The 144,179-nt window shown below is 42.5% G+C and overlaps 1 protein-coding gene across 3 annotated transcripts; it reads right to left on the bottom strand.

Annotated features, from left to right (window-relative positions):
- Window positions 1-72,023: 72,023 nt before the first annotated feature.
- Window positions 72,024-135,713, bottom strand: LOC147460871 (tropinone reductase homolog At5g06060-like). Of its 3 annotated transcripts, none has more exons than XM_086508556.1 (6): window positions 135,563-135,713; window positions 103,190-103,298; window positions 102,891-103,098; window positions 102,546-102,762; window positions 72,611-72,717; window positions 72,024-72,378 (listed from the first exon to the last, which is right to left on the bottom strand). In XM_086508556.1, the coding sequence occupies exons 2-6, from the start codon at window positions 103,276-103,278 to the stop codon at window positions 72,190-72,192; spliced, it is 810 nt and encodes a 269-aa protein (XP_086364682.1). In that variant the 5' UTR covers window positions 103,279-103,298; window positions 135,563-135,713; the 3' UTR covers window positions 72,024-72,189. The 3 variants fall into 3 exon arrangements, with proteins under 3 accessions (XP_086364682.1, XP_086364684.1, XP_086364683.1); XM_086508558.1 differs by having other exon boundaries at window positions 103,190-103,288; window positions 135,563-135,604; XM_086508557.1 differs by lacking the exon at window positions 135,563-135,713 and adding an exon at window positions 135,429-135,452.
- Between the last annotated feature and the right edge of the window lie 8,466 nt (window positions 135,714-144,179).

Here is a 144,179-nt window from a genome sequence, read left to right as displayed (position 1 = left end):
AAAGGGCTTGGTGTTCTCAGAATTTCATTCTGAGGTCATCTCGGCCACCGTTCGGCTTCGACAAAGTTCTGCGCAGGCCAGTTTCGACTACGTGGTCTCGGCGGGTGCAGATCCGACTCTGCAAATTTGGGGTTTCGGCCTATGACTGTAGGTGCTGAGGATATCGGCACTCCCAGAGTGTTGATTTGTGGCTATCTACACATTGAAGGACGGCTCACAGTTCTTGGAGGCGTGTCCCATACAACACGGGCGCATCTACACACAGACTGTAGGCGACATCCACTAGTTCATCAGGTAGCTTGTGTTTGCTGCTTGATATTCCAGATTTCATCCTGACATTGCAGGTACTTCCACATTGGATGTATTGTCAGAGATGATGTATGTATGTTGAGGGTTTGCTGGCTATGAGTCACGCAGCAAACAACCGCCGCAGCGGTTACAACATACAATGGGAAATTTGTGGATGTATGACTTTGCGGGAATTCTATGTATTGTCAGATTGACTGCAGCCTTTGTTGAGGGTCGAGTGAGGTTTTATTGAGCTGGGGGATTCTCGAATGTTGAGATCCTTTCGGTGATACAGGTCTTGGAGCGATCCCTCGAGCACCCTTAGATAGGCAGCTAGGATGTATTGACTATGAGTTAGACAGTTGGGATTGCATCTTTGCTTTACTGCTGTTGAGGCATTGTCGCAGTCTATGCTTACAGGACAGTGACAGGACAGTGAGAGACAGTACAAGTGCCACAGCTTACAGTGTTAGAGAGATAGTGGTTTTTTGAGCTATTTTTTGGTCTGTTTTTTAGTACACCAGAGCCATTTTACAAAGGAGACTCTGCCAAAATTTATGCAGAATCTGAAGCTTTCTTGGTTCATTTGACAGGTTGATATTGGTTCAGAGGTTAGTTTACAGGGGAAACTCTGCCGAATTTTTCCCAGGAAAGTAAACTACTGTGAAGCATAGCTATGGCTGGATCACAGGACACTGCTCTTTACAATATCAAGAAGCTGGATGGAACCAATTTTCCATTGTGGAAGAAGAAGATTTGGCACGTGTTGGTACAAAAGAAGCAGATAAAACCTATAAAGCTCAGGGGGATAAAACCAAAAGATATGGATGAAGATGAATGGAGCGAAATGGATGAATTGGCACTTTCTACCATTATGATGACTTTGGCAGAAATCGTTTACTTCAATGTAGCAGACAAGATGTAGGCTTATCAAGCGTGGTTAAAGCTAAGTGATCTTTATGAGAAGCAGAGTGCAGCTTCACAGGTATACTGGCTTAAGAAGCTTGTTGACTTGAAGATGAAAGAAGGGACACCTATGTCCAATCATCTGAATGAATTCAACACCATCTACAGTCAGCTGTCAGCTCAAGGTGTCAAGTTTGATGAACCTGTTAGACCTATGTTCGTGTTGATCACATTGCCAGAAAGTTGGGACACTTTTCGCACAGCTTTGAGTAATTTTGCACCTCCAGATGGTTTGACCATAGCAGGTGTAGAAGGCAGTCTTCTTACTGAAGAAACCAACAGAAAGACAATGGACAAAGGCAAAGGAACAACCCTAGTTGTCAGGGGAAGGACCAAAGAAAAGTACAAAGTTGGAAAGAGGGATCAGTCTCGTAGCAAGTCCCGAAGTGCTAAAGGCAAGAGTGACATAGAATGCTACCATTGTGGCAAGAAGGGTCACATGAAAAGAGACTGCAGAGAATGGAAAGCAGAAAAAGGCAAAGAGAAAGCTGAAGACCATGGTGAGAAGAACAAGTCCTCAGTGAAGATTCAAGAAATAAATGTGACAAACACTGTTGCAGAGGATGACAGTCTAGTGTTAGGAGACATCTACTTCTTGAAGAATACAATGGAATCAGCTCTTCTTAGAGCATCTGATGGAAATGCACTGAGTGACTGGATTATAGACTCAGGGGCATCACTTCATGTGTCTCCAAACAAGGAGTGGTTTACCTCTTATGTGACCACTAAAGATCATGTTCGGCTAGGCAATGGGCAGACATGTGAGATCTTAGGTGTTGGAAATGTTCAACTGAAGTTTCAGAATGGCTCTTCTTTCACGTTGAAGAATGTGAGACATGTTCCCGCAATTACAAAGAGCTTGATCAGCACAGGTTTACTTGATGATGCTGGCTACGTCACCACTTTTGGACAGAACATGTGGAATATATCCAAGGGTTCTATGATAGTAGCACATGGAGTAATGTCTAGCGGACTTTACATGATTTATGTATCAAATGTCTCTAAAAATGTAATCAATGTAACCGAGCAGCCGAACGTTTCTTTGTGGCATAGCCGGTTAGGACATATGTCCAAGAAGGGAATGGAAATCTTGTCTCGTTCTGGTTATTTGCCTGGCTTGTCATTTAATGATTTTGAATTCTGTGAACATTGTCTGTATGGTAAGCAAACACAGCAGCAACATAAGCATAGAAGCAGTAGAAGAGATACACAGTTGGCACTTGTTCATAGTGATTTGTGTGGACCTATGCCTAACCTATCTCTAGGGGGAGCTTCTTACTTTATGACATTTATAGATGACTACTCGAGGAAAGTATGGGTTTACTTTCTCAAGCACAAGGATGAAGCGTTTAGTGTTTTCAAAACTTTTGTGACACTTGTGGAGAATCAAAGTGGCAAGAAGCTTAAATGCTTACGCACTGACAATGGTGGAGAGTATGTTTCAAAGGCCTTTCAAGACTTTTGTGAGTCAAAAGGTATAAAACGTGAACTTACTGCTCCTTACAATCCTCCTCAAAATGGTGTTGCTGAGAGGATGAATAGGACCATACAAGAGAAGGTTAGAAGTATGTTGTCTAATGCACAACTGCCAAATGGGTTTTGGGTTGAAGCTGTATCAACAGTTGTTCATCTTATAAATAGATCTCCTAGCAAGGTTTTGCAGAAGGATTTAGTGGCAGAGATGGTATGGTCAAGCAAGGTGCCCTCATACAAGCATCCCAGAGTCTTTGTCTGTGAGGCATATACTCACGTTGCAAAGGAATTTAGGAACAAACTTGAGCCAAAGAGTAGAAAGTGCATCTTTCTAGGCTATGGTTATTCTGGTGAGATGGGGTATAGACTTTGGGATCTCGAATCCAGAAAGGTTATCCGCAGCAATGATGTTCACTTTAATGAAGCCAAATATCATTCTAAACCAGAGAGGGTTGAGGAGATTAGAAGAGTTGTATTCCAAGAAGATGGACCTGCACGTGCAAGACAAAATGTAAGGGCTCAAGAGGAGCAAGGACAGGATAGAGTGGAACCACAGGTTGTGGCTGAGCCTGATCCACCTATTGTGCGTAGATCTGGACGTATCACGCGACCTCCTGATAGGTTTGTTCCATCTATGAACTATGTCATGTTGACTGATTGCAATGAGCCTTCATGTTACAAGGAAGCAGTGCAAATGAAGGACTCCGGGAATTGGCAATTCGCCATGCAGTCAGAGATGACAGCTCTGCATAAAAACCAGACATGGAAGGTAGTTAAATTACCACAGGGCAAAAAGGCTCTACCTTGTAAATGGGTTTATAGGTATAAGATCACCACTCATGATAGTCAGCCAAAGTACAAAGCAAGGCTTGTTGCCAAGGTCTTTAAGCAAGAACAAGGCATTGACTTTGATGAAGTCTTCTCTCCGGTGGTCAAGATGACTACATTGAGATGCTTTCTTGCATTGGTTGCCATATTAGATTTGGTGTTGCACCAAATGGATGTCAAGACAGCGTTCTTGCATGGTGATTTAGATGTGGAAATTTACATGCAGCAGCCAAAAGGGTTTGTTGAGAAAGGCAAGGAAGATTGGGTATGCCATTTGTTAAAGAGTCTTTATGGCTTAAAACAATCACCGAGGGCATGGTACCATAAATTCCACAAGTTTATGCTTTCTCAAGGCTACAAATGTAGTGAGTTCCATCACTGTCTATATACAAAGAAGGCTAAGGATGGAAGTTGGCTGATCCTTATTTTGTATGTGGATGACATGTTGATTGCTGGCAAGCACTTGGAAGAAATTTCAGCTTTGAAGTCAAAGATGGCAAAATCGTTTGACATGAAAGACATGGGTGAGGCAAGTCATATACTTGGTATGCGCATTGAGAGAGACAGATCAAAGAAGTTGATTTGGTTATCTCAAACAGAGTATATTGACAAGGTTTTGCAACGTTTCAATATGGAGAAGGGAAAGGCATTGAGTGTTCCATTGCCACCATATGTGAAACTTAGCAAACAAGATTGTCCTGTGTCTGAGGAAGAACAGGTTGAAATGGATAAGATTCCATATGCGTCTGCAGTGGGTAGTTTAATGTATGCAATGATTGCTACTCACCCATACATTGCATTTGCAGTGGGAGTAGTAAGTCGATACATGTCAAACCCAGGCAAGAAACATTGGGAGGCGGTGAAAGGAATATTGAGATACCTGAAAGCTACAAAGAGTATGCGTATATGCTATGGGAGTCAGGAGCTAAGTGTAAAGGGTTTTACAGACTCAGATTATGCAGGTGACTTAGACAACCGAAGGTCTACGTCAGGGTATGTCTTTACATTGGCTGGAGGAGCAGTATCATGGCGTTCTAGATTACAAGATTGTGTTACTCAGTCTACTACAGAGGCTGAATATGTTGCAGCATCAGAGGCATGCAAAGAATCAATTTGGCTTAATCGACAAGTAACAGATTTGGGAATCAAAGAAGAGATGCCTGTGTTATATTGTGATAGTCAAAGTGCTATACAATTGGCTCGCAATCCAGTTTATCACTCAAAGACAAAGCATGTGGATGTGAAGTATCATTTCATCAGGGAAATTCTCGAGGATAAGCAACTTTAGCTTGTCAAAGTTCACACCATAGAAAATCCTGCTGATCTACTTACAAAAGGACTTCCCTCAGAGAGCTTTGCGCATTTTTGCAAGCAGTTAGGTGTAGGGTAGTACATCACTTCTCTACATCTCTTGTATATTAGCTTGTATAGTAGCTTCTCTCACACTTAAAGTACCACATTGGACTTTAAGTGGGAGGTTGTTGGGGTATAAAGCCCAATGTGGTCGTCCAGGTAAGTGGGTGGGCCACCAGGTATGTACACAATATTCTTTTGTAAAAACCTAATAAGAACTCACTATGCTCTACACATTACAGTAGAGCGAGTTCACCATATGGTCGTGCTCTTCTTCTCGCACTCTCTCTCGCATCGCACTTCCACTCGTACTCCTTCATATAGTTTTCCATGTTCTGGCATGCTTTAAGTCCCGCTTGGTAAGCTTCCAAGGCTGCATTGATTGGTTCAAAAATTTTGTCTAGCAAAATTGATCCTCCAGATTTCACCGTGGTTTCCTTGATTTCACTTCCAGTTTCTTTCACTTTTTCTTGGAATAGTTTCTTGGCTTTCTCCTCAATTTTAGCCCTTTGTTTCTGTTTTCTTATCTCATACCTCTAACTTCTTCTTCTCTTGGTCTTTTGAGAGAAAATTTTAGTATTCTTTGAGTCATTAGAGGAGTTATGTTTCTTTTTCTTAGCCTGGGCTCTGGTGATTACCTTGATTGGAACAATAGGTTTACTCTCCGATGAGCTACTAGGTATCACTTGGACTACGTTCACTACTGCTTTACCCTTGTTTAAAGGATTTTTTGGACAATATTTAGGGAAGTGTCCTCACTTTTTGCAACATTGTATACAAAAAGCTTCAACTGGCTTAATGTTCTTGTCTGGCTCGAGCATTCATTTTTCCAGTGACCATCTGCACTATAGTTATAACAGTTTCCAGTCCTTGGCTTAATCATGGGTCTTACCATAGGAGGTATAGCACCTTGGTTAGCTACATAGTACATAGGTGTAAGCTCTGGTGTAGCATAAGTTACTCCATTGGTGGTGGATGTGAATTATACCAATCTCCTTCTACCATTACTGTAGATGGACTAGGCTCAACATAGGGTATAGCAGGCACTAGTGCTTGTTCATCTATGATTCCCTTTGAATGCATGTACTTTATAGGCACTGCATTATGTCCAGGATACGGAGGTTGTTGACCCAACATGGGTTGAGGTCTTTCTATACCCATCGGTGGTCTTTGAGCTGGGGCCATATTAGGTTGATATCTGTATATGGGTTGTCCTTGTGGCCTCATAAGCACATATTGAACATTTCCATCGTACTTTTGTCAATAATAGCACCCATTGGTCTCATGGTTGGTCCATTTACCCTTGATTGCACACCATTTTTGCGGCCTAATTGGTTGTCCCTGTTGAGGTATCCCTTGCCCCAATCCCCTTATAGGTGCTTTTTTCATATTCATCATTTCATTCATCCTTTTGAGCATGTCTTCTATGGCTGCGGTGCTGCAGCAGCCACTTGTGTTGGTTTGGTGGATGTTATTTTCTCACTTTGATTATCCTTAGGAACATCTTTTTCACTGAAAATATCACAATTATCTCCCAGGTCAATGGCATCCGATACACACTCTTCTAGAGTCATATGTTTCTTGCTATACAATATAGCATGACATTCTTTGTTTAACAGTCCCTCTAGAAACAATGACACTAATCTTTCTTCTGCAGGTATTTCTAGTTCTGGCCATCTTACAATGTATTGCTTTTTTCTAGTTGCACAATCCCTAACAGACTCACCTTGTTTCTGTTTGAAGCTATAGATTTGAGCTACCGTATTGTGTTTGATCCCCATTTTGGAATATGCAGCTACAAATCCTCGAGCTAATGTATTTAAATCCATGATTGACCTCAATGGAATGTTTTGGAACCATGTCAGTGCTTTTTCTTCTAATGTCATTACAAATCCCTCAAATTGAGTATGGAAATCAAATATACGTTCTGCTCTTAGCACTTGCTTAAAGCTTGCTAATTGGTCATATGGATCCCTAGATCCGCTGTACTTTCTGACCCATTTTTGAAAATTAGCTGGTTTGACACGTCTATTTGGTTCAACTCTAGGTCTCTTGGCAATTGGTCCTGTCCCAAGTCCTTCAAACCAATCTGTTGGAAATAGTGACTCATGTAGCCCTGGACTGGCTTTAGTGTCACCCGGTTTTCTTCGTGATGAGATAGGTTCGGGTTTTTTGACATTGCTCCCAAAAGATCTCTCGCGGAGTTCCTCTCTTGGAATAGTTTATGGTCCTTGGCCCAAATTCAATCTCTTATGGAGTATCCTTGGTATTTGGTTTGTTCCACCTCCTCAGGACTCATCATAACAAAGCTATTGTTATAACAATCTCTAAATAGGTAGGTTGGTAAATCTGTTGAACCCTTGTCTTTGGTTTTGAAGATATAGATGATCTTCATGGGTGTTAATTGTCCTGATTTGTCATGAGAAGTCCATACAAGATCTTTGACGTTTCTATCCTCCCAACAATAAACTCCGATCCTAGGATTATCTGTGCTAAGCCGTTTCAAAAGCTTTAAATCAAATTGATTGTATCCCTTGAATTCTAAAGTCGGTGGTCCTTCTTTGCTTCCATATCCAAAATTATAGTATTTACGTCTAACCCCCATTTGTCTATCACATCAGGGTTTTCAACTTTTAAATAACGAGTCTCGTTTTTATCCATATACATTTTTCCTTGTTTGTTTGCCCTGATTTCGTCATCAATGCAAATGGCATACTCTTCATTCGGATCCAGGTAAACCTAAGCTCCATGGCCATTATTCTTATATGTGCTTATACTGCACTATCATTCTGGTTCCTGAATGAGTCGAATAGGAAGTCATTTCAGATGTTGATTCTGAAAAAGTGTCTAAGACTTCTTCAAAGATAATGTCCAAGTGATCGCCTTGATTCACACTCTCTTCGGTGGATATTTTACTAGTGGTCTCTCCAAATATGCCTTGGTTTGCTAGTATACGATCAGATCTAAGGTTCATATAGACTTGTGAAGCCTAGGATATAGTACTTATCGTCAGATTGACTTGTTATCAGTTTCTTCCACTTGACTCAAGTGCAACTCTTGTCAAGCTTTCAATTCCTTGTCTGCAACCTGGTTCTTTTATCAGTTTTAATCAAGTTAGCTATTCTTTCATAAAGATTGTATAATTTTTGCTAGCTATTGTGACTCGTCTATGTGTATCACTACAAATTGAGCTAAGTGAGTCAGCAATTGAGACTTTCAGATTCTAATTTTGCAAAAAGCCAAAGGACTAATTTGCAACTTGGAAACTGAATGAACATGTACTAATTTGGATCCGATTGAACCCAAAATTGACCGGTGGCCTTGTATTATGTTGTTCTAACACTGTACAAGTTCAAAAGTTCAAAATTCTATCTCTGCGTATCAGAAGTAAATAATCGTGATTATTTACTTTTCTCAGTTTTTACACATTTTAGGCTTGTGTTTCCAGGTATTCAACTTGTTATGGTCTCTGGACAAGTTTCACTAAGTTTGAACAAAATTTGTCCGCAAGTTATCAATTGTTTCGTGTTCGTAGACTCAATTTTCAAGAATCTGGCTTAAGTCTCACTTTTGTGATCCAAATTCCACCAATCTGATTTGTGATATGCTTGACCTTGTGGTATACTCAAATGTGCAAAAATGTCCAATTTTGTAACAGATGTAAATAATCACGATTATTACTCCTGGTTATTTTGTGCAACTTTTTGCCACAATGTTGACACAAAATGGTTAAGCAGCTCAACTTAAGCTCCCTAGCCAAGTTTCATCAAGTTTGGATAATCCCTATTCAAATGGTCAACAGTTTTGTGTCTGCGGACTGACTTTACAAATTTGGCCACAATTTTCACTTCAATGATCCAAATCTTACCAAATGTTTTTGTGGGATTAATATAACATGCTAAAACTAGTGGTATGTTGGGTTGGTCAAAAAAGTTAAGAAATGGGACAAAAGTAAATAATCGCAATTATTTACTTATGGCAAATTTCTGCATCTTTTTGGTAAACAAATCATGTACACTTGTTTAACACTTCAATATAAGCCTCTGAGTCAAGTTTCACTAAGCTTGAAAATTTTTCCAATTCACACTCAAGTTCTCGACAATTAGTACAGATTTCAGTTTTTACCAAGGTTTGGTCAGTTTGGTGATCCAAATTCTATGGGCCTTTCCAAAAGATGTTTGTACACATTCATAGAGTCTCTAGTATCATTCTTGAACCTTGGTCACTTTTGAGCTGAAAGTAAATAATCACGATTATTTACTTTTGGCCTAAAATGAGTTTCAACTTTTTCAGTGGACAGTCTTTGTATGATCTATTTGAAGCCTCTAAGTCAAGTCAAAACTTAATTTGGCCTAAAATATTAAGGAAAAGTAGATAATCTGAGTTTTTTCAAACTCTTAAAAATTTACCTCAAATGTGTCCTTAAGCTTACCCACTGGTTCATACAACTTTTAAAACATAATCTCCAGCCGGATTCAGTGGGTGATAGTCTTTTGGTGCTATTTCAAGCCGTAAGCCTGAAATTCTGCAGCTTCACATAAACAACTCACAATTGATTCTTATGGAGTGAGCAATGTTCTCGGATCCCACCTCGGATTCTACTTACCCTACTCCTAGATTCTACTGCAATGGGGTTGTGGAAAGTGTCCACAAACACTCGTTTTCTTGTTTTTACGATTTTCTGAGCCTTGATCTTAAGACTTGTCTCGTCCCTCAACCATTCTTAAAATTCTAATCTAGTTTTACAATCCTATAATCCTAAAAGGTACTTAACAAGTACAACCTACCTCCAAGCTACCTCTACACAGCAAAAGACGACAATCTTAAGCTATGCGGTTTTAAAGAGAAAGTTTTGACTCTAGGTGATCTAGAGAAAGTTAAATGACAACTACACAAGACGCTCGTGTTTTCCCCTAGTTTAGGTCTATTCGATCCCCGATGGTGGCGCCAAATGTGGGACGGGTTTCTAACCTCACTCCTATCTTATTGCAGACATAGCAAGAACCACGAATATAATTGTCAATCCATGGGATGAAGATGACTCGACTAGTGCATAGAGGCTACAAGAGGTTGTCAATCTCTTGGAAAACAACAGACAACTCGCATCTAACTCAAGCTACACTCAAATGACCGAAATCAAATCTAGTCGGCAAACAAATCATAACCGTTACAGCATCAAACGACATCCAAACATTACAAAGCTTCTAGGACATGTTTATAAGACCTAATCACACATACTTATGGTCTCAAGTCTTACTTTAGGTCACGTACAAAAATCACGATTATTAACAGCAATGAGTTTTTGATCTAGTCGTTTTTGACCTAGTCGATTTTGACCCAAAATGCATTCAAATGCTTAGCAATGATGCCCCAATACCCTACTTATACTTGTTTTATGACTTTCTAGCTTAAATTCCTACTTATGATGAAATTAGGCCGCGGGTCGACGACGCCAAAAGCTATGGATTACCATGAAATGTTTATGTCAACGCGTAAAGCTCTTACCTGCGGTTGCAATGCAATGCAATAGACGGCACTGCAATGTGACAACTGGAAAGTAAGTAGGAAGCACGAGAAGGAGAGAAGTGAGCGTCCTTAGCTCATGCTGTGTTCTATTATCCAAAAACTTAAAAAATACTCACAAAATTTGGCTTTTATACCTTAGCCAAGGTTTCTGTGGTCAAACCTAATAATCTGGGAGCTCTAACTAAAGATAGGTTGATACAATCTGGAGGCTTGTAGCCCCGGCTCATCAATTACACTGTTTATATGGAAAGTAGGAGTTACAACATTCCCGATTTATCAAAATAATAAGTGTTTTAACAATAAAAGCTCTGAAAAATGTCATCCGAGTTAGCTGCTGCTGCTAATAGTATCGTATACTTACCCCAAGGTCAAGGGCAAGTTTCAAGCCTCAACAATACATTACCAAAATCCCAGTATTTATTTAATATGATAAACATTATGTTTGATCTGTCGTATCCCCAAGGAGGGAGGATCCTTGGACGAGATTCGACAATGGCGACCCATCACCATTCATGAAGATAAACAAATATTAAATTGAGAATCCTTGGTGTTGCCCCTTGGCAATCAATAATTTCTTTCCTGTAAAGTATGAAGAGACCATTCAATGACCATCAACACTTATGGAGTGATTTGTCATTAATTGGGTCATACCTCTGAAGGTACCACTCTTATAGAAACAATTAGTGCTATAGACTAAGCAAGAGATCTTCTCAAGTTGGAGTCTTATTCACAACTAGATCTTTAAAACAATCATATCTCCTTATGAAAAGAAAAGAAAGATTCTCAAAACCAAAAAGAAGGTAGTTGTACTAGGTATTCCTTGGTTTTTGAAACGAGAGATTACCTGCCTTGAGGGCTCTCTTAGAAGTGTCATATTATCACATGAACTAGCTGCTTGATAGCAAGACCATGCCTGCTTGCTACATGCAAAAATCATTCTTTGTAGTGAATGATAGCAAGGCCATGCTTGCTTGCTATAGGAAAAAGACATCACTGTAGTGTATGCACCTTGTGCGTATAGCCAATTCTATAGAGTGCCCGCCGATGCAATCATATGCAACAAACCCAAGCAAATAGGCCAGCCTCAATTGTCATTAACTAGAAGGTTATCATGAGTAACCCTGCAACACTTTGAATAGAGGAATTATCAAATAAAATATCCATGGAAATGTTGAGAGAAAGAGGGGGAGATTGGTTGCTTAAAACAATTCCACCTTGCTCACAAATTTCACCATCAACCTGTCAAGCTCTTTTCCCAATTTCCAAGTGCGCGCGCGTGCACACACACACACACACACAACATGGAATTGACATAGACAAGATTGTAAGAGTGTGTAAGAGAATTGTAAGAGATAGAGACTTGATTAGAGAGTACACAACAAGCTAAGCATAGCATAAGAGTGTAGAGAAGAGAATCTGCAAGAGAAAGTCCTAAATCTAGCCCCAAACTCCATGGCACCTATTCTTGTGGAGTTTTGGTATTTAATATATTATTTGTGAGTTTAAGGTGCCAAAATTTGAGGCTCCTCTTTTACAACCACTTCACTTTTGTAAATGAGTGAAGATCATTAGTTCTTGCATGTCCCATAACGGGAAGTTCCCACTCAATTATTTACAGAGCCATAGTGGCTTATTGAAATGAAAATCTAAAATACTGTGCGAGTATAAAATGACCCAGAGTTATTGCTTGCGCCTCTTTGTCAACTCCCCGCATTCCACTCTACAAAATCATCATCAACTGAATTAGAAAACTAAAATAGACAGCACATAATTAACCATTATGCTAGCTATCCCAATTGCAGCTAACCATTACAACAGGAGGGTGTCCAGTCTCGTAACATCCCTCCCACCAGGGATACCAACTGTCCTCAGTTGCTCAATAGAGAAATCAACTGGACCGTGAGTGATGAAAATTGTGGAGAAGGTCGGGGAAGTTGCAAAAAAGTTTTTTAGGAATCCATTTGGCATCCTCTCTATGGTGGCCCTTGAAAGTCAAAAGGTAACGGTTATAAACCATACTAGTGCGTGTAGTGGTGGTCTTGTGATCAACTATTTTGTCAGGGATGAGTTGCTCTTCTTGGTCTACAAGTGAGATAGGTCTTCATAAATGTGATGTGTAGGTAGGGGTCCTCTGAATGGTCTTAAAAGACTAATGTGAAATGCATTGTGAATGTGCCAATGTGCAGGTAGGTCTAAACGGAAAGAAACATCATTTATGATAGCGGAAATTTTACAAGGTTTATAAAAACAAAGGGCAAAAGTTAACAAAGACATTTGTATCAACACTTTTGATCCGTCGTTTTTCAATGTGAAGTAAAACATAATCACCTTCCTTAAACTGGTGTGCTTTGCAGTGCTTGTCAGCATGTTTAGTGTAAAGTGCTTGTGAGTGTTTAATTGAAAAATGCACACTTGCATAAATATCATGAAAGTCAGTAGTGAAATTATTAGCGGCAGGCACAACATTAGAAAGACATGAAGCAGGAATAGGAAGAGAGTGACCATATACAACTTAAAATGGATATTTACCCGTGGCAATGTGAGTGGTGTAGTTATATGCAAATTGTAAAATATGCAGGTAGTCATTCCATTTCTTAGGTTGAGAAGAAACATAAGCCTTTAACAAATGAATGACAGTGCGATTGGTGACTTTGGTTTGACCATTAGATTCACGATAAAATGCAGAAGTGAAGTCAAGTGTAATGCCAAGATTTTCAAACACAATAGTCCAAAAAGCACTACAGAATTTTGAATTGCGATAAAAAATAATGACTTTAGGCAAACCATGATGTGGGAAAACAGTCTTAAGAAACAAAAGTGCAGCTTGATGTGCTGTGAGTGTTTTCTTACAAAGAATGAAATACACTTGTTTAGAAAAACGATCAATAACAGTCCAAATCATGTCATGCTTGTGCATTGTGAGTGAGAAACCAGTAACAAAATCCATTGAAATGTGTTCCCATGGTCTTCAGGAATGGGGAGAGGTGTAAAAGTCCCAATTTCTTACCTGTTGCTGCTTTAATCTTTTGGAAAATCAAACAAGTTGAAACATATTGTTTAACATCAATTCTCATAGTAGGCCAATAGAAATCATGACATAAATTTTGAAAAGTTGCAGGAAACCTCTATGTCTAGCACAGGGTGCTTTGTGCAATTCTTCAATAATTAATGTACGAAAAGGTTTAGTCACACACAATTTTTGTTTGAAATAAAGGAAGTTTTCTTGAATAGTATATTCGAGAAATGTGTGCATGAAATTGTCAAGCATATGCAACCATGTCGTTTTGAAGTCATCATCATGTGCATAAGTGTCAGGCATAGTGTCAAATGAAGTTCTCGTAATGGTTGATAGATTATTAAGTGAGGTCTTCTACTCAAAGCATCAGCTACAACGTTTTCTTTACCAGGTTGGTATTGAATGTTGGGCTGAAAACTTTGAATAAAAGCGACCCACTTAATATATCTATCATCTATTAAGGGTTGAGAAAGTAAGTATTTGATGCTTTGTTGATCATTTTTAATGATCAAGTCAGTACCCATTACATAGTGTTTCCAAAATTTTTAATGCATGTACCACAAAATTCAATGATTTTCTACGATTTCTAGAATTTTCTTGGAATTTTTTGGATTTTTCTGATGATTTTTTGGATTTTTGGGTGATTTTTAGCATTTCGGCTAATTTTTGGCCTATTTTTTGGCACTTTAGGACGTTCAAAAATAAAATAAAACAAATTTTGAGCTTTGGTGCGGACCGGCATGATTTTCCGAACCTTGGCGTGCAGTCCGATACCGCGTCGATGTTCGTGGAAAGCTTGACGGTGATTTTTGATTTTTGCGGACTCGCGGTGGGAACGTCTCTCTGCTTATTCACACTATCTCACTAACTCTCTCTCTCTCTCTCTCTCTCTCTCTCTCTCTCTCTCTCTCCCTCCTTCCCTCCTCTACTCTCTTTCTGCCCTGGTCGCCATAAGCGCTACCCTCTCCTCTGACTTTTCCTCCCCTTCTCTCTCTTCTCTCCTTGTCGGCTAGGTCTTGAATGGCTCGTGGGATAGTTTCCCAAGACATTAAAATACTTTTCTTCTCTCTGTCCCTCTTTGTCTCTCTGTTGGTGCCAAGCTAGCACACTCTTGTCTTTTGCATTGCGTGTCATGAGTCAACCCCCCGCCTCGCATCCCGTGCGCTTGCTACGTCATCTCTCTTCTCTCACTCTCTCGCTGCCCAGTGCTCTGAGTGCTGCGCGCCAGGCTCGGGTGAGTCAGGTCCCTCCATCGCCCGCTTTCAAAGGCCCAACTCCCGCAGGTCAACACCTCGCCTTCAACCCAGCAGGCTAGTGGCCGTTGCGCACACAACCACACACGCGCGCCTCTCTCATTTCCCTCTCTCGTCTATCGTGTACTGCCCGCCACACGCCGGCACGAACCTTCAACCCAGCGTTGCTCGCCTACAAGGTGGACCCGGATGCCGTCAGCGCTGCCGACCCGGCCAAGGCCAGGTAAGCAAAGGTAAGTCAAAAAATCTTTTATAAATAAATTATAAAAAGAAAGAAAAAAATAAAAACAATTAAATAATAATATAATAAATAAAAAATTTACAAAATCAAAAAAATCTAATAAAAAATCAAAAAAAGATTTTAAAAATCACAAATAAAGAAAAACTCATAAAAATTCAATAAAAATTAAAAACCTCATAAAAAATTCATTAAAAATTATAAAATTCATAGATAAATCCCTAAAAATTGTAGAAAATTTATAAAAGCACAAAAAATTCATAAAAATTGAAAATTTGATTAAAAAATTCAATAAATAAAAAATTCATAAATAAATTAAAATTTTTATTAAAAATATAAAATTCATTAAAAAAATCAAAACTTTCGCAAAAAATTTATAAAAATATCAAAAAAAGTAGAAAATTCAAAATTTCACAAAAAATCAAGAAAAATAAAAAGAAAATCGTCGAAAGTGCCAAAAAAATCCTAAAATAGGCAGAAAAGAAAAATAAGCAAAGTCGGAAGAGTCACACACTGAGCAAACAACACGAGAGCAAAAAAGTTAAAAAAAAAACGAAGCCAAGAAAATTACACCGCGCAAAGCGAACCAGATTAGCCGAAAAAAGCGAGCAAAACGACCCACTCAAACAGTGGAGCGACAGACAAATTTTAAAATTGTGCAAACGGAAATGGGCTAGTGCAAGTAATTGCACTGAAAGTTAGCTTCTAATCAGACGAATAGGGGCACAACTCACATGTGATAGCAGATCAGGCTAGTACGAGCAGCAGAAATTCTGCTAATCAATACCAAAATCTGCCAGGAGACAATTTTTACAGAACAAGCCAACATGGACTCAAATCAAGCCGAGAGTTCAAGTCCAGTAGAGCAAGCTAGTAGCAGTGGCAACACATGCACAACTCCAACAGAGCTGATTTTATAGCTATATGGCTACAATGGAGATAAAGTCTTATATACAGATTCAGACGGCCATAGATACTTGATGAGCAGTAAAAGCAGCACATGAGCCAAGATCCTATTGATCAAACTACAGCCAGATCAATCAGGGACCTCCCAGATGTTCACAGATTTCAGTGGAGCCAGGTATTGCAAGCTCAAAGATGAAGTGCAGATAGAAGTTCAAAGAGTCAACCCAAATGTTTATCCAAAACTTTGCAAAAACCAACAAAACATACAGTTGGTACATATGCAATAAGGGCCATTGTACATGGATTACAGTGATCAGATGTATAATCGAGAGCCAGAATTACAAGGTCCAAAACAGATCAGCCAATAGAAGCTAGTCTAATTGGAGAACCAAGCCAAAGACGGTACAAAGGTCAAGATGGAGCAATCTACAACTTGATGCTTAGTGTTTTGAAAGAAAATGTTGACAACTTGACAAGCACAGAAGCAGAAGCTTCTCAGCTAGAGCTTGACATGACAGAACCAAATGAAATACCACTAGTCATGGCGTATTGCTCAAATTGTGGACGAAAAGTCAGACATTTCTCTGAAGATTGTCCAAGAAATCCAGACAACATGGACATATCAACTGCCAACAAGCAAGGTACAAAAAAAATTGGAAATGCGAATCTCGACGTAAGTGCATCTAGCTAATCACTTTTAATGTAATCAAATGATTCTGATTTACCATTAGAAGCACCAGTAAAAACATTGCAAGTTCAAAATCAGCATAAAGATGCACAGAGACGTGAAGAGCTTAAAATTGATTCTTTGAACGACAAATTCTTGCATGAATTTGGTCAAGGTGTCCAGATATCACCAAATGTTGAAAAGACTATTAGGTTTGCAAATGATTTTGCATCCACTTCCACAAGTGTGCAATCATTCACGAGTCTAAGGGACACATCAAGCAGGATGTTGTTAGCTTTGTATGGCACCCATAATTCATTTACACACTATGTAGACCAAAAAAGAAAACTGTACAAAAGAGATCAACCAGTGTTTGAACGTTCCACATACCAACTCATCGAAGTGCGTCCAGTGATAGATAAAAAAGGATGGTTCATTTCAAAGGAAAGAATCTATTATAGCCCAACCTCTCTAGAGCTGAAGGATATTGAACGAGTGAACCCAAAAATCTGTGCAGAACCAAAGTCTCCTCCATCTGAAATCAAACTTCGGTGTTGTAACCCAACGAGCATATACTTTGACCAAAACAATCGTAGATATAGACGAGAGTCTAGCATCTATGATGCCTTGGGTCCTGAAACCACAGAAGCTCATATCATAGGAGACCCATGGGATAAACAATATCAAGGCAAAGGTAATGCTATCTACAGCTTGACTTGGGGGATAATTTGTCATGTTTCATGGAGATACATAGGAAACTATGTAGAAGGTTTACATATGCCAAACATCAACAGTGCTTCCCAAAGTGTACCTTCACAGTCCCAAAAGGTGAGACTAAACTAGAGCCAAACAATTTTGAACTCGTACAATGAAGCAGGCTATAGTGATCACCCTAGGAAGGGGGGTGTTGTAAATCCATCAAGATCAGCTTATGTACCAAGAAATGCTACACCAGGTAGAAGTCATAGAGCCTTTAACCAACAAACTCCTTCAAAGAAAAAACCATTGAAAGATCATATGGTTGTTGGAAGTTTCCAATTGACCCAGGTTTTCTAAAGATCTGTAGACAGATACCTTTATGAAGATCATCAGGGACAAAAGTTTCAGCTAATCTCCACAAATCAAAGTCAAAAGCCAACAAATCCCATAGTGTTCAAACAATTACATGTGATCAAGCTCACATATGCATATCAAGATGCACATGATAATGAATGCCATCAAGTTCATGATCTTGTACAAACCCATATGGATGGCTCGATTGAAGTCAAAGACTATTTAAAGATCATGCAAAGCCTCAAGCTACCAGAACAGGTGATAGAAAATTCAAAATCAATGAAAGCTAAAGTCTAGAAGGCTACACAAAGGTCACCACCAAAATCTCCTCCGAAGAGAAAAATTCCACCAGAAAGTACATTGGATCTTCTAAGATCAAAGGTTACTCAAATGCAGGCAGATAATGCTCAACAATTGCAAAAAGGTGCAATATTAGAGCCAATGGAGTCAATATTGATTGAAGCAGGTGGTCAAAGCAAAGAAAATGCAGATAAAGCTCAACCAAAGGATGTTGCCACAACAAAAGAAGTCAATTTAGACACAACACCTGAGACTATCAAGTGCAACATTGTTGGTGAGAATGAAGAAAAACTCTCAAGCAAAGTAAAGCTAGATTTTCAGCTAGATAAGAACCTCATGTCTTTTTGCACTTGGGAAAAATGTGGCCAACCACAATTGGAAGATGCTCCTGAATTTGTGAGCATATCTGGAGACAAACAAGTAGAATGCTGGGGAATCATCTCCACCACCATTGAAGTAAGTTCACAACATTATAGCTCAATTTCACATGACCACAACAAAAGATATGCCAAACGACATCATAATGGAAATGCCAATGGCCCAGAAGATGTTAGAGATACAAAATGCAAACATGATGGAGTCATCACAGACAACAAAGAATGAATACCAAGACTGGTCACTTACGGACGACAACACAGTCCTCAAGCACAGTTCAAATGGAGACTTATATCAAAGTAGATCTTATTGAAGATGATTCATCTCCATCGAACAGAACTTCAGAAGAGCTTAAAGCAAATCAGGCAATAGCAAGTGCAAATCAAACAGAACAAAGAACAACCACAATAGCTATTGAGCAGAGAATGCCACCAAAGCCAGAAGTAAAGAAGAACAAAGTTGCAGACAACTAGGAAGCAATAGAAAGTCCAAATATCCAAACATTGCCAACTGAATTAGATGATAAAATTCAGATTGAAAAACAGAGTCTCAAGTCACCCTACATAGAGACACAACTAGATCAAGATGAGACCTTGACAAAAGCTGGACAAAGATCTTCACTAGAGCCAACAATGAGAATAGCTATAGTTCTCAACAGTACAAAAGGAGCAAGTGTCAGATGCAATGCTCTACTGGATAACAAAGCAAAGTGCAATATGGTTGCAGACAATATTTAGAGCATTCTAGAGATTACTCAGCACAAGCCAAGTAACAGAGAAATCATGGGTAAGGCTACAAGTCAAAAAGACATGGTTGCTACCCTTAGCATCCAAAATCATGAAGAGTAGGTAAAGTTTCACATGAAGCCTTCAAAAGACATGCATGCAGATGTCATCCTTGGACATCAATGGTTAGACCAACACAAGGCTTGTAAAGAAGATACAATGGTAATACTCTCTTTTCGAAGAGGTAGCCAACAACATTTACAGATACCGTTAATGCTAGATTCAGAGTTGCAAAAGTCACAAAATAAAAGACAAATCTTGTAGACAAAGGTAAAGCTAGAGTGGAACTTCCAGTGATTAGCAAAGAAGGTGTGACATTGTATGCCTCTACATCAAAAAACCCTCATGGATTAGTTTCTTCAAGCAAATCAGGCTTTCAAATCTTCAAATCAATTGCTAACCCAATTGAAACCTCTAAAGAGACACCCAAAAAAGCAACGATATTTCAATCAAAGTACTCAAGAAAGCAAAGGAAAGCCAAGAAAGTGTTTGTTCCAAGCAGTTTAGTCAAAATCAATGATCAAATTTGGATTAAAGATGGAAAATCAACACAGAAAGACAAACACATGGGATGGATAGCATCACAATGGAGCTTAAAAGAACAAGAGTACTATAGAGGTAACATACATATATGGGTGCCAAAATCGCAGGTTAGGGCATATGAAGTAACTTCAAGTCCCTCCCAAAAAAGAAGGCCCACAAGGTATCAACTTCGACAATATCCTAGGATACCTAAGAAGTAGGTATACAATAGAACAACATCGAAAGATGCTGAAGTCTACCACAACTCTCAAGAGGATACAGAACAGAGACGGATCTCAAAGAATCTTCCTCTTGGTTATAAATAGATTTGGCTACCAGTCAACTGCAAGACAATTGCAGCTACACCAAACCTGCATGAAGATCTCAAGAGCTCAGCAAGACCTAGAGCAAAACAAAGTCAACAAAGGAGATAAAAGGTCATCAAGGAATTTGGACTCCTAAGTCTTCCAATGCTCCTAGTCAAAAGCCAAATGCCAACAGTGAACAAAGGCCTACAAAAACATCAAAGACTCCTATCAAGAGGCCTAATTGGAGAATCAAACAGATAATAGAGTCTTCACAGTCAAAGGAGGACAACCCAACCAACGCGAATGCAAATTCAAAGATAATAAAACAGGTATGGCAAAAGAAACCTTCAATGCCAACTTGGTCCTTCATTAATCCTCTTTTTGAGGATTCAAGCTTACTTTTACTTGATGAAATGTTTGCAGTAATCACAAGAATGTAAAAATTCAAGTTGCCAGGGTGCAAAAAACACTCTTTGGCATAGTCAGAGTCGGGCTGCTGAGCCATAAAATGAGTAGAGCATTAGCCCCAAAGCTTCAAGTCATACTAAACTCTGTGCTAAGAGTCATAGTTATTAGACTTACGCTCAAGCTGTGAGAGTCGAGCATATCTAAATTCATGTCACTCATGCTGGATGAGATGATCATAAGAGTCAAAGCATATTAACTTACAAATGGTGGGTCGTAGATTCCAACACTCACGCACAATGCACAATAAGATGAGAGCACATATCCTTGTCAACGAAAACCATTCTTAAAGGGGTGCCAGCTCGCAAATCCATGTCATAAATAGGATGTCCCATCATTGGACATATGCATTAGACACTCTTTTTTGCTTCACCCATGCACTTTGAGTGAACTAAAACAGGCAAACCCATGTTCCATCATACTACCCTTCCATATTTGCTGCCTTTTTAATTCCATATCTATTAGCAATTAATCCCTTGAGTACTTTATTAATATTTCCAATGCTAATAAGTACCCCAATAATGCGTGTATCCCAAAGGCACTTTTTTTCCACTGGGTTTTTTTCCTTTGGTTATCCAAGTATTAGACCCTAATTTAGGACCTCATCATTCTAATTCCCTTCTACATACTTTTCATAATAAACAACAGCCTCATCATTATGCTATTACAATGGACAAATGCAACATCATCTCTCACACCAGACTATTCAGACCAATGAAGATGCTGTAGCAAATTGAACTTCATCAATAAATTCAACGGACAAATGAAGACGATCAACCCATCAACAACCAATCAAAAACCTTTCACAACCTCCACAAACACTTTTCAACAGTACCCGAGGATGGGCACTAAAATCAAAAGAGGGGAATGTTAAATGAGCCAACCTCAGTTATTAACAGGAACTGCTAAAGACTGAAGACGTACGGATGCACATCAAGGATGAATACAAACAAGTAGTGAAGATTGGAGTTACGCATTTCCCACATTTTCTCAAAATGGTCATGTATTGTAAACTCCCGATTTATTTCAAGCCATTGTAATATTTTAATATGTGATGGGCTCAATGGGAGTTCCAAGTTGTAAAGAACAGGTCAATTAGTGTGCCTAGGTAGAAAATTCAGTAAGTGGTGGAGCCTTAAAGGCCTTGGATGCCCGGACATTGCATATTTTTACTCTAGGTATATAAGGCAGTGTGTACAAGAAATTAGGGTTCTCAAGCTCATTTGTTGGGAGCGCTCTTTGGTGAGAGCTCTTGAGGTGTGTGGCTATGGAGTCCTTGAGCTTCTCCTTGCTCATGTGGCTTGATTACCACTAATCAATGCTTACTTCTCTTTCACTATGCCTTTCTCATGCTTCTTGTGATTGCTAATGATTCTTTGATTAGCTAGATTGTAACTAATTTTGTGTGATTGCCCTCTCTTGCTTGTGTGTGCATGTAGGTTTGATTGGAGTGTGGTGCTCTATAGATCTATGTGTGTGTGCTTGCGATTAGTGTGTTGCATGATAGGATTAGTGTTGTGTGCGTTTTGTAATCGTTAGTGTGTGTGATTGGGTTGATTGGAGGTGAAGGGAAGTGGATGTGGAGATTGCCAATCATTGTGGCTTAGCTCCTCCATAGGCCAAGAAGCTTATCTCATAGAGTCACCATTCCTGTTGCCATGATTAGCTCACTAATGATGTGAGTGTTTCCATGCCGGGTAGCTCATCCCTCCCGATTGATAATTTTGTTGGTCATTGCAGCTATGCAACGATGGGACCCCCAACAACAAGGGGGTTCACTACCCATTATAATCTCTATTTTGTGATCTTTGGGACGTGAATGTGGAGTTCCAGGTGGTAGATCATGCATGAAACAATCTTTAAATTGTGAGAGAAGTTCATAGTGTATAGATTTGTGTAAAGTTTCAGTTTCAACATAAATTTGATTTATCAACACTAGATATGTTTTCCCCTGTTTCCGAAATGCTCTTTTGGCTTGAGTGTGAGAGAGGAGTGGAAATTTTGATCTGCTAGTGTTGCTTGGATGGAGAAATTTTTATTATTATGAATGAGAGACATAGTACGCGTTTTATAATTAATCAACGGGTCAAATTCATGACGAAATGGCATTCCCAAAATCATATCAAGACCATGCAATGGTGCTTCTAGAAATGACGTGCTTGTGTAAATTCACCAAATCAAACTTCAACAGTGACTTGGGTTTTGGTCATTGCCCTTAACATGACTATTTGGGCACTTATGTGCATAGTGACCATACTGAAAGCATTTAAAACACTTCACCTTTTTGTTACCATTAGAGTTTTGAGCAGGACATTGGTTGAAAGAATTTTGGTTGCCTCGTTGCTGTGTGTTATTGTTGTTGTTTCTATGAGGTTGAGTAATTGTAGCAGAATTGTCAAATATGCATCTCTTGAAAAAGGTACGGCTTTGATGTTTGTTCCTATCAAAGGTAGTAGAGAAAGGAGGTCTCTTGTTACGGTTAGTGTTAGCAGCTTGATCAATGTGAAAGGGTTGTCCACCTTTCTTCTTCTCTGCATTGAGAACCAAATTAATAGCCCTTGATAAAGAATCTGGTTTGAATATATCTACCTCAACATCAATTTGTAGTGCCAAGCGTGATATGTACTTATGCTTCAATTTCTGTGACTAACATGTTCACTAGCTTGCAATTGAATTAAACAGTTCCAAAAAAAATCAGTATAGCCTTGGATATCTTCATTTCAACCATGCCAAATTAAATCCCATTGGCATCGTGCTTTAGCTTTATACTATGTGGACAAAAATTGAGGTAAAAACAACTTTTTGAATGCATGCCAGGTACGTGGTCTTTTCTCGTGTTGTTTGGTGGCGTTCCACCACAGTGCAACGCTGCTAGTGAGATGATTTGATACACATTTTACCATTTCACGTTTGGGGAAGTCTTCATCATGAAAATAGTCATCTAGCTGACTAACCCATGCTAGAACCGTGCTAACGTGCCAGTGCAAATTCTATGCGTGCATAATGCAATAATTTATCTTCAAGCTCTTGCCTTTGCATGCGTTCATACATGAGGGATTGTTGCAGATTAGCAACTTGTTTAGCAATTGTGGGTGCATGTGGAAGGTGTGCTATGATTGCTTTTTATTTTTTAAGTTTTAATGTGTGTTTTCAAATAATAATGCTTAAAAGGGATATATGGAGATATTTACAGATGCAATATGCGGAATAAGTAAGAGAGAGTAAAATAAATAATAGAAATGAAATGTACTTAGCTGAAAAATCGCATTGGCGTCAATTCCAGAATGGCAATGCGCTAGGAAATTCCATAATGGCAATGCGCTAGGAAATCGCTGGAAGAGTGAGCTGTCAGACGGTTCCTCTGCAAGTTGGTCGAGTTTCGCGGCGTTCGATCTCCCTTGTCCCCGATGGAATTAAAATTTAAAAGTATGATCGGCCTTTGAATATGATAACCCGGTTATGGCTTGCTCCACGCTTGTGTCTTTGGAAATTTTGTCATCCACTTCGACATGAGCATCAAAACACTTGTATTTGGGAAACCTGCTTCAAAATCTTAATGTACGATCAAGAAGAGGTTTTTGTGTTATATGTTAGTGGGGAGCTGGAAGAATTTTCAAGGTGTACAAGTAGTTGAGAAGCCCACTGAATTAAAGACGATTTTGTTGGTGGATAAATATATATTTATTTACTTATTTTCTTTGTTCACCTACTGAGTAAGGAGTTGAGAGGAGGTATGAATTACCCCTTACATGAGTGGACTTTAATGGTTCAATGGGTGGCCAAGGACTTTGGGGGAAAAAGTCCAAGAAAGTAAGCAGTAAAGGTATGAAACCTGCATGTGATTAGAAGCCCACCAACGAGCAGATATGGAGAACGATGTGAGCGAGGGAGAGAAGCGTGCACAGGAAATTTCGGCCACTGTTGCAAGAGGAATTTGTGTTCAGCAGCCCAGGGCAACCTCATCCCGAGGCAATTGCGACACTTTTGGTGTAGTGCAATGCTTTCCTTCCTCTCCACAGGAGGTCCTTCCCACATTAATTTTTTGACATGCTCTTCTTTACCTCCTTGATTGGCCACAAGCTGCTTCCGACATGCTCTTATTTACCTCCTTGATTGGCCACAAACCGCTTCTCCCAAACTCCGTTCTCAAAACTTAAAGATCTTCTTGGTCTCTTCAACCCCTACTCTTTTTTCTTTAGCAAGCCATAATCCGCCTTCTCGAGCTCCATCAAAAATTCGCTTATTTCTTGCTTCCTCAACGTAGCTTCACAGATCTATTGAATTCAACAATTATCTTGAATTATCCGAGTTGCAACTGTCAATCGAAAAAAAAATTGAACAGTATTGCAGATTAAGGTTTAACTTGCATGTTCGATACTGCCGATTCAAAACATAACCTTGCTCTAATATCACTATTGAGAGAAAGAGGGGGAGACCGGTTGCTTAAGACAATTCAACCTTGCTCACAAACTTCATCATCAACCTGTCAACCTCTTTTCCCAATTTCCAAGCGCGCGCACACACACACACACACACACACCTAGACTATCACACACACACACACACACACACACACACACAACATGGAATTGACATAGACAAGATTGTAAGAGCGTGGAAGAAAATTGTAAGAGATAGAGACTTGATTAGAGAGTACACTGCATGTTAAGCATATCATAAGAGTGTAGAGAAGAGAAACTACAAGAGAAAGGCCTAAATCTAGCCCCAAACTCCACGGCACCTATTCTTGTGGAGTTTTGGTATTTAATATATTATTTGTGAGTTTAAGGTGCCAAAATTTGAGGCCTCTCTTTTACAACCACTTCACTTTTGTAAATGAGTGAAGATCATTAATTCTTGCATGTCCCATAAGGAAAAGTTCCCACTACAATTATTTACAGAGCCATAGTGGCTTATTGAAATGAAAATCTAAAATATTGTGCAAGTATAAAATGATCGAGATTTATTGCCTGAGCCTCTTCGTCAACTCTCCGGATTCCACTCTACAAAATCATCATCAACTCAATTAGAAAAATAAAATAGACAGCACATAATTAACCATTACGCCAGCTATCCCAATTGCAGCTAACCACTACAACATGAGGGTGTCCAGCCTCGTAACAGAAAACAAACAAGATTGTCCCTCGTCTTAAAGAAGCCAATGAGTCCAGTGCATGTGCAACACATTGAGTGGAATCCACTGTGACCATTAGGTGGATAATGATGTCTTTGAAAGAGTTGCCCTTTGTCCAAAAATTATTCAAAAGCTCTACCGACTCATCCCCTTTGTCACCCTTGGTAATGGAATTTTTACAATCATGTCGTAGATCGAGAATCCAATATTGAAGTCGTCGCAATAATCTTTGGCCAAATTTTGTTAAAAACATCGGCATGGCCCAACCTTGCTTGGTCTGTACGCCCTTGACAAGCCATGCTTTCATCAAAATTTGATAGCAACATTTCTTGCACAAGCTTTACTTGATTGAAACAAGAATCGTGCTCTTGCTGAGTGATTTGTCTGAAATTTGCTGCTTATGGTGATTTTCACAAGTCTTGCATGTGCCTTGATGGCTTGAATTACACAAGTATGGAAAAACTTCCATAGATAGCGAGAGAGAGGAGTGGGAGGTAGAGAGACGAAGGAAGATAGATAGATAGATAGATAGATAGATAGATAGATAGATAGAGAGAGAGAGAGAGAGAGAGAGGTATATGAAAAGGGGGAGGGGATAGAGGAAGAGAGAGTGAGAGGGAGGGGAGAGAGAGAGTGATAGAGATAGGGAGAGGTAGCGGGAGACAGAAAGGGAGTGAGACAGAGGAGATAAAGGCAGAGGAGAGGGAGAGAAGGAGAGTTAAAAAATCTCTCTCCAGAAAGCTCTCTCCATATTTATTTTTTGGAGTGAGCTTTTAGAGCGAGCTTTTTTTAATAGATTTGGTCAATTGAATAATATCTGAAAAAGCTCGCTCAAAAAGCTCACTCCAAACCTCAACTCTAAGGGGAAATTTGATGCCCAAGGTAAGGCAAATGTTGCCTCTTGAGTCCTCCCCTCATTTCTCCAATTGGAGTCAACACACATCAAAGCGGTGCATTGAGTGCTACATAATTGTCTCATTGTAGCAACCGTCCTTTGGTCCAATGAGTTTGTACGTATGCATGGGTCTATCCATGTGCACAAGGTGTGGATATTGGTGATGGTGCTTCACACAATTTTATTAACACGAAGTTAGTGAAACAAATCAAGTTGCCCCAGACTCTGAGTTCCCATCGTTACTGTGCGCTTCTATTGCACGTGTCGGAGGCTAGGGACTTGCCGAACACTATGTGCGAGCCACAAATGGCTGCAAGCACACAACCAGACTATCCTAGTAAGCTCAAAGGGGAAAATGGTGTGTCACTCACCGCTCTACGCTTGTCGTCTTGAAGGATTTTGTGCCACGAAGAAGAAGGAGCCGCCGCCGTTGCGCTCAACCGCCTCGCCGCCGCAATGCACGATCACACACACACACACACACACACGCACACTCTCTCTCTCTCTCTCTCTCTCTCTCTCAAGTGCACACACACACACACACATACACACGTGAGCACACACACACACACTCTCTCTCTCTCTCTCTCAAGCACACACACACACATACACATACACATACACTCGTGAGCACACGATGGAGAAGAAGGTAGAGGTAGAGCAAGATCACTTCTTTAGCATGCACCTCCAGAATGAGGATTTTTAGTCAAAATGGACCTTTTATATGAATCTGACCCATTCACACATGGGCACCCACAGTGGCTGATCATAGCAAAAATAATGTAAAAATAAGATAAGTGGTGCGCCTCTCATTGGCAATCACCTATGCACCTATAGGACAAACAAACCCAGTCCATGTCTCAAATAAAGTGATAAACGTCCGTCAAAGGTGATAGATTGTCCGTAAGTGGTTAACATGTCCCCCTTCCTGATGTAGATTCCGTCCTTGGAAGCTAGTGAGGTGAAGCCCGTTCATCAAGGTGGAAGAGGATTTGAGATTGGATGTCTTTATCTTTCTTCAAACACTGGAAAATCAACCAAAAATGGCACAGTAATTACATTCTCATAGAACATATATAATTAAAAAGCATATGCAATGAACAGTCACACAGATTGATTGATAACAGAATATTAAATTATTTTTTAGTATTAAACATTAAAATGTAATTAATCAAACGCATAAGCACTTGTAAAGGTAAAAAAGTAAACAAGTCTAGGGTGGCTAATTTAATGGTCACCAGGCACTAGAGGTCAACTATTAATACCATGGATAAGCTTCTCAATTATCTCTAGTCAATTAAGCTCTTTAATTGCGAGAGCAAGGTATTTCATGTTCGAGGGCTAACTAGAGGCTATACCTAGAAGACCATCTAGTTAAGCTACGATAAAAGGAATTGCATATGACATCATCGCCTAAATTATTCCCTTTGTTTGACCCCCCAAAGTGTTTGCCACATTGATTCAATTTTTGATGTGTGTGCTTATTTTGTATTCCTTGGGCTTTTTGCTTCTCAAGGAAATGCGCCCACACTGGGAACCCCTAGGGCTCTAGTACCATAGGCAATACATGTGAGTGAAGTACCAAACAAGCTGGGATTTCTCCTCCAGCTTAAGATTTTACATTTTTGGCACTTTTGTTTTTTGTTTGTTTGTTTTTCACTGCATTTTAATTTTGTAACTTTGGGGGGTCATATTGACACTGTTACCCTCCCCAAGCTCATCACAATAGTAAACTCCCTTTGTAATACTTAAGCTAAAGTTTAAGAGAGATTAAACCCACTAAAAAGCATTAGTACATTGCACACAATGCTTCATAATATTGGATTAAGAATCTAAAGTAATCATTGACAATTAGGAAGGTATTTCCCATGGTACTGAGAGAAGATCTCTAATGTCTATCTTGGTCCTACTAGCTTAGTTAGACTTTTTGATTCATAAACCTAGACAAGGGACTATGACATAAAATTATATTGAATCTAATGTTCAATACTAAGAAAATGTGATGATTATTGTGCTACCAATCACAGTTAAAGCAGACAAATATGGATGCTAAAAAAGACAAGAGGCAATGATAATGGACTAGAAATACTTGTTCGTTTTGATGATCGCACTTGATTCAAAGAGTGAACTAGACAAAGACTGCATAAACTTCAAAATCCAAACTATTGCAATGTGTTTCTGTACATAGTAAAAAACACAAGGAATACCTCTAGGAGGCACATCAGTGGGAAGAGGCACCAACCTTTATTGGACACAATCAAAACAACATAAAGAACCCTAGCCTAAGTATTTGCACCCCCCTGGAGGGTTAAGGGAACATGATATTGTAGATATGGGCGGGTAGCCCTAAGGCTACACCCCCATCCTTGTCATCGTCAAGAAAAATAAAGTCATCATCAGTGAGACCATATGTGCCATCCGTGTAATTATGTAAATCTTCCTTATCATTAGATGCACATATGTTCAATAAGAATGTCACTAGGAGTGTATAGTTATCTTGCTCAAAAGGGTAAGCTTGTTCAATTGGAGAGACATTCTCTACTAAGTAGGGATCAGTCGTGGTCAAGAGACGTATCAACCATTCTAATTCCTTAATTTTTTTCTCACACGCTAGTGTATCTACCAAATCCCATTCACAGGCAAGCACCGTACTTGTGAAAAGTAAAGAGGGTACCTCTCACCCAAGGTAGGAGTGGATGACTCTAGCATACTAGCCATATCTGTACACATAGATAGATTTTGGTTAGTGTGCAAATATTATAAGGGTCATGTAGTAGAATTTGTAGGTTTCAATCTTTTTGTTTGGTGGCACTTTCTCTTTTACTTTTTTTATTTTTGTTTTCATGAGTATATGGCTATATATATACATTCCTATGTATATGCATTCTCTAAGATTGGGAGATTGAGAGGTTAGGGAGGAAGGTTAAGAGGGGAGCAAGTGAATGACGGATGTCAGCAAACACTCCCCCCTTGCTTGGGTAGATCATATCTTTTGGAACCATGTCATCACCTTTTGAAACCAACTGTTCCTTGTAATGGCTGAAGACTTTGACCAATAACTTGGGGTTTAACACATGTACGCTGAAAATTAATTTTTTACTACCCTAGGTGTTTTATCTAATTGCAAGGGTGGTAAGGTACTCTCCCATGATTTTACTTGAAAAATTGTTTTAGGTGATGAATTTACAATGGGAGGTGCTATTCTTTCCTTGTTTTTATGTACATTTTTCGTGGTAGGTGGAAGTTGTGAAGAAGTTTGTGTTTTTGTAGAAGAACTATATGAAGAGCAAGAAGCTTCATTTGTTTTTTCTATGTTTGAGCTGAGTGATACAAGTTGTTCTTGCTTGGATACCCAAACTAGCTCCAGATCAAGTGTATAGTATTTTGTGATCTTTCCCTTCCCACGGTCTTCAATCGGATTTATCGTTACAAGATTTGACTCACATGGGTCTATAGATGACATGTTAAAACACAATTTACATTTAGGCACCCAGATTTGATCATTCCCTTCATAGTAGCCTTGGGCTGAGTGGGGCATCTCTTACAAGGCTTCTGTTTTTTAGCGTCAAAAATGGTCCGCTAAAGAATCTTTAGGGACCCATTTGTATGTTTTCTTTGTTATATTAGGATGAGTCTTGTGTGTCCCATGCTTTGTTTTAGCTAAAGAAGTTGAAGCTCTAGAGGGTTTGGCTGTAGGGACATATGTTTCAACCTCTTGGATATGCAATGTTCTATTCTATGTTTCCTCATGCAGTGATTAACTCAGGGACTATCTCTTGAGTGGTAAGATTGAGAGTTATTTCTATGTTGTGATACTCCCAGTTCCCCAATCTATAGTACACTTGGTTGCAGACATCTACTTACATCCCAGGTTTATGTTGCCCTCCATAGCACCCACATGCATGACCAAAAAGCTTTGGGCCATGGTCTCGTTGTCATGACTGGACAGGAGTGTGCAAGATTCCAAGGACATTAGTTTTCTTCTTGTTAATACCCTTGACTTGGATGGTACTCTCGGATAAAGACGGATTTCCTAACTGACACCACACTCCATAGGATAACAGATTATGTTTAGCTCTTGTATCCAATAAAGCGTTATATAGAACTTTTCATAGGTGCTATTTAACTCGATGGGGTATCGTAGAGGTGGGTCAGAATCTACCAAATTGTCCTCTGATTCCACTTGAAATGCATTTGTAACTCCAAGGTTGAGCTCACCTTGGTGCCTAATACATTGTTGTCACTCATGAGCCTCGACTTGAGCTTGTATCTTTTTCAATTCTTCTTGTGCCTTGGCTATCTTCTTTTGATGAATGGAATGTAGCTCCTCTTGGTCTAAAGGATCATAGTATCTTTTAAATTTACTCCCATTGAAGAATCCAATGATTTCCACTCCATCAAGAGTTTTCACACGAATGGTACCTTGTGGGGTGATTTTGCATTCTCTATATGGTCCTTTTCCCACATATTTCAACTTAACTTTTTCTTCTCGTCACGCACTCCATACATAAGGACTTTATCCCCAACCTTGATATCCTTGTTCTTTAGCCAATTGTATTTCTTCATCTAGCCTCTCAAGGATATATAAACACTCAACTAAAGGGTTACCATCCCAAACTTCTTGTGAAGCTACCCACAGACTAGGAATTACAAACTCCCATTGCATAACTGCTTATTTTCCATATACCATCTTGAATGGTGTACAATTAATAACCACTTTGTAAGTAGTAGGATAAGCCCATAGAGATAATGCCAGCTTCAAATCCCAATCTGTGCGATGAGCTTCCACTTTTATCACTCCATTTTTTACATGAGTACCATTGTCACTCACAATCTCAAGGGAACAACCAAATTGTGTAATAATGTTCTCAAAGAGAAACTTAGCAGTTGACCTCGCATCAACCTTGCGTGTTGCCTTGTCTTCTGCCTACTTTGTCGCATAGTCAGTGGCAACAATAATACATCAAAATCGAGTGTTAGGAGCTACCAGACTAATTGGGCCTACAAAGTCTAAACCCCATTTTTCAATTGGTTGAGTCACTCTAATAGGATGTAAGGGAATCTTATCCTTTCGTTGTGTGATCTAGTGCAATTTGATTTGATTGTAGGCAAAGTACCCATCTAAAAATCTATAAACTTCCTTTCCCGCAACTCTTTCAAGCACATGTTTTGAATATGGCAAGGGGTAAAGATCTCTCCTAGTGGCGGCATTGACTTGCTTGAGATCCATGCACACTCTCTGTTTCCCATTCTTTTTTGGCACAATAGCTATTGGAGACACCCATTTTGAGTGCTCAATACGGTATATGAATCCACATTTGACAATCTTTTATGTCTCTTCTTGAACAATCTTTGCATACTTAGGATTCATTGGGTAGGGTCATCACTGGACTGGTTTAGCCATGCTATTCATGGGAATTGTGTGTTGCACCACAGAAGGTGGAACACCGTTCATATCATGATATGTCCAAACAAATATATCCTTGAATTCTTTGATGCTCCTTAAGTCATATTCCTCAGTCTCTGTCAGATCTTGAGCAATGAAACAGGTTTGGACTCCTCACATGGGTCTGTTAACTCTATCACTAGACCATCATAGACTGCATCACTTCCATTGATAGGTGTTCTCTGGGCCTTTGTATACACAACCTTATGCCCCTCCGTGGTGTAGGATTTGAAATGCTCAGGTGCAGGATGTAAATATGTGGGGGCTTGCTGTTATTTGGATTGTGATTTCTCTTCTGCTTCCTTTTGTTGTTGAGCTAGCTCTTGATTTTGTCATCTCCTTACAGTACTGCTCAACTTTGGATTCTCTGTAGCTTCTAGCTGTGCGATGTCAATGGGTTGTGGACTGCACCACATGACATTTTGAAGGTATTCACCCCAATTATTTACCAACTTTTGATGAGCATCACATACCCCCACATAATTAATTAGCCATTCTGCGATAGATTTCTTTTCATTTATCCTAGCATGCACATTTTCTCAATATCGTCGCCTCTTATATATCTTACTTCTCTTGTTTAATTTTTGATTACGACCTTCCTCCAATGAAGAGCTTCTAGATGAATCGCTACTCGTGTCTTCTCCTCTCCCGGATAGATTGTCAATTAGGGCACTCTTGGGATCCGTATGGTTCGGTTCCATATTTGCATCAATATTCAATTCAAATACTTCGTCCTCAGAGTCGGTTTCAATTGATGATCCAGAATTTGAATCATGTGAGCTATAGTCTTTTGAGACGCTACTCGTTTCACTATCAATCAAGCCTTCACATTGTAGGTCCCCACGAGCTATATGCATTGCTCCTATCATATTTAAAGCTACGAGTTGTGGCATTTCATCCCCCTCTTGTGTTACCCAGGTTGTCCCCCTATTTCCCCAATAGTCTATGTATAAGACTTGTCCCACATGCCCTCCCTTCCTCTTGAGGGAGTAGTCTATATATATATATATATATATATATATATAGCATAGTGTCTATACTATATCATAAGACTGAGGGCTTTGGCTTGGGTTGGGCTCGAGTTCGGGCTTGGTGAATGATCCCGATTCCTATCACTTCTTTTAATATAAGCTTTTTATTTTTAACTTTTCTTTTTTCTTTCAATTTTTTTGGGCGTTTTTTTTATATTATTTTTTTCAAAAACTCTTTTTGTGGATAAGGTTGTGCTGCGTGGGCGTTGAGCTCACGCGCACAGAGCCTGCCTGATGCGTGCAGCTACACCTTGTAGCTCTATCAGAACTAGCTACAGCTACGTGTCCCACGCCTAGCAAAACTAATTAACACTACACATTGTAACAGTATCAAATTTCACAACCTGCTCAACACTGCCCACTGCAAAACACCTGCACATTACAAAGCTTAAACAGATCTCACAAAACCTGCACAAAGATTTACATTGTAGCACTAACAGATCTAATCAAAACTCAAAAAAACCCAAAAAGGACAAAAATGAATGGCTTCATGAGGCAGCACAGAGTGCTTCTCAAGCTTGGTGCAAGGTAATCCCCGGTAGTGGCGCCAAAAATGTGCGTCTCTACCACACGTGTCGAAGGTTTGGGACTTGCCAAACACAGTGTGCGAGCCACAAATGGCTGCAAGCACACAACTAGACTATCCTAGTCAACTCAAAGGGGCCAATGGTGTGTCACTCACCGCTCTACGCTTGCCGATGTGCCTTCCTTGCCACTCATTTGTACAATCGAGCTTATGAGAAGAGAGCTTATGAAGCTCTCTTCTCAATATGAAATAGAAGAACTCTTTTTGGGTTACTCCATGTGTTATTTTCTTTCAAATGTTGATAACATTATGAGTGACAATTCCTCAACATTGCATGCTTCTCTCCCTTCTCTTCCACCTATGGCTAGAATATGCTGAGTGGCTATGGCCATGCTCAAGCCATGCACAATGCCCTCTTTCTCCCCTTCTCTTTCTATGTTCATCAGAAGAGAATCCTCAAAGCTTAAACAAAGCACCTGCGATACACAGGAAGGTGCAAGCCAATTGAGCAAATTGATGGGCTATGGAGCTTCTCCAAAGCTACTCCAAAGTTGTGGTAGTGGGATTCATCTTCTCTCCATCTGTGTATATATGATAGAAAGTGACAGGAGAGAAGACTCATGAGGATTGAGTGAGAGAGTGCCTAGCATCTGACTTGTTTTTTACACTTTTTGGTAGAAATTATATTTCCTATTAAATAGTCCTATGCGGTTCTAATATTTGGTCTAAGGATTATATCGAGGGATTGTAGTTTTATTATCTGGAATCTCTCAAGATTTCTCTTCCTTGTTTCTCGACGAGTAAGACTAAGAAAAACCAAGCTATAGAATGCGGATTTAAACTTTTGAAGTGGCATTCATTGCCAGGGTCGCAGGCGCTAACCAATTCACCCAAAGGCAACATTGCGACTATGGGGCACTTGTAGATTTAGAAAAAAGGGATCATGACATCAAGATCATAGAGGTACCTTCCCTCCTTTCCCATGTGGACCACTTGCAGGTGCTTTGTTGGTCGGTGGCCTCATGCCCTCCTCCATTGCGCCTCTACCCCTGCTTGCACGCGCAGCCCCCCCCCCCGTTGTCCCTTTATTTGTGTTTTCTTTCATTGTTGAGGCAAAATCAATGTTGATTCTCATCTTCATTTCTTTTTTAAAAATTGTAGGCACATACTACGTGGAAATTATTTTTACTCGTAAATAGTCCTACAGAAATAAATAGACTTCATATGTGCCTACGATCCTAAAGAAAAGGGGCTCATTACACAAATTATAGGAGATGGACCCTTTGATCGCGAGAGATGTAAAAGAAATGATTTCCAACTGCCATTGCATGTGGCAGGGAGTCAATGAAGAGCAACAAAAGAAGGGATGCAGGTGCTACATGCAAACGGGGAGCATTGTCCGCATTTGTCGGCATCGATAAAGTGCCTTGAGGGAAAGCCACGTCGCCATGTAGCTAGATGAGGGGGTAAAGGTTGAGGGAGATTCTTTTATTATATTAAAGGGACATCAAGATCAGCTAGTCAGGTTTGTTAGCGGCGATGGACAAAAGTGTACGTCAGTGCCATAGTTCAAATTTGTACATTGGTTGGTACTTCTATGTCGTGCAGGGAGAAGAGGGAGCGATTGAATCTGTAGAGATTCTATGTAATATAAATGAAGAAGAGCCCGTATGTGCGAGGAGTATGTCTCCCACGATTCTATAAAAAATGAACTTAAGTGAAATCTTATGAAAATTCCTCTCTCTCTCTCTCTCTCTCTCTCTCTCCCCCCCCCCCTCCAAGAAAGAAAGAAATTAGGATGGCATGTGGCACACACAAGAAGACTAGTAAGAAAGGCACATGTGACATGATGAGAAACAAGTTAATGGCATGGGTATCTTACAGCTTGTGCAAAAAGAGTCGACAAGCAAGAGACATGTGGCAGAGGGGTCATGCATGCATGCCTGGGAGGTAAGGAAGGACAAAAAAAAAAGAGTCACACACAAGTCAACGAAGTGCTCACACTGGGCTGGCTAGCTGAGGAGCTTCTGGATTTAGATGCAATTGCCAGAGATCGATGCCAGAGGAAAGTTTTTGCATGTTGAACTAATGTGATGAGGTGAAAGACATGAATCTTTGGAGATTAGGGCTAATAAAATGAAGAAAGAGCCAATTAAATAGATTTAGTATGCAATCGAAGAATTATAAGTTGCACTATTGTAAGTTCTATGCAAACAAGCTGTCATAAAATCTAATATCTAACCAACCCAAACAATTTCCTCATATTAAACTGATCATTAATGTGGGATAATAAATGGGAACAAGGGTTCGAATATAGACATGTGCTTACGGATCTATCTCAACACGGGCCAATGGTAAAGGGGTCCAAATGCGAGATGGTCTGTCAAAGAGTGCTTGTCGTGCTTGATGACTAAGGTGCTTTAGGTGCTTGTCCTGCTTGATGACTAAGCTGCTTGAGGTGCTTGTCATGCTTGATGAGGAAGGTTCTTGAGAAGCTTCCCATGCATGGGGGGTAAGGTGATGAGTCAAAAAGAGACCCTACAAAGGAGGGGGAAAGCCCCAAAGTTAGGGGAATCTTTGACTTAACCTCCCACTCACCCAAAGGGCACCCCCTTTCTCAAGGGGCACATGGACACATGTCAGACTCTCCCTATGCTTAGCCACATGGTGTGCTTGAATCCTATTGGCTCGGCTAAAGAGGGTCCAATGAGCTTCTAGTACCATTCAAAAAATATCTAGATATTTTCAGGCTCTCTCTCAAAGGGGTAAGGAGGACACTTGTCCAAAGACTACCCATGTGCTTGAAATGCATGGTTCATGTGATTGGCTAGGGGGAGAGGGGTCCAATAAGCTTGAATCTTGAGCAAAAAGGGGGGCTCTCCCAATGCAAGCAAGAGGTATGCTTGGGGGGTATACACCTCTTACACACTCAGTTTTTTCGTACATCCTCACTTGGTGAAAGTAGAGGAACTCCATCTCCTTCTCCTCCAAGCTTGTTGAGCCTACACCAACACTCTTAGCTATGGAATGAAAATCCAACCAAGAGCCATGCTTCAATGCTTAAGCTTGCCATCTTCTCCATCTTCATTACTATGCTATTATGTACGCTAGCAGGAAGAGTGATGATAAGTGAAGAACTAATTCTTTCTCCTATGGAATGTTTCTTCTTCCTCCTCCCTACCCTCATTCCCTGCTAGCTCTCTCCACCTTCAAAGGTGTTTGAGGCCTTGGGACTGAGGCTTGGGATACTTAATGCTTTCTACAAAGTTTATGTTATGCTCGTGATGCATGAAGCTTTCCATCTTCATTGCATCACCTACGTCATAAGGAACACAAATATTCTATTGTACCAAGTCTATCTTGATGGGAGAAACTATAATACACATGCCTATTGGAGGGGGGACCGGCTCCGCATAAATCCGGTCCTCAACTATTGTCATGTTATCTAAACTCTCCCTCTCTTGCAAAAGTATTGTTCATGCCAACTTAACTAATTACCATGTTTATGTTTCTACCATCAATTAAGTTCACCCACTATTCTCACAAAGTAATCTTTCAAAAGTGTTTTATCTAATTTCTTAATTTCGCTACTCTCAAAGTTCATAGGCTATTTACATCACACAAACTATTAGCTACATTAAGTTTTTGGAATCTAATTGAACCTTTCAACTTAGCTCCACTAAATAAATTGGCATGATGAGTTTCATTCAAAATCTCCACTTTTTAGCAATTATTAGTTGCTCTATAAATCTTTTAGAAAAACAATAACCCTACTAGTATCTAGTGCCAAAGGATGATTAGGGGGGGCATATGGGTACTTTTTTACTCAGGTAATGGTCTGGTAAGAGGGGTTAATACTACAAGTGGATACCCCTACCACCCTCCTAAATAGTTTGTTGTGCCATAGATAGTAACTAGTAATTATTTTTTATAAGTATGCCTCAGCCTTGGTCACATGAGGTAAATGAGTCGGCATAGTAGAACTATGCAACGCATTTTGCTACTCTGCCGATTTTGTCATAGTTGCATATTGTAACAGGTTGTTGATTGTATATTTATGAAGGGTCTCAATTTGTTAGCACTCAAAGAGTGCTTGGATGTCGCAGCGTGTAGCCTTGTTGCAAGATTTGTCTAGTACAACATCAAGCCATAACCAACATAATGGTAAAGACTTAAGCCCAACCTGTATCACACTCACTCACAATCTCCATCTACTAGTTGTGAAAGGCTTCAATTTTTCCTTGTGTCACAATGGTTCTATCATTAGTCCTCTGCTGCTCCCTTCGTGTTTATTGATTACTAAGCACCACATGACCAGTAATCCATAACAGATCATCGAGGCTTACTACGTGTAAGGCCAAGGGCCAATCCAGTATGAAATCGAGCTTGGGCGTTCTGTGTAAAAGAGGCATAAGGTTGGGAGGAGATCAAGGTTTCATATCCCTGGGCCTTAAATTGATATCATAGCTATTATTGGCAAAGGTGAAGGCATGGTCTCTCCTTGCTTGCATGTTCATGCATACTGTGGAGAAGAAGGAGGAGGTATTCTTGGAGAGCAGTGTGGGAACAAACCCTTAGTCATAGGTGAAGGAAGGAGTCGACCACACCAAATTGCATTCTCTTTTTGTCTCTAAGTCGAGCACTTCACGTCATTGTAGCCTACCCGACCAAGCTCTATGTGAGATGCTACATCTCTCTCTCTCTCTCTCTCTCTCTCTCTCTCTCTCTCTCTCTCTCTCTCTCTCTCTCTCTCTCTGTGCATGCTAGTTGCTCAATGCCATAGCTTACAAGAAGCTTTAATACACACTAAGGAACCCAAGGGTTGGACACCTTGACAAAAATTAACCCCTAAGGGCATATGCACACCTCGGGGGTCTCCGATTTCCCGAACGTGCATACCAATGGGAGATTCTTCGTCTCCAAAGTACTAATCATCAAGGCAGTAAGTTAATTGCAAGTTCTGCAAATTTTGTAGAGTCTCCAAAAAAGTATGTCAGGTATTTAACAACTTTATTTCAAAGTTTTTTGGAGTACCTATCAAAGATTTGACATACGTATTTCCACAACAATTAAAGTTGCTACGAAGTATTCACTGGCTTCTACCACTTATCCGACACAAGGCTCGGTCTTTGGCGGCTTTTGAAAGTCGTACTTGACTTCAAAGGCAATTTTGGCAAGCTGTCTAGACTTCTTGGTGGGAGTAATTGCCATATATAGTTGTGGTTTCTCTTCTAATCTTCACGAATGAAGTTTGCCAAGCAATTCGTGTTGGTCCACATCTAGCTACTCTTATGAATGGTATCCACATGGAAACTAGCTAGGACGATAGCATAGAACTGCTTGATATGCAAGAATTTAGGGCAGTGCAAACACGCATGTCTGTTTTTGAGTCAAATTTTGCACAGGTGAATGCAAATGTGAGAAAAATATTTGATATCCTTGTGTCATTCATGCAACAATCAGCCAAGCACCCAATTAGTGAGCACATTAGGGTTTCTTCGGCCCCTGTGCCTGGAATAAACAATCTTAGACTGTAGGAACAAGGCTTCAATCTAGAGGGGTTACCCCTTCTCTGTTGGAAAGAGGTGAACGACTTCTTAAAAGATGATTTAGATGTGTTGGTAGATGAATCAGATGGGCACCTCCTAGTCGACCACCCCTTCATAAGCCACCAATTTTGTACTCTCATTAATTTTTCAAGAAAAATATTTGTAAATATGAGAAATTTTGATTAATGAGCCGAGTGATTATTGAGACCAACTTTTGTAAATCTGAGTTGTAATGCCTGATTATGAGATTTGAGCCTTGTAAGCCGGTCACTACCCAAATGAGCCTTGGGTATAAAACTCAAATTTTTGAGTTTGAACACACCTTTGTATATTTTCTAAATTTTTGGAGAGTTTGAAGCGTATGACTGAGAGCGAGTACTCTCAAGCAACTTGTGATCAAAATTTCTCGAGCTTTGGTAATCTAAATTCATTTTCGACAAATACATTGTGTTCCTTGTCTTGTGCTCTTTAAATTAAGTGTAATCATTCTCAATTTTGTTGTGGTTAGTGAACAACCTTTCTACAAGCTAAATCTACTTTTCGAGTGCATAAATGATTTTTTTTTAATGTTTCGACCATTGGAGAGTGTTCCTAGACCCTAGGGCAACCTTTCTAGATTGTTCTATTGCAGTTTATAGGAACTTGATCATGATGGATCATGATTTTGATACCTTGCCGGATTGCGACAAGACTTGATAGGATAGTGTCCCTAGACATCTTAGACCCCCTCCTAAAGTTTCGTGCATTTCGACTTTGTTTGAGTGCCAAAATGGCATGACAATCGAGAGCAGTGATACATGACATATGTAGATTTCCTGAGTAGGGAGTGGTAGATTTGCCAATGCTTTAGATAACTTTGTTCCTTAGGTTCACTTCTCAAAGAGTCTCTGTCTCCCATCCAAGTCGCTTCGCTACATATTGACATTATGTTAATGCCAATCAGCTATGCTGTAGATGTCCAATAGTGATGACCGGCTAACATTGGTGTCGTTGCCGGAGATAGTGATCCTTAGGTGGTGACTGACCTAGTCTTAGATGTAGCTTTATTGTCTTTAGATTTTGATATCCGTTCCATTTACAATTTAGCAATCAAGAAACTAGACACGGGGTTTAGTGCTTGGTAGAGGCTAGAAGTCGGGGACTTGCTATATCTACTCTTAAGAGGCATAGAAAGTTTCCAGTGAGATACGAAAGGCATTTCATTTTGCATTTTTCTCGATGCTTTGAAAGTATTGTTCCATCATCCATTTTACTTTCAATTTTGCATTGTTCGTTTGTTTTTGTTCCTAGATTCATCTCAGCACTTAGGAGTAGGCCCAATAGCAACCTTTACCATTAAAGTGGATTGAAAAGCTGAAGGCAAAAACTGTGGAAAACCATATTTTGGCAAGTTAGACCATAACTCTAAAAATTGGGAAATTTGATGGTCAGAGCTTAAAAGTTGATCAAAATCCAAAACTTTGTGAAAAAAAGGGATAACCAAATCCAAGGGAAGCATCTGGAAAGTTTCATCCAGTTTGGTGGAGGAAGATGGATCATGATCCATATATCACTGTGACTATATGAACAAAAATTGATACCATTGGGTTTAGGGTGGTACCTAACTCGTACCTAATCACCGAATATACAATTTTGGAGAAAAATTGAAACTGAAAACACACTCAAAATCAAGAAATTGGGCAAAAGGCACAAAAAACATGGAAATTGACCAAAATTTAGGGATTTTTAACTATTAGAGATCCAAATCCAAAAAGGGGTGAGAATCGACCTCTACAACGTTTAAGAATCCTGCAAACCAAATTTCCTACCAAAATGTTGTCAAACATGGATCGCGATCCATGTATCTTTTGACCACCTAAGGCTGAGATTTCAGCAGTACATAGCTGACAACAATTGGAACAACTTTTGCAAAGAGCACCATAGCAATAATTACAAAAAAATGACCAAATCATCAAAAAACCAGTAGCTAGTCAAAAACTGCATGACAAATGTTGGAGTTAGGGTTGCAGGGAAACACACACAGCTTGGAGAAGACGGAGGAAGCTAGAGGCACACAACAGAGAGTGTATTACTTACTGTGAAATGGAAAAATAAGATAGCCCTAGCGGATGGGCGTAAATACAATGCACGGGGGAAAAAACCTCCTAGTGAGAGAAAAAATTCCCCGACGGTCCTAAGTGTGTTCACACACATCACTACCACATGTATATGGTAACAAATCCCCCCTGGGAGTGATGCGGTGAACGAGAGCTGGCACATAGAGTATAGGGAAGTGCCATGCCCTGAGGACATGATCAATCCACAAAGGGGAGTAAGCCCAAAGCTTTGTGAAAAGCTTCAAACTTGTCACGAGACAATGCCTTTGTGAAAAGATCTGCAAGGCTGTGCTGTGTTGGCACATAAGCCAAGTTGGTCTCTCCTTTTGAGAGCCTCTTCCTAACATAGTGGTAATGCACCTCAATGTGCTTTGTGCGAGCATGAAAAACATAGTTCTTGCAACTATCGATGCGCTCTAACTGTCCTTGTAGATAGTGTTGGCAGTGTCCTATCCAACACCCAAATCAACCATAAGGCATCTGAGCCATACACACTCAATCATAGATGTGAATATTGCCCTGTACTTGGCTTCACAACAATTGGAAGTGGCCACAGTAGGTTACTTCTTACTCAACCATGATATGCATGAACTGCCGAGCAGAAAACAAAAACCACTCGCTGACACTTACTGTAAGATCTCCACCTTTCTAGCTGCCAGGAATGGACTCAAAGCTTTAGGAGAAAGCATTGGTCATACAATCATGTAAAAACACTATCTCAAAAGCAAAAAAATTGGTATTTGTGGAATCTTAAGCACAGCAAACCACGAGGTAGAAATTTTCAGAATTAAATCGGACAAAAACTGACCCTACTAGTCCCTCCGAAAGATCCAATGTAAATTAAACTATTAAGAAAAATTAAATGGTTGCAGTAATCATTTAAGCATAGACTTTTACTAAGGCCTCCCAGATATTTATTAGATATGTACCAACTAGGCAAAAAATAGGTAAAATTATAGCAAATTTGATTTTTAAAGCTGACAGGTGTTGGGAGGGGTCATCACTGATTTGCCAGGGACAACAAAAGCAGCAAGGGACGCTAGGGGAGCAGTGAGGCTGCCTTGGGATCCAAGCTACTGCCAATTCCAGCCTGTGAGTACCCAAAAACCTATAAATAGGACTCCTTGCTTCACAATTTCACACAGACTCAGAGTCCTGGCCATTAATACCTTTTTAATTAGCAAAATTATGCTAATTTACCTCTATTTTCTTAATTAATTTAATTAATTAAAATGATTAAACTTATTTACAATCTAAATTACTCTCTTAATTCTTAATATTTTTTATTACTTAGATTAAGATTAGGGATATTAATCTAATTACTAATTAAGCCATATTAGCTCTGAAATTAATCTTTTTGGTCTTAAATTAAGGGTATTTAAACTAATTAAACTTGGATTAGTATAAGATAATTATCAAAGCTAGACTAGATTGTCAAGAAGCTAGAGAAATTACCTCTTTATTTTTTGATTATTTTATGTAATTAATGAGGCAGAAATTAGCTATTTTATATCAAAAAACTGATGGAAAACCTAATTAATAGGCTCAATAAGTTAATTATCATAGCTAGAAAATACTATTAGAAACACAAGGTAAATTACTCATTAACAGATAACTAGTTTAAGTATTTAATTAAGCTGAAATTGGCTGTTTCGAATTGAAAATAAAAGTGGGATATTAGTAAATCATGTTAGAGAATTAAGTGCTATTTATCAGAGTTATTTTACATGATAATAAAGCTCTAAAAATTATCTTAAGGTTAGAAAATTAATATAGATATTTATCTAAGTCAAATTAGACTAATTCTAGATGAAAATTAAAGGGGGAAATTAATAAATCATGTTAGATGATTAGGTGCTATTTATCAGAGTTAGTATACATGATAAAGAAGCCCTGATAATTACCTTAAGATTAGAAAAGTAGTTTATCTATTTATCTAAGCCAAAATAGACTAATTCTAATTGAAATTAACAAGGGGAAATTAACTAATTAAGTTAGACAATTATGTGCTAATTATCAAAGTTAATTTATATTATTAGTAAGCCATGATAATGATTTTAAGATCAAAAAATATGTTTAGCTATTTATCTAAGCCAAAATAGCTTAATTATCGTGGAAATTAAAAGGGAAAAACTAGCTAATTAAGTTACATAATTATGTTATAATTATTAGACTTAGTTTACATCAGAAATAAGCCGTAATAATATCATCTTAACGTAAAAAAATAAATTTAGATATTTATCTAAGCCAAAATAGACTAAATATAGCTGAAATTAAAAGGAAAAAACTAGCTAGTTAAGTCATATAATTATTTTATAATTATCAGAGTTATTTTACATCATAAGTAAGCCGTGATAATTATTTTAAGGTCAAAAAATTAATTTAGATACTTATCTAAGCCAAGATAGACTAGTTATAGCTGAAATTTAAGGGGGAAACTAGCTAATGAAGTTAGATAATTATGTTATAATTATTAGAGTTATTTTACATGATAAGTAAGCAGTGATAATTATATTAAGGTCAAAAATTAAATTAGATATTTATTTGAGTCAAAAGAAACTAATTTTAGTCAAAAATAGAAGGGAGGAACTAGATAACTAATTTCTATATTTACAAGGTAATTACTAGAGTTAGGAGATAGCATTATCTACATATGATGAATATACCATAATAAGTTAGTTAGTTTAATAAGTTATAATTGATCAAAAACCCTATTTTTATCTAAAGATTAATTAGGATAAATAGAATCTACTGCCAAAAGTCTCTAGAAAAATTATCGTGAGTGTAAACCATTGGTTTAAAGCTGAGGAAATATAATATTTAAGAGAAAATAAATATAATAAATATTAAACTTAAAACAAGCAAATTTCAAGATTAGTAAAGATGGAAAAATTAGGAAAAAGATATATAATTTTATAAGAAAATCATGGGAGCTTAGAAAACCCTTAAGGAAGCTGGGATAAAGTTATCTTGTCCATATAAGCAATCAAGAAATTATTAGGTCAAGAAATTACCCTCTAGGACTACAAATTTGGCTAAAAAGAGGAATTACATTGAATACAAAGGTTAAGTCAAGCTTTTAAATGATTTACCTAATAAATAGACGTCCTTTTAGAAGTCATGGCACCAAAAAGGACCCGAGTCAATCCTCAATCTGATGATGAGGGTAATATTCCTAAAAGAGCTAGAGCATCGCACGATGAAGAGGTCAGGCCTAGTAGTAGGCCTACTGACGAGAGCGTTCAAGCCCCGGCGCTACAAAAAATGCCCGATCAATCCCAGGTGGGTTTTCATTATAATTTAAGTTTTGAATAATTAAAATTCTTCTTTAAGTAATAGCACTGCATACGTAAAAGAGCGAGTAAGGAATTAGGAAAGGTGAAATTGGATTAAAAATGGAAGGCATCTTCCAAGAAACCAACGTATAATTGTTTGTAAATTAGGAAAGAAATGTTTAGAATAGCCTGGATTGAACTAGGAAAGATATGTTCGATCATCCTTAAAACAGCTTGTCTCAAGACACCTCCGACTCCTTGATATATTTTGATGAATAATGATGGCTTGTCGGCCACTGATAAGTTGATTACCTCCATGAACGATGAGTTTTTACTTCGTTGCATGTCTTGATGTTTCTACATAAGTTAGGATATTGTCGTATCCTATGGGAGCCGCCCGGTTGTATGGGCAACTGGTTTGCTGTATGGGCACCCTGAACCTTGGGTGGGGGTTTATTCACCCCGGATTGTGAATAAGGAATGGGTGCCGTTTTTTCACCCTTAGGTGCTCTTGAGACAAGAAGAGTACTGGTCATGGTTATTATGGTCAATGTTTTTTATTTGACGGTACCCTATCTTAAGTTTAAAGATGTATGTTTGCTAAAAGAATGCTTTTCAATGTTGTCTTTAATACTTGATTGAAGGAATTACTGTGATGAAAACTTAAAAGAAACCATTATTTTAAATGTTAAAACAATGTGGTATTAATTAAAAAAACAAAAGAATCATGTGTGTGAGTGTGGGGTGGTAAGTGGGGATTGACTAAGGTTGTCAATCATGGATGGGTGGACCTGATTAGTCACGTAACTATCCATCCCTACGGACTAAAAATGTTAAGAAAACTTCTTCACTTGGAAGAAGAGTCCACCAGCGGCTATGCCCTCACATCTGTTAGGGGGAAAAAAGCGTTGGTTGAGGATACCTTAGCCCAACTTATGGAAGTTATAGGGCCAAGATAGTTTTGGACTTTTAAAATGTTAGTCCCGTTTTCGTTGCGAGATAGAACTAGGTCATCTTCTAGGGATATAGACCCAAGCCATTGTCAATGGTAACGGTCTATTCGTTGGATTTTTTCTTGTTTAGAGACTCTGATTTTTATTAGGCTTAGATACCTGTCAAGGACCCCATCCCGATTTTGGTGTTGGCGGGTTGGGGATCTCACATTTGCGTGTCAAAACAACCAGTCCAATCTTAGTCCAAAAAAGCATGTAAATCTGGCATCAATGATCCCCCTTGGGATAAAACAAGCCAAGATGTAAAGTGCCACTCAAGTAGAAAAAATCCTCTTGACAGCCTACCAATGCTTAGACCTTGGGCTATGCATAAATCTGCTGACCTATGAGATTGCAAACTGAATATCCAGCCTTATGTTGCATACATAAATAAGGCATCCAATAGCAGTTTGGTAAAGAGTGACATCAGCAAGATCACCAGCATCATGAAGACTCAATTTCAAACTTGTTTCCATGGGAGTGGCAATATGTATGCAATCCTCAAGTCCAAACTTACATAGAAATGTCTCTATGTAACTTGTTGACACAAGAAAATACCATCATCACACTGCTTAAATTGTATACCCAAGTAATGATGCAATAGCCCCAAATCTTTCATCTTGAAAGTATCATTCAAATCAGCCTTAAATTCAGCAATATGTCTCTTATTTGGTCCAGTGATCAACAAATCATCCACAAAGAGTACTACAATTAGAAGTATATCACCCTTGCGCTTTACATACAATGTGCTTTTTGTTGGACTATTACGAAAGCCTCGTTTGATCAAATGAGTATCAACTTTCTCATACCAACCGAGGAGATTGCTTTTACCCATACACATATTTCTTACATTTGCACACTTTGTCCTCTTGTCCTTTCTTGACAAAACTGTGAGGATGCGTTACATAATCTTCCTCAAATACGTCACCATTCAAGAAAGCAGTAACAATGCTTGATTGATGTACATCCAAACCAAAATGAGCTACCAATCGATCTTTACAGTGATCAGTCTCACCATCAGGCTCGCGTTTCAACTTGTAAACCCTTTTCGTACCAATGGCCTTTTTTCTAGGAGGCAAATCACATAAAGTCCATGTGTCTTTTTCTATAAGTGCATCATATTCTAATTGCATATGGCAGCCATCCAATTTTAAGAACTCTGTGCTTCATCAAAAGACAGAGGTTCCTCAATATCACATAAGCTAGACACAACCAAAGAATAACAATTTGATGCATAAGATGCATGGCGAGAACCTGAATGAGTACTACTAGACAAAGGTGCATCCAATTTACTATCACGCAAAGTATGCACCAACCACTTTGGCATACCTCTAGCCTGCTATGTTTGTGGCACCAAAGCATAAGTCAAACAACCAAAAACACGCATGTGCTCAATAGAAGGCTTTCTATCATGCCATGCTTCTTATGGAGTCATAGACTACAAAGCTTTTTTAGGACACCTGTTAAGTACATGATGGCACACATGATGTCTCAAGCCAAAACGAATGCGGCAAAGCTTGAATTTTGACCATAAATTGTGCCATTTTTGTAAGTGACCTGTTGTTCCTCTTAGCAACACCATTTTTGTTGAGGCGTATACGGCACTGTACATTGGTGTTTTATCCCACGACTAGCCATAAATACATTAAATTCATGAGACATATACTTCCCCCCCCCCCCCCCCCCCCCCCCCCCCCCCCAATCTGAATGGAGGGTGCCCATCAAGACATTTTCAACCATACCTAGAAATTGTTTGAAGCACATAAACACTTCGGACTTTGATTTAAGTGGATACACCTATGCATGCCTACAGTAATCATCAATAAAAATCACAAAGTAAAGGTAATTGCCCAAGGCTGGAGTTTGCATTGACCCACAAACCTCACTATGCACAAGCTATAACTTGCATGTGACCTTAATTGAACCATCCTTTGGAAACTTCAAACAGTGCATCTTACCCAAAATACAGTCTTCACAAACATGTGCTTCAAGAGACGGCAAAGAAGCAACCATATCAGATTTTTGCAAACGTAGCAAATTGGCAAAATTTAGATGCCCAAAACGTGCATGCCAAAGTTTTGCATTCAAAATAGCCTAATTTCATCTCCAAAACTAAGATCATGTACTATACATCTGTCATCCACAAATTTGACTACAAGACCAAGTCTAGCAAGTGTAGATACAGACAAGAGATCTTCTTGATCCTAGGTTCATACAACACTTCAACAAGTGTGAAAGAACCGCCATTTTCAGCAGTAAGTACATTCTTTCCAACTCCCTTAACCAAATCAGAGGCATTGTTTGCACAAGCTACTATATTCCCATAAGGGACATCCTCGAGAGAGGTAAACAAGTCATGATGAGACGTAGTTTGCTTTGTAGCACCACTGTCAAAGCACCACGCATGAACATCTGCAGCAACTGACATACATGCATCATGGATAAAAGGATCATAAGTGCACTCTGCACTAAAAGCCCTTGCTGCATCAATATCAACATCACAATCTCCTTTCATAGAAGACTCAACAATAGCTGCATTTGTAGTGGAACCAGCCTCTTTTGCCTTCAATTTCGGACACTGCTTGATCAAGTGATCATTAGCTTTACAATAATGACACGCATCTTATTTTTGCCCTTTTCACTAGAATTACCAGAGGAAGTGTTGCCCGCAGAAGCATTAGGAATAGGTGCCTTTCCACTCATAGAAGAACCATGATTAAAGTGGCTACATTACTGCTACCACTTTTTCTTGAGCAGCAATAAAGGCTTCTTCAATTGCACACTGTTTAGCCTTTTTTTTTTTGGAAAATGACTCTTGCAATAGCAACGTGCATAATGCATTAAACTCGACAACTTCAGGATTTTCTTGGGTCATAAGTCTCCAAGTACTAGCAAAAGTCTTGTAAGAATCAGGCAAAGCATCAAGAACAGTCTACACAAGGGAACAGCCAGAAATGACTTCTCCTGCAGAAATAAGTTGCTCATTCATATCCTTGACACCAACAAGAAAAGTGTCCATTTCATCTTCCTCATGCATAATCTTTGACTCTAGCTCTTTATGCATCAATGCAATTTTAGCCTTATTTCGACTTGCATAAAGACCAACCAGAATATCTCGAACCTGTTTTGCAAATTTTGCTGAAACGAATGTGAGGAGTAATAGTGCACTTCACAGAAAATGCAATCAATGCATGATCCTCTGCATCTCTTACATTCCAATGACCTTGCTCAATAGTAGGCAAAACAATTCCAACAGCAGCAATCCTGCCAGCAAAATCTGCAACATCCTCAACATCGCCTGTATCCACAAAACCAAGACGTACATCAATGCCTTGCACAATACTGCAAACGCCCTTTGACACAAGAACATGTTGCAACATATAATCCCACATAGGGTAATGGTCCCCATCCAATCTGTCCTCAGTAGCAAACATCTTGAACACATCTGTGTTGTTGTCAGCAATGGCAAATGCTTCATCTGATGTGAAAACTTCCCGAAAAGAGGAGAAACGAAGCGATAACAACATGTGCCATTTAGCACAAATGGTAGAAGATTGTAAGGACCTATTATGCAAAAAACGGCACAAATAAAAGTTCTGCACAAAATGATGAAATTGTTTGTGTAGCATTGCCTCTAGTGGAAACGAAGGCCGAAATGAGCCCGAATAAAAAATTTGAACAGATTAAGCTCTACGAGTCCACCCGAAGTATTTTTTGACTTGCTGATGCTCAGGAAAGCTCACTAAACTCTGAGAAAATGAGCAGACGTGTGTTGGCAACACTGACGACTAAGCTCGGGAGGATGCAACGTGCTCTGATACCAACTGTTGGAATTAGGGTTGCAGGGAAACACACGCAGCTTGGAGAAGATGAAGGAAGCTCAAGGCACACATCAAAGAGTGTATTACTTAGTGGGCAATGGAAATATAAGATAGCCCTAGAGTGATGGGCATATATACAATGCACGGGGCGGAAAACCTCCTAGCGAGGGAAAAAATACCATGGCAGTCCTAAGTGCGTTCACACACATCACTACCACGTGTATATGGTAACATCAGACACAAAAAAATTATTTTGACTAACAATTTTTTTTTCAAATCCAAAAGTAAGTGGTGGAGTAGACTACTTACTTACACTACGAGTCAAGCCAAATTTGGGGTCCGTATTTGATGGAACATGGATCGCGATCCATGTACCTTTTTTAATTTTTTGAGACCATGCAAGCTTGTAGGAGAGACAAATACAAACAAAAAATCTAAAAGCATGATAGCCGAAAAACCTCAAGAAGTGGATGAAAAGAGGACAAAAGCACTTCAAGTCCAAAAACCGCCATACAGACCCAGGGTTTGACTTAATTGATCCAAATCTCATAAAAACCATATAGCAAGGATCAGTGGACTAAGGTACATGGATCGCGATCCATGTTCTTTTGTCACAAATTGAGCTCAAACTCACATCATAGCTAGCACTAATCCCTAGGAGCATAATGGTCTTTTCAATATTAAATTTGGAGTGTATTGTATACTTTACAAGAAACATAAGATTTTTTTTGTCAAAAGTGCGATAAAATTTTGTTGGTTTTAGATTTTGACTAATAGAGCGGCTATAAACTCATAGCCACCAAGTGTTGTTTGTACAAGTTGCAAGAGCTAGAGTGTGCGGCTCAAAGTTCCTTCAACTGGAGGATACAAATGTATCATAAAAGGTAACAAGTTAGGGTTTTGCAACATAAATTCTTGATGTATTTGCGATCAGGCATATTATACCAAAGTAGAAACCCTACTGCAAGAGACCAAATTAGTCGCATTTCAACCAAAGAGAGTGTCAATCAAGGACCATTGCTGGCCTTAGAGCCAATCATAGAGGAAAGTCTTTTCGATACTTCTTCAGAGAGGTCATACACCTATATCGTTGAAGGATTTAAGAAACAAACAACCATGGGAGCGGGACCATCCAAACCAGCACCAACCATGAAACTTTTACACTTGAAATTCCAATTTGGAAACGAACAGGGTGCTAAAATTTACAAGGACGGTATGGATCGCTAATTGTGTGAAACTAGAAGAGAGACCTACCGAGTTCAAGGACATAGTTCCTGTGGACTATACAGATGATCGATACTTTGATAATTAGGGAACCATGTATTTAGTCATGGAAAATCCCTATATTGTGGACAAGTGGGGATTAACAAGCACTAAGGAGAAATTTGATGTTGAGCCTGAAGAGAAGGCACCAAAGTTCAAAAGCCCTAATGCGAAGCTTAGGCAAGTGAATATGGCAACTTGTGTCAACACTGACAATACATATGTGGGCTTGTACAAGTATGACAATGGGGAGTAGATGCTCTACTATAAGTGTGATGAGCCCAATATTGGGGACTTGATGGAGTAGAAATGCTTATATGTTTTCACGTATAAGGAAGATAGAGATACCCAAGCGATAATGCTTGATAAGTATGGATGACGGTACTCTGTCATAAACCGCAAAGAGCTAGAGAGCTATATGTACTTTGGAGGACCTCTTCATCAGTACTATGTCACTCCCAGCATGCATAGACCACCTGTCCCTGAAACGAGGCCAGAAACCGCAAGAGCAAGTCAGACAAGAAGTGGAGTGGAAGACTCTTTTAGTCGACCACGTTTTTTATACCTAGACCAATGTGATCCTTGTGTTCAAAGGTTTCAAGTTGGGGCAAAATGGTGCACCCTAGAGCTTGCTGCAACAACTATCCAAAAAATCCAAGTCTTCTAATTGCTCGAGATGCTACTCTTCTACATGCATAGAAGAGAAGGAATGTAGATGCATCGTGCACCATTTTTATGTGTGTAAGTGATTCTATTCTCACTTTGATTCACCATATCACTAAAGCACATGAAGCTTGGAGCATCATGGCTCGCCAATATGAGACACATAATCATACCAAAATTCAAAATCTAGAAAATCAACTTGTTGGTGAGAAACTTATTAATGAAGAGAAGGTGAAGCCTTATCAAGAGAATTAAGGATCTAGAAAATCAACTTGCTACTAAGAAACTTTCTGATGTAGAGAAGATGGAGGCCTTATCAAGAGACTTAAAGATCTCCAAGATCAATTAGCTATTGTTGGTGTGGCTATTTCTTTGGAAGATTTAGCTTGGCATTGCATTCACATACTTACAATCGTATATAATGGTCTTACGACATTCAACACTCAAGTTTGTTGAACCCCTCTTAAATTTGAAGAACTAAGTGCAATGCTAGTTGAAGAGGAGCTACTACGACTTAGGACTAGAGATGGCGGGGATGCTATTGCTTTCATAGCCAATGCAAAAGGTAAGGGTACTACATCAAATGCCTCTAAGATGAAGCCCAAGAAGAAAAATTTATAGGTAGCTATTTTTATTGTGACAAGAAAAATCATGATATTAAAGAATGCAAAAAGAAGAAATAAAATGAGAAGAATGGCACCATGAAAGATTCTTGGAGGGAAAGAGAATCCACCAACAATGTTGAGGGAGAGATTGAACTATGGGCCATCATAGACGAGGTATGCTCATCGGTACAAAATCCGTCTGTTGATGGTCCTTGGATTCTAGATAGTGGAGCATCCCGACATATGATAGTAAGAAAGACTGGCCCATAGTTCCTAGAAGCCTCTATAAGAACCCATCAATGTAATTGTTGGTACTAACATAAAATGTCTAGCAAAACGTTCAAGAATATTTTCTTTTTGAGTAGCTATAGGTGATGCTAAGAAGCTCTCTGATGTGTTGTATGTGCCACAAATCAAGAAGAAAATACCCTGGATTGATGCAATCACTAATCATGGTCTTTAAGTTTTTTTCAAGCAAACTGGAGCAAAAATCTTGGATTCTCAAGGAAATATAGTGGGAAAGGGAGTAAGGTGCAATAATCTTCACAGTAACTACAAAGAAAGGTACAACCAAGTTATGGCATGAGAATTTGGTCAGCTAAGTTTTGCCGTGCTAAAAGAGATGCAAAGATCTGAGATGGTTGCACACATGCCTCAAGTCTCAGATATGAATGAAGTATGTGAGGCTTGCATGATGGACAAGCAAGAAAGGAAGGAATTTCTACAAGAGGCTAATAATTGAGCACAGTCTCCTTTAGAGTTGGTACATGCGGATCTCTATGGTAAAATGTCTACTTATACTTCGGATGGATCTTTCTAATTTTTGTTGTTATTGAATAACTTTAGTATAAAGATGAAGGTGTATTTCATTTGTGAGAAGTCTGAAGTTTCTAGAAAATTTAAATTGTAGCACAAGCTTATAGAAATTGAGACATGAAAGAAGGTCAAGAAACTTTGCACACATAGAGGACCATTCATTTCAAATGAATCCAACAACTACTACAACAAGCATGACATCAAGTGTCACATTACTACTGCTTGTACACCACAACCAAATGGAGTTGTCAAACGCCACAATCGGCGAACTCTAGTAGAGATGGCAAAATGCATGCTCAAAGCCAAGGATATGTCAAATTTCTTTTGCGATGAAGTAGTAAGCATAGAATTTTATATCTTCAATGAAAGCTACACAAATGCTTTGAAAGGAAAGACACCTCAAGAAGCCTATTCTGGTAAGGAACATTCAATCTTGCATGTCAAAAAATTTGGGTGTTTTTGTTATGCACATGTTCCTGATTTCAAAAGAACAAAGCTAGAAGCCAAAAGCAAGAAATGTGTAGTTCTAGGATATAGTGAAGAGTCTAAGGTATATATACTCTATGATCCAGATGCAAAGAAGATAATCATTAGTCATGATGTGGTATTTGAAGAAGGGCCACATATGATGGAGAAAATAGATTTGTCAACTTTCTCATCAAACAAAGAAATAATCCAGCTTGTGTCAGATCAAAGTCAGGTTAAAATTGAGGAGGGGTAGTTATTGATGATGACAACTCAAACAAAACTTACCAACCTATTATAGCATCACAAGACTACCAAAGTGGACTCAATAGCTCTTTGATGATCAAAATACTCATGTTCACAATCCTCGTGGAGGAGAGGATGGTTTGCAAAATTCAAAGAGAGTAGAGGAGCAAAAATGAGTGTCCAAACACATGGTCAACATGGATCTATTGATTGAAATTGTAGGCTTTGTAAAGGAGCCAACCTTCATCAAAGAGACCATGGCCGATCCAAAGTGGAAAGAAGCAATGCAATCAGAGTATAACAACATAACAAAGAATGATACATAGGAAATAGTGGATCGACCACCAAAGAAGAAGGTCATCGGCACCAAATGGGTTTACAAACCAAACACAAGATTGATGACTCATTGGAAAAGTACCAAGCAAGGTTAGTAGCACAAGGTTTTTCATAAATTGAAGGGTTTAATGTGAGTAAAACCTTTGCCCCCACAGCTCGAATATCCACTATTTGCCTTGTAGTTGCTCTCATTGCTATATTTTGTTGGGTTGTTTTTTAAATATTAGTAGTATACACCTTTTTGAATGGACTTCGCAAGGGTGAGATTTATGTAGAGCAGCCACTAGGGTTTGAGTTGCCCCATTCAAAAGGGGAAGGTTTGCAAGATGAAAAAGGCTTGATATGACCTAAAGCAATCACCAAGAGCATGCTATGTTAAGATAGAAAGATTTTCAAAAAGCTTTGCTTTAAAAGGAGGGCTTTATATGCAAATTCATATATATTAAGAGAGAACAGAAAGAAAATCATTTTTTATCTTATATGTAGATGACTCAATTATCACAAGTGATCATGTGTTAGGGCTCAGAACAATTAACCAGATACCCATGGCCAAATACCCATCTTACTATTTATATTAAACTTATCTCTATTCATTGATAATATAGACCAATAAAAAATAGTAATTGGTTGTCTGTGAGAGAGCTTCATCATCATGAGTGCTTCATGCAATATTCAAAGCTGATTTGCAACCGTTCTTCAGACTCAATGCTTACGGAGAAAAGTATTTAGCGAGAGTGTTGTCCTTTGATTGTAAGGATACTAGTGTGGTGGAATACCCAATTCAACACATTGAAATCTTCACTATCAATCTCAAAAGCGCCCAATCACCAAATGTTCTTCTCTAACTACACATTAAAAATTTTAGGGTTTTTTTCGTCTGTGGTATGAAGAGCTCTATTCATGAGGGATATTAATACTCTCTCCAGCTTTCTACCCTTCACAATTTCACCCTCATCTAATTTGATGACAAAAATGGCTTGCCCATTCATCTAAGTACGTTGAAGATTCCTCGATTTTATCATTGCCCTCTACAAAGTTCTCAAGTCAAAGAACAGATTGTTGAAAGAGTTAAACTTGGGGTCTTTGTTCTTGCCAAGATATATGCCATTGATGTGGAAAGACTCTCAAAGCATCTCCATGACCTTGGAATTAATTTTGAGCCTAGCCTGTTGAAAAATTGATGGCTTTGGAAGGAAGGACCCCTTCACTCTTTATTGCTTCAAGTTTCTATTGATGAACTTGAATAACTTTCGGTAACCTGCCCTATTGATTCCAAATTTGTCCAGAGTGTTGAACTTCATCTTTGTCCAAAGTAGAGCTTTACAAAAATTCATTGTTGCATTTCCACCTAGCAACCCTAAATCTTCTTTCATCTAATATGTTGTCACCAACAACAAATCACTTCACAAAATAATTGTGATGCATCTCTCATGTTTCCTTGTGAACAGTCTGAATGACTAAGGACCTAAGTTAAACACAAGGAAAGACTATAGAACCCAAAGATACCAACTTGCAAGACAAATAATAATTTGATTAACAAAATCAATTTTACCTCATTGCTTTGATTCTTCTGTTGCAGCCTCCACCTCCTCGCTTGAGACTCTCAATATTCTTCAACTTTCTTTGTCTTTGTCCAAGCTCAAGCATTGTTCTCTTTCTTTTGACTTTATTCAACAATGATTGGAGGTTCTTTAACTTCTCCTTGATTTCTTGAAGCTAATGATTAAGAGAATCTTTGAACTATACTAGCAAATCATTTTTCAGCTTAAAAATGTCCCTCTCTGCTGTAAGGTTTTTTGTATAGCCTAATAGCCCTTTCATACCATCTCCTACAAATATTATCAGTGAAAAATACTTGAAAAATGGTGGGATTCATTTGGTGATGGGGTCTTTGAGATACAACCTACCATCTGTCCATATGTCAATGTGGTTCTTTTGTTCTAATCTCAATGCTTCTATGGCAGAAGGAGAGTTTCACAAAGCCTATTCTTTTTTTGGAGAGGGAAATATTCATTTCTCAACTCAACGTGGAGATTATAGATACCTCTTTTAACAGGATTCATAGAGATAATATAAAAAAATTATGAGTTGGTGCAGAGAAAGATATAGAGAAAGGACAAAATGAACAGAGGGAAACTTGAAATTTGGACTAAAAAAGAAAAATGGTGCATTGCGAGGGAGAATTTTTGGGAAAGAGACATATTCCCAAAGATTTATATTTTAAAAAATAAAAGGTATTTTCTCTCTCTACTATTTCTTACAAGGCGAATTCGAGACCTCAAACTTTCCCTAATGTTAGACTGAAGTTTTGGGATAGCAAAATGTGTCTGTGCAGCACAAGTACAAAAGGGGGGACATCTATCCAAGTCAATTACTCCGCTGCTTCTGAGTTCTCTCAGCTTCACCTCACCTGCATGAGACCCCGATCAGTCCAAAGGGATTCTCATGGACGTCCATGTAACTTGGTGTGAAGTCACTTTGTGGTGCTTCAGAAGTCTACAAGTAGAGGAAGATCCAAGTGCTTTATTGTAGTTATAGATAAGGTTAGTATGTCCCCAATTTTTATAAGGCCTTAGGTATCTATTTAAATACATATAATCCTTATAATAAAAGCCACCACCCCTTCTGATCCAAGTGTCTTACCCCCAATTTAGTCTCAATTTTTTTATTGAATGTAAAAAATGTAGCCTTAATTTTCCATATCATAGTTTAATCTAAAAATTTATCAAAACCAATTAAGTGAATGAGGTAACATGCCTCTTTTTTAATTAGAATCCAAACTGTATGCAATAGCCCATCCCCATAAGTTGGACAGAACACAACAACTAAGGAAAAACCTTTTTAGCAGCCAGTAGCCCATCCCCATAGGTCGGATAGAACATAACAACTAAGAAAAAACCTTTTTAGCAGCTTGCTCGGCCTATGCATAAACCACAACATATAATGCATCAAACCTATATTCTTTTCAACCAAACATGTGGGCGAGGTAGCATAAACTCAACTTCCTTTTTCAAAATATCAAATACCCCCACGAGCTCAGTGTGATATGTGTAACCAGATCCTAATTACGATCTTAAGCTACTGCATAGTAGCATAATGCATTGAAGATTAGCAGCCTACTTAGCTAGGTAAGAAAGTGAATTCGCCCCATAATTTCACAAAGGTTTCATGGGAAAACAACCAAGTATACCCATGAGATACCTACATTCAATAGTTCCAACAACAATTGTGAATCAGACCGTATGATGCAGAAAATACGCGAGTGTTTAAAAGATTATGCTAAACCAATAATGGTACATAGTTCCAAAAACATGAGACCTCATTTTTGAGCTAGTGCAAAAAAAACTTGTCTACAACGTAATTATACTTAATGGAGTCAGTTCGGTGGCCTGCCACCTCATGAGGAGGTGTTGAGTCAATTTAGCATTACAATTACCAAATGGATCCCTAAAAAATTTTATCCAATACTTCTAAGAGATGTCCATTATATCAACAACTTCATATTGTATGAAAAAACCTGTGTGCTGTTAGTAAGATGCTAAAAACGAACGGGAGTTAAAAAACCTTCCTAATAAGCTAAGTTAAAAATGACATAATACTCAAAAAATATGACCCCATTTGGTCAGTGCAGAAAAGATAAAACTCAAAATGATATTTTGCATAATAGAGGCAGCACGGCAATTTATTGACATGAGACGACGCACCATGTTCAACCAACCCCATAGCACCACACTGAGTAAGTAAAAAGGCTCTCTCACAACTTTCTCATACACATGCATAACACAAAATCAAGGCTAAGTGAGGGGCAAAGCAACCCTCACCTCCTTGTATAGAAGGTCGAACAGGTGGAGGTATTAAGGGATGCCCTGTCAAGTGAATCCACTCGATTAGCACGATCGGCTCAGCACATCTTGCTAGGAATAAGCGAGGCAGCCTACATGATAACCCTCTACAAGAGATTAGGTTAGACAGGTGATGGTTTGTACAAGCACTAAGCACAGAGAGAGTGCACGAGAGAGAGAAGCCGGTTTTGGCAGAATACTGAGCGTGATATGCCATTATGTACTACATCCAGGTCCTAAAGCTATACACAAATTGAGAGTTTACTAAGTGGCAAGGCAGGGACCCAGTTAAGGGAATGGTTCCACATGATCGATCAGTAGACCCGCTATAAGGCCTCAGCTCCACTAAGCAATAGCCTAGTGCTAAAAAATCATATCTAGGGTGTGTTGCCAAGGGGCAATATATACAAAGGCAGCCAAGTCAAAAATTAGCCACCCCGGGTGGTGAAAAAAAAACCCGTCATCTATTTTTTTTTAAATGGTGTGTGTGTGTGTGTGTGTGTGTGTGTGTGTGTGTGTGTGTGTGTGTGTGTGTGTGTGTGTGTGTGTGTGTGTGTGTGTGTGAGAGAGAGAGAGAGAGACCATTTTTTTTAAATGGTGTGTGTGTGTGTGTGTGCGTGCGTGTGTGTGTGTGTGTGCGTGCGTGCGTGCGTGCGTGCGTGCGTGTGTGTGTGTGTGTGTGTGTGTGTGTGTGTGTGTGTGTGTGTGTGTGTGTGTGTGTGTGTGTGTGTGTGTGTGTGTGTGTGTGTGTGTGTGTGTGTGTGTGTGTGTGTGTGTGTGTGTGTGTGTGTGTGAGAGAGAGAGAGAGAGAGAGAGAGAGACAGGAAAGCAAAGCGTCTCCGTAGAGCACAAAGACAAAAGGGGGTATTGAAATTAGGGTTGCAAAGAAACGCACACAGCTTGGAGAAGACGAAGGAAGCTCCAGGCACACAACAAAGAGTGTATTACTTAGTGTGCAATGGAAATATAGATGGCCCTAGAGTGATGGGCGTATATACAATGCACGGGGGGGGGGGGGGGGGGGGAACCTCCTAAAGAGGAAAAAAATGCCCCGGCGGTCCTAGTGTGTCCACACACATCCCTACCACATGTATATGGTAACAAATCCCCCCTAGAGTGATACGGTGAACGAGAGCTGGCACATGAGTAAAGGGAAGTGCCATGCCCTGAGGACATGATCAGTCCACAAAGGGGAGTAAGCCCAAAGCTTTGCGGAAAGCTTCAAGCTTCTCATGAAACAATGCCTTTGTGAAAAGATCTGTAAGGTTGTCCTGTGTTGGCACATAAGCCAAGCTGATCTCTCCTCCGGAGAGCCTCTCCCTGACATAGTGGTAATGCACCTCAATGTGCTTTGTGCGAGCATGAAAAATTGGTTTCCTTGCAACTGCCAATGCGCTCTGACTATGAGTGTAGATAGTGTTGACAATGTCCTGTCCAACACCCAAATCAGCCATAAGACGTCTCAGCCATACAGCTGTGAAGACTTCCCTGTACTCAGCCTCACAACTCGAAGTGGCCATGGTATGTTGCTTCTTGCTCAACCATGATATACATGAATTGCCAAGCATGAAACAAAAAACACTTGTGGACACTCACGTGCCAAAACAACCAGCCCAATTTGAGTCCGAAAAATCATGTAAGTCTGGCAGCAATGATCCCCCCTTGGGATAAAACAAGCCAAGATGTAAAGGGCCACTAAGGTAGCGGAAAATCTTCTTGGCAGCCTGCCAATGCTTAGACCCTGGGCTATGCATAAATTTGTTGATCTATGAGACCTCGTGTTGCAGAAATAAATTTGCCGGCCTCGTGTTGCAGAAATAAATGAGGCATCCAACATCAGTTTGGTCAAGAGTGACATCTGCAGGATCACCAGTATCATGAAGACTTAATTTTAAACATGTTTCCATGGGAGTGGCAATAGGTTTGCAACCCTCAAGTCCAAACTTACATAGCAATGTCTCTATGTAACTTTTCTGACACAAGGCAATACTACCATCACACTACTTAAACTGTATACCCAAGTAATGATGCAACAGCCCCAAATCTTTCATCTTGAAAGTAGCATTCAAATCAGCCTTAAATTCAACAATATGTCTCTCATTTGATCCAATGATCAGCAAATCATCTACATAAAGAACCACAATGAGAAGTAAATCACCCTCACGCTTTACATACAATGTGCTTTCTGTTGGACTGTTACAAAAGCCTCGTTTGACCAAATGAGTGTCGGTTTTCTCATACCAAACACGAGGAGATTGCTTCAACCCATACAAAGACTTCTTACATCTTCACACTTTGTCCTCTTGTCCTTTCTTGACAAAACCGCGAGGCTGCGTTACATAAACTTCCTCACATATGTCACCATTCAAGAAAGCAGTAACAATGTCTGATTGATGTACATCCCAACCAAGATGAGTTGCCAATGCACATAGAAAATGCACAGTGGGGAGCAAAAGTCTCTTCATAATATATGCCTTTTTGTTGTGCATAACCCTTTGCAACAAGTCGAGCCTTATGGGGATCGATCTCACCATCCGCCTTGCGTTTCAACTTGTAAACCCACTTTGTACCAATGGCCTTTTTGCCAGGAGGCAAATCACATAAAGTCCATGTGTCATTTTCTATAAGTGCATCATATTCTGATTGCATGGCAGCCATCCAATTTTTCGAATTTTGTGCTTCATCAAAAGATAGAGGTTCCTCAACATCAGGTAAGCTAGACACAGCCAAAGCATAACAATCTGATGAATAAGATGCATGGCTAGAGCCTTAACGAGTACGACTAGACAAAGATGCATCCAATTTACTGTACGCAATGTATGCATCAGCCATTTTGACATACCTCTAGCCTGCTCATTTTTAGCCCTTTCCTCATCAAGTACATCATGTACATCTGCATCAGTAATAGGCTGATCTGTAACATTTTTGAAAACTCCCATAGGCTGTACATTTTCCTCATTGGAATTTACATTCATATTTCCACCACTGAAAAGAGACAACAAAGTGTCATAAATGTCCTGTGAGCTTACATTATTGTCTCTAGTACATGACAGCAAGGGCTGAATAGAATCTTCCACAAACGCAACATCCAATGAAACCAGAATACGCTTTGTTTGTGGATGATACAACCTGTAACCTTTGCTTTCAGCACTATAACCAACCAAAATACATTTGACAGTCTTATCATCTAATTTTATGCGTTGTTTTTGTGACACCAAAGCATATGCCAAACATCCAAAAACACGCATGTGCTCAATAGAAGGCATTCTATCATGCCATGCTTCATATGGAGTAATAGACTACAAAGCTTTCATAGGACACCTGTTAAGTACATAAGTGGCACACATAATGGCCTCAAGCCAAAAAGAATGCGGCAAAGCTTGACTTTTGACCATACATCTTGCCATTTTCGTAAGCGACATGTTTTTCCTCTCAGCAACACCATTTTGTTGAGGTTTATAAGGCACTGTACATTGGTGTTTTATCCCATGACTAGCCAGAAATGCATTAAGTTCATGAGACATATACTCCCCCCCTCGATCGGAACGGACGGTACCCATAGTACATTTCGATACATTTTCAACCATAGCCAGAAATTGTTTGAAGCACATAAAAACTTCAGACTTCGCTTTAAGCAAAAAAAACCCATGCATGCCTGGAGTAATCATCAATGAAAGTCACGAAGTAAAGGTAATTGCCCAAGGACGGAGTTTGCATGGGTCCACAAACATCACTATGCACAAGCTGCAACCTGCATGTGGCCCTAACTGAACCATCCTTTGGAAACTAAGAACGCTGCATTTTACCCAAAATACAGCCCTCACAAACATGTTTGACAGGTGCTTCAAGAGGCGGCAAAGAAGCAACCATATCAGATTTTTGCAAATGCAACAAACTGGCAAAATTCAGATGCCCAAAACGTGCATGCCACAATTTTGCATTTGAAACAACCCTTGAATTTGCAACTGCATTTGTAAAATTTTGTCCACACTTGTCATACAAAGGGAGCTTATACAGCCCACGGCACAAAAGGCTAGGTGCAACAATTTCATCACCAAAATTGAGATCATGAACTGTACGTCTGTCATCCACAAATTTGACTACAAGTCCAAGTCTAGCAAGTGCAGATATAGATAAAAGATTCTTCTTGATCCCAGGTACATAAAGTACATCAACAAGTGTGAAGGAACTTCCATTGGCACAAGTGACTGAATTCCCATGAGGGACAAACTCGAGAGAGGTGAACAATTCACGATGTGAGGTAATGTGCTTTGTAGTACCACTACCGAAATACCACAAATGTGAATCTGCACCAACTTACATGCATGCATCATGGACAACAAGATTGTAAGTGCACTCTTCACTAAAAGCCCATTCTGCATCAACATCAGCATCACAATCTCCTTTCACAGAAGACTCAACAATGGTTGCATTTGTGGTGGAACCAGCATTTGCAGTGGAACCACCCTCTTCTTTCTTCTTAACCTCTTTGGCCTTCAACTTAGGACACTGCTTGATCAAGTGATCATTAGCTTTAGAGTAATGGCAACGCATCTTCTTTTTGCCCTTATCACCAGAATTTCCAAATGAATTGTTGCCAGCAGAAGCATTAGAAACATAATTGTTTCCACTCGCAGCAGAACCATAAAAAGTGGTTGCATTAATGTTACCACCCTTTCTTTGAGAAGCAATAAAAGCCTGTTCAACTGCATGCTGCCTAGTCCTGTTTTTTCTTGAAAGTGACTCTTGCAACAACAATGTGCATAATGCATCAAACTTGACAACTTCAGGATTTCCTTGGATCATAAGTCTCTAAGTACTAGCAAAAGTCTGGTAAGAATCTGGTAAGGCATCAAGAACAGTCTGCACAAGGGAACTATCTAAAATGACTTCAGCTGCAGAAATAAGTTGCTCATTGATATCCTTGACACCACCAAGGAAAGTGTCCATATCATCTTCCTCATGCATAATCTTCGATTCCAACTCTTTACGCAACAAAGCAATTTTAGCCTCATTGCGGCTTGCATAAAGACCTGCTAGAATATCCCAAGCTTGTTTTGCAGATTTTGCTGAACAAATATGAAGAGTGATGGTGCGCTTCACGAACAACACAATCAACACATGAGCATGCGCATCCTTTACATCCCAACAAGCTTGTTCTGTCGTAGGCAAAACAACTCTAATAGTAGCAATTCTTGCAGCAAGACCTGCAATATCCTCAACATCGCCTACATCCTTAGAACCAAGACGTACATCATGCCCTGCACAATATTCCAGACACCCTTAGACACAAGAACATGTTTCATCATGTAAGCACACATAGGGTAATTGTCCCCATCCAATATGTCCTCAGCAGCAAACATCTTGAACACAACTGTGTTGTTGTCAGCCATGGAAAATATCTGCACCTGATGTGAAAACTATCCAAAATGAGGAGAAACTGAGTGAGACTAGCACGTGCTATATAGAACAACCCATAGCAGACTATATGGGACCTGTTATGTAGTAATTTGCGCTGATAGAAATTTTGCACAAAATGACGAAATTGCCTGCGCAGACCTGGCTGCAGTGGAAATGGAGGTCGAAATGAGCCCGAATCAGAAATCTGAGCAGACTAAACTGTATGGGCTCACCAAAAGTAAAGTTTTTATCGACCTGCGAACGCTCGCCAAAGCTCACAGAAAGTGAAGGAAGTGAGCAGGCGTGTGCTGGAGCTGCTGGCGACTAAGCCCGGGAGGACGCAACCTGCTCTGATACCAATTGTTGAAATTAGGGTTGCAGAGAAACGCACACAGCTTGGAGAAGATGAAGGAAGCTCAAGACACACAACAGAGAGTGTATTACTTAGTGTGCAATAGAAAGATAGATGGCCCTAGATTGATGGGTGTATATACAATGCACAGGGGAAAAACCTCTTGAAGAGGAAAAAAAATTCCCTGACGGTTCTAGTGTGTTCACACACTTCACTACCACACGTATATGGTAACAAGGGAGACATCTGCCCAAGTCAGCTACTCCATTGCTTCTGAGTTCTCTCGACTTCACCTCACCTGCATGAGATCCCGATCTATCCAAAGGGATTGCCGTGAGCGTCTATGTAACTTGGTGTGAAGTCACTTTGTGGTGATCAACAGTCCATAAGTAGAGGAAGTCCACAACAACAATGCATAGGATGTGCTTCCTCTCTTTGATGCGCTTATTGATAAGAAGATGTAGGTACAGGCATACAACGATGGTAGAGCTCAGGTATGTGTCATGATGAAGATTGCTATGAGGGATGCACGGGCTAAAGTGGTAGTCAAGTCAAATGCACGGATGAGAATGGCCAACCATGGTAAGGCAAGGTGCTTGGGCATAGCTCAGTTTGTAAAGGTGAAGGTGATGGGTATCGAATGCCTCATTGACTTTTTTGTGATGAAGGCAAGTGAATGCTTATCCTATAATTTTGGGTACACCATGGCTACTAGCAGAAACACCCAAGCAAGACTAGGAAAGCAATATGTTCACTTTGCCAGACAAAGCGAACAACAAATTAGTAGTGTGTGTGTGTGTGTGTGTGTGTGTGTGTGTGTGTGTGTGTGTGTGTGTGTGTGTGAGAGAGAGAGAGAGAGAGTATATACCTATCGTGTATGGACAACGCAGTTTGACGAGTGGTGTGTAGGCAATGTACACAATTTTTTATCTATGTTGGTGTCGGGTTCACTGTATTTTTCCAGATTAGAATACTCATTCTTGTTTAGTAATAGGGTGTATTTTTTTAGCAAAACTCACAATTGTGAGTGAATTATATTAATCAACCCAAATAGTCACAAGGTCTTGTCATGCTGGTGTTGAGCGATGACATCATCCAGGGCCCCAAGTTACACCGGCTAACAGAGTGGCGAGCCCAACCAACTTATCTATGATACATAAGGTTCATTACCATTTTCTTATGAGAACTATCATGTTCTCCTGAGAGCTTTTAATAGCCAAGATTTTCCCCGTCCTAGGCATGCCCTCTGCTAACAACAAGGCACAAGTAGTCCTAGGTCAATCCTCCGATTGTGGCTTGCGCCCGAGCGTCCATATTAGCACTTTGCTCTCTTGTATAATTTCTGTGAAGCTTGCCACCTCAAGACCTCCTTCAAACACACGCTGGTTCCTTGTTTGCCATACATTATGTAGGAAGAAGTACCTGACAATTTGAGTGCTGATGAGGATGGCAGGACCACTTGAATTCTTCCCTCCAAGGAAAAGACTAGTCTTGGAAACCCAATTTTCCATGTTCTTTGGATTGCATATCTTCCTTGCGAGGCCTTTGATAGTTGGGAAATCCATGAAGAGGTGGGCCAGATCTTCACTAGCCAACCTGCACCCCAAGCATCGTTAGGACCCAATCCCTCTTTCCTGAATCTTCACCCCCGTCGGAAGAGCACACCAAATTACCTTCCATAGAATACCTTCATGTGCTGTGGAATCTTTGGCTTCCAAATGTTCTCCATTACTTGCTCCCACCTTTCCTCCGGCCATTGTTTTTTCCATGCGTTGTTAAGGGGGCTAGACCAATTCTTCTTATGCATCATTGTAATGGTAGATGTCTTTAGGATGGGGTTTCCATAAGAGACTACTTCCATGCCATTTCCAGGAATTCCAGTCAAACTCCGAAACACAGATAGGCATCACTAAACTGTCAAGCTCTTTCATCACTTTGTGGATCAGCAAGACCTCCAAGCTATTCAGTTCGTACTGGGTAACCAGAAGGTCAATGGTTTTCCAACTCTTGTTGTCACTGTCCTAGAAGTGCCCCAATCGATTCAGACCCTTATTATTCAGCTTCCTGGCTATCTCTATCCAATAGGGAATTTGTAGCGGTTCTATAACTTTGGACAGCTAGGGGGACCAATGCAAAATGGAGTTCTTGAAGTATCTGGTTTTCTCCCCCCACATTAAGAGTATTGCTGCTCTATTGCATTTTCTTACCAATTCTCCAAAGCTACCCCCCGGTCTTAGAGTAGTCCACGTCGGGGCTAACAGCTTGTCATGAACTGCCACCCCTCTCCACTTTCCCCCTTTCGAGCCAAGTTTAGCTGCCTCCATCATATCTTTGATCATGACAGTCCAAACTTGATCCTGTTTAGCCAAGGAAACAACAAATTTGGCACAGCAAGCTTCTGCATGGGCCATAGGGTTCAAAATTTCGAGGCCTCCTCGATTCTCTGGCCGAGCAACTGATTGCCAACGAGCCCATTGCCATGGCCTGGAGGATTTCATGTTGTTTTTCCATAAAAACCTTTTCACTGGTTTTAAGAACTCTTTCCAGTGACACTTAGCCATCTTGAGAAGCGGGGTAGTGAAGGCAATATAAGGAATCATAAAGGCATTTATCACTTTAATCCGACTTGGGAATGGGAGAAGAGCATACTCCCACCTACTCATTTTTGTTTTGATTTTTTCAAGCACCCACTCAAATCTTTGCTTGTGAGTTACGTCCACCCCCAAGGGGGCTTTCAGATGTCTGAAGATATTCCCTTTTTTTACAATCTCCCTTGACCAGACAGAAGGGTCAAATGAGTCATTTTCCGATAGGGAGATCAGCCTTGACTTCTCTATATTACACTGGGACCCCGAAGCTACTGAAAAAATTTGTACAATCTCTAGAGCTTTCCTGATGACCTGGGGGCATGCCTTCAGGAAGAGGAGAGAATCGTCTGCAAAAAATTTTGCTAGGAGTTGGTTATTTCCCAACAAAGCCAGGCCTTGCAACTCCCCTTGATCCACACTAGCTTCGAGCGTCGTGATTAAATGATGTGATCCTATGGTGAAAAGTAGGGGGGCCAGAGGGCAACCCTGCTTAATAGACCTTTTGACCTCAAAAGAGCCCACAATTCTATCGTTGAACAGGAGCTCTGATTGGCTTCCAGCTCCCAGTACACTTACCAGACAACATAGGCACAGCCCAAAGCCCTAAGCTTCCATGACGGCTTCTATATATGTCCATGTTATTCTGTCATAAGCCTTATCCAGGTCCAACTGTAGCAGTACACACTCTTGCTTCGTGACAGTTGCGTACTCGATGCCCACCATTGCTGCCAAGATGTTATCGTAAATGGACCTTCCTTTGATGAACCCATGTTGATGGGGAGAGATGATCTTGGTTAGTAAGGGGGCTAGTCTGAGGGCTACAGCTTTAGCAATAATTTTGTAGGCCACCGACATCATCGATATAGGGCACCAGTGTTTCAGTTGTGAACAACAGATCTGTTTGGGGATGGGTTTGATAAGCCCTCTCTTTACACTTAACTCCAACGACCCTTCGACAATGGATTTATTTGCCATCCTTGTGATTGGGACCTTGAGATCGTCCCAAAATTCTCTATAGAATTCCACTGTCATCCCATCCCAACCAGGGGACTTTTCCTTGCCAAGGGCTTGCAATGCTAGTGAACATTAATCTTCGGAAAATGCCCTTTCCAAGAAATAAGCTTTTGAGTGGGGAATCTTCTTCTTGACACTCTGAAGTAGGGACCCTCTAGCGTCTTCCACTTCTTGGGACTCAATGATTTGACTAAGATAGTTCAACATCATACCAACCATCTCATCCTAGTTAAGAACTCTTGTCCCTTTCTCATCATAGAGCGTGGACCTAGCCTCGGCTCTTCTTGATTTTTAAAGCCCTAAAAAAAAGGTCTTGATTAGAGGCTTCAGGTTGAAGGAAAGTCTCCCTGGAAAGAAGCCTTGCCTTTTTTATATCTTCCAATTGCACATTCGCAAGGTTAGATTTGGCTTCAAGCCATCGTTTGTGCTCATCCTTAGAAGCCCATTGGCTTTTTTGGAGTTAAGCAATTGTACCTCTGATGTAAGCTGCAGAAGCTATACCTCCCTAACTTTCTTGATTCGAGGGCCCGAGGTTTTGATTGCTTTCTGGATGCTCCGAGCAAAGAGGTCCCACTCATTGTGTTTGTTGAGGTCGACATCTTTTTTGAGCTTACCTAATGCTTTCTTGGTTAGATTCTTGAAAAGAGGGTCTTTGAATAGGTGTGCCCCTGTTACTAATAGTTTTTTCCCTCCTCTTGGGTTCTGCTCCTCCCCTCTATTCTTCTTAAAATGTCTGTGCAGAGGTATGTGATCCGAGAGGCTTTTTGTTGGGACTACCTTCATCTCCATCAACGACGGTAACCAATCAGCTTGGTGTGAGCAATAGCATCTGTCCAGCCTGGAGGCAGTGCGGGCATAGTGGAGGCTTGTGTAGGTGAACCCAGGCGTGCTGTTCCATGGCCCAATTTTCCACAAGTCAATCATCGCCCACTTTTCACACAAACTTTGCCACTTAGACCTTTCTGAGCCAATGAGCATATTGGAGGAACTTGTTCTATCCCTGCTCTTTTCTACCATATTGAAGTCGCCAACCAACAACCACACACCTTCAATAGGGGTATCTCTAAGATGCATCTATAGTTTAGCTCTCTCTTTTGCATTGCAAGGACCGTACACATTCACAATGGTGAAGGGATGCTCTTCCCATTTGATTCTAATCCCCAGGATTCTGCCGAATGGGTGGTTAAGAACCAACTTCGGCTCCAATTCTCTATCCACAATGCTGAGGACGCCTCTGAAACCGTTACTTCCTTCTCCATAGAATACCAGTTTCTTTCCTAGCACCTGCTTTCTCTTGCTATGGGCATCTAAGTGGTGTTCCTGGATGGCCCAGTAGTTGGCTGTCTTCTCCTTTTCTATTTCTTCCCAAAATAGAGTACTCTTCTTACGGGTTTTCAACCCCTTTACGTTCCAAGATTGGATAGTGAGTGACTCCATCTGTAATGAGGGGTTCATTGTGACAGAGGAACGAATTCTTCAGCATCCTAATCATCCCCCCCCCCCCCTCTCCTTGGCCCTAGGAGAATCCGGGGGTTCCAAGTCAGGGGATTTCTTTTCTTGCAGTGCTGCAAATGGATTGTGCAATGGGACAGTGAACCCCCCTCCTCTCTCAGGGGTGGAGGATGGATTAAACCCTTTCACCTCAAGTGTTCTCACGACACTTTGGAGTCTCTTGCCACTGTCTTCACCCTTTTGGCTCTTTTCAAACCAAGGACTTGAACAGCCGTCACCGTCGTCACTGTCATAAATTTCGGGGTAGCAGCTGGAGTAATGAACCTGTTATTATTGCCTACACCTTGGGAGGTTCGTTGCATGAGAATCGATTCCTCCACAACCTTTCCCTACATCTTCATATCTATTTTGTCACCTATCATACCTCCTTTATCCTTCCCTTCATTTGCCCCTTCGTTACTGCCTCCTTACTTCTCCAGCCCTTCCATCGGGGTTTCCATTTTTCTAGGGCCCTATGCTGCAGGAGCTGCAGTACTATTAGACTTCAAGGGGCAATCCTTGGCGACGTGTCCAAAGTTGTTGCATTCAAAACATGCTCCAAAGTATGTTCCAAAGTTTAGCGGAATAGTAACAAGCCCAACTCCGACATTGATAACCATGCTCTCTTAGGTGGCGATTTAGACACATCCCAGCCTATACAAACCTTGTTTGAGGTTCTACCAAACCCTCTCTTGTTAGGTATAAATAAGGGAGTGCCCAATTGACCAGCAAGCATCCTGAGATTTTCCCATAGCCAGCTAGATAGTCCCACAAACTCAACCCAGACCGGATGAAACCCTTGAAGAGATTCAACTGAATCAAACACTGGCTCCCAAGGCACCACACAAACCGTAGTCCTATTAAATACTAGGGGCCCTTTGTCAAGTAACTGTTCCACATCGGAGGCCTCTTTGAATCTCACTGAACAAAACCCTTTAGCTAGGTAAGAAGTACTTTCAACTGCTCCTCCATGACCAAGAATTTGAGGGCCCTGAAGCCATTGAATCATCTCAAACCTGTTTGGGATTCTTCCACTGAACCCAAATATAAGCGTTAGCTTAGCTTACCTGGCTAACTGTTTTTTGATAAGCGTTGGTGGAATCGCTACAGTAATAGCCTCGGCTACCTCCACCTGCTACGGTAGAGACTTTTTTAAAGCAGAGAAGGCTCGATATGCCAAACCGTCTTCTATCAGCCCACTGTATTCTGTTTGGGAGCAAGTTCTTTTGTTGTTGTTAGGGTCGGACTCAATCTTCTTGTTGACTTCCGTGAGCTCTCGCTGAAGTCTAGCTCTTGTATTCTTGATATCCCCTTCACTCAACATCCCTTCTCCCTTTTCCATAATCATTAGAGCTATGCCCCTTGAGTATGCTAGCAAACAAAATACCTGCCTGTGAGCAGCAGATGCACTTGACGTCTTATTTGCGTTCGTACAAATGGAATGGTGCCTTTTAATGTCGAAGCTCTTGTCTTGACAAAGACCTGAATTGCTTTATGTTGCATTGTGATTGGTTGCGGAAAGGAGGTGTCACTCCGAATCAAGATTCATTTTGGTCAGATGAAGCAGCCTTACAGTTCAAGGTAGCTAGACCATTCTATTTTACTGATAGGAATCAAGGTTCTTCTTTGGGTCAAGGCATGGCAAGGAAGGAGATTGGACCAAGTGAAGTTGTCTTAAGAACATTGACACACAACATTTGAAGCCTAATGGTGATGTTTTGAAGTGTGCATCAATGTGGCTATCTATTGTAGGGCCAGGGTGCTACTACTGGTAGGTTCCCTTTTATTTGTTTATTAGTTAGATTCTTCCACGGAATCTTTGGTCCCACCTTACTCAATCCCTTACTTTGAAAAGTGGCTCAGATAGACTCAAACCCAACACCTCTTGAGTACCAACCACTCTATGCTTGCCCTAGACCACCCCACCTCCACTAGGTCGTTGAGGACCAGCTCAATGTTAACATCAGAAAAAAAAAAGTTGCTCGATTGCCTGCCAACTATACACCCCCCCGCTTGCCTGCGCTTGCGCCTAGTCCTCGTCTTCGTCCCTTGTTTCGAGTTCGGTGCCACCTCCACCGCCTCTGTCGCAACCTTTCCACCCCGCCCCCCCCTTTCATTCCTTTTTTCCTTGCTTCGATGGGAACGCAAAATCAACTTTATTCTGCTATGTATTTCATTTTTTTTACATCGTTAGCACATACAACAACATATCCTTCATAAAAAGGAACTATGTCTATGTATTTTGGGAGGTTCAATCATGGGATGTGAACTATGAGCACAAGTGAATTGTCTTCCTATTGAGAAGTTTCTCTTTGCATGATCTTCTTAGTTAAAACTTGCAAGATCACGTGCCCTTGCAAGTAGAAAACTAGCATGTTTTGTAAAGCATGCATACATTCGTGTTGGAATCGTTGCACCAACAAACCCCATGTCCAACCTTGGGCGTATTATATACTAGTGCTATGCCAATGATGATGACGAGTAGCCAACAATAGCCAACTAATCATGTCCTTTGGGATGAGGACGCTGCATATGTATGAAGGCCACCATGATTTGTTAAGTAGTTCTTTGAGAGGGAGGGGGGACATTTTTTAGATGCTAGGTATTGATGACCAGGGCAATGTTATTGCGAAGAGATGTACTACAAGAAAGTAGATGCACACCCCTTCAAGCTAGATAAGATGTAACTCCTTGTAAATATACTTTCAAACCTTGTTCATTGTATCAAAATACCTAAGAAGCACATCCCAAAGAGAAGGCAAATGTTTGTAGAAACGTATGAAGCAATTTATAATAAAATGCCCTTCAATGTTTGACGTATAGTTATGTATTTTGTATTTTCTCTCCTGATAATGCCATATCTTTGGTATATATGTTAGGTAAAACTTGTAACTTTAAACAATATGCTTAAAAAGTACACTTAGAGACACATGTATACTAGTTAGCATACATGCTTCAAGATGTATGCTACTTAACATACACCCTTCACACGACAGTTCGCATACATCCTATACATGATGCTAGTAGGGGCTATATAAAACATATGCTAACTAGCATGTAGGGCATATGCCTATGTGTATGCTAACTAATATACAATATGTCGGCTAGTTAGCATACAACGAATATGTTAGATAGCACAAAGACACAAGATAATAATACAAACACTAGTTGATGTCCAAATCTTATGCGTTTGCAACAAAAGGATGCGCATCACCTGTTACAAATAGGCATATACAGAACCTTTGCTTCCTCTAACATCACCCTTTACAATTCTCATGGAATACTTAAACTTAATACGATAAGGGTATAATCTTGTTTACACCGCAACGTGTCATAGTTAGCCATTTCCAAGTAATAGGAAATGTCTACTAACTGCTTCGATTGGTTGGAAATTGCACTTTCTCCAAAGCACATAGAGGAGCAGGCTTAGCTCTTCAATGTGTGCAATGGGCTCAAATCAACAAGGTAATGTTCATGTTGGCATTAAAATGAGAAAAAAGTAAAATCATGTAAGGCTGTAAAATGAAGATCAAAGACTCATTGACAAACTAAACAGAAGAAGAATTCATTCTTTGACATGAGAAGGCATGTCCAGTCAGTATGGGACGTAAAAAAAATTCAAATGCCTTCCTAACTCTCCTTCTTTTTCTCCTCTAAAGCTTCTTTTAGAAAGCCAAAAATTGATGTTGGCACCTCAGGTGGAAGATTTGAAATGCCATTTCTGGTCACACGACCATACCTCACACTATGACATTATTAAGCAAATAATCTATTAGGTTACTTGCCTTCCATTCACATAGAACCCACATGCTTTGCAAGATTCAACATTATCTACATTTTTCATAAGTCGATTGCTTGCCTTAAATCATTTCAAAGGCTAGAATTTAATATAAATAGGCCATACATTTGACAAAAGTGGATGCACACTGAATACTCAACAGATCTCTTCAGAGGCTAGAATTTAATATAAATAGGCCAATCATTTGACAAAAGTGGATGGACACTGAATACTCAACAGATCTCAATCATTTGTAGGGAAGAAACCATTTACAGACATAGCACCATCAACTGTGATAACTTGACCACTCACAAATCCTGCAGAGGGGAGACACAAGAATGCCACAACTGAGGCAACTTCGAATGGTTCTCCAACTCGCCTAAGAGGTGTCCGGCTTATAACTTGCCTTGTAAAGTCCTCGTCTTTAAGCACCTGCAACACCATTATCATGATAAATAGGTATGATAGCACATAGTGATGGAATAGAGCTTCAGTCAAAAGCCTTAAGTTGTACATTTTAAAAGCATTCATTCTGTGTCTTAATTTTTTTTATTTTGCTTTTGGGATTTTTTTAATCTTATTTTATTTTTTGCGCGGGGGGGGGAGAGAGAGAGAGAGAGAGAGAGAGAGAGAGAGAGAGAGAGAGAGAGAGAGAGAGAGAGACCTGATTGGCAAGATCAGTTTTGATGTACCAGGGAGCCACACTGTTTACTCGAATGCCATCCTTGGCCCACTCACAGGCAAGATTCTTTGTAATTTGATTCATAGCACCTGCAATTATTTCTAGGATTGATAAAGCTGATAAAGTCTCTCTCTCTCTCTCTCTCTCTCTCTCTCTCTCTATATATATATATATATATATATATATATATATATATATATACACACACACTATTGTGCCTACCTTCAAGGCAGGTGATCCTACGAAACCTGGAAACTACCGTACTATTATCATTGGGCACACATTGCCACGGTTGTATGCATCTATCCTTGAGCAGCAATTGAGCAGATGCGCAGAGAGTGAGGGCATACGGGCAGCGAGACAGGCCGGTTTCAAGAGAGGCTTCTCCTATTCTGACACTCAGAGCCATCATTGAGGAGGGTAGGGCACATGGGAGACGGATTTATTGTAGCTTTGTGGATTTCCACAAAGCATTTGACATGGTGCCTAGAGCCAGATTGATGCGCAGATACAGGAGATGGGAGTGCCCATTGAGTTGGTTTTATACAAATCACTGATAGGACATGTACGCTGATACAAATCATTTAGTTCTGTCACAAATGGGTGACATGGCATGGCCCTCGACACACAGAGTGGGGAAGCAGACCCTGACACACACCCAGATACGCAGCCATGCTGACGTGGCAGATTTCCACAATTCACGCTGAAAGTGCTGACGTGGAAGTACCGTACGGAAATCCCGCTTTTCGCGGAGCTGATGACGTGGCAAAGTGTACAGAATTGCAGATTTTACGCTGGCTGAAAAATTGGCAGCTTTTGGGAATAAGTTGCTTTATTTTTGAAGGCTTTTCACTTAACTACTTTTGAGGCTCTGCTTTTGGGCATCCCATGTAACTTATAAATAAGTGGGCAGGGCCCTCACTTCTCAGAGCATCTAGACGCACAGTCTGAGAGTGAGCACCCTCCCATTCTCTTGTCCTTTGAACACAAATTAATATAAAAAGAAATACCGAACTGTTTTGAAGTGAATCTCTGCTGTGTCGCGGTAGAATCTTGACTTGGAGTGTCCAAGTTTGTTAAGGTGGTATCAGAGCACCGAAAGAGTCTTCTACGGAGATCCGATCCTTTTTACAATGTGCACAGCTTTTGAGAAAGAAATACCGAACTGTTTTGAAGTGAATCTCTGCTGTGTCGCGTTAGAATCTTGACTTGGAGTGTCCAAGTTTGTTACAGTGGTATCAGAGCACAAAAAGATTCTTCTATGGAGGATCCGATCCTTTTTACAATGCGCACAGCTTTTGGGAAAGAATCTTCATGTCCCGACCCCGGACTTATTAGGCACTCCCACCCTTCATACATCGCGCATCGGGCACGCTCCCGTCTTTATCGCTCTGTCTTACAGGGCATAAATCCATTAAGAATCCTAGATTACACATGGGTTCTCGTGAAGAATCTGACAAAGATGACACCTCTCGGTGGGAAGGCAAAAAAAAGTTGAAGATCCAGCACGGGAACTGAAGAAAAGAATGACGATTTGGGCAAAAAAATTTCGGGACAAATTTGCCAGAAAAGGAGTACAAACGTCAACTACAGATTGGCATGTGTGAACAGATTGATTAAGTACTCCAAGGACCCGAGATGGGTGACACACCTAAAGAATTACCGGATTGATAAGATTTACTCGAGATGGCATGTGGCCATTGCTTCTCCTCTCAGATAGGGAGTAAAGCCGAAAAGACAAACGAGTGTAGAAAAGCAGAACCTGTACTCGCAGAAAGACATGGACAAGCAAAGCAAAAAGCAAAGCTTCAAAAAGGGCAAGAAAAACGCAAAAAAGCCTGGATTTCGCCCAGTTTCTGACAGTTCTACAAAGGAGTCATCCTCAGACAATTCGAACTCCGACGATCACAGATTTTACGCAAAGGAAAGCATTTCTATAAAGCCAACTAGTATGACTTCCTCGAAGATAGAAGCAAGAAAGTTCAAGAATTTAAAGGTGGGAAGTCAATTAAGTTTGACACTTTTTCTGAATTCCGCGATGCTTCGAGGGCTTTGGCCTTCATACAACAGTTTGATATAGCTTTCTCTGGAGGACATTACTCAGAGCACTCCAAGATTCGGAGGGCTACCTCTTTCTTAATGCTCGAACATGGTGATTCACCCTTCTATTGAACAAGGAAGCTCCGATTAAATGGTTGAAATTCAAAAGGCTTTTTATTTCTTCTTGGCTGACTCGGGAGTACGAACGAGATATACGAACTGCTTGGAATCATCTTCGGATGACCAAGGGAGATTCTTTGGACGCTTATTGCGAGAGATTTTGGAACTCTTTTCTACCAGCCTCTTCATTTACGAAGGTCTTGTTTAAGGAACAGATTGAGCGGTTTTGTTGCGGACTTCCTACAGAGATCCAAGACTACTGCTTGGAACAGAAGTTGAATTCTTTTGAAGAGTTGATAGGTCATGTGAAACGCGGTTTTGCGATACAATCGAGAAATTTGACTTACCCCACTAATGAGATCTTGACTCGGAGAACCCAACAGACCTCTCACAATGGAACTAGAAAGAGAAAGAGTTCCCAAAACAAAGAAAAGAAAGATACATGGCCCCGACAGACTCTTAGAGAAAGGGTTATATATCTCAAAGAGGGGAAGTGTTTTGGATGCGGGGAACATGGACACATCTCCGCAAAGTGCCCCAAAAAGGCACAGCAAGAACAGACTGAAGACAAGCCAAAGAGTTCTAGAGCAGCAGAGGAATGTGGTAGAAACGGCAAATGAAAACAGAACTAATATCACATTGCGTGGGGCCCGAACCAAATGAGATGAACGAAAGTACAAACTTTGTCGTGCTTAGGGCAAAGTGAAAGATCAAGAAGCCCTCATTTTCTTTGATGGAGGAGCCAAGGCCAACTTCTTTTCACTTGAATTGGCGACTCGATTTGGAATTACGTCTGACAGGCAGAGGCCACAGGCAGAGGTAGTTCTAGTGGCACCCGGACGGGATGATGCCATTACACCGATCATTGGCAAATTTCGTTTGCAATGTCAGGGTGTTTAGGGCACGAGGACTTCTACGTAATGCCCTTGGGAGGTTGTGACGTCCTCCTCGAAATCCCTTGGTACCATAAGAACAATGCCGTGGTTGATTATCGGGCTGAGAAAGCGACTTTGACAAATAAAGGGCAAAGAGATTGTACTTGATGAAATTCAATTTCTTTACTTGATTTTTATGGAGAGAACTGAATGATGATTGAAGGTCGAATATGTTTTGACCTTGATAAAGAACGTGTAACAGACTTGGACACTCCCAAGTCAAGAATCAACCGCGACAGCACCAAATAACCACTTCAAAACAAGTCACAGATCACAATAGATGTACACTGGCCCGGCGGAGTTCCGTGCCTAGAGATATTGGCCCCAAAGACTGGCGCCCCTTTCGGTATTTCTTTTTGTATTAATCAATCATCAAAGTACAAGAGAGCATCTGGACACAGAGTCTGAGAGTGAAACCCTAACCGCTCTATAAAAAAAGAGAAAAGACTCTCTAAGAGAGAGAGAGAGAACTGATGCTTTTTATTTTAAAAGCTTTTGGGGCTCTGCTTTTGGGCATCCCTTGTAATCTTTAAATTAGTGGTGAGGGCCTCACTTCTCAGAGCATCTGGACGCAGAGTCTGAGAGTGAAACCCTAACCGCTCTCTTGTACTTTGATGATTGATTAATATAAAAAGAAATACCAAAAGGGGCGCAAGTCTTTGGAGCCAATATCTCTAGGCACGGAACTCCGCCGGGCCAATGCAAATCTATTGTGATCTGTGAATTGTTTTAAAGTGGTTATTTGGTGTTGTCGCGGTTGATTCTTGACTTGGAGTGTCCAAGTCTGTTACAGAACGCCAGGATTTTCTCCACACTCATGCTGATTGCTTTTCAGAGGGCCTGCTAGGCGAGGTGCCACCAGCTCGTCCTAAGGATCATGCTATTGATCTGATACCTGGAAGCACACCACCAAACTGGCCACCTTACCGTGTGAGCTGAGCCCAGAATGAAGAGATTATGAACCAAGTGAAAGACCTCTTGGAAAAGGGTCTTATCCAACCGAGTACTTCACCTTACTGCTCTCCGATGTTGTTGGTTTTGAAGAAAGACAGATCTTGGAGAATGTGCATTGATTATAGAGCTCTCAATAAAATCACCATCAAGAACAGATTTCCGATTTCGAGGATCAATGATATTCTTGATGGACTACAGGAATCCTCTTGTTTCAGCAGGATCAATTTGAAAAGTGGATATCATTATATCCGAATCGTGCCGGGAGATGTCTACAAGACAGCTTTTCGGACGACCTTAGGTTATATGAATTTTTGGTGATGCCTTTTGGCCTTGCCAATGCTCCAACGATTTTAACCGAATGCTGGACAGCATTTTCAGAGAGTACAGATCTTTGTTGACACTTTCTTTGATGACATTATTGTCTTCTCAAAGGATGAGGCAGAACATAGACATCATCGGATACAGGTCTTTCATGCATTGCGAGATCACAAGTTGGTGATCAATGCCAAGAAGAGTGAATTTTTCCTACCGGAGATACACTTTCTAGGACACATCGTCTCAGCAGCAGGAGTGCAGATGGACCTAGCCAAGATTGAGACTATACGTGATTGGCCTGATTTGAAGAATGTCCACGAAGTTAGAAGCTTCTTGGGCTTATGTTCTTACTACCGGCGGTTCATTAGAAAGTTTGCAGAGGTTGCTTCCCCTCTGCATATCTTGACACAGAAAGGAGTCCCTTTCTCGTGGGGACCCAGAGAGGTGGCTGCCTTTCAGACATTGAAAGAGAAATTGACTACAGGACGAGTTTTGACTTTGCTAGATTTGCAGAAGTCTTTTGAAGTATATTGTGATGCTTGTGGTCGTAGTCTGGGTGCGGTCTTAATGCAAGAAGGCTATGTCATTGCCTATGAGAGCCGATTGTTTTCACGGCCGGAATTGACAGCACAAATATATGAGAAAGAGCTTTTGGCGGTTATCCATGCTCTTACTAAGTGGCGACATTACCTACTCGGAGCCGAGTTACGGTCTTCATTGACCATCATAATTTACGCTACTTCTTGTCACAGAAGCATCTTTTCGAAAAGAAGATGCAGTGGGCAAACATCTTGTCACAGTTTCAGTTCTAGATTGTCCATGTGCAGGGACAGAAGAACTTGGTGGCAGATGCTTTGTCCCAGAAGCCGTTGGTTCTGGCTATTTCCGCGATACACCATAGAAGCTTCAAGGACATGGTCGATCAGTATGCCACAGATACAGATTTTGCAGATGTATTCAGTCGAATACAGAATGGGGAGGTAGTAGCAGATGTTCCATTCGGGATGGCTACTTGAGGAAGAAAACGATGTTGTGTGTTACATAGCCATTGAGGAAAAAGGTTCTAACCGACTGCCATTGTCCACCATTTACGGGTCACCGCGTCATTGATACCACCTTGAAAGGTGTGGAGCGATACTTCTTTTGGCCGAGACTCAAGAAGGACGTGGACGATTTTGTATGCAGTTGCTTGGTAAGCAAGAAGGTCAAGTTTATCCATTCCCACCCACCCCTGGGAAGGTGTGGAGCGATACTTCTTTTGGCCGAGACTCAAGAAGGACATGGACGATTTTGTACGCAGTTGCTTGGTATGCCAAAAGGTCAAGTTTACCCATTCCCACCCGCCCCTGGGAAAGTATTGCAATGGACTGCATTTTTTATCTGCCGAAGACACAGAGTGGACACAATGGTACCTGGACCGTTATTGACAGCTTTAGCAAGCAAGCTCGTTTCATTCCAGTAAAGAAAACAGTCAAGTCGGATCATTTAGCAATGATCCGACTGTTCATTGCCCAAATATTCAGATTACATGGCATGCCTAAGACAATTGTCTTTGACAGAGATCCCCGATTAACGAGTTTGTTTTGGAAGGCTATTTAGGAGAACATTGGCACACCGTTGCAGTTCTCCTCATCTTTCCACCCGCAGGCAGATACGCAATCTGAGATTGCAAATTCAGTCATACTGGATTTGTTAAAGTCTTCTTCTTTGGATCAGAAGACTACATGGGAAAAGTATTTTGCCCTTGGTGGAATTTGCCTACAAAAACACGATCCGCTCTTTGATGCAGAAGGCTCCATTTGAGATTATTGAATTTGCTACGAAGGTTCCACCCTTCCTTAGCACGAAAGATAAGATTTTTGAAGCCGACCAGTTCACGAGGGACTTAGACTTGGTCCAGGAGGCTTTAGAAAAATTTCAAGAAAGACATAAGAAGGCATCAGATCGACATGGTCACGATTTGAAATTAAAGGACAACGATTGGGTGTTCTTACGTTTTGAGAAGGCACGCCTGAGAAACGAAAAGGAAAGGAGCGGCTTTTTCTAGAGCTTCGCATGAGATCCTATGGACCTTTTCGGATAAAAGAAAAGATAAATGATGTCACGAGGACGTGGCAACTGTTAACTATGTCACGTGGACGTGGCAACTGCTAACTTTAGTTGGTGGTTTCTTTCCAATGGGTTTTGTTTTATTTTTGAGACCCTCTTTTTGAAGTAGCAAACGGTCGGACATTGTATGGCCAATGTGAACGGTAGTTTCACCCACAAACGGGAAGTGGTCGGAACTGGACTTCGTATAGTAAGAGGATGTCTAGGCTCAGAGCAAGATCATATAGGTCCCCCCGTCGCACTTAGCAAGTTGGTGGATACTAGGAAGTCAACTCAATAAAGGCATAAAGTCAAGGTGGGACTACCAGGTCCCAATGAGGATAGATGGTCAGATTACCACAGGGAGCCCAACGGAATCATTTCCTAAAATTTAGGGAACTGCTATTTTGGGCCACAAAATGTGTTCGCGTCATCACCTCCGGTATGACTAGGGGAACCCTTTACAACTCTGCCGCGAAGTCAACTGGGCAACCAGTCAGGAGATTTTTAGGCGGCAACCCCGAAATGGCCAAAAGCTTGTAAATGCGCCAAGTGTCACTTTTTAATGAACTTGCCTCATGCAAAAAAAAGGGCGCTGAAATTTAAGCTAGGAGGAGACTTCATTTGGCTTTTGTCACAGGTTAAGAGATATGGAGTGCTTTCTTTCCCTCCCATGTACAGTGTGGTGCTAGGAGTGATGCCCTGCACGCTACACACTGCTCTCTCTCTCCCCTACGTGCAGTTATGTGATGCCCCACAAGAGGGCTCTTCATTTGACTGCTGTACAGTTGTGTGGTTTCATGCTTTTGTGCTGCGGCAAGAGCCTCCTTGAGCAGGAAGAGCAGGAACAGGGTTAGCTAGCTGCTACTCCAAAGCAGGCACCGGTGAGGGTCATAACCTCACCATACAGGTGCAAATTCAGCGCTGTGTATGCGGAGGAAATTGACTGTTTTTCAGCCATACGGACGCCAGAACTCTTGGGAATCGTGCCCCATTGGCAGAGGACAATTAGGGGACTGTTTGGGGCTGAAAACAGGGCAAAAACCAGTAAATACAGCGAGATGAATTTACTGTTTTTGGGCAGGAATCAGAGGTTTTACGCCAGTGCAAGTGAGATCCAACAGGGGAGTTGATTTCGAGCAAGTTTTGGGGCTGTTATGCTGCCGAAATTTGGCCAAATCAGGTAATATCTAGTGTGATACAGGTAAAGGATTCCCAAGACCTTACTTTGTAATTTACCCTCTCAAAGAATAAAGAAATACCGAAAGGGGCGCCAATTTTGGGGCCTACAGGTTGTCGGCGTTTGCTCGGAGCATTCTAGCTTCCGAGCCATGTGTGTATTCAAGTGTTAATTCCCGTCGAAGGAAGTCTAAAGTAAATAATTTCGGGTGAAAGCCAAAGCCTACCGCCCTACAGGCCGGTTTCATGGTTCCATTGCCGGGATATCAATCACTTTTTCCTTAAGAAGTGAGCCTCGATTGTTTTGGGTAAAGACACAGTGCAGGAACGCGGGATTACACTATGGCCGGCAAAGGGAAGGGCATTATGGAAGAGGATTCCTCTTCAAAGGACAGGCAGGAGATCCCTATGGTTTTCAAGATTGGCGAGAGCTCACGGCCACGTCAGTCTGCACCTCCTGTCAATGTGAATGTCCCTCCAGTAGTACAGGGCTTTACGACTGGGAACTCGAGGATGATGCGTTCAAGACTCAGTTAGTTGCCGCGGTGAATGTCTTTTCGCAGCTGGTGCAAAATCCAAGGTTTATGGAGTTCTTGCACGCGGCACGTGTGCAACAGCAAAATAGGCAACCTACGCCGCGTACGGAGCTTGTTGATGCTCAAGCCGAGGTACTTCATGCGGCCCAGAAGGAAAGGGAACACTTGCATGTTGCGGAGTCAGGGGCTCCAAAACAGGTTCCTCTTGTGCTTGAACAGGTGGCTAGAACGCCTATTCCACAAGTTATGCCAGTTCAGCCTGCCACCTTTCAGAGCCAGCATGCTGTCTTGAATGGACAAGGAACTAGATACTAGGCTATGCACCCACCCACGGTACATCCTGGGTATTTCGGGGCTGGATCAGTGTTCCAAAGTATGGTTGGTTATGCGCCTCGAAGTCAGTCGTACATGCCAGGAACAGTGTTTGGGGGTATGCAAGGCATCATGCCAAACCCCATGTATGGTAGTATCGGCATGCAGCAGGGTTTTCAGAGCAACCACGGCCAGTTTGGGGTGCCACAGAGTCATTTTGGCATGGCTGGTTTTTCAGGACAACAGCCAGATATCGCACCTCTAACGCAAAATGTGAATGGCCAAGATGTGTCAATCATGCCTACTACAGTGCCCATGTTGCAGACCATTCCTTATGACAACTTGGGGGCACTGGAGAAAGCAAAAGCATACAAAGAAGGTGGTGCAGCTGTAAAGTTCAGTACCTTCAGTGGTTTAGAGGATAAGACAAAGGCTCTCACTTTCCTCGAGCAGTTTGATACAGCTTATGCAGGAGGGAATTTTACAGAGGTCTCGAAGGTCAGGAAAGCTGCGACTTTCTTAAAAGACAATGCGCTTACATGGTGAACGACATTGTTAATGCAAGGGCAGGCACCCGCCAATTGGGTTTACTTCAAGCAAATGTTTGCATCTGCTTGGCTGTCAAATGAATTTGAAGCCGATGTCAGGCACCAGCTTACTTCAGCTTCATGCAAGAGCTTGCTCGAGTACAATAGGAGCTTTTGCAAAGCGTTAACTCTCAGTGACCTCCTACAGATTTGTGCCATTGACAAAGCAGATAGAGAAGTACTGTTGTGGGCTGCCTAAAGGGCTTCGCGATTACTGTACAAAGAACAGAGTGGCTACCCTCACTCAGCTTATGGAAGTTGCGAACACTGGTCTTGCCTTGTTGAAAGGAGAGGACAGTGGGTTTCCCAGTAATGAGAAAGGAGGCCAGCAAAAGAAAAATTCAGCGAAGAAGCCCTCTGTGAAAACGGCTCCTGATGCGTCACAAGGGTCAAAAAAGGCCACCAAAGACAAGGATTCAGCCGGGACTTCTGGAGCGCAGGCAAAGAAACAGAAAAGGAAGCCTTTTGTGCGCAAGTCGCTCACGGAAAAGAAGGTCCTAATGGCTGAAAACAAATGCTTTATATGCGAGCAGCTTGGTCACTTTGCTACCAATTGTCCACAAAGGAAAAGACCAGCTAACTCAGAGGATAAAGAAGACCAAAAAGGCAAGAAGCCTAAACCCACGGCAAGTCTAGTGCCAGACATGGTGGGTGACAAGCCCAGCACAGATGCCAGTGAGTTATGCAGGACATGGGGTAAAGCTAGGGATCAGACGGCACTCATCTTCTTTGATCCAGGTGCCAAAGCCAACTTTATCTCACCAGAGTTAGCTATGAAGCCTGGGCATCAGAATTGAAGAGATGGGGTATACAACAGAGGCAGGGTTGGCATGTCCTGGCCGCTCAGAATGTGTTACTCCCATTATTGAAAAGCTGCGTCTGCATATCCAGTCATATGTGGACACATAAGCGTTCTACATCATGCCGTTGGAAGGATGTGACGCCTTGTTGGGGATCCCGTGGATGTTCCAAGTGCATGGAGTCTTGGATGCATACAACAAAAAGATCATTGCACATCTTGGATGTAAAGCTTAAAGGAGAGTCAGTCCCTATTGTATCTGCTTCTGCTATCACTTCTGTAATAAAGAATCATCTTTCTGTGTACTTGATTTTTGCATGAGATGTCTCAGACAGTGATCAGTCAAATTTATCTGTGTTAGATAAAGAAAGGTCAACATTTTTGCAAAAGTTTAGTGATTGTTTTTCTTATCATTACCATCGCAATTGCCGCCAGAGAGATCTGAGGACCATCGGATAGATTTGGTGCCAGGGTGTAGCCCACCAAATAGACCTCCCTACAGGGTTAGTGCGGCGCAACAGAAAGAGATTATGGGCCAGGTTGAGGAGTTATTAGAGAAGGGGTTGATTCAGCCTAGTTCTTCACCCTTTTGCTCCCCATTGCTCCTAGTGCAGAAGAAGGATGGCTCATGGCACATGTGTATTGATTACCGTGCGTTGAATAAGAATACCATCAAGAACAGGTTTCCTATTCCTAGAATTGATGATATTCTCGATCGTTTAGAGGGTGCTGCAATTTTCAGCAGGATGGACCTTAAGAGTGGGTACCCTCAAATTCGTATAAGGCCGGAGGATGTGCACAAGACTGCGTTTAGAACGACATTTGGTCTTTATGAGTTTCTAGTGATGCAGTTTGGGCTAACTAATGCTCCTGCCACGTTCAACAGAATGATGGAACGGATTTTCCGCTCACATCAACAGTTTGTTGGGACGTTCTTTGATGACATGATAGTCTATTCGAAGAATGAAGAGGAGCATAGGCGTCACTTGACCATTGTGTTCGACGAGCTGCGCAGTCACACAGGTTACTTGTCAATGCTAAGAAAAGTGAATTCTTCCTTGAAGAGATCCACTTTATTGGCCAGATAGTCTCAAAGGATGGTGTTAGAATGGATCCCGCAAAGGTCGAAGCTATCAAGACAAGGCCAGACTTGAAGAGTGTGCACGATGTCAGAAGCTTCTTGGGATTGTGTTCCTACTATAGAAGGTTTATCAAGAATTTTACAGAGATAGCATTGCCTCTTCACGCTTTGCAAAAGAAAGAGGTCACTTTCAGATGGATCCAAAAAGAGATTTCAGCTTTTAGTCTCTTAAAGGAAAAGTTGACTTCAGATCCAGTAATTGTTTTGCCAGATCTCAGGAAGTCCTTTGTGGTCCAGTGTGACGCGTGTGGCAGTAGCATCGGAGCAGTGCTAATGCAAGACGGACGGGTAGTAGCTTATGAAAGCCGAATTTTGCAAGGGCCAGAGAAGACTATGGAAGTCTATGAGAAAGAGCCCTTGGCCAGGATTCATGCGCTTTCTAGCTGGAAGCACTACCTCTTAAGTGCTGATTTTGTTGTCCAAACAGATCATCAGACCTTGCGATACTTCTTGACACAATCAAAGTTATCCGAAAAGCATATGCGATGGGCAAACATTCTTTCTATGTTCCACTTCCAGATTATGCATGTGGAAGGCAAGAAGAATGTTGTGGCTGATGCGTTATCAAGGAAGCCACAAATTTCAGCGGTGTCAATTCCTTATCATCATGAGCTAGATGACATGAAGGAACAGTATACTGCTGATGAAAATTTTGCAAGGATCTTTGAACAGTTACAAGAGGGGCAACATCACGAGCACTACATCCTCAGAGATGGTTTTATGATGATGCATGGCAGACTTTGTGTCACTAGGCCACTGCGACATAAGGTCATGGAAAGAGTCATGTACCACCGTATGCACGGCATCGTGGCATTGATGCGACAGTTAAAACGGTAGAGACATTCTTCTATTGGCCTACCTTGAGGAGAGATGTGGATGCCTTTGTGCGAGCATGCATAGTTTGCGAAAAGGTCAAGTTTGACAGGCAAAAGGCACTAGGGTTGTTACAACCACTGCCGATTCTGGATAAGCCATGGAAAAGCATTGCTATGGACTTTATCTTTGATCTTCCAAGAACGCCAATAGGGAATGATGGTATATGGACCATTATCTGCAGGTTCAGCAAGCATGCCCATTTTATCCCTGTCAGGAAGAATATAAAATCTGATCAGATGGCACGCTTGTTCATGTACAATGTGTTTTAGTACCATGGTATGCCACAATTGATTATCAATGATCGTGATCCTCGCATGACCAGTTTGTTCTGGAGAGGATTGTTTGAGAACAGGGGTACTATGCTCAAGTTCTTGTCTCATCCACAAACTGATGGACAGTCAGAAGAGGCTAATTCTATTGTCTTAGATCTGCTGAAATTCTATGTGTCAGATAATAAGGGCAAGTGGAAACAGTATTTGCCTATGCTTGAATATGCGTACAATAATACCGTGCATTCGTCTACTGGCAAAGTACCTTTTGAGATTGTTGAAGGCAACAAAAAAGTTCCTCCCATTTTGCATACATAGGACAAGATCTTTGAGGCAGATCGATATGTTGAGAACATGGATGAAATGTACAAGAAAATTAAATTTGCCTTGGAGAAGACTCAAGCAAAACAGAAAAAGGCTGTTGATCGTCACTGTCATGAATTGCTGTTATCACCTGGTGATTGGGTTCTGTTAAGGTTCGAAAAGACAAGGTTAAAGAAGATGAAGGGCAAGGAACGGTTGTTTCCTAAGCTCAGTATGCGTTACTATGGGCCTTTTCAAGTGCTTGACAAGATCAACGATCTGGCTTATAGGCTGAAATTGCCTGATGCATGGAAGATTCATAATGCGTTTCACGTGAGTCTTCTAGGACCCTTCGTGGATGATGTGCCAGACGATATGCCAGATGAGGATCAGTCAGAAGTTGAGAAACTTGATGAGATACCTGAGCAAGTTTTGGCACAAAAGGACAGACAAGTTAAAGGACAAGTTGCAAGACGCTATTTGGTGAAGTTCAAGAACTATCCGCCTATGGATGCAAAGTGGATGGAAGAGCATGAACTGTCAGAGTCACCAAAGGTATTGCAGCTTTACCTTGAAGCCTTTGGGTTACAGCCTACTTATGCCCCAACCCAATGTTGCAAAGGAGGGGTAATGATAGAGCTAGCACATCAAATGTACATATGAATTCACTGTAATAGATGGAAATGCCAAAAGTATGAAGGTCTCATTAAGTCATTTGTATCTATGTGTTACGACCTTTCTTGCAGATACATGAGATGATAAAAGAGTGTTAATAGCACAAGATCATCAGTGCCGTGTATTTATGGTATGCAATCGAGGACGTTTGAGATTTCAAGAGGGGGGTATGTCACGAGGACGTGGTAGCTGTTAACTATGTCACGAGGACGTGGCAACTGCTAACTTTAGTTGTTGGTTTCTTTCCAATGGGTTTTGTTTTATTTTTGAGACCCTCTTTTTGAAGTAGCAAACGGTCGGACATTGTATGGCCAATGTGAACGGTAGTTTCACCCGCAGATGGGAAGTGGTCGGCACTGGAATTCGTATAGTAAGAGGATGTCTAGGCTCAGAGCAAGATCATATAGGTCCCCCCGTCACACTTACCAAGTTGGTGGATACTAGGAAGTGAACTCAATACAGGCATAAAGTCAAGGTGGGACTACCAACTGAAAGTATCCGATAGTTGGGCCACATTGCACTTTCGCATGCGGTCCCAATGAGGATAGATGGTCTATTGACCACAGGAAGCCCAACGGAATCATTTCCTAAAATTTAGGGAACTGCTATTTTGGGCCACGAAATGTGTTCGCGTCATTACCTCTGGTATGACTAGGGGAACACTTTACAACTCTGCCGCGAAGTCAACTGGGCGACAAGTCGGGAGATTTTTAGGCGGCAACCCCAAAACGGGCAAAAGCTTGTAAATGCGCCAAGTGTCACTTTTTAATGAACTTGCCTCATGCAAAAAAAAGGGCGCTGAAATTTAAGCTGGGAGGAGACTTCATTTGGGTTTTGTCACAGGTTAACAGCTATGAACTGCTTTCTTTCCCTCCCATGTACAGTGTGGTGCTAGGAGTGATGCCCTGCACGCTACACACTGCTCTCTCTCTCCCCTACGTGCAGTTATGTGATGCCCCACAAGAGGGCTCTTCATTTGACTAATGTACAGCTGTGTGGTTTCATGCTTTTGTGCTGAGGTAAGAGCCTCCTTGAGCAAGAAGAGGGGTAGCTAGCTGCTACACCAAAGCAGGCACCGGTGAGGGTCATAACCTCACCGTACAGGTGCAAATTCAGCACTGTGTATGCGCAGGAAATTGACTGTTTTTCAGCCATACGGACGCCAGAACTCTTGGGAATCGTGCCGCATTGGCACAGGACAGTTAGGGGACTGCTTGGGGCTGAAAACAGGGCAAAAACCAGTAAATACAGCGAGCTGAATTTACTGGTTTTGGGCAGGAATCAGAGGGTTTACGCCAGTGCAAGTGAGATCAAGCAGGGGAATTGATTTCGCGCAAGTTTTGGGGTTGTTATGCCACCGAAATTTGGCCAAATCAGGTAGTATCTAGTGTGATACAGGTAAAGGATTCCTAGGACCTTACTTTGTAATTTACCCTCTCAAAGAATAAAGAAATACCGAAAGGGGTGCCAATTTTGGGGCCTACAGGTTGTCGGCGTCTGCTCGGAGCATTCTAGCTTCCAAACCGTGGGTGTATTCAAGTGTTAATTCCTATCGCAAGTTTCCTTTGCACATTCTCTCTGGGTGTGTCTAAAGTAAATAATTTCGGGTGAAAGCCGAAGAAACAAGCCGATTTCATACTTTCGGGTGAAAGCCAAAGCCTACCGCCCTACAGGCCGGTTTCAAATGATGTCTCCTTTAGACTGAAGCTGTGCGATACTTGGAGAATTCACAATGCTTTTCATTTGAGTCTCTTGAAGCCTTTTAAAGGCAATGTGTCCGATGATGGGGAGCCAAATGAGCAACCTGAAGTGGAGGAAAGCGAGGAGATACTCGTTCCAAAACAGATATTGGCACGTAAAGATAGAAAGATAAAAGGTAAAGTGATAAGGCGGTTCTTGGTTAAATTCAAGAACTATTCTGCATGGGATGCGAAGTGGATGGAGAAGGACCTGGCAGATACTCCTTAGATTGTGAACCTTTACCTTGAAGCATTCGGTTTAGCATAGTCTACTCCGATAGAACCCCGATTTCAGCATGGCGCAACGGGTTTGCACAAGAGAGGAGTCACTCCGCTCCTTTGTCAACAGATTGCCCCGATTTTTGATAATAGAGTCACTGATGTTCCTATTGGGTTTCACAGATACTGTGAGCTGACAGTATTCTGCTGTAATGACTTTAAGATTTGGAATTCTTGATAATATGATACTGATTTGTACTTGACTTGTTTTAAGTGCAAGAACTGATAGACGAAATGACTGCAACATTTCGGTCTGATAAACCTCTATAGACATAATTGCAATAAGGATTAGTTAATCGGGCATCTGTGAGGTCCCGGCTGGATCTAGATGCGATTGCTAAATACGTTGCAGATTAATCATGGTCTGAGATTTGAATGAATTTTGAATGTGATTTGTCATGTGATGTCCTGTGATGTGACTGCCGATTGGTACATGTGCTAGATGTGTTGTTCCTAGTGCATCGGTACTAACAGTCAGTGTCTGCTAAGACTGTTTATGGCCTATGTCTGTTTTGCAGGCGTAATCGAGGGCGATTCCAATGCTTTCAAGAGGGGGGTATGTCACAAATGGGTGACGTGGCAAGGCCCTGGACACTCATAGAGTGGGACAGCAGACCCGAACACACACCCAGATACGCAGCCATGCTGACATGGCAGATTTCCGCAATAAACTGAAAGTGTTGACGTGGCAGTACCGTACGGAAATCCCGCTTTTTACGTAGCTGATGATGTGGCAAAGCGTACGGAATTGCAGATTTTACACTGGCTGAAAAATTGGCAGCTTTTGGGAATAAGTTGCTTTATTTTTTAAGGCTTTTCACTTACTGCTTTTGGGCATCCCTTGTAACTGACAAATAAGTGGACAGGACCCTCACTTCTCAGAGCATCTAGACGCAGAGTCTGAGAGTGAGCACCCTCCCACTCTCTTGTACTTTGAACACAGATTAATATAAAAAGAAATACCGAAAGGGGCACCATCTTTGGGGACAATACCTCTTGGCACGGAACTATGCCGAGCTGCGTCGACTCAAGTGTAAATTGTAAATTGTTTTGAAGTGAATGTCTGTTGTGTCGCGATAGAATCTTGACTTGGAGTGTCCAAGTTTGTTAAAAGTTCATTCCACTATTGGATTGAAACAAGGTTGACCATTGTCTCCTACTCTATTTGGTATGTATATAGATGAAGTTCTGATTACATTGACAGAGAGGGTGACAAAGGTGCCCAGCTGTGACAGGAACATGGATTCCATTGTTGTTATATGCTGATGATATTGTGTTGATCTCTGACTCACCGAAGGGTATGCAACGACATTTGGATGCAATACGAATGTCCCTCCAATAGTACAGGGCTTTATGACTGGCAACTTAAGGATAATGCGTCAGGACTCAGTTAGTTGCCGCGGTAAATGTCTTTTTCGCAACCGGTGCAAATCCAAGGTTTATGGAATTCTTGTAAGCGCCACCAGTACAACAGCAAAATAGGCAACCTACACCGCGTACAGAGCTTGTTGAGGCTCAAGCCCAAGTACTTCATGCGACTCAGCAAGATAGAGAACACTCGCATGTTGCGGAGTCGGGGGCTCCAAAACAGGTTCCTCCCGTGCTTGAACAGGTGGCAAGAACGCCTATTCCACAGGTTATGCCAGTTCAGCCCGCCACCTTTCAGAGCCTGCATGCTGTCTTGAATGGACAAGGAGCTGGATCCCAGGCTATGCACCCAGTTTTTCCACCACCCACGGTACATCCTTGGTATTTCGGGACACTAGTCTTGCCTTGTTGAAAGGAGAGGACAGTGGGTTTCCGAGCAACGAGAAAGGAGGGCAGCAAAAGAAAAAATCAGCGAAGGAGCCCTTTGTGAAAACGGCTCCTGAAGCGTCATAGGGGTCAGAAAAGGCCACCAAAGACAAGGATTCAGCCGGGACTTCTAGAGCGCAGGTAAAGAAATAGAAAAGGGAGCCTTTTGTGCGCACGTCGCTCGAGGAAAAGAAGGTCCTAATGGCTGAAAATAAATGCTTTTTTATGCGAGCAGCCTGGTCACTTTGCTACCAATTCTCCACATTGCACAAAGGAAAAGACCAGCTGACTCAGATGATAAAGAAGATCAGACAGGCAAGAAGCCTAAACCCACGGCAGGTTTGGTGCCAGATATGGAGGGTGATAGGCCCAGTACAGATGCCAGTGAGTTATGCAAGGCATGGGGTAAAGTTAGGGATCAAACGGCACTCATCTTCTTTGATCCAGGTGCCAAAGCCAACTTTATCTCACCAGAGCTAGCTATAAAGTTGGGCATCAGAGCTGAAGAGATGGGGTACACAACACAGGCACGGTTGGCATGTCCTAGCCACTCAGAGTGTGTTACTCCCATTATTGGAAAGCTGTGTCTGCATATTCAGTCGTATGTGGACACAAAAGAGTTCTATATCATGCCATTGGAAGGGTGCGATGCGCTACTTGGAATTCCGTGGATGTTCAGAGTGCATGGCGTGCTGGATGCCTTCAACAAGACGATCACCCTTCAGCATAGGGGCAAAACTCATGTTTTGGATGTAAAGCTCAGAGGGGAGTCTGTCCCTATTGTATCTGCTTCTGTTATTACTTCTATAATAAAGAATCATCTTTCTATGTACTTGATTTTTGCACGTGATGTCTCAGATAATGATCAATCAAATTTATTGATGTTAGATAAAGAAAGGTCTACATTTTTGCAAAAGTTTAGTGACTGTTTTCTGATTCATTACCGTCGCAATTGCCGACAGAGAGACCTGAGGACCATCGGATAGATTTGGTGCCAGGGTGTAGCCCACCAAATAGACCTCCCTACAGGGTTAGCGCGGCGCAACAAAAAGAGATTATGGGCCAGGTTGAGGAGTTATTAGAGAAGGGGCTGATTCAACCTAGTTCTTCACCCTTTTGCTCCCCAGTCCTCCTAGTGCAAAAAAAGGATGGCTCATGGCACATGTGTATTGATTACCGTGCGTTGAATAAGAATACCATCATGAATAGGTTTCCTATTCCTCGAATTGATGATATTCTCGATCATTTAGAGGGTGCTACAATTTTCAGCAGGATAGACCTTAAGAGTGGGTACCATCAGATTCGTATAAGGCCGGCGGATGTGCACAAGACTGCGTTTAGAACGACATTTGGTCTTTATGAGTTTCTAGTGATGCCGTTTGGTCTAACAAATGCTCCTGCCACGTTCAACAGAATGATGGACCGGATTTTCAGCTCGCATCAATAGTTTGTTGGGATGTCCTTTGATGACATGATAGTCTATTCGAAGAATGAAGAGGAGCATAGGCACTTGACCATTGTGTTTGAAGAGCTGCGCAGTCACATGCTACTTATCAATCCTAAGAAAAGTGAATTCTTCCTTGAAGAGATCCACTTTCTTAGCCAGATAGTCTCAAAGGATGGTGTCAAAAAGGATCCCGCAAAGGTCGAAGCTATTAAGACATGGCCAGACTTGAAGACTGTGCACGATGTCAGAAGCTCCTTGGGATTGTGTTCCTACTACAGAAGGTTTATCAGGAATTTTGCAAAGATAGCATCGCCTCTTCACGCTTTGCAAAAGAAAGAGGTCACTTTCAGATGGATCCAAAAAGAGATTTCAGCTTTTAGTCTCTTAAAGGAAAAGTTGACTTCAGATCAAGTAATTGTTTTGCCAGATCTCAGGAAGTCATTTGTGGTCCAATGTGTTGCGTGTGGCACTAGCATCGGAGCAATGCTAATGCAAGACGGACGGGTAGTAGCTTATGAAAGCCGAATTTTGCAAGGGCCAGAGAAGACTATGGAAGTCTATAAGAAAGAGCCCTTGGCCAGGATTCATGCGCTTTCTAGCTGGAAGCACTACCTCTTAAGTGCTGATTTTGTTGTCCAAACAGATCATCAGACCTTGCGATACTTCTTGACACAATCAAAGTTATCCGAAAAGCATATGCGATGGGCAAACATTCTTTCTATGTTCCACTTCCAGATTATGCATGTGGAAGGCAAGAAGAATGTTGTGGCTGATGCGTTATCAAGGAAGCCACAAATTTCAGCTGTGTCAATTCCTTATCATCATGAGTTAGATGACATGAAGGAACAATATGCTACTGATGAAGATTTTGCAAGGATCTTTGAACAGTTGCAAGAGGGGCAACATCATGAGCACTACCTCCTCAGAGATAGTTTTATGATGATGCATGGAAAACTTTGTGTCACTAGGCCATGCGACATAAGGTCATGGAAGAGAGTCATGTCCCACCGTATGCAGGGCATCGTGGTATTGATGCGACAGTTAAAGCGGTAGAGACATTCTTCTATTGGCCTAACTTGAGGAGAGATGTGGATGCCTTTGTGCGAGCATGCATAATTTGCCAACAGGTCAGCACCAAGGTTGTTACAACCACTGCCGATTCCGGATAAGCCATGGGAAAGCATTGCTATGGACTTAATCTTTGATCTTCCAAGAACGCCAAAAGGGCATGATGGTATATGGACCATTATCTGCAGGTTCAACAAGCAGGCCCATTTTATCCCTGTCAGGGAGAAGATAAACTCTGATCAGATGGCAGGCTTGTTTATGTACAATGTGTTTATGTACCAAGGTATACCACAATCGATTGTCAGTGATCGTGATCCTCGTATGACGAGTTTGTTCTGGAGAGGATTGTTTGAGAACATGGGCACTATGCTCAAGTTCTCGTCTTCGTTTCATCCACAAACTGATGGACAGTCAGAAGAGGCTAATTCTACTGTCTTGGATCTGCTGAAATGCTATGTGTTAGATAATAGGGACAAGTGGGAACAGTATTTGCCTATGCTTGAGTATGCGTACAACAATACGGTGCATGCGTCCACAAGCAAGGCACCTTTTGAGATTGTTGAAGGCGGTAAAAATGTTCTTCCCATTTTGCATACAAAGAACAAGATTTTTGAGGCAGATCGATATGTTGAGAACATGGATGAAATGTATAAGAAAATTAAAGTTGCATTGGAGAAGACTCAAGCAAAGCAGAAAAAGGTTGTTGGTCGTCATCGTCGTGAATTGTTGTTATCACCTGGTGATTGGGTACTATTAAGATTTGAAAAGGCAAGGTTAAAGAAGATGAAGGGCAAGGAACGGTTGTTTCCTAGGCTCAGCATGCGTTACTATGGGCCTTTTCAAGTGCTTGAAAAGATCAGCGATGTAGCTTACACGCTGAAATTGCCTGATGCATGGAAGATTCATAATGCGTTTCACGTGAGTCTTCTAAGACCCTTCGTGGGTGATGTGCCAGAAGATATGTCAGATGAGGATCAGCCAGAAGTTGAGGAACTTGATGAGATCATGGTACCTAAGCAAGTTTTGGCACATAAGGACAGAAAAGTTAAAAGGACACGTTGCAAAACGTATGCGTAGAGTTGGTCTGAGCAAGAGACTGGAGGATCGCTTTGCTGGGGGGTTGCTTCGATCTTGGGAGCACTTGCGGCGAGGCCTGGAGCAGCGCCAACCTACTTGCACGGAGAAGGGCCTGTGAGTGACAGCCACTTGTTTGGAACCCCATGGTTAGCACTCAGAGAGAGCACTTGGTTGGTAGTCGGCCTCATGTTTCCTCAGGTTCCATGGCAACGGGTCCAACACGCTCTTTAGGTGACTGGTTACAGTTTTCAGGCTTGTCAGAGGAGCTACAGGGCATGAGAGGGGTGCAGAGCATGTGTTAGGACATTTCAGAGGCAGTACCACCTGAGTGGCTGACGCCTCTCGAGTCAGCAGCGCCCAGATGGATGGGAGCTTTCACGTGACTGGAGGTTCTCATCTCTGTTCGGGCTTTGCTCAGAGACTGTTCCGTCCCTGTTCTTCGAGCTACAGGGAGAGGGATGCTTACAGCGAGTTGCAGTAGAGGCCCTGCAGGTGGCAGAGTGCTGCTTTCAGAGGATTCGAGTGGTGGGCATCTGTGGGAGGACTTGTGTCATCGATCCTGACCCAGCAGCTCTGGAGACTGGACATTGGAGGCTGTGGACCTGGGAGTGTTGTCCACTGCCACGAGTACAGTGGGACCCTTGTGAGTGGCTCTGGAGGGACCCTTTCTCTTTTGCAGACCACCCAGGCGTCCCTTTCTTTCAGTACACTGTTCGATTGGGACGTCACATACTGGCAGCAGAGAGAGAGGCTCGCCCCGCTGCAGCACCTCATTGGTAGGAGGAGGGTCTCACAGCTCAGTTTTTGGCAGCCTTTTGGGAGAGGTTGTGAGACTCTCCAGACAGCCGAGGCGAGTCACTTTGTTTCAGTGGCTGGTCGCACACAGAGCTACAGCAGTTGGGAGTTGGCTGGTGCATAGTGGTCTCTCGGCCGCATGTACAGCTTGTAGACACCTTGTAGAGAGTCAGCGTCATTGTCTTTGGGACTGTCCTTTGGCACAGTAGGTGTGGCTTCGTGTTCTTCAGCTGATGCCTGCTCTTTCCACGGCTCGACAGTACACTTGGGGGGCAGCGGCTTGGTCCACTCTCACGGGCCCGGCAGTTCAGTTTGAGATATCTTCCACCAGCAGGATGATAGTGATGCAGGGGGGGCAGCCTACACTCCAGCTTGCCACAGAGCTTACTCCACAAAAGTGGTGCAGTGAGAGAGAGAACTGATGGGAGCTCATTAGTGGCCTGACACTATGGTTCATCTGGCGCGCCCGCTGTTTTCGCATCTTTGAGGCCCGCCTTGTACCACCAGCAGAGACTGTTCGCGATCTTTGGCTAGAGCTGATCCACAATCTTAGAGGATAGCTAGAGAGACTCCAGGGCAGCTCCGACCGCATGCGGGAGCGTAGAGAGGCCTTCCTTCGACTCTGGCGTCCTGGGCTTTTTTCACCATGGTCCAGGGTGTACTCAGATGGCACAACCGTCCAGTTGTGAGGCTTTTCCCTCCTCCCATTTCTTGATTTAGCCCCATTGTACATATACTGTTTTTTCATTGGGAGAGTCTCCCTTCATGGTTGTTGTAGCCCTCTCTTGAAGAGGCGGTTATAGCCCAATGGCCAATTTCATTAACTAATAGAAGGATCTTTTTCTTGGAAAAAAAAAGAAGATCTCGTTCAAGGAACAGATTGAGCGGTTTACCCTAGGTCTTCCTATAGATATCCGAGATCACTGCTTGGAACAAAAGTCAGCTTCCATTCAGGAGTTGATGAGTCATGCGAAACGGAGTTTTGCCATTCACTCAGGCAGTTTGACCTACCCCACCGATGAGATCATGACACAAAGAGCCGAACAGACTTCGACAAATGAAAGTAGAAAGAGGAAGAGCAACCCAGAAAAGAAGGATGCACGACCCAAGCTCACTCCTCAGGAGAGAGCTCGCTACATCAGGGAAGGGAAGTGTTTTGGATGCGGGGAAACTGGACATATCTCCGCGAAGTGCCCTGAAAAGGCACAGAAAGAACAGAACGACAAGGACGACGAAAGGCCTGAGAGTTCGAGAGCAGCTGAGGAACGTGGAATAATAGGCAAGATGAAAACAAGACCGGTTCCAGATTGCGTGGGTACCGATCCCAACAGGTTGGATGAGAGTACAGAACTTTGCCGAGCTTGGGGGAAAGTGAAAGACCAAGAAGCCGTGATCTTCTTTCATGGAGGAGCCAAGGCCAAATTCATTTCAACGGAATTGGCGGTGCGGCTCGAGATCACTCCCGATTGGATGGGACCACTTGCAGAGGCAATTCTAGCGGCACCTGGCAGGGACGCATTGTCAGGGGTATTTGGGGCATGAGGACTTTTACATAATGCCTTTGGAAGGTTGTGATGTTCTCTTAGGAATTCCCTGGTACCACAAGAACAACGCCGTGGTAGACAATCGGGCGAGGAAAGTGACTTTGACCACAGAGAAGGGCAGAACCATTGTACTCGATATAAAACTTAAAGGCGAGTTTGTTCCTATTGTATCGGCTTCGGCCATTTCTTAATTAATAAAATCCAGTCTCTTTGTTTAATCGATCTCTTTGAAACAGTTGAGTGATGAGGATAGGACAAATATGTCTGAACTTAATAAAGAACGCCAAGATTTTCTCCACTCTCATGCTGATTGCTTCTCAAAGGGCCTACCAGGCGAGTTACCACCCGCTCGTCTTGAAGATCATACCATTGATCTGATACCTGGAAGCACACCACCGAACCGGCCACCTTACCGTGTGAGCCGAGCCAAGAACGAAGAAATTATGAACCAAGTGAAAGACCTCTTGGAAAAGGGTCTTGTCCAGCCTAGTACTTCACCGTACTGCTCTCCAGTGTTGTTGGTTTTAAAGAAAGATGGATCTTGGAGAATGTGTATTGATTATAGAGCTCTCAACAAAATCACCATCAAGGACAGATTTCCGATTCCTAGGATCGATGATATACTCGACAGATTATAGGGATCCTCCTGCTTTAGCAAGATTGATTTGAAGAGTGGATATCCATCAAATCCGAATCGCGTCGGGAGACGTCTACAAGACAGCCTTTCAGACGACTTTTGGGTTATTTGAGTTTTTGGTGATGCCGTTTGGCCTAACCAATGCTCCTGCTACATTTAACCGGATGATGGACAAGATGTTTTGAGAGTATAGACTATTTGTTGGCACTTTCTTTGACGACATCATTGTTTTCTCCAAGGATGAGGCAAAACATAAAGTACATCTGCTTCAAGTCTTCCAAGCATTACGAGATCACAAGTTAGTGATTAATGCGAGGAAAAGTGAAATTTTCCTACCCGAGATACACTTTTTGGGACACATTGTGTCCGCAGCAGGAGTGCAGATGGATCCGGCCAAGATAGAGACTATCCATGATTGGCCCGATTTGAAGAATGTCCATGAAGTTAGAAGCTTCTTGGAATTGTGTTCGTACTACAGGCGGTTCATTAGAAAGTTTGCAAAGGTTGCTTCCCCTTTGCATATCTTGACACAGAAAGGAGTCCCTTTCTCGTGGGGACCCACAGAGGTGACTACCTTTCAGACTTTGAAAGAGAAATTGACTACAGGACAGTTTTGACTTTGCCGGACTTACAGAAGTCATTTGAAGTATATTGTGATGCTTGTGGTCGTAGTCTGGGTGCGGTCTTAATGCAAGAAGGCCATGTTATTGCTTACGAGAGCCGATTGTTCTCAAGGCCGGAATTGAGAGCACAGATTTATGAGAAAGAGCTTTTAGCGGTTATCCATGCTCTTACTCAGTGGCGACACTACCTACTCGGAGCGGATTTTACTGTCTTTACAGACAGTCAAAGTTTACGCTACTTCTTGTCACAGAAACAGCTATCGGAAAAGCAGATGCGGTGGGCGAACATCTTGTCACAGTTTCACTTCCAGATTGTCCATGTGCAAGGACAAAAGAATTTGGTGGCAGATGCTTTGTCTTGGAAGCCTTTGGTTCTAACTGTTTCCGCAATACACCATAGGAGCTTCGAGGATATGGTCGATCAGTATGCCACGGATACAGATTTTGCAGACAATTTCACACGGATACGGAATGGGGAGACGGTAGCGGGATATTCCATTCGGGATGGCTACTTGATGAGGAAAACCATGTTGTGCGTTACACAATCGTTGAGGGAAAAGGTTATGACCAAATGCCACTATCCGCCTTTTACGGGTCACCGCGGCATTGCTACCACCATGAAAGGGGTGGAGAGATACTTCTTTTGGCCGAGACTCAGGAAGGATGTGGACGAGTTTGTGCGCAGTTGCTTGGTATGCCAGAAGGTCAAGTTTGACAGGCATAAAGCACAGGGATTGTTACAACCTTTGCCCGTACCCACCAGCCCTTGAAAAAGTATTGCAATGGATTTCATTTTTTATCTCCCAAGAACACAGAGTGGTCACGATGGTATCTGGACTGTTATTGACAGATTTAGCAAGCAGGCTCATTTCATTCCAGTGAAGAAAACAATCAAGCCAGATCACTTATCAAGACTGTTTGTGGCCCAGATTTTCAGATTACATGGCATGCCCGAGACGATTGTGTCACGTGGACGTGGCAACTGTTAACTATGTCACGAGGACGTGGCAACTGCTAACTTTAGTTGTTGGTTTCTTTCCAAGGGGTTTTGTTTTATTTTTGAGACCCTCTTCTTGAAGTAGCAAACGGTCGGACATTGCATGGCCAATGTGAACGGTAGTTTCACCCGCGGATGGGTAGTGGTCGGCACTGGAATTCGTATGGTAAGAGGATGTCTAGGCTCAGAGCAAGATCATATAGCTCCCCCCGTCGCACTTAGCAAGTTGGTGGATACTAGGAAGTGAACTCAATTAAGGCGTAAAGTCAAGGTGGGACTACCAACAAAAAGTATCGGACAGTTGGGCCACATTGCACTTTTGGATGTGGTCCCAATGAGGATAGATGGTCAGAAGACTTGTGGGAGCCCAACGGAAGCATCTCCTAAAATTTAGGGAACTGCTATTTTGGGCCATGAAATGTGTTCGCGTCATTACCTGCGGTATGACTAGGGGAACATTTTATAACTCTGCCGCGAAGTCAACTGACGCGTCAGTTGAGATATTTTTAAGCGGCGAACCCGAAACGGGAAAATGCTTGAAAATGCACCAAGTGTCGATTTTTCATGAACTTTCCTCTTGCAGAAGAATGGGCGCTGATTTTTAAGCTGGGAGAGGCCTTCACTTGCATTCTGTCTCACAGGTTAAGAGCTATGGAGTGCTTCCTTTCCCTCTCATGTACAGTGTGGTGCTAGGAGTGATGCCCTGCACACTACACACTGCTCTCTCTCTCCCCTACGTGCAGTTATGTGATGCCCCACAAGAGGGCTCCTCATTTGACTGATGTACAGCTGTGTGGGTTCATGCTTTTGTGCTGAGGCAAGAGCCTCCTTGAGCAGGAACAGGGGTAGCTAGCTGCTACTCCAAAGCAGGCACTGGTGAAGGTCATAACCTCACCATACAGGTGCAAAATCAGCGCTGTGTATGCGCTGTAATTTTACTGTTTTTCAGCCATACGGACGCCAGAACCTTTGGGAATCGTGCCCCACTGGCAGAGGACAGTTAGGGGACTGTTTGGGGCTGAAAACAGGGCAAAAACCAGTAAATACAGGGTGCTGAATTTACTGTTTTTGGGCAGGAATCCGAGGGTATATGCCAGTAGAAGCGAGCTCCAGCAGGGGAATTGGTTTTGCGCAAGTTTTGGGGCTGTTATGCTGCCGAAATTTGGCCAAAACAGGTGGTATCTAGTGGGATACAGTCAAAGGATTCCCAGGACTCTTCTTTGTACTTTACCCTCCTAAAGAATAAAGAAATACCGAAAGGGGCGCCAATTTTGGGGCCTACAGGTTGTCGGCGTCTGCTCGGAGCATTCTAGCTTCCGAGCCGTGTGTGTGATTAAGTGTTAATTCCCGTTACAGGTCACCTTTGCAAAGTGCTCTGTGTGTGTGTCTAAAGTAAAGAATTCCGGGTGAAAGCCAACGTCTACCGCCCCACGGGCCAGTTTCACGATTGTCTCCGACAGGGACTCCAGATTCACGAGTTTGTTTTGGAAGGCAATTTGGGAGAATTTGGGAGAACATTGGCACGCGGTTGCAGTTCTCGTCATCTTTCCACCCGCAGACTGACGGGCAATCTGAGATTGCCAAATCAATGGTTTTAGATTTATTGAAGTCTTATATCTCGGATCAGAAGACTCAATGGGAAAAGTATCTACCTTTGGTGGAATTTGCCTACAACAACACGATACACTCTTCGACGGGGAAGGCGCCATTTGAGATTATCGAGGTGCTACAAAGGTTCCACCTTTCCTAAGCACGAAAGATAAGATTTTTGAAGCTGATGAGTACACGCACGACTTAGACACGGCTTTTGCCAAGGTCCGCGAGGCTTTGCAGAAATCTCAGGAAAGACAGAAAAAAGCAGCGGATCGCCATCGTCGCAATTTGAAATTGGAGGATGATTGGATGCTTTTATGTTTTGAGAAGGCACACCTGAGAAAGAAGAAGGAAAAGAAGAGGCTTTTTCCAAAGCTTAGTATGAGATACTATGGACCTTTCCAGGTCTCCGAAAAGATCAATGATGTCTCCTTCCCACTGAAACTGCCTGACACTTGGAGGATTCACAATGCATTTCACGTGAGTCACTTGAAACCTTTTAAAGGTGATGTGCCCGAAGATAGGGAGGCCGATGAGCAACCGGAAGTGGAAGAAAACGAGGAGATCCTTGTTCCTAAACAGATTTTGGCACATAAGGACAGAAAGAATAAGGGTAAAGTACGAAGGCGGTTCTTGGTTAAATTTAAGAACTATCCTGCATTGGATGCGAAGCGGATGGAGGAGGAGGACCTTGCAGATACTCCTCAGATTGTGAACCTTTACCTTAAAGCTTTTGTTTTAGCATAGTCTACTCCAAATGGAACCCTGAATTCAGCTTGGCCGGAGATCTGATGCAGTGGGTTGCACAAGAGGGGAGTTACTCCACTCCTTTGTCAACAGATGCCTTGATTTTAGAATACTAGAGTCACTGATGTCTCTTTGAGCTTCAAGGATACTGAGAGCTGACAGTATTCTGTTGTATGACTTTATGAAATGGAATTCCAGAATATGAAACTGATTTGTTCTTGACTTGTTTTTAAGTGCAAGAACTGATAGACGAAATGACTGCAGCATTTTGATCTAAATGATCTCGAATAGACATGGTTGCAATAGGGGTTAGTCAATCGGGCATCTATGAGGTCTTGAGTGGATCTAGATGCGATTGCTAACTGCATTGCCGATAAATCATGGTCTAAGATCCGAATGAATGTTGAATGTCATGTGATGTCTAGTGATGTCCTGTGATATCGTGTGATGTGGCTGTCGATTGGTACATGTGCTAGATGTGTGTTCCTAGTGTGTCGGTACTAACAGCCAATGTCTGCTAAGACAGTTTATGGCCTCTGTCTGTTTTGGAGGCATAATCGAGGGCGATTACAATGCTTTCAAGAGGGAGGTACGTCACAAACTGGTGACGTAGCATGCCCGCACACCCTTGCATTGGTTGGCAGCTGCGGAAAATGCGGAGATAGTGCTGACGTGGCAGTCCCGGATTTTCACGCAGAGACAATGCTAACGTAGCATCCGTACGAAAACCTGTTTTTGCGCAAGTGATGACGTGGCAAAGCGTACGGAAAAAGCAATTTTAGCGCTAGCTGAATTTTATGGCAGCTTTTGGATAAAAAATTGCTTTATTTTGGAGGAGCTTTTGACTACTGCTTTTGGGGCTCTGCTTTTGGTCATCCCTTGTAATCTATAAATTAGTGGGCACGGCCCTCACTCCTCAGAGCATCTGGACGCACAGTCTAAGAGTGAGAACCCTTCCACTCTCTTGTACTTTGAATACAGACTAATACAAAAAGAAATACCGAAAGGGGCGCCAGTCTTTGGGGCCAATATCTCTAGGCACGGAACTCCGACGAGCCGTGTCGAATCAATTGTGGATTGTGAACTGTTTTGAAGTGAATCTCTGCTGTATCGCGGTAGAATCTTGACTTGGAGTGTCCAAGTTTGTTACATCTGCTGTATGACTTTATGATTTGGAATTCCCGATAATATGATATTGATTTGTACTTCACTTGTTTAAGTGCAGGAACTGATAAACGAAATGACTGCAGCATTTCGGTTTGATAATCTCTATAGACATGATTGCAATAAGGATTAGTTAGTCGGGCATCTGTGAGGTCCCGACTGGATCTAGATGCGATTGCTAGAATATGTTGCCGATTAATCATGGTCTGAGATTTGGAATGATATTTGAATGTAATTTGTCATGTGATGTCCTATGATGTCAAGTGATGTCCTGTGATGTGACTGTCGATTGGTACATGTCCTAGATCATAGATGTGTTGTTCCTAGTGCGTCGGTACTAACGGTCAGTGTCTGCTAAGAGCGTTTATGGCCTCTGTCTGTTTTGCAGGCGTAATCGAGGGCGATTACAATGCTTTCAAGAGAGGGGTATGTCACAAACTGGTGATGTGGCATGCTCGGACACACTCACAGCAAGCTACAAGCCCGGAAAACAAGGAGGCAGTGACACGTGGCAGCTGTATGGCAGGTCCGGATTTTCCGCCGTAAAATCCGTTGCACTACTGACGTGGCATCCGTACGGAAATCCCGTTTTTTGTGTTGCACTGCTAACGTGGCAAAGCTACACAGAAACCTTGCTTTAGCGCTGGCTGAGTTTTACTAGCAGCTTTTGGATAAAATTGCTTTATTTTTTGGAGAAGCTTTTGACTACTGCTTTTGGGGCTCTGCTTTTGGGCATCCCTTGTAACTTATAAATAAGTGGGAAGGGCCCTCACTTCTTAGAGCATCTGGACGCAAAGTCTAAGAGTGAGAACCCTCCCACTCTCTTGTACTTTGAACACAGATTAATACAAAAAGAAATACCGAAAGGGGCGCCAGTATTTGGGGCCAATATCGCTAGGCACAGAACTCCGCCGGGCCGTGTCGAATCAAGTGTGAATTGTGAACTGTTTTGAAGTGAATCTTTGCTGTGTCGCGGTAGAATCTTGACTTGGAGTGTCCAAGTTTGTTACACTTTTTGGTGGGTTTTCCTCATTTTGAGGTTTCCCACTTGTAAATTAATCAAAACAGATTTACCAAATATGTGTGTGTGTGTGTGTGTGTGTGTGTGTGTGTGTAACTATTTGGAAGAGAGAGAGAAAGAGATACAGATCACACAAAAGCTCACACCAGCGCAAATGGGTACATGCAAGTGTGCTTATATATAATTCCATTGTGAGAAACTTTGACCCACTAAAAAATTTTGATTTATGCTAAAAGCAAAGACAGAAATCAGTAAGGCTGTACCTTTACTTGCAGCGTACAGAGAACCGGAACGAATTGCAACAACACCTCCTACTGATGAAACAAAAACAACATTTCCCTTTCCCGATGCTTTTAGAAGAGGATGGGCCAGCTGAGCATTATGATAGGATGACTCGAAATTCGTGGAAATGATCAAAGAGAAATCTTCTGCCGTGTACTCCACAGTAGGCTTTCTTATATTCGTGCCCACATTATTCACCTGGCACAAATGACCCGAAGGAATTTAGCACGAAAGCAAGGCAAAAAACATAGACTGTATTAAACATTTAGAGAACAAGACATTGTTGATGCTTGAAATCCCACAAGACCACAGCATCGAAAAGCTACCAGAATATTGAGCTTTCCATTGAAGGCTGAGGAAACATCACGAAATAAGGCCTCCCTCTGCTCCCGAGATGAAGCATCACAGGTGGATCCCTTAACATTAAAACCAGCAGCTTCCCACTCTTTAAGGCAGTTTATAAGATCTTCCTCTGATCGTGCACATGTGTACACACTCGCTCCAAGACTGGCCAGCTCTTCAACTATTGCCCGCCTGAATGAACACCAGGAGGAAGAATACACATCAGACTTTCCTAAATGGCACGTGATGCGCAATGCTTACACTGAAGCTAATTAAATGATACCCAATTCCGCGGGTTCCTCCAGTCACAAGGGCTGTCTGGCCCTTCAGTGACCATCTTGCAGAAAACGAAGATCTACTCTCGCCACTCATACTGCTTCACCTGGCAGAAGCTGTAGAAAAATGTAAACAAATCATTAACTAGTTACTAAATACATACTATAGGCTTGTAGCTTGCCACTCCTTGATTACAACAAAAACCTTTTGTACTCTAGACACCAGGATCATCGCATCATCTGAAAATGCCTTTTATTGAAGAAACAAGCTACAATGTGCTGCCCATTTTGATGCATACTAAGCCAGTTGGGTCGTTTTTTTCCTCTTGACATGCAAAACAAGAGGAGGTTTGACATTGTTCTTTTCACATCATTTAATGCAGGTTGTACATAGGATTCATGCAAAATCTTCAACACCAATAAATGACACGCACAACTCATAAGTGACAGAAACTTTCACAAAATAGTGATATGGCACAGCTAACAAACCGTATGAACAGGCCAATGACATGTAGTGGTCACATGGACTGTACAGACACTGATAACACGGCAATACAGATGGGTGTTGAGGTGGTGCTAATCTAATGGATGCTCTAGTGATGTGGCATCTATATGTCACGTGCACATCTAACCCTATGTGCATGTGGACAAGCTAACTCCTATTTCTAGGGTTTAGGACAACCTAGGAAGTATTCTGGCACCTTTGTGAGCATATACATAGGACGTGCATGTCCAAGCACTTAAGAGTAGTTGCATACCCTTTGATTGCACAAGAGCACCACCAATGCCTGCTAGGTGTAGGCGTTGGAGAGTGCTCCCCTACTGCAGCACTATGTAGTTTAGCATGTGAAGCAGACCTTATAAATGAGACGAGGTTTTTATTGGGCTCTGCTCGACCCAGCCTAGCATTGCCTATACAAGTGACCCCTAAGGACTCTATTGATCATCATATTTAGTGCAGCACCTAGTGCACGTGTCCAACACAAGCAACAAGACCATTAGCATTTTTTCACTTCCCAACATCCTCTAGTGCTTTTGCACCAAATCAGCCTACAGCATCAAATCAGCCCACAGCACCTCATCAGCACCAGCGTTTTCAGTTTTCAGCCATAACCTTGTTGTACCATCGTAGATCCAGCCAATCGCACCAGCATTTTCAGATTCAGTCCTTAGATCAGCCAGCATTTTTCAGTTTTCAGCCATCATCCTCATCCATATCAGCACCCTCAAACATTGGCATTAGCAAATGGGCCCATAGCCTCATCAAGCTGCAGATCCAGACCAAATTCATTAGCGTTTTCTATTTTCAGCCCTTAGCCTGGCAAATCCAAGCATCTGACACAAGATCCTGTCACAGGACTTGGGCACCCAAGCAGGAAAGATGAGATTTTTGAAGCCGACGAGTACACACGGGACTTAGACACAGCCTTTGCCAAGGTCCGGGAGGCTTTGCAGAAATCTCAAGAAAGACACAAAAAGGTTGCAGATCGACATCCTCGCGACTTGAAATTAAAGGAGAACGATTGGGTGCTGAGAAGGCACGCCTTGTCACGATTGTGACTATGTTAACAGCAATACATCTACTCCTAGTTGCAGATACACGAAGTGCCATGCCAAGGAGGACCCCTGCGCTTGGATGGTCACACCCCTTCGCCCAAGAGACGTGCCTCTTCGCCAAAAGCCACACTCCTTCGACGATTGGTCACACCCCTTCGCTCTACGGTTGCGACTCTTCGTCCAATGGTTGCAGCTCTTTGTCGAAAGGATGTGTCTTTACGTCTAAAGTCACGTCTCTTCACCATGAGACGTGTCTTTTCATTTATGTCTCTTCGTCTCCTATATAAGGAGCCCTTGTATCACACATTCAATCAATCAACACAGAGTCTTCTAAGTCTTGTTCCTGAGTTCAGTTCAAGTTTCTTAAGTCTTAATCATGAGTTTAAGTACTTAATCAAGGATTAGTACCTAGAATCCTTACAGTGCTATCAGAGCAAAAAAAATTCCCGGGACCCGAAGGTTGTGAGCCTCTCACCCTCGCCGCTACACTCTACTCTCCTTCCCGGAGTTGCATGGAAGCAGAAGAAAGATGGATTGCAGATTGCGATGCCGGTGTTTAACCCTTTGATGTAACCCTCTCCCGCAACCTCTACTAGACACGCACACACCCTTTGGTGGCTGATTTGAGAGCAATTGCTTACCCGGGCTGAGATGGAGTGGTGGCCGCAAATTCCCCCTTGCATGCTCCCGTGACCTTCGGTGTCGACCCAGGTTGGTTGGATCGCTGGGTTGCAATTCGCTAGAATACCTTTCGCATGGTACTTTTACCTTGCCTCTTCGCGAAAGGGAAGCATTGTATGCACAGCCATGTACCTCCTCACTCTGCAAGCACGCCCTTATGCCCTTTCATGCCCAAGGATGTGTCCTTTGACAATCAGCAAAAGCATAAGCGGCAGCAGTAAACGAAACGCTGCAAAATCTTTACGCTGGCTGGCTGAATTTCCACGCTAGGAATTTCTTACATTGGCAGCCACCCAGTTTCGCTTTACAGCCTACCTTATTAAAGTTTCCACGAACTGGCCCGTCACCTTGTTGCAGTGTGAACACCTTTAAAATCCCAAAACCATTAAAAAATTACCCCAACCACTCCAGCGAATGGCCTATTTGCAGCGTGGGTGCTCTCCGCCAGCCAATTCGAATGTCCTGCATTTCTCCAACGCCAAAGCTTCTGGCAGCCTCATTGTGTGCGCACGATGGCTGTAGCAGGCTACAGTGTCACTTTCACAGGACACAGTTACAGTTAGTATAGTTGGTCTGGTCTGTTCACATTGGACGGACACTCTAGGCAGTGACACGTGGTAGGGATACGGATGGTGGCCTAGTGGACATGTGGCCAGGTCACACTTAGCTGGCTGACATTTATGAGCTGTTGGTGGCTCTTTATGATTGTATCTATGAGTAGTAGCCGTTGGGTCATTATCATCATCTTTTGTATATGGTCGGGTCATCGTCTAGGTAGAGAGTCTTACACAGAGCACTGCTTCACCATCCCTGCACATCTGAGTCTCCACACCCCATTTGTACCTGTGAGTCCTGGGCTGGAGCTGAGTGTGTTGTCACGCCAGAGTCTGTACATGGTTCTTTTGAGCTAGTCGAGTCCACATGTTCTAGTCCACTGTTGTGTCTTTGTTGTTATCCATTGTTCCTATGTTTCATTCTGTTTGAGAGAGTTTCCATTTGTTTGAGTGAGATTGTCACGCACATTGCACTGAGGGGCACCCACACTGTAGAGAGCACGACACATTATCCGCGCTACAGGTGCTCTCATTTTGGCGATCACGGTGGGACCTCAACTGAACTCTCACTCTGTTGAGTAGCTGGTTTCTTCGCCTCGCCTGTGCAGCCTGTTGGTATGATCCAGTTTCACCCTTGACAGCTTAATCTAGCTGGTCTAGTCTCTCGCCTTGTTGGTCTGGTCCTCTCTCGCCCTGGTCCACCCAGTGCTCGTCCTGGTCTAGTCCTTCTCTTTCCTTGGTCTAGTCCTTCCTCGTCCTGGTCCAGGCCAGGTGGTCTAGTCACTCGCCCTGGTCTAGTAGAGTCTAGACCAATGTTCAGCCAAGTGAAGGTTGTCTTGCCCAAGTGAAGGTCTTCTTGCCCAAAGCTTGGTGGGGTTGGCGGTTACTGCATGACACATACAAGGAGGTCTTTGGAGCGTCAAAGTGCACTACTGAGTCCTCTGAAGTACTACCACAGACGGCGTCAACCCTTGGTGCCCAGTAGAAGCATATTAACCCCATCACCCATACCTACTCGTACGGCTACCTCCATTCCTTCGACCGGTTCTACATCCTCCAGGTCACCTTCTCCGGTAAGGCTCTCCCCCATTTTGTTACAGCAAGCTAGTGAGCAACAGACTCAGGAGCAAGAGGCCATGGAGGAGCTCACAAGTGTTCTGGCAAAGGTGAACATCAAGTTCCCTACCTTTAAAGGTCTCTCCGCAGAAGATGCAGACGACCATGCTCGGAGGTTTGTCTCTCTTTGCAGAGGTCGTGGCCTCAACAGAGAAGACGCATACCTGGTGCTCTTCCCGTCCACCTTGGATGGTCTTGCAGATAAATGGTACAGTCAGTTTGCTGAAAACCACTTTACTACTTGGACCATGTTAAGACAGCAGTTCTGTGAAGCTTTCCAACCATGGGATTATCAAGAGAAGATTCTAGATGAGTTGGCCAACCGGTTGCTCCAGCCCAAGGAGACATTTGCAAAGCTCATGACCAGAACAAAGTCCCCGGTCGCCAAGCTGCTTCAGCAACCAGGGGAATTCATGGTGAAGAAGTGGGTAGAGAAGGCTCTACCTAAGACTTCTCAACAAGAGCTCAGAGAAAGTCTCCGTCCTGAAGCCAGTCTAGAGGACTTTGTTGCTACTGCTACTAGAATAGAGGGAGCAAGAAGGCAGTTCACTGCCTCTCCTTAGTTAGATACTGCCCCTGTACTCGTGGACAATCCATCAGACCCCTTGACTTCTTTAAGAAGGGAACTGGAAGCCCTAAAGTTACAACGGGCCCTTCGCGAAGAGAGATCCTTCTCTCTCAGACAGGAGAAGCCTCCACATCAAGAGGCTTATGATCAACTTAAAAGAGAGTTAGAAGAGCTCAGGTCTCAGCAGGAGACCAAGGCTATGGTATGGTGTAGTTCATGCCGCTCTCCAGGACACCCTCCACAGGACTGTCCCCTTTGCTCTTATTGCCACTTCTGCGAAAAATCGGGTCATGAAGATAAGGATTGCTACTATATAAAGGGATTGCACAAAATACAGCAAAGTCTTGGTCCTACTCTCCAACAGGGGTTAGCACCAGCATCCAACATGGTTTCCCACTACGGCCATCCCAACTACATGCCACCTTTGCTCAATACCTCTGCTGTCCAAGGTATGTCAAGTACTTTCCCGACTCAAAGTTTTTATAATGCTAATGCCACTTCAACCCCTCAGAACTTCTACACTTCAGCCTCCAACTCCATGCAGCAACCACCTCGTCCCCCGTTTCGTCCTTCCAATCGGCCCATACTCTGCTACAGATGCGGAGAATATGGGCATTATCAGAGCAAGTGTCCTTTACCTGAGGGGTCCCCTCCTTGTCGTCATTGCCCTGATTCGAAGGATCACTACAGTAAGGATTGTCCCATGCAAAGGGCATCCACGTCTTCAAGCTCGACTCAGAACCAGCAAGAATTCACCTTCCCGAAGATAAACTTGATTACTGTGAACACCGTGCCTCAACCATCACCTGCTACTCATGTGGTTAAGCCACTGCAAGTGGAGGAGCCTGCTGGTGTCCTTACTCAGGCACAAATAGCAGCTCTTGGTCTCAGTCTGCCCACAGGTCAACCTCGCCAATTCCCACTTCCTCAATCTGGTCTACCTCACCCAAAGGACGAGTCCTTCAAAATTGCTCAGAGCAAACCAACTTCCCTGTTATCTGACATTGATGGAGCCTTCTTGGAAGCAGTGGCTGACTTGGAACAGATTAAGGTCCCAAAGGGAGCCCAGTTCGAAGGCGCCAAGCCCACAGCAGAAGCCATCTTGAAAAATACTTTTCAGCAAGTGTCACTATACGACATGCTAAGGCTCGACGCAACACTCAGAAGTGACACCCTGTCAGTCATTCAGTCTCTGTACCCGGGGGCTGGGCCTAGTGGCGGGCACCTCCCTGTACAGCCCTCAGAGTCTTATTTGATTTCCTATCCAACTGCTCCCCTCACCGATTATAAAAGTCCTCGTCTCACTGTATCTATTCTTGGGCACCAGCTATCCGGCGTCATCGTTGATGGTGGATCTGGAATCAATGTGATGCCCGAATTCACTATGATGGCCTTAGGTCTACAGCCTACCCGACCTGCTCCTTTCATTGTTACATTGGCCGATCAGAGAACAGTCTACCCAGTGGGCATAGTCGACAAGGTGCCTCTGAATGTACAAGATTTCACTTTTAACTTGGATTTTGTGGTAGTTAATCTTCCCCAGGTAGAGGGAGGTTATCCCTTGCTGATTGGTAGGCCATGGTTGCGACATACGAAAGCACTTCACGACTGGGGAAACGACACCATGTGGATACATACTCCTGGCTCTCCAATGCAACAAATTCGTCTCGAAGGAGGTATGGATCCGGTCGTTCAGCATAGCTCTTTGTCAGTAGAGTCCAACCCTGACTTGGAGCAGCCGGTCCCTCCTAATGGGTCCGATGAAGACTTACTGCAGTGGTTAGAAGCTACCTCTTCGATGCCATGCTATGTAGTCTCTCTTCAACCTTTGCCAACAGATTCACCCTCTCCCCCTGATCCTACACCTGAAGCTAAACCTGAAGCTACACTTGAAGCCAGTAATCCCAGTCAGCCAAGTGAGCCAGAACCAAGTGGACCGGTCTCTAGTGCCCATCCTTCAGAGGGTCCCTTGATGGAAACCGTCGGCCTGGGTGAGCCTATAACCCACCATAGAAGGGGGAAAAAGTCTCCCTTGCAAGAGTTGGCCAACACCCCAGCTCCTTCCTTAGCCTCTACTCCATCTGACTCTCCACCCATGCCGGAGCACTTTGAGGTATCTAAGGATTTACCATTTGCAAAGCTTCCATCAGGATGGTTGCAGGAAGAGTATGCTGATTTCAACATTGATCATACGCCAGCTCATAATGTCCAGAAGGTAACAGAGGCGGCACGGTCTTCTCTCCCTAACGCAGCCTCGCCCACTGCACCGCCTGACCCAGTCAGAGAGGTCAACCTAGGCGGCCTTGACAACCATCAGCCCATCTTGTTAGCCACTTGGTTATGGGATCACCCCGCTCTACTCGACCTGGTAATCTCTTTCGTGCGCTCTTTCAAGGATGTGTTTGCCTGGTCTTACCACGATTTGGAAGGAATCCCAGCAGAGCTAGGAGTCCACACAATTCCTCTGGTTGAGGGGGCTAAGCCGGTCAAAGGACGGGCTTACAAACTGAATCCCAAGTATGCAGAAGCAGTCAAAATCGAGTTGGAAAAAATGTAAGAAGCAAGTATTATTGTACCAGTAGAGCACTCAGAATGGTTGTCCCCTATGGTTATTGCCCCAAAGAAGCAGTCCAACAAAATTCGAGTTTGCGTCAACTACTGGGCTCTGAATAAGGTCACAATCCCGGATGGATTTCCGACACCTTTCACTGAGAGAGTCCTCGAAGATGTCGCTGGCCATGTACTGTTTAGTTTTATGGACGGGTTCAGCGGCTACAATCAGTTAGGAATACATCCTGACGACCAAATCAAAACAACTTTTGTGACTCCCTGGGGTATTTTCATCTACACTAGTATGTCCCTACGATTTTTTAAAAATCCTATTTTAGCAGGAATTTGCAACGATCCTCCTTTTTCCACTCCCTAGACTGCGACATGCATAGCTGCTTGACGAGAGATTGTTTGGGGGAGAGACGAACAAGCCTGCCCTACAACCTACACACAGTTGCCTTGGAGCGTGTGCCCGGGAGAGAAGCCATGGTGGGTTGGGGGGAGCATGCATGCAGCAGCGGGCAGAGTTGATAGACAGGCGATGCAGTGCATAAGCAGACAGGAGAGCGAGAGTACTCTTTTTTTTATGTGCGCAAAGCGCAACAAATCGCAAACGTGGCTGCCTGTGCCAGTGGCTATGCCAACGCTGAAAAGTTAAATCACTATTGCGCACAGGTTCAAGCCATCATAATATAATTTTTGGATTGAAATCCCCAAAGGAGGGGAGGGGGAGAGAAGGCATCCACGAAGATTCCTTGCAATAAACAATAGAACCCACCAGTATGTACCACTAGAATGTCTTTTGGGCTTAAAAATGCACCGCCTTCTTTCAATCGCATAGTATATCTCATCTTTTGTCCTCTGCTTACTGATCACCTTCGCATATTCATGGACGACTTTTCCACCTTCTCGGGTGCTCAATGTTCGACCCCAGTAGAAAATCTAAAGGAGCATCTTGCTCAGCTATCTGCAATCTTCCTCAGGTGCAGAGAGGCACGTTTGAAGCTCAATCCGAACAAGTGTCATTTTTTGGTCACAGAGGGCACACTGTTGGGCCATGTGGTGTCTGCTCAAGGTTTAGCACCTGACCCAGAGAAGATAGTGGCCATCTTGAAGTTACCTCCTCCCATAAATCCCAAAGGTGTTCAGAGCTTTGTGGGCCACACCGGCTATCATCGCAGGTTTATACGTATGTATGCACAGGTGGCTCAACCATTGACCCGGCTCACCAGTGCTGCTGTTCCCTTCCAGTGGTCAACACCTGAGGCCGAAGCATTTGCATACCTCAAAAAACGCCTCACTGAAGCGCCTATTCTAGTTGCCCCGGATTGGGCCCTACCTTTTCATGTGCATACAGATGCCAGTCTGCTGGCTGTGGGTGCTGTGCTGACTCAGCCTAGCAAAGAGTTCAACTTGGATCGCCCTGTACATTATGCAAGTCGCCTGCTCACCAAAGCAGAGCGCAACTATAGCACCACAGAGAGGGAAGGTTTGGCTATAGTGTATGCTCTACAAAAATTTCGTCACTATTTGCTAGAGGTCCACTTCACAATTATTATTGATCATCATGCCTTGCGCTATCTGCTTAATAAGCCACAGGTCACAGGTCGAGTGTGGCGATGGATCCTCCTATTCCAAGAGTTTGATTTTGAAGTGGTACTCCGTCCTGGTAAGCATCATGTAATGGCTGACCACCTCTCTCGCATTCACACAGGTGAAGAAGCTACCGGGATTGCGGATGACTTTCCAGATAGCGGTCTTTTTAAAATCGATACAACACCGGAATGGTACGGGGAGGTCTTACATTTTCTATCTACTGGGCTGTACCCAAAGAAGGCATCTCCACTGCAGAAGAGGAGATTACTGTTGAAGTCCAGGCCTTTCACTCTGATTGGGGGCCAGCTCTACAAATCGGGACCAGATGGTGTTCTGAAGCGTTGTGTCTCGCCTTATGAGGTGGAGCATATTCTCGAGGATGCCCACAATGGTCCCACTGGTGGCCATTACCCTGGTCACATCACCACCCAAAAGATTCTACAGAGTGGTCTATGGTGGCCCTACGTTTTTAAGGATGCAATAGCATATTCTAAGGTTTGTGATGTGTGCCAGCGCTGTGGGCCGAAGCCAAGTAAGCAATCCAACCGTCCTATGTAGGTCTCAATGGCGTGGCTACCTTTTGAGAGATGGGGCTTGGACTTTGTGGGTCCAATATATCCCCCGGCTCAACCAGGTAATCGCAAATATTTGCTAGTGGCTACAGACTCTGCAACAAAGTGGGCGGAGGTACTAGCGACAGTAGATTGCACTGGCAATACAGTAGCCAAATTTTTATATGAAAATATTTTATGCAGATTTGGATGTCCCTTAGAGATCACCAGTGATAGGGGCAGTCATTTTGTCAATGACATGATCTCAGTTTTGCTGGCCAATTACAAGATTTTTCACCGCAAGTCGTGCTCTTATTACCCTAGAGCCAATGGGCAGGCCAAGAGCACCAACAAGGTTCTCATCGCCCTCCTGCGGAAAGCATGTCATCTCCATCCAGCATCGTGGGCTCAGGCTGTGCACGGTACTCTTTGGACATACCGCACATCTTTCAAAGCAACAACGAATCACACGCCTTTTCAACTCGCTTTCGGTTTGGAAGCCATAGCTCCATTTGAATTCAACTCCGGATCCCCTAGGGTGGGCAGTCTGCGTGCAAGTTGGGGCATGGAAGCTGCTTCTATATCCCATCTTACCTTATTGGATGAAAGCCGCCTTTTAGCTTCTCATGCTCTGCAAGCGGAGCAACTTTGTCGCAAAGCGTGGCATGATCGCCACCTCAGAAAGCCGAAAATAACGCAAGGCACACTGGTGCTACTCTATCAGGCAAAATATTTGAAAAAAGCAAAGAAGCTGGTTCCAGCTTGGCAAGGGCCCTTCGTGATGGAAGAGATTTTACCACAGGGGGCAGTCCAGTTAGTCACTCTAGAAGGTGTCCCACTGCCTCTGGTAAATGGCTCCAAAATCAAGTGCTATTACTCTGAGTAAGCAATCTGCAACATTTCGCCATATGTTGGTTCAAATATCCCATCTCTCTCATCCCAACTACCTTTCCACCACCAGAACGGGAGGTTCTCCCGTTCTGTTATGTCTCAATCTCTGCTAGGTTTGTAGAAGTTTCCATCTTTCAGTCTGAAGTATCATTTCCCACTCAGTCTCAGTAATTGGGTATTGTCTTCAACTTATTACAATTCAATCACTCTTTCTCTAATTGTTCTATCATCCGTGTTATCTGACATTTGCACTAAGGTATTTCCAGTTAAGCTCCTAGTCTCTTTGGTGATCTTTTCTTTAAGGTTACTACCTCCTCTCAAGGTCTGCCACATATAAGTAGCTTGTTAGTAAAGATTTGGTAAGTAAGTTCTTAGCCTTGGCCTTGATTGGCCTTCTTCGAAAATGGCTGAGCATTGTTCCCACTGTGGTCACAATGGGCAAAATTCAAGGACATGCTTGTATCAAGCAGCGGTAAACTCTTTGCTGTATGCCTCTCTGCAAGGTGTGCAAAGTGATGTATAGTATCCTCACCGGAGGGGCACAGCTCAAATTTTCGTCTTCAGCATTGGCTGCCAATCATCCCATTTGTCCAATTAGTCTCCCTCCCCTATCTCTTAAATTCGCCCTCCTCTCCTCTCTCCAAATTCGGCTCCCTTCCCTCCCAAATTCGCCCAGGCTGAATTAGCCCCTTCCAGAAATTCGCCCCTGCCTTCTCCTACCAATTAGAACCCCTCCCATATTTCCCAATTCGTCCCTCTCTCCCATCCCAATTCGACCCTGCCCATTTCGCCCCCTATGCCTCCCAAATTCGCCCTCTTGTCCTATCCGCCCTCCTAATTAGCCCTCTGCCTCCCAATATCCCCTTCCCTCCCAATTCGTCCCTTTTCATAGCTGCCGGCTGCAAGAATTTAGGCCTCCGAGATTCGCCCTCCTCTGCCTCGATTCGCCCCTGCCTATATTGGATTCGCCTCAGTCCCTTGTAAAATTCGCCCATCCTTCATAATTCGCCCCAGCTTATTTTGGATCCGCCCCAGCCCTATTCAATTCCCCCTACCCAGTTGCACTACTTTCGCCCCTACCCAGTTCCCCTCGCCCCTACCCTCTACCCTCCCACTCTCGCCCCTATCGTCTAACCCTCGCCCCTACCCTCTACCCTCCCACTCTCGCCCCTACCCTCTAACCCTCGCCCCTACCCTCTCAGCACCCCCTCGCCCCTACCCTCTACCCCTCGCCACTACCCTCTAACCCTCTCGCCCCTACCCTCTACCCCTCGCCCCTACCCGCTACCCACCCACTCTCGCCCCTGCCCCATTTTGAATTCGCCCCTACACAGCTCCCCTCCTCTGTCTATTGGATTCGCCCCTACCCAGAGCTTTGAATTCGCCCTACCCAATTCCTCTGCAGTCGCCCAAGCCCAAGAACATTCGCCATGCCACAAATTCGCCCAAGCTTATTAATTTCGCCCCTACCCTAACTTACTCACCTCAGCCCTAACTTCTTCGCCCGGCCCCACAATAAATCGCACCAGCTCCCCTTCTGTCCAGAGGCTGCCTAGCCAAATTCCAGATTGTTTCTATACTCCGCCTTGGTCTGCATCTGTCTGATCGTGGTGCTTTTCCATCACTTAGTCTACTCAACTGCTCACTGTTTGTGATCCACCAGACCTCACCATGGCAGGGGGTAGCAAGCAACAGGAGAAACAACCAGAAGGAAGTAGCAAGAGAAAGGTTGAGTTGAAGAAGAGGAAAGCTCAGGTTGCAGGATCAGAGAGCGAAGCAGAGGAAGTATCTACAAGCAACAGCCATGGCATAGATGACTTTACCTCCAGTGACCCAAGTGATGAGAGCTACAAAGCAGACTCAGCAGCATCTGATGATTCAGATGTAAATTTCGAGTCAGGTGCTTCCAATGATCAGGAGGAACATTCAAAAGTGGCTCAGAAGAAAGAAAAGCAGCCAATCATCACTCATGAAATCAAGAGGCCTACTTCTTCGAAAAATCGCACAGCATTCTCATTAAATTTTCATATACAGCAACCTCGACCATCTCTCAGTGAGGTGCTTTCGATTGCTCAGCTACGAACTCTGGGCCTCACAGCATTGGCTGATGCAGATTTACCTTATACGGTTCCAGCAGAGCTGATACATCAACTGTTGAAAGACTTTCCAAAGGTCCGGGGCCACAAGCTAATAGCTACAAGGCTTGGCCATGCCATGGGTATGACCAACTTTCCAGCTGTGAAGTCTACTACTCGCACTTTCTCTTTGCTGTCCAAGGATGCGACAATTCAAGCATGTCAAGAGCTATTGAGTTCGGATCACCCGGATTATGAGCGAAACAGACTGCTTCTCGCAATCTTCAGGTATTACTTTCTGGCTCGAGATGCCAAAGAAGACAAGGAAAAAACTGATCTTCTCACTACATTCTCCCACTGCGACGGGCTATACTGTTTAATCCACACTATCCCTTGTGGATTCCACCAGATTCTCTTCAGCTCTTTGCAGACTAGGGCTAAAAGATTTCGGGCCCAAGTGCAGTCTGTGCAGTTAAGTTTTAAATGTTTTGCCGCACCTCTCTTGGCATGGGTCATAAACATACCTATTAACATAAATGAAGTGGATGAGGAGCAGGGAACCTCGAAAGGGAAAAGGAAAACCGTGAGCATGCAGGTTGACCCCACACTCACCAAGAAAAAGAAGATCAAGGCAAAAGTGGTGAAGGATACAATGAAGTCTCTACTCTCCTTGCCAGTTTCTGAGAGCCAGCAGACTAGGGTACATCTTCAACGTCACGTCTACTTCTACCCCTGGTTCTGTTGTGCCGGCACCAGTGTCTACTGTCGCTCCTCAGGACAGGATGGTCACTTCACCCATACAGGATCCTCTTCCTTCTTCTCCCATCTTCACTCATACACCGGTCAACATATCTCTCGCTCCACCTACAACAACAATCTCTGAGGCACCTACTACACCAACTGTACCTACTTCTAGCTCGCCGGCTGTGCCACATGTGCGCCCTCCAGCATCACATGCATCTGAGGGATCTTCAGGTAGAACCGACTCCATTTCTCTGTTTCAGCTTTCACAGAAGTTACTTCAGGACTCCAGAGTTGCTATCGCCACCATCGAGCTAGGCACGGAGCAGCTAGCTGCAACCCACCAGCATCACTCCGCCACATATGCAGCTATGGAGAGATCTCTACGAGTTGCCGAGAGTGCCATCGCAGATCGAGATGCAACGATTTTTGCACTATAGCAAGCATTGAAGATAAAGTCAAGGATTATTGATGACCTAAAAGCACAGCTGCAGGGATTTCAAGAAATGCTTATGTATGGTAACACGCCTACCTAGGCTCCTGTGGGATATGGATGGACTGGGCCAAGGATACAAGTCCAGAATCCAGCAGGCTTTGTAGCACCAGCAGGTCCCTCTCAGCCCTCTCAGCAGTTCATAGGACACTACCCAGCAGGTCCCTCTCAGCCCTCTCGGCAGTTCATGGGACACTACCCATAGCCCCAGTTCCAGTACTTTACTCAGCAGGGATCACAGGTCAGGATGCCACACATGCAGAGCCAGAGTGTTCCTTCCTGTGACAGTGTTGCTCGTGCACACTGCCATGGTTGTGTTACTAGGCGTCCGAAATTCACTTTAGGACAGGTGCTTCCATCCGCTGTGCAACAGATGGCTGCTACAACCACAGGAAGCCAGGTTATGCAGAGCACAGTGCAGCAACCGCACCGTTACACAATCGATCTGATAGCTCCTCCCGATCCGGATACTTCTGGAGCAGCAGTGGCGACGACACTTTCCCTTGGGTGACAGAACTGTGCTCTTGCCCCACCTTTCATTGTACATATAGTTACTTTTGCAGTTTCATTCAGTTTTGGCTCATCGAGATGGTGACCAGTCTTGTGGCGGGCAACCTGTAGCAGGCTACAATGTCACTTTCACAGGACACAGTTACAGTTAGTACAGTTGGTCTGGGCTGTTCACACTGGACGGACACTCTGGACAGTGACACGTGGCAGGGATACGCATGGTGGCCTAGTGGACATGTGGCCAGTCACACTTAGCAAGCTGACATTTATGAGCCGTTGGTGGCTCTTTATGATTGTATCTATGAGTAGTAGCCGTTGGGTCATTATCATCATCTTTTATATATGGTCGGGTCATCGTCTAGGTAGAGAGTCTTACACAGAGCACTGCTTCACCATCCCTGCACATCGGAGCCTCGACACCCCATTTGTACCTGTGAGTGTTGGGCTGGAGCTGAGTGTGCTACCACGCCAGAGTCTGTACATGGTTCTTTTGAGCTAGTCGAGTCCACATGTTCTGGTCCACTGTTGTGTCTCTGTTGTTATCCATTGTTCCTGTGTTTCATTCTGTTTGAGAGAGTTTCCATTTGTTTGAGTGAGATTGTCACGCACATTGCACTGAGGGGCACCCACACTATAGAGAGCACGACACATTATCCGCGCTACAATGGCTAACGACGGACTTCCTACACCTACCCTCTACTTCTCGTAAATAGACGAGATACCAAAGAAGAATTACGAGTGTTCCCCTCCTGCACACAAAGTGTTCGTGTTTTTCCGAAGCCTTTCTTAGAGCCAGAACCCGTTCTAAACATAATTTCCGCTCTCGGAGTACCCGTCCCAGAACTTGCACCTGTTCGAGAGTTCCCTTTGAGGCGTAACCATGCCGAATTCACACGACAGAGGAGGTCAATCTAACGACGCCCTTACTCTTATCAAGGAGCAGATGGCCACACTTTCCACAAGTCTCGCATCACTTCACACTCACTTGGATGAGATGCAGACGCAAAACACTTCTCGAAGTCGTCCTGTTGTTTCTCGGACTACTAATGCAGCATCTTCAACACCTTCTTCCGAAGCTTCAGCGGACGAACCAAATGAATTAGATCCAACTGAAGAGGTAGACAATCGCGAACTTCAATTACTTTACAAAATTTTTAATGCTGCACTTAAGAAGAAGCTTGATGTTAAACTGCTGGAACCATACACTGGTCGCCGCGACAAGCGCGTGCTGAACCAATGGCTATTCAAAATGGAGGTCTACTTGTCCAACACGGACTTGGTCGAGAGTAAAAAAGTTGCACTTGCTAGTTCTCTGCTCAAAGATACAGCATTTCTTTGGTAGCAACGACGGGTTGCTGATGGTAAACACACACCTTCTTGGGATAAATTCCGGCGTGCTATTCGCAAGGCGTTCGAACCTACCAATGCGGATTTTCATGTCCGGTCCTCTCTTCGCTGCCTGAGCCAGTCAGGTTCCTTGGCCGCGTACACCACAAAGTTCCAAAGGCTAACTCTGGAGATAGAGACCCTTAGTCCCTCTGATAGACTTCACAGCTTTATCGACGGACTCGAACCCAACCTGAAGGACAATGTGCACAAATACAACCTTACCACCTTGGATGCTGCAATTGCCTATGTGGAGTGTCTTGGCGATAATCGGCGCCCTACACGGAATTTTCTCCCTGGTGACAGATCTTCAAACAGTGCTCGCTTTTCACAGCGCGATTGCAGAGACAGCTATAGCCAAAGTCAGCAACATCAGTCTCAGTTCAGACAACAAGCAACGCAATCTTATTCAACTTCAAGGTTCTATTCAATCTCAAAGTAGATCTTCTTCAAATGTTCCTTCACTTAATCGTAGTAAAGGACGTGATTTTTCTCAAGATCAGCATTCCAGTACTCAGCAAGGCTCTTCGTCAAATGGATCTTCGACTTCAAAGAAGGAAGGATTATGTACAATTTGCGATGGTGACCATAGATGGTATCAATGTCCAAAGAACCAAATCCCTCTAATTTGAAAGAAATTCCAACGCAAATACATCATCGAATGCTAAACAACCAGATTCTGCTAAGGATAAAGGAAAATCTGTGGTCCATACGATTCGTGTCTCAGAGGATACGACTATTCTTATGAAGCATGCTCAGTGCAATTCTTCAATTTTGGAGCCTCTCTCAAAGCAAGTTTTGAGCCTTCTTGGAACTATCAATGGTCGTTCCATCAATATTTTGGTGGACAGCGGATGCTCGAATAATTTCGTCAACACTCAGGTAATTCAACAGCTTGGTTTGCCAACTCAGAAGACATCTCACTTATATGATGTGGTATTAGCAGATGGATCAATTTTGACTTGTGATCAGACAGTTCAACGGTTGCAGTTTGAGATTCAAACTTATGCAGATCAATTGGATTTCGAAGTCATGTATTTATCTTATTGCGACATGATTCTTGGTCAGCATTGGTTATTCCAATAAGATCAAGCAATTAGCTTTCGAGGACATACTATCAATTTGTTCAAAGATGGACGTGAATTGACTTTACACATGCTTTCTCATGTGGAAACAGTGATTCAAGCCTCACGTGTACTAGTCGAGCGACATGATACAGTGGATTATGAAGAGAATATAATCTCTGATGCAGATGCAGAAATTCTAATTGATGAATTTTTGAATTCATTAACTTCACCTGAATCAATTGCTGAAGACAAAGATGATTTCAAGCAAGAAGTTTTTCCAAGTGATACTTCGTTACCAGACAAAGATAAGGAGCTAGTTGCAGATTCTGAGTCTGAAGACGACTATGCTTTCTTTGATTCTTTGTTGGATGATGATATGCCAATTGCAAGCCATGAAGTGACAGTTCCTGGAGATGATTCTGAAGAATTTTTGGATTCATTATTGGAAGATGATTACAGTCTCAAGCCAAAATCCTCTCCAGTGATTACTAAAGTTGAAGTTACCCCATCTGAAGAGTACCTTGAGAAGATTTCCTCTTTCCCAAATATTTCGCAATTACTGGAAGATTTTGAACCAGAAGTCTTACATCGCATGAAGGATTTTGAAAATCAATCTCTTGTTGCAATCAACCTGATTATGTCAGATTCCTCTAAAAAGTCTTTGAATAATGCAATGACATGGGATTTAGCAGTCAAAGCAAAAAAGTTTCGCAAGAAGCAAAGGTTCAAGATGCAAATTTCTACGCAAAGGCTTTTTGACAAGTTGCTTTAGTTTTACCAAGCAAGGCTTATGAGACACCTTGCTTTATTTTTGAATGCTTTTGATTGGCAGCTTTTGGGGCTCTGTTTTTAGCACCCCTTGTAAACTTATAAATTAGTGGGCAGGGCTCCAACTCTGCAGAGCATCTGGACGCAAAGACTGAGAGTGAGAACGCTCCCACTCCCTTGTACTTTGAGCACAGATTTAATACAAAAAGAATTACCCAAAGGGGCGCCAGTCTTTGGGGCCAATATCTCTCGGCACGGAACTCCCCCGGGCCATGTCGAATCATTGTGAACTGTGAACTATTTTAAAGTGAATCTCTGTTGTGTCGCGGTAGAATCTTGACTTGGAGTGTCCAAGTTTGTTATTCTTTGGACACTTATTGCGAGAGATTTTGGGACTCTGCGGACTCCATACAGAGATCCGAGGCTACTGATTGGAACAAAAGTCAAATTCTATTCAAGAATTAATGGGGTCATGCAAAACATGGTTTCTCGATACATTTCGGAAATTTGATATACCCCACTTATGAGATTCTGACTCAAAAAACCTGACATACCTCCAACAATGAAGTAGAAAGAAAAAGAGTTTTTAAGAAAAGAAGGATAAGGATACACGAGCCTGGCTCATTCTTCGAGAGAGGGCCAATTATATCAGAGAGGGGAAGTGTTTTGGTTGCTGGGAACATGGACAAATCTCCGCAAAGTGCCCCAAAAAGGCACAACAAGAACAAACTGAAGGCAGGCCAAAGAGTTCGAGAGCAACAGAGGAACGTGGCAGAAAAGGCAAGATGAAAGCAAGACTAGTACCAGATTGCATGGGTACTGACCCAAGCCTGATTGATGAAAGTACAAAATTTTGCCGAGCTTGGGGCAAAGTGAAAGATGAAGAAGCCCTTATTTTCTTCAATGGAGGAGCCAAGGCCAACTTCATTTCACCTTAATTGGCGGGACGGCTCGAGATTACACCCGACAAGATGGGACCACCAACAAAGGCAGTTCTAGTGGCACCCGGACAGGACATAGCCATTACACCTGTCATTGGCAAACTTCGGTTGCATTGTCAGGGGTATTTAGGGCACGATGACATTTACATAATTCCCTTGGAAGGTTGTGACATCCTCCTAGGAGTCCCTTGGTACCATAAGAACAACGCCATGGTCGATTATCGGGCAAAGAAAGTAACTTTGACGAACCAAAAGGCTCGAAAACTTGTACTTGAAGTAAACTGAAGGGCGAGTCTGACCCTATTGTATCGGCTTTGGCCATTTCCAAATTAATGAAACCCAGTCTCTTTGTTTACTCAATCTACTTGAAAGAGTTAAATGATGAACGCAGAACGAACATGTCTGAACTTGATAGAGAACGCCAAGATTTTCTCCACTCTCATGCCAATTGCTTCTCTAAGGGCCTGCCAAGCGAGTTGCCCCCATCTCGTCCTGAGGATCACACCATTGATCTGATTCTTGGAAGCACACCACCGAACCAACCACCATACCGTGTTAGCCGAGCCCAAAATAAAGAGATTATGAACCAAGTGAAAGACCTTTTGAAAAGGGTCTTATCCAGCCGAGTACTTCACCCTACTGCTCTCCGGTATTAAAGAAAGACGGATCTTGGAGAATGTGCATTGATTACAAAGCTCTCAATAAAATCAAGAACAAATTTCCGATTCCACTGATCAATGATATTCTTGACCGACTTCAGGGATCCTCTTGTTTCAACAGGATTGATTTGAAAAGCGGATATCATCGGATCCGAATCACGCCGGGGAGATGTCTATAAGACAGCTTTCCGGACGAGCTTCAATTTGTATGAATTTTTGGTGATGCCTTTTGGCCTTACCAATGCTCCAGCGACTTTCAACTGAATGATGGATAGGATTTTCAGAGAGTATAGATCATTTGTCGGCTTTCTTTGATGACATTATAGTCTTCTCCAAGGATGAAACAGAACATAGACACCATCTGCTACATGTCTTTCACACATTGCGAGATCACAAGTTAGTTATCAATGCCAAAAAGAGTGAATTTTTCTTGCCGAAGATACACTTCTTGAAACACATCGTTTCAGCAGAAGTACAGATGGACCCGGCCAAGATCGAGACTATGCGTGATTGGCCCGATTTGAAGAATATTCATGAAGTTAGAAGCTTCTTGGGCTTGTGTTCTTATTACCGGCGGTTCATTTGAAAGTTTGCAGAGGTAGCTTTCTCTTTGCACATTCTGACATCTCGTGGGGACCCACAGAGGTGACTGCCTTTCAAACACTGAAAGAGAAATTGACTACCGGACCAGTATTGACTTTGCCGGATTTACAAAAGTCATTTGAAGTATATTGTGATGCTTGTGGTCGTAGTCTGAGAGCAGTCTTAATGCAAGAAGACCATGTGATTGCCTATGAAAGCCGATTGTTTTCAAGGCCAGAATTGACAGCACAGATCTATGAGAAGGAGCTTTTGGCACTGATCCATGCTCTTACTCAGTGGCGACATTACCTACTTGGAGCCGATTTCACAGTATTCACTGATCATCAGAGCTTACGCTACTTCTTGTCACAAAAGCAGCTTCTTGTCACAGAAGCAGCTTTCGGAAAAGCAGATTCGTGGACTAACATCTTGTCACAGTTTCACTTCCAGATTGTCCATGTTCCGAGACAGAAGACTTGGTGGCAGATGCTTTGTCTCGGAAGCCGCTAGTCTTGGCTATTTCCGTGATTCATAAGAGAAGCTTCGAGGACATGGTTGATCAGTACGCCACAGATCCGGACTTTTCGGATGTATTCACTCGATTACAGAATGGAGAGGTAGTAGCGGGATATTCCATACAGAATGGCTACTTGATGAAGAAAACGATGTGTGTTACACAGCCGTTGAGGAAAAAAGTTTTGATTGAGTGCCATTGTCCACCTTTTACGAGTCACTGCAGCATCGACACCACCTTGAAAGGTGTGGAGCGTTACTTCTTTTGGGCGAGACTCAAGAAGGATGTGGACGACTTTGTACGCATTTGTTTAGTATGCCAAAAGGTCAAGTTTGACAGGCATAAGGCACAGGGATTGTTACAACCTTTACCCATTCCCACCCGCCCCTGGGAAAGTATTGCTATGGATTTCATTTTTGATCTCCCGAAGACACAGAGTGGGCATGATGGCATTTGGACTGTCATCGACAGATTTAGCAAGCAAGCTCACTTCATCCCAATGAAGAAAACAATCAAGCCGGATCAATTAGCGAGACTTCATTGCATAGATTTTCAGATTACATGGTATGCCTGAGACAATAGTCTCCGACAAAGATCTCCAATTCACGAGTTTGTTTTGGAGGGCTATTTGGAAGAACATTGGCACACGGTTGCAGTTCTCGTCATCATTCCACCCGCAAACAGATGAGCAATCTGAGATTGCAAATTCAGTTGTACTAGATTTATTGGAGTCTTACATTTCTTATCAGAAGACTCAATGGGAAAAAAATTTGCCCTTGGTGGAATTTTCCTACAATAACACGATCCACTCTTCAACGGGGAAGGCGCCATTTGAGATCATTGAAGGTGCTCCAAAGATTCCCGTTCCCTTCCTTAGCACAAAAGATAAAATATTTGAAGCCGACCGGTACACGAGGGACACTGCATTTGCCAAGGTCCGGTAGGCTTTAGCGAACGACACAAGAAGGCAACAGATCGACACCGTCATGATTTGAAATTAAAGGAAGACGATTGGATGCTCTTTCGTTTTGAGAAGGCACGCCTAAGAAAGAAAAAGGAAAAGGAGCGGCTTTTTCCAAAGCTTAGCATGAGGTATTATGGCCCTTTCCATATAAAATAAAAGATAAATGATGTCTCCTTTAGACTAAAGCTGCCCGATACTTAAAAGATTCACAATGCTTTTCATGTGAGTCTATTGAAGCCTTTAGACGATGTACCCGAAGATGGGAGCCTTTTGAGCAACCCAAAGTGGAGGAAAGCAAGGAGATACTCGTTCTAGAACAGATATTGGCACACAAGGACAGAAAGATAAAAGGTAAAGTGATTAGGCGGTTCTTGGTTAAGTCAAAAACTATCCTGTATTGGATGCGAAGTGGATGGAGGAGGAGGACCTAGAAGATACTCCTCAGATTTTGGAACTTTACCTTAACTTGTATAGGTTATCCACAAATAACTTGGCTAGTTCTGGAGTCTTAATCGTTGATTTGGTTGGAATAAACTTTACATAGTTTAGTCAAACGGTCTACGACCACCCATACCGAGTCATGACCTCGTACAGTGGTTGGTAAACCTACAATAAAATCCATAGAAATACTGAAGCATTCGGTTTAGCATAGTCTACTCCGATAGAACCCGACTTCAGCGAGGGTGAATCTAGTGAGCCGGTTTGCATAAGAGGGGAGTCACTCCACTCCTTTGTCAACGGATTACCCCAATTTTGAATAGAGTCACTGATTACCCCTTTGGGTTTCTAGGATACTAAAGGGCTGAGTAGTATTCTGTTGTATGACTATAACTAGAATTCCCGAAAACGAAAACGATTGATTTATACTTGACTTGTTTAGAGTGTAGAATTGAAAGACGAAATGACTGCAGCATTTCAGTCTCATAAATCTCTATAGACATGATTGCAATAAGGATTAGTTAATCGGGCATTCGTGAGGTCCGGAATGGATCTAGATGCGATTACTAAATACGTTGCCGATTGGTAATGGTCTGAGATTTGGAATGAATTTGTATGTGATTTTTCAAGTGATGTCTTGTGATGTACGATGATGTGATTGTCGTCTTGTACAAGTGCTAGAATGTGTCGTTTCTAGCGTGTCACTATTAACGGTCAGTGTCTACTAAGACAGTTTATGGCCTCTGTCTGTTTTGCAGGCGTAATCGAGGGCGATTACAATTCTTTCAAGAGGGGGGTATGTCACAAACTGGTGACGTGGTAGGCCCCCGGACACACACCCTGGGCAAAAAATTCCACGTGGCAACAGGCCCAAAAAACGCGCCGAAAAACACGCTGACAGGCTGACATGGCAGTGCCGTACAGATCTCCGCAAAACGCGCTGAGTTGCTGACGTGGCAGGACATACGGATTTTCAAAAATTACGTTGGCTGAATATGGCAACTTTTGGGTTACAGTTGCTTTTGAGTTTGAGAAGCTTTTGATTAAAAGAATGTGGGACTTTGCTTTGGGCATCCCTTGTAAGAACAAATAAGCCTCAGGGGCTCACTTCTCTGGGCATCTGGACGCAAAGATTGAGAGTGAGCACCTGCGGGCTCTTATACTTTGCACACATATTAATATACAAAGAAATACCGAAAGGGGCGCCGGGCTTTGGGGCCAATACCTCTGGGCACAAAACTACGCCGGGCCGTGTCGTCTTTTGTGAACTATTTTAGAGTGAATCTTTGTTGTGTCACGGTGGAATCTAGACTTGGGGTGTCCAAGTTTGTTACAGATAGTATTAAAAGGGCTCAAGATAGAGCAAAGGCATATATTGATTTGCATAGAAGGCCTCTTACCTTTGAGGAAGGGGAGCAAGTTTATTTAAAAGTGCATGAAAAGTCTGAAACCATAGAACGGGACCATGTCCAAAATTATCACCAAGGTATTGTGGACCTTACACAATACTAAAGAAAGTCAGAGACGTGGCTTACAAACTCCAATTACTAGAGACAAGTGGCACACATCCAGTATTCCACGTCAGAACACTCAAGAAGAAACTGGGTCAATCTGATAATCATTCAAGATGATAAGATAGTAGAATTCATAAGTACTCAAATCTCTTCCACATGAGCCAGAGAAAATACTAGACACTAGAGAAAAAAGAACTAGGAATACAATTTATAAAGAGTGTTTAGTTAAGTGGAAGAATCGTACTCGAGAAAGTTCTAACATGGGAGCGAATAAGCACTCTCAAGAAAAGGTTTCCTAGCTTTAGGATTATTCCTTCCAATCAAATCTTTGAGGACGAATTTTCTTCTTAAAGAGGAAGGAATGTGAAGTATCCTATAGCTAGGGCACACGCACCATACACGGCTAGGTGTCACGGGGACGTGGCAACTGTTAACTATGTCACGAGGATGTGGCGACTGCTAACTTTAGTTGTTGGTTTCTTTCCAAGGGGTTTTGTTTTATTTTTGAGACCCTCTTCTTGAAGTAGCAAACGGTCGGACATTGCATGGCCAATGTGAACGGTAGTTTCACCCGCAGATGGGTAGTGGTCGGCACTGGAATTCGTATAGTAAGAGGATGTCTAGGCTCAGAGCAAGATCATATAGGTCCCCCCGTCGCACTTAGCAAGTTGGTAAATACTAGGAAGTGAACTCAATAAAGGCCTAAAGTCAAGGTGTGACTGCCAACAGAAAGTAGCCGACAATTGGGCCACATTGCACTTTTGGATGCGGTCCCAATGAGGATAGATGGTCAGATGACCACAAAGAGCCCAACGGAATCATTTCCTAAAATTTAGGGAACTGCTATTTTGGGCATTACCTCCGGTATTGACTAGGGGAACATTTTACAACTCTGCCGCGAAGTCAACTGGGCGACCAGTTGGGAGATTTTTAAGCGGCGAACCCGAAACGGGAAAATGCTTGTAAATGCGCCAAGTGGCACATTTCTGTGCACTTGCATCACCAAGGAAAAGTTGGCGCTGAATTTTAAGCTGAGAGGAGCCTCGTTTACTCTCTGTCACAGGTTAAGAGCTATGGAGTGCTTCCTTTCCCCCTTATATACAGTGCGGTGCCAAGAGTGATGCCCTGCACGCTACGCATTGCTCTCTCTCTCTCCCCTACGAGCAGTATGTTATGCCCCACTAGTGGGCTTTTCATTTGACCAATGTACAGTTATGTGGGTTCATGCACGATTGCCGAGGCAAGAGCCTCTTGCACACGTACTGGATTAGCTAGCAGCTAATCCCCCGCAGATACAGGTGAATTCGGAGAGGTTTCACGTCAGAAATCTCGTCCGATTCAAAGGGCAAGTAGCCCTACAGGTGCAGGAGCTCGAGGTCTTGCTATAGATGCGACCGGCACGCGAAACGGAGCCCAAAACAGGGAATTACAGCCTGCTGTGTATTTTTACAGGTTTAGGGTTTCGGCCCTAAACGGCCCCTAATACCCCCAGGAAGTTCGGGGACGCGAGGGGACCGCTGTACGGGTGAACTAGCGCATTTTCGGGGCAGAAAACAGAAAATTCAGCGTGCTGCAGATTCTCGCCAGGTTTTGCAAAGTGTCCGTATGCATCGGGAAAGTCACCTATTGCGTGGGGATACTGACTGTGAAGCGTCCTAGTACAGTTATGTTGCCGAAATCGGGCGAGAACGGGTCCTAGATTGTGCGGGGCAGCTTGTAGGAGATCATAGGTTTTATTCCCTCTATTAAAGAATAAAGAAATACCGAAAGGGGCGCCAATTTTGGGGCCTACCGGTTGTCGGCGTCTACTCGGAGCATTCTAGCTCCCGAGCCGTGTGTGTACTTAGGTGTTAATCCCCGTTACAGGTTACCTTTGCAAAGTACTCTGTGTGTGTCTAAAGTAAAGAATTTCGGGTGAAACCCAACGCCTACCGCCCCACGGGCCGGTTTCATGGTTCCGTTGCCGGGACATCAATCACTTTTTCCTCAAAGAGTGAGCCTCGGTTGTTTTGGGTAAAGACACAGAGTGCAGGAAAGTGGGATTACACTATGGCCGACAAGGGGAAGGGCATTATGGAAGAGGGTTCCTCTTCAAAGGACAGGCAGGAGATCCCTATGGTTTTCGAGATTGGCGAGAGCTCACGGCCACGTCAGTCTGCACCTCCTGTCAATGTGAATGTCCCTCCAGTAGTACAGGGCTTTACGACTGGGAACTCGAGGATGATGCGTTCAAGACTCGGTTAGTTGCCGCGGTGAATGTCTTTTCGCAGCTGGTGCAAAATCCAAGGTTTATGGAGTTCTTGCACGCGGCACCAGTGCAACAGCAAAATAGGCAACCTACGCCGCGTACGGAGCTTGTTGATGCTCAAGCCGAGGTACTTCATGCGGCCCAGAAGGAAAGGGAACACTCGCGTGTTGCGGAGTCAGGGGCTCCAAAACAGGTTCCTCTTGTGCTTGAACAAGTGGCTAGAACGCCTATTCCACAAGTTATGCCAGTTCAGCCCGCCACCTTTCAGAGCCAGCATGTTGTCTTGAATGGATAGGGAACTGGATACCAGGCTATGCACTTAGTTTTTCCACCACCCACGGTACATCCTGGGTATTTCGGGGGTGGATCAATGTTCCAAAGTATGGCTTGTTATGCGCCTGGAAGTCAGCCGTACATGCCAGGAACAGTGTTTGGGGGTATGCAAGGCATCATGCCAAACCCCATGTATGGTAGTATCGGCATGCAGCAAGGTTTTCACTGCAACCAGGGCCAATTTGGGGTGCCACAGAGTCATTTTGGCATGGCTGGTTTTTCTAGACAGCAGCCAGATATCGCACCTCTAACGCAAAATGTGAATGGCCAAGATGTGCCGATCATGCCTACTATAGTGCCCATGTTGCAGACCATTCCGTATGACAACTTGGGGGCACTAGAGAAGCCGAAGGCTTACAAAGAAGGTGGTGCAGCTGTAAAGTTCAATCCTTCAGTGGTTTCGAGGATAAGACAAAGGCTCTTACCTTCCTCCAGCAATTTGATACAGCTTATGCGGGAGGGAATTTTACAGAGGCCTCGAAGGTCAGGAAAGCTGCCACTTTCTTAAAGGACAATGCACTTACATGGTGGACGACATTGTTAATGCAAGGACAGGCACCCGCCACTTGGGTTTACTTCAAGCAAATGTTTGCATCTGCTTGGCTATCAAATGAATTTGAAGCCGACATCATGACAGATTGGCACCAACTTACTTTAGCTTCGTGCAAGAGCTTGCTGGAGTACAAAAGGAGGTTTTGTAAAGCGTTACTCTCAATGACCTCCTACAGATTTGTGCCATTGACAGAGCAGATAGAGAAGTATTGTTGTGGGTTGCCTAAAGGGCTTCGCGATTACTGTACAAAGAACAGAGTGGCTACCCTCACTCAACTTATGGAAGTTGCGAACACTGGTCTTGCCTTGTTGAAAGGAGAGGACAGTGGATTTCCCAGTAGCGACAAAGGAGGGCAGCAAAAGAAAAATTCAACGAAGAAGCCCTTTGTGAAAACGGCTCCTGATGCGTCACAGGGGTCAGAAAAAGCCACCAAAGACAAGGATTCAGCCGGGACTTCTGGAGCGCAGGCAAAGAAACAGAAAAGGAAGCCTTTTGTGCGCAAGTCGCTCGAGAAAAAGAAGGTCCTAATGGCTGAGAACAAATGCTTTATATGCGAGCAGCCTGGTCACTTTTCTATCAATTGTCCACAAAGGAAAAGACCAGCTGACTCAGAGGATAAAGAAGACCAGAAAGGCAAGAAGCCTAAACCCATGGCAGGTTTAGTGCCAGACATGGTGGGTGACAGGCCCAGCACAAATGCCAATGAGTTATGCAGGGCATGGGGTAAAGTTAGGGATCAGACGGCACTCGTCTTCTTTGATCCAGGTGCCAAAGCCAACCTTATCTCACAAGAGTTAGCTCTGAAGCTGGGCATCAGAGCTGAAGAGATTGGGTACACAGCAGAGGCAGGGTTGGCATGTCCTCGCTACTCAGAGTGTGTTACTCCCATCATTGGAAAACTGCGTCTGCATATCCAGTCATATGTGGACACAGAAGAGTTCTACATCATGCCGCTGGAAGGTTGTGACGCCTTGTTGGGGATCACGTGGATGTTCCGAGTGCATGGAGTCTTGGATGCCTACAACAAAAAGATCATTGTACAGCATAGGGGCAAAACTCACATCTTGGATGTAAAGCTTAGAGGAGAGTCAGTCCCTATTGTATCTGCTTCTGCTATCACTTCTGTAATAAAGAATCATCTTTCTCTGTACTTGATTTTTGCATGTGATGTCTCAGATAGTGATCAGTCAAATTTATCTGTGTTAGATAAAGAAAGGTCAGCATTTTTACAAAAGTTTAGTGACTGTTTTTCTGATTCATTACCGTCGCAATTGCCGCAAGAGAGACCTAAGGACCATCGGATAGATTTGGTGCCAAGGTGTAGCCCACCAAATAGACCTCCTTGCAGGGTTAGTGCGATGCAACAGAAAGAGATTATGGGCCAGGTTGAGGAGTTATTAGAGAAGGGGATGATTCAGCCTATTTCTTCACCCTTTTGCTCCCCAGTGCTCCTAGTGCAGAAGAAGGATGGCTCATGGCGCATGTGTATTGATTACCGTGCGTTGAATAAAATTACCATCAAGAATAGGTTTCCTATTACAAGAATTGATGATATTCTCGATCGTTTAGAGGGTGCTGCAATTTTCAGCAGGATAGACCTTAAGAGTGGGTACCATCAGATTCGTATAAGGCCAGCGCCTCTTCACGCTTTGCAAAAGAAAGAGGTCACTTTCAGAGGACCCAAAAAGAGATTTCAACTTTTAGTCTCTTAAAGAAAAAGTTGACTTCAGATCCAATTATTGTCTTGCCAGATCTCAAGAAGTCATTTGTGGTCCAGTGTGACGCGTGTGGCAGTAGCATCGGAGCAATGCTAATGCAAGATGGACGGGTAGTAGCTTATGAAAGCCGAATTTTGCAAGGGCCAGAGAGGACTATGCAAGTCTATGAGAAAGAGCTCTTGGCCGTGATTCATGCGCTTTCTAGCTGGAAGCACTACCTCTTAGGTGTTGTCCAAACAGATCATCAGACCTTGCGATACTTCAAAGTTATCGAAGAATCTTGTGGCTGATGCGTTATCAAGAAAGCCACAAATTTCAGCTGTGTCAATTCCTTATCATCATGAGTTAGATGACATGAAGGAACAGTATACTGCTGATGAAGATTTTGCAAGGATCTTTGAACAGTTACAAGAGGGGCAACATCACGAACACTACCTCCTCAGAGATGGTTTTATGATTATGCATGGCAGACTTTGTGTCAATAGGCCACTGCGACATAAGGTCATGGAAGAGAGTCATGTCCCATCGTATGCAGGGCATCGTGGCATTGATGCAACAATTAAAGCGGTAGAGACATTCTTCTATTGGCCTACGTTGAGGAGAGATGTAGATGCCTTTGTGAGAGCATGCATAGTTTGCCAAAAGGTCAAGTTTGACAAGCAAAAGGCACTAGGGTTGTTACAACCACTGCCGATTCCGGATAAGCCATGGGAAAGCATTGCCATGGACTTTATCTTTGATCTTCCAAGAACGCCAACAGGGAATGATGGTATATGGACCATTATCTGCAGGTTCAGCAAGCAGACCCATTTTATCCCTGTCAAGAAGAAGATAAAATCTGATCAGATGGCACGCTTGTTCATGTACAATGTGTTTAAGTACCATGGTATGCCACAATCGATTATCAGTGATCGCGATCCTCGCATGACCAGTTTGTTCTAGAGAGGATTGTTTGAGAACATGGGCACTACGCTCAAGTTCTCGTCTTCGTTTCATCCACAAACTGATGGACATTCAGAAGGGGCTAATTCTACTGTCTTAGATCTGCTGAAATGCTATGTGTCAGATAATAAGGGCAAGTGGGAACAATATTTGCCTATGCTTGAGTATGCGTACAATAATACGGTGCATTCGCCTACTGGCAAAGCACCTTTTGAGATTGTTGAAGGTGGCAAAAAGGTTCCTCCCATTCTGCATACAAAGGACAAGATCTTTGAGGCAGATCGATATGTTGAGGACATGGATGAGATGTATAAGAAGATTAAAGTTGCCTTGGAGAAGACTCAGGCAAAGCAGAAAAGGGCTGCTGAGCGTCACCGTCGTGAATTGCTATTATCACCTGGTGATTGGGTTCTGTTAAGGTTCGAAAAGGCAAGGTTAAAGAAGATGAAGGGCAAAGAACGGCTGTTTCCTAAGCTCAGCATGCGTTACTATGGGCCTTTTCAAGTGCTTGATAAGATCAACGATGTGGCTTACCGGCTAAAATTGCCTAATGCGTGGAAGATTCAAAATGCGTTTCACGTGAGTCTTCTAAGACCCTTCGTGGGTGATGTGCCAGTAGATATGCCAGATGAAGATCAGCCAGAAGTTGAGGAACTTGATGAGATCCTGGTACCTGAGCAAGTTTTGGCACATAAGGACAAAAAAGTTAAAGGACAAGTTGCAAGACGCTATTTGGTGAAGTTCAAGAACTATCCGCCTATGGATGCAAAGTGGATGGAAGAGCATGAACTGCCAGAGTCACCAAAGGTATTGCAGCTTTACCTTGAAGCCTTTGGGTTACAGCCTACTTATGCCCCAACCCAACGAGTACAAAGGAGGGGTAATGATAGAGCTAGTACATCAAATGTACATATGAATTCAATGTAATAGATGAAATGACAAAAGTATAAAGGCCTCATTAAGTCATTTGTATCTATATGTTATGACCTTTCTTGCGGATACATGAATGATAAAAGAGTGTTAATAGCACAAGATCATCAGTGGCGTGTATTTATGGTATGCAATCGAGGACGTTTGTAAATTCAAGAGGGGGATATGTCACGGGGACGTGGCAACTGTTAACTATGTCACAAGGACGTGGCAACTCCTTAGTTGTTGGTTTCTTTTCAAGGGGTTTTGTTTTATTTTTGAGACCCTCTTCTTGAAGTAGCAAACGGTCGGACACTACATGGCCAATGTGAACGGTAGTTTCACCCGCAGATGGGTAGTGGTCGGCACTGGAATTCGTATGGTAAGAGGATGTCTAGGCTCACAGCAAGATCATATAGGTCCCCCCGTCGCACTTAGCAAGTTGGGGATACTAGGAAGTGAACTCAATAAAGGCCTAAAGTCAAGGTGTGACTGCCAACAGAAAGTATCCGACAATTGGGCCACATTGCACTTTTGAATGCGGTCCCAATGAGGATAGATGGTCAGATGACCACGGGGAGCCCAACGAAATCATTTCCTAAAATTTAGGGAACTGCTATTTTGGGCCGTCAAAAGTGTTCGCGTCATTACCTCCGATATGACTAGGGGAACATTTTACAACTATGCCACGAAGTCAACTGGGCAACCAGTTGGGAGATTTTTAAGCGGCGAACCCGAAACGGGAAAATGCTTGTAAATGCACCAAGTGGCACATTTCTGTGCACTTGCCTCACCAAGGAAAAGTTTGCGCTGAATTTTAAGCTGAGAGGAGCCTCATTTACTCTCTGTCACAGGTTAAGAGCTATGGAGTGCTTCCTTTCCCCCTTATGTACAGTGCGGTGCCAGGAGTGATGCCCTGCACTGCTCTCTCTCCCCCCTACGCGCAGTATGTTATGCCCCACTAGTGGGCTTTTCATTTGACCAATGTACAGCTATGTGGGTTCATGCACGATTGCCGAGGCAAGAGCCTCTTGCACACGTACTGGATTAGCTAGCGGCTAATCCCCCGCAGGTACAGGTGAATTCGGAGAGGTTTCACGTCAGAAATCTCGTCCGATTCAAAGGGCAAGTAGCCCTACAGGTGCGGGAGCTCGAGATCTTGCTACAGATGCGACTGGCACGCGAAACGGAGCCCAAAACAGGGAATTACAGCCTGCTGTGTATTTTTGCAGGTTTAGGGTTTCGGCCCTAAACGGCCCCTAATACCCCAGGAGGTTCGGGGACGCGAGGGGACCGCGTATGGGTGAACTGGCGCATTTTCGGGGTAGAAAACAGAGAATTCAGCGTGCTGCAGATTCTCGCCAGGTTTTGCAAAGTGTCCGTATGCGTCGGGAAAGTCACCCATTGCGTGGGGATACTGACTGTGAAGCACCCTCGTACAATTATGTTGTCGAAATCGGGCCTAGATTGTGCGGGGCAGCGTGTAGAAGATCACAGGTTTTATTCCCTCTGTTAAAGAATAAAGAAATACCGAAAGGGGCACCAATTTTGGGGCCTACAGGTTGTCGACGTCTGCTCGGAGCATTCTAGCTCCCGAGCCGTGTGTGTACTTGGGTGTTAATCCCCGTTACACGTTACCTTTGCAAAGTACTCTATGTGTGTCTAAAGTAAAGAATTTCGGGTGAAAGCCAACCCCTACCGCCCCACGGGCCGGTTTCACTAGGGGTTGAGACCGTGGGAATCGACTCTACACTCAGGGATAAAGGTTAAGGAGGCCAGGTGTCAAGAAAAAAGAGGATTTTACCCATGCAAAGTGCGGTGGCTCACAAGAGGTCTCGAGAAGGGTGTGAGGCGGCGCCGAGGGGGGGGGGGGGGGGGTTGTTGTTTTTCTTGTAGCAAGCCTTGCGTTGCCAGAGCCTAGCTACACGAGCTATTACATGTTTTGGTGAGAAGCTTCCTTCTGTCCCTTTTATTTCCAGGCGTAGAGGTTCTCTCTCTCTCTCTCTCTCTCTCTCTCTCTCTCTCTCTCTCTCTCTCTCTCTCTCTCTCTCTCTATATATATATATATATATATATATATATATATATACATATATATACATATATATATATATATATACATATATATATATATATATATATATACATATATATATATATATATATATATATTATTTTTTATTTTATTTTTTTATATTTATATGTATATATATATAGATGTGTGTGTGTGTGTGTGTGTGTGTGTGTGTGTGTGTGTGTGGTTCCACAGCTACCTATAAACAAATCTTGCACATGCTTTTGACTGTGTGTGTGTGTGTGTGTGTGTGTGTGCACACGCATGTGTATGTGCATGTCCATGTGTGTGTTTGTTTCAAATGTCTGATGACCTGAACTATAGGAAGAAGGCTAACTTATCTCTGCCAAGTGACTCGTTAGGGCCCTCAATGGCATCCTCGAACAAAAGGATCCTCGTGCAAACAGAGTTCCAACCAAACACTGTTGCACCTAACACTTGCAAATGCCACTACATTTATTGCACAGTTTCCAAGCTAAAAACTGTTTGACAAACACAAACCCGCCACCAACAGCCCATTGACCTAGAACAAAATTGCTTCAAACTTATGTCAAGTTCCATAAACCAACATCAGCTCTTGTTCATGTTTCAATGAGAAAGAACAGCGGGATGTGTCCAGCAGGATCACCTAGTTTCTGTACCTCATACCATTATTCTTCAGGGGTTAGCAGAGTTATGATGTAACGATGTACAGCAGCATGCACGCAAAACATGGAAAAGCAAACAAATGGGATTATCACAACAAGCAACATACACTGAAATCGGCGATTGTTACAGCCAGAAACTATAGTTGAGCGAGCGTCTCTCTCTCTCTCTCTCTCTCTCTCTCTCTCTCTCTCTCTCTCTGTGCGCGCGCGCGCGCACAGACACGAGCGATGAGGAACTTACTTGCGGGGTGAGGATTGTTCTCTACATGCTCAATCCTTCAAGCGCAGCTAATAAGTTGATATCCTTTTGCCCAAATACATATTGGTCACATGCAGCGCATGGCTTCCTTGTTTATGGTACATTCGTCTACTTCTTTCCAGCTGACGCGGGCGGCGGACCATACAATTTCCTCCTGTACTCTACATTCACAATTGTAAAAGAAACTCTCATTTAATGATAAGTCACACGTGCTTTCGAGGAAATTTAACTCATGTTCAAAAAAAAAATGCTAAAGTCATGAGGGACAATTCAAAAGGTGCAATTTGGTTGGTTCATGTCACTTCAAAGAACTTTTACGTGCATCCAGCTCTCGAAGTTGCCTCGGCTCTCTCTTTTACAAGCATGAGCACGTTGGGAAAGACCCATAGATCTCACTGCCCTGTGTCAAACTCTACATCGCAGATCGTACGTGCCCTTGATCCAATCCACCCACACTTGTATTAGTTGTACCAGATATGCCAAAAAAATGTTTGAAAAGTGTCTCAACTTACAACCGTGCCACTTGGAAATTCAATAATGTATGTTAGTAATAGCAAGGAGAAAAAGGAAATATTCCACCTGCAATGTGGGAAAAATAGTGTACACATGTGAAAAGAACAGCTCAAAGTTTCTTTTATAAATAGAATATAAAGGAAGTAGGTGGAACAAGCGAATTTGAGGAGCTTAATTAAGAAGAATCTTGGTAGCTGGGCAAAATAGCGTAAACATGTGAAAAGATTCTTATGAAAAACGACACTAAAGACTTGATGCCATGACAGTGCCATAATGGACAATGCCAAACGATGCTCGAATGTTGGGCAATGGAAAGGGATTGAGATACATGACAAGTCACTCGCCCCTCGGTGGTCCAACTTGAAACTTGGGGGCATAACGGGCGAGCTAGTTTGAAAATGCAATAGAGCAACAAAGACTCTGGAATGGGGGGAGAAGAGAAGATACTTTCACAGCTCTATATCTCATTGGTCCCCTTGGCTATCTAAAGTAGGAAGCATCGTTTTGAACCCACTATGGAGGGAGATAGCCCAAAAGATTAACAACAAAGGATTGTGGCGACTTGGCCAGTTTTGGGATAGCAGCAGAGCAGGCACTCGAAAGAAAATGACCAACTGGCCTCCCAGTTCCACCTCAAATGGGACTAAAAGACTACTGGCCAGTAGAGTTTTAGATCGGCTAGATAGATGGTGCTTGCCTACCTGCGAGTCCAGGTTCAAGTGGAAGGCATGGCACTGGCCCGCCAAACAGGCATTTCCTTAAACCACAAACAAAGAACGTGTACAACTCCCTTATGGCCTCGAAGGACTGGTTTTCCCCCCTAAACAAACAATGGAGCAAGCAATGGTCGGAATCAAGGTGGGTGGCAATCACAAAGAACATATAGGGCCCACATCGGTCACTTGAGATAAAGGTCTTTCTTTGGAAGGTTTTGTTGGGAGCCCTACCTACTGGAGTAAAGGTCCTTGCCAGAGAGATTGGTTCTAATAAATGCTCACAATGTAGAAAGGCTAGTGAAGACCTCCCTCACATGTTTAAGGATTGTTCGACGATCTGCAGCCTTGCAGAGAAGATATGCAAATGGGTCCAAAAGACTTGGAAAATAGGTTTCTTCAAGAACAATCTCTTCATGGGTGGGAAGGTGTTCAAGGGCCAAGCGCTTCCCATGTCAGTTGATGTATCTTTGGTGGTTGGGAGGCGTCATGGCTCGGCACGAGCATGACCAAAATCTGTAATTTCTTGCTTTTGTTGATATATTTTACTCACCATTGTGAGTTTTGCAAACAAAAAACATGCAAAATAACAACTCAAAGTTTCCTTTACAAACAAAATATAAAGGAAGTAGAGAGGAGTTTTAGTATGTGATACCAATTTTGAATAATGCAAATATAAGTCGAATGTTGGGAGATCCTCAAAGTAGGCCCAATTTATTTCAAATAAATGGTCAGTGCATCTCTCTCTCTCTCTCTCTCTCTCTCTCTCTCTCTCTCTCTCTCTCTCTCTCTCTCTCTCTCTCTCTCTCTCTCTCTCTCTCTCTCTCTATGTGTGTGTGTGTGTGTGTGTGTGTGCGTGCGCGTGCGTGCGTGTGTGTGTGTGTGTGCTTGCATGAGGCGTGGACCAAAAATACTACCAAGTGTAATTGAGAGAGAATCAAGTGAGCAAGGCACCACCATTCACAGATGGAAGTTGCAGTTAAGCATGCCCTTTTTCTTTGTCTCTGGAAACGAGTAAAGTAGGGATGTCTCAAGTCAGGTCCCTAATTTGAGTGCCTTGGAGCCTATTATGTGCAGCCCTTCAGAGCAAAATGCAACATGTGAGGGAGTGTGTTTGCCTAGTCTTTGAGGGATGCGTTCCTCTTACATGCGACATGCGAGAGAGTATGTTGGAACTTGCTGTGTGTTGCACTCAAGAGCAAGCATGTGATCACTCACCGTTAGTGTTGGCAAGAATCCTTGGCATCTTCATACAATTTTTTTCTTTTAAAACAGCCATATGTATTTGAAAGAAAGTAAATAAATCCATTTAGTAAGAAGAATCTTGAATACCTCCTTTGTGATGGTGCGGCACCACGGGAGAGATGGTGCGCAAGTGCAATAGGGCAACGGAGGTCTTGGAATGGGGGGAGATTACCAAATACTTCTAGAACTCTATATCACTATGGTCCCCTTGTCTCTCTTAGGCACATGGGCTATTTTTGAATCCTTACCAGAGGGAAATTGCTAGAAAGGTGAACAACAAAGGAGTGCAATGTCTTACCCACCTATGGGACGACATCAGCATGAATTGGAGAGAGGCATTCTAATAATGCCCATTAGTGCTCCTAACTTTGAGTGGAAAGCCTAGCGATGGCCAAAGAGTAGCCACTTTCTTAAACCACACACCGAGGGCATTTACTTAGGCATGATGTATAGGGCCGACTGGTTCGTCCCCTTGATAAACATTGGGGCAAGTAGTGGCCAGAGGCTCGGTGGTTGGCGTCTCTTGTCCATGTATATCTTTTTGTGCAAGGTATTATGGGGGGCCCTGTGGCCTGCCAATAGGTATCAAGGTATTAGCTCGAAGTATCGGCCCCCATAGGTGTTTGGGCTGCAAAACTGCTAAGGAGGACCTGCCCCACTTATTCTTGGAATGTCTGGGAGTTAGAGGATTGGCATGGAAAGTATGAAAAATGATCCAAAGGACTTGGAAGATTTGGTTCTCCAAGAATGGTTTGCTCTTTGGATGGAACAGAATTGAAAGCTTGCCAGTCCTCTTATGTACTCAAGTGGTTAGGTTCTGCTACTGTCACCGTGTTTGGAAGGCCATGTGTTTACCCACGATCTCTCGGGAGCCAGCTATGTAGAGATCATCCAAGCTAGCAAGGTTATTATCTAGGGGATTGGAAAAAACAGAACCTTTGACGAATGAAAGTGGATAACTCTTAGCACTAGGTCCACGACATCTTGAGGGTTGACTGTTAGATTAATATAACCTCTCATATATTGTGAGATTTGCCAAAAAAACAAGTGAAAGGGTCATAGTGGCTTTCTTAAAAAAAAGAAAGTGATAAAGTCATTAAGTTGAGTTTAACTAGAATCGGTGTTCGGGAAAGGATTGCCTCAGCTTAGCCTTGAGCCGGCTGAAATTCAAAACTAGCCGATTGCAAACCATGGTAAAGGAAGTAAAGCAGTGAAATATGTGAGAAAATAGTTCAAAAATCTTGCAAAATTATGCTAGTGTTTTCGGTTCGCTTCTTTGTGAGAGGAGGAAATTTAGCCAACGGTCGCTTAATAAAAGAGAATTTCTTGAATATTGATTAGAATTAATTTATAGAATGCAAGAAAAGTCAAGCCATGTGAAGCTCTGAAATGAAATGTGAAATTAAAAGAACTCATCAATGTGTGTGTGTGTGTGTGTATAGAAATTATAGAATTATGCAAGGTGAAGCTTCACTTTAACATTCTAAAACAATAGAATGCAAGAAAAGTCAAGCATGTCAGGCTGTGAAATGAAGGGTGAAATAAAAGAATCCATTTACTATTTTAAAATTGAAATAACATTTAAGATAAGTTTAAATCATCATTGAAAACATTGAAAGTATGCCTAACCCGGCACTCCTCTAAGGCTTCTTTTAGAAAGCCAAAAAAGAATCTTGAATACTTCCTTTGTGATGAAAAAGCAAAAGACAAATTGACACCAAATTGTCGTGCTAAGAGAAAGATGACAACAACATTGCCACATGTCTAATCATGCCAAAAGAGAAGATTTCAACTTGGCATGAAAAGGTAGATTAATGTAAACCTAACTCTCATTTTCTCCTTGAGCTTGTTTGACAAATCTTTGGATTGAATTTTTCCCTCACATTTTTTTAACTTGTTTACCTAAAAAACTAAACTTAATTTATAAATGATCTTCCATCTAAAACACAAGACTTCCTTTTCTTTTTTGGCCTAAAAAGGCCATATAGAGAAGTTGGTAGAGAAAACGTGCAAATCTCTCACCATCAAAAGTTTCACTATCACATTAAATGTAATGTACCCTTTGTTTGCACTTTGGTCTTTTCATCGTCACCATTTGATTACATACAATATGATTTTTTCTTCATTTTAGTGTTTTTAAAAGGTGTCTCTATGTTGGTGTTGATGTGAGACATTAAAAATGTATAAAGAAGATCCTCTCCCTCTCTCTAACTCATGAAAATAAGAGTAAACTTGAAATTATTTTGTTTTTTAGGTCAAAATTTGAAGCTTTTGCCGGTAATAACACTAAAACTTGTGTAAATTTCTCGATTTTTTCAAAAGCAAGCTCAAAATATAAGTGAGATTTTATAATTTTAGCCGATTAAAATACATTGGACCCCGATTTTTTTCCAATACAACCTCCCCCCCTCTCTCTCTCACTCATTCACTCTCTCTCTCTCTCTCTCTCTCTCTCTCTCTCTCACACACACACATACACACACACGCACGCACGCGCGCACACACATGCACACACACCAATGTTCGAATTTTTTTTATAAAAATAGAGTAAAATTACAAAAAATACCGATTATTTTGTAAAATTTCTTCTTTGAATCCACCCAAAGGAAATTTTGTATGTTTTTCAAAATGATTTTTCTCGAACTTTGATGTCATACACACACACACACAATTTATTACAACTAAAAATATTGCCTTCTTGAGGCCATCGTAAAAACTTTACCTTGTTATAAAAATGCAGAAGGGCTAGTCTTTACGTTTGTTGACGACCTAGACAAATATTTTTAAGTACACCTTTCTTTTTCACTAACAATCAATACACTCCCCCTCCCCATCACCCCACCAAAAAAAAACCATCATCTACTCTTTTTTTTTCTCCAATCGCACAAATCTTTTGTGAGTCGAAAAGCTACCATCATGTATTCTTTTGCATTCTAAACAAAAGTATACCTTTCTCCTCTACGGCATGGACATTGCAATTGATAAGAGAGACTTCTAGCCTAGTCACTTTTAGAAGTGACTTTTCTAGGGCTTTTTAGACATGACTACCCAATGCCCAAGAACCAAAGTGGAAATCAATACTGTTTTGGTTTGGGTTGCATTCCTCTTCTATATCTATACTATATATAGTGCAACTTAATTTTTTTGAGAAAGGAGAAGGCCTCCACCATTCACTCATTGCTTCACTTAAAAGAAAACCTTCCAAAATGTCTCATTTCAGTGAAGCATGGAACTTGTGAAGCTTTTCAGCTTTCAACCTTTCAAATTGTATTATATATAATGCATCTTAAAAATTTTGAGAAAGGAGAAGGCCTCCACATGTCACTCATTGCTTCACTTAAAAGAAAACCTTTCAAAATGTCTCATTCCACTGAAGCTTGGAACTTGTGAAGCTTTTCAGCCTTTCAAACCGACAAGTCAAAAAAAGGGAAGGGCGGGGGAAATAGATTCTACTTTTCTTTTTGAAGGCAGACTCTACTTCTTCTTTTGAAAGCCAATTGAAGGGTGACTCAACTTTACTTTTTAAAGGCCAGTGGCCATAGAAGTTTAAAATTTAGTTATTTTCTCTCGCCCACTAGTGACTTCACTCGAGGACAGTGCGACAAAAGGGGAAATTCAAGGTCTCTCACTACCTGGAGGTAAACAACTGATTGCGAAGCTTTTTGCAGATGACTCATTGGTCTTTCTTCAAGCCAAGTCAAAAACAGTAAAAAGAGCCCTTGAGATTGTTCAACTCTTTGCCTTTGCCTCCGGCTCAATGTGTAGTATTGAGAAATCAAGATCGATTTCTCTTTCAAAAAGTGACTCATTCGACCCTGTAGGTTGGTTAGGTGAAGTTATAAGCGAGGGCACAGTGTTCAGACACCTTGGCACTCCGCTTGGGGTGTGCATTACGGATAAATAGAGATTTTATTGGATGTTGGCCATAATAAATAGTAAAATGAGAAGGTGGAAGTTTTTGCTACTCCCCTTCCATAGCAGAGCCACGGTGATTAATGCCTTCATGATACTATACATTGCATTCGTGTCGCCGCTGCTAAAACTGAGCAAATCCAATTGGAAAGAATTCTTAAAGCCTATCAAACAGTTATTGTGGAAAAGCAACATGAAAACCACAACCCCTTGCCAATGGGTGAAATGGGAATGGGTAGCGAGACCTAAGAGTCAAGACAAAATCGGGATTATGGACCCCATGGTGCATGCAGCAGCCTCGTTTGCCAAACTTGTTGTCTCTTTGATGGACCAAAAATAGGAATGGATTATCATGGCATGGGATATGATAAACGGCACAAAGATTGCCTCCAAAGGGGGCATATGGAAGAAGGCCTCTGTGCCAGATAAGATTTTGGCACCTTTCTGGACATCCTTGAAACTTGGTAGCTGCACAAGGGAACTTGCACCAAAAGTGCAACAAAGCAGCTTCAACCTTGGAATGGGGGGAGAACTTCAGATATTTCAAGGATTCCTCCCGTGATTGGTCCCCCTGGCTCTCCAAACTTGGAAGGGACTCCTTGAACCCCTTTTGCAGGGAAGTTGCACAGTTGGTTAACAACAAAGGAATTTCTAGACTCTCACATATTTGGGATGACAGAAGCTTTTGTTGGAAGGATGTGGAGCTCATGGTGTTGCAACATAAGTTGGGGTGCACGCAAATTATCAGTTATTGTTGCCTGAACCAGGTCTGGAAGACTAGGAACATTCGAGTTTTTCAAGGCAAATTGGATGTAGCTCATTTTGACAATATTGTGCGTCAGAGCACTGAGCTCATGCATGGTGTAGGAGCAAGAGGGACAACTGACAAGGGTGAAGAATGGAGGTCTGCATTGAGCTGCTTAGAACGCTCAAGAGGATAAGAGTATCTTTTTCTATGTACAAGCCTTTGATGGAATCCTAGCCCCTCAAGTCACATGTACTGATTGAGGAAATTGTATTCTTTTTTAGTTAATATTAAGTCTCTCAACTCACAATTGTGAGTATGGAAAAAAAAGGTTTAAAATTTAGGGATTGCTCTTATATACATTAACAAAAATTTATCGATTAACTTCAAGGCAAACTTGGAATCTAGCTAGAATTTTGCAATTTTAGCCCGTTAAAAATACACTAGACACCAATTTTTATCGAACACCAGACTCAAATAGCCCCAAAATGGAAAGACACGTGTGTGTGTGTGTGTGTGTGTGTGTGTGTGTGTGTGTGTGTGTGTGTGTGTGTGAGAGAGAGAGAGAGAGAGGGGAGGGGGGGTGGGGGGGGGGGGGGGGGTGTCTCGAGAGGGGGCCAAATCTTTTTTCTTGATCAAAATAGTTTTGAAATAAATAAGGGGCACAAAAACCCTTTCGATTTACAAGTCGAAATTTGAAGAATCAATAGTATTTATACTAAAACTTGCAAAATTTTGATGGTTTTCTTCAAGATAAGCTTAGTATCTATCTAGGGTTTTACAATTTAAGCTGGTTAAAAATACAATAAACCTCAATTTTTTGCAAACTTTGATTTTGAATAGCCCCAAAGTGGAAAGGGTTGACACACATAGAAAAGTTGGATGCTTAGTACATCCAAGATCACTCTCCCTACCTTGAGGACATGCTTTGCAAAGAGACAAGCGGCACACATGTTGAAAACATATTACATCCGACACCGGCAGGAGAGAGAGAGAGAGAGAGAGGAGTCCTGGAAGTATCAATAGTATTTGATGAAGATTGACTTTATTTTTTCTTTTGAAGGTGATTTGAAGAGTGGCTCTACTTTTCCTTTTGAATGCCATAAATAAATCCCTCTTTTCTTTCTATACAGATCCACACAAAGCCCTCAAATTTGAAGGGTGACTTTTTTTTTGATACCTTTGTTGGGGTATAAAGCCCAATGTGGTCACCCAGGTAAGTGGGCGGGCTGCCACGTACGTACACACTTTTGTAAAAACGATTCAAGAAATAAATGTGACAAACACTGTTGTAGAGGATGACAGTCTTGTGTCAGGAGACATCTACTTCTTGAAGAATACAATGGACTCATCTCTTCTTACAGCATGTGATGGAAATGCACTGAGTGACTGGATTATAGACTCAGGGGTATCACTTCATGTGTCTCCAAACAAGGAGTGGTTTACCTCTAATGTGACCACTAAAGATCAT

Source organism: Adiantum capillus-veneris, chromosome 3, assembly GCF_014529385.1.
Source record: "Adiantum capillus-veneris isolate H3 chromosome 3, ASM1452938v2, whole genome shotgun sequence".
In the NCBI taxonomy this organism is placed as follows: Eukaryota; Viridiplantae; Streptophyta; class Polypodiopsida; order Polypodiales; family Pteridaceae; genus Adiantum; species Adiantum capillus-veneris.
This window is presented reverse-complemented; position numbering and strand designations above follow the sequence as displayed.

Excerpts from the sequence above, each read along its gene's own strand:
- LOC147460871 (XM_086508556.1), bottom strand. The coding sequence starts at position 103,278 with ATGAGTGGCGAGAGTAGATCTTCGTTTTCTGCAAGATGGTCACTGAAG. Across the intron at positions 103,099-103,189 it reads GGAGGAACCCGCGGAATTGG|GCGGGCAATAGTTGAAGAGC; the intron begins GTATCATTTAAT and ends GTGTTCATTCAG. Across the intron at positions 72,379-72,610 it reads AAACTGATCTTGCCAATCAG|GTGCTTAAAGACGAGGACTT; the intron begins GTCTCTCTCTCT and ends ATGGTGTTGCAG.